General features: G+C 38.3%; 1 protein-coding gene across 2 annotated transcripts; it reads left to right on the top strand.

The window, feature by feature from the left end:
• On the top strand, positions 81,792-117,896 carry PI15 (peptidase inhibitor 15). Of its 2 annotated transcripts, none has more exons than XM_005689105.3 (6): positions 81,792-81,956; positions 82,508-82,820; positions 106,774-106,892; positions 108,100-108,232; positions 108,354-108,469; positions 111,763-117,896. In XM_005689105.3, exons 2-6 carry the CDS (start codon positions 82,548-82,550, stop codon positions 111,896-111,898), a joined length of 777 nt encoding a protein of 258 aa, XP_005689162.1. In that variant the 5' UTR covers positions 81,792-81,956; positions 82,508-82,547; the 3' UTR covers positions 111,899-117,896. The 2 variants fall into 2 exon arrangements, with proteins under 2 accessions (XP_005689162.1, XP_017913881.1); XM_018058392.1 differs by having other exon boundaries at positions 82,481-82,820.

Below are 144,179 nucleotides of genomic sequence, written 5' to 3'. Positions count from 1 at the left end.
GGGGATCTTCCAGACCCAGGGATCAAACCCAGGTCTCCCGTGTTGTAGGCAGACACTTTACCGTCTGAGCCACGAGGGAAGTCCTAACTGAATCATGGGAAACAATTTCCTCCCTTTATTACAGATAGGGCAAGTGAGACTTGGGGACAATAATCGGTTGCCCAAAGTCAAATAACTACTGATGAGCAGTCTTAAAACTTTAAACTATATCTGATCAACAGTCCCATTCTTCAGTAAGAATGTTAGAACATTCAGAGAAAGAACTGATACAAATATTTAAGAACTCTTAGTTTTTATTACCATTAACCAGTACTTGCTTAGGCAGGGTTAGGGTTATTTTTACTTTGTAGTTCAGTGTCTTTTAAAATAGGTTCTGACTTTTAGCTCTCTAGTTCCTTTGGGAAAGAAAGGAAAGGTTGTTCCTCTTTCTCCAAAATACTGAGAAATGTCAGCCCAACCTTCTGAGAAATTTGTCAAATGTTTAGACAATCTGATATAAGATCCACATAGTGACACCACTAAGAATAAATAACAAGATAGGGACTGTGTCATAAACACTGACACGTCTATAACTAGGGCCTACTGATTTTTATATAAACTTTTCAGTTAATTAAATCTATTACAAATAAAGCAGCAAAGCTTTATACTAAATTCATCTTTCCAAAGGAAACAGTCATGGGTCAGAGAGTCAACTTTTGGGGGCTTAAGATTCATTAAAATGCAATTCTGACTCTACCCCTTTCAAGTATGTGATACTCTGAAACATAAGAAATTATATTTCACTTTACTGTGTGAAAGTGAGGTCGCTTGAAAGTGAAGTTGCTTGAAAGTGAAGTCGCTCAGTCGTGTCCGACTCTGCGACCCCATGGACTGTAGCCTACCAGGCTCCTACGTCCATGAGATTTTCCAGGCAATAGTACTGGAGTGGATTGCCATTTCCTTCTCCAGGGGATCTTCCCAACCCAGGGATTGAACTCAGGTCTCCTGCATTGTAGACAGACGCTTTATGGTCCAATATCTTAAAGTTCCATTTCTCTTGCAGCTTAAAAATGACATCTCTTGTAGATTTTCTTCCTTAGTTTAATGAACGAATCCTGAATACTGTAGTGAAAAAATAAAAATTACCCAGAAATAACAATTAAAATGTCATTGTATACCCTACCATTCTTTTTCCATGCCTGCATTTATTTGTATATATTTTGCCTTCTTCATTTTCTATATTTTTGAACATTCTTTTAAAAATGTTACTTCTATGGCAACTTAGCAAAGCACTCTTTTTGTCCATAGCTGCAGTTTCCTAGTGGAAGACTGTTATTCACCTAACTCCTGCACTATTTAGGAGAGTCATTCTGGGTAGCTTAGATAGGAGGAATGTTCTGGGTAGTAATTCTTCTCTAGCTCAACACTGTACATGCTGATCTCAGTGGAAGATCCTGTTGCTTGAGTCTTATGCCAAACTTGCCCCATTTCCTCCTTTACTCATCCTCTAGGTCACTGGTTCTCATTCACAAGGGGTGACTTTTTCCCCAGGGGCTATTTGACAGTATCTGGATACATTTTGATACTCATAACTGGAAGTCAGCTACTGGTATCTAGTGGGTAGAGGCTAGGATGCTAAATAACCTATAATACACATGTTGAGAAATGGCACTATCAGGAGAATGGTACTGCCATTCTCCCAGAATGGAAACCCAACTAATTAGTCAGTGGATCTTGATAATGCCTATGATAACATTTTTATGTGCATTCTTTTAATTTATGAGTGCTTTGTATGTGACTCTTGTCTTAAGTATTTTATATTTGTTTATCACTTTGTTAATCCCAATACCATATCTACTATTTTGTCATCTTGTGGATGAGAAAACACAAAGCTCAGGGAGGATAAATAACTTATAAAAAATGACAGAGCTAGGAAACGCAAAAACTGGGATTTGAAACCAGAGCCTGTGCTCTCAACTACTACATTTTATGATATTTGCTAATTTATCCATAAGACTGCTACACTAATTCAGAGCCTAATATTCATCCTTTACACTGTTTTAGTAATTACTGACTTTCCTGACTTCCATCCTGAATGGTTCAACTTCTGCTAGTGTGATATTTTTAAAACGTCTTCTCTCACTCCTCAGCTTATATCATCCTAAATTAGCTTCCCATGAGACATTTCTCTTTCTGATCTTAACTTTCACTGACCCACTATTCAAGGACTTCTGTACTACTTATATTTCTAGATGCTCCTGGTCCCTGATATTTGCTTTTACTTCCATTGAGTTCTTTTCCCTTTGTCTACTTGATAACATTCTACCTAGACCATTGGTGTCAATTCTCTTTGTTTGTTTAGCTTTTTAATTAAACCTTAAATCAGACTTAAAGAAAAACTGTAAGAAGAATTCAGAGTCTATGTTCCCTTCACCTAAATTTCCCATGTCAACATTTTACCTTGTTAACCTGCTTTGTTCTCTGTGAGTACACATTTTTTTTTTTCTGATCTCTTTTGGAGTCAATTGCAGGGGTGATGACTGTTGCCCTTAATAATTTAGAACATATTTTTTAACCAGAGTAAAGTTATTAAAATTAGGAAAGAGAATTTGATACTCTACTATTGTCTAAACTTCACTCATTTTCATGATCTTGCAATTTAGAAAATTTTAAAAACAGTATGAAAACATTGAATGAATTTCAACCCTTTTATAAACATCCCAGTACCCTCATGATTCCTGAATTTTGAGTTAAATATTAAAATTGGTGAGACATTGACGGTATTCTCAGCTACCCAAACAGTACAGAATTTTTCAAACTGCCATTGGCTGCATTTATATTTACATTGTAGAAGACATACGTCTGAATACTATTAGTTGCTTTAAAAATCCATTAAACATACAATGGTTAGTCATGTTTCAGATTCAGACAGGAGGGTAAAATAAACTGCAGAGAGAAACTTGAACACAATGAATTATTTAAGTTTAATGGTCATAATACCTGGTTCTTCCTTGGAATATAGGGCGTTCTTTGTTTATGTAGCTTGAGTTATCTTAACTACCCACATGGAGTTAAATCTCTGGATGGTTTTCTGTTTACCAGGACTCTCCAGATCTATAATACTTCAGCTACTCTCACGGCTGTCATTATTGGTGAGAGTAATAAAGATAATACTATATGTTTTTCCATTTATTGAGAGCTTACTGTGGGGCATTAGGTTAAATTCTTTAGGTTTTAGGTATTTAGGTATAAAGGTATTTAGGTATTAGGTTAAAAACCTAACATTAGGTTAAATACTTTACATAGAGAATATCATTCTTTGCTTCCAGTTATTGTTATATTTTTGTCACGAATTTACAGAAAAAGAAGTAGAGTTACCAAGAGGTGAGTGGATAAGTTTCCTCAACCTCACCCTTACCATCTCAAGTCCTAGATTTAGTCAATATACTATATTCCATCTTCAATAAAACAGGATGTGACCAATTCAAACCCTTGTGAAAATAAAGCTGCACTTTTTTCCTATATTTTTGTTCCTGTTATAGAATTGATTTGTTAAAATGAGTTAAGGTTTATTTCTAGAAGGATTGGTATTCACATACAGTGAGTGAAGTGAAGTCAAAGTTGCTCAGTCGTGTCCAACTCTGCGACCCCATGGACTATACAGTCCATGGAATTCTCCAGGTGAGAATACTGACGCGGATAGCTATTCCCTTCTCCAGGCTATCTTTCCCACCCAGGGATCGAACCCAGGTCTTCCACATTGCAGGTGGATTCTTTACCAGGTGAGCCACCAGGGAATGGCAAATTGCATCAGACTTTGGGAACTCTTGTAACCTTCTGAGTGTGAGCTCTTTAGAGCATACCATTGAATAACGCACAGTGGAGTGACTGCCTCTCTCTTTTGTTCAAGGTCATTCTGTACTACGTTGGATGACCTGCTAAGACTCACCAAAGAGAGCTGGGTTGGCAAAAAGATGTGGATCCTAGTTTCTAACCTGTCCCTAACTAGTTACATTGCTGAAAGTAAGTGTTTTTAGCTCTCTAGACAGTGTAAAGTCAGGACACACAAAGTTCTCTCTAGGTTCCCACCCATTTTTTAAAGTTATCATATTCTTGACTTATTTTCTTTCATCTCCATTCACTATGCATTTCTCCAGAATACTGAGACTCAGACAAGATTGGGCGTGTTCAGGGGAGTATGGCTATAGATTACAGAGATTCAATACCTATTAAATTTTAAAAGTAGATTTGACGAATTAAGTGATTTGAATTGAGTTGACCTACCTAATGCTTCTTCAATTCTCAAGGCCCCATTAACAAGTATGATTTTGGATACTATGTTTCCATAACCTTGGGTAGGAGTAGGATTTATGTAATCATCATTTGCAAAATTCTCCAGGTATAGAGTTTGTAGTTCAGAAAATAAATCTCTGCAATACTGTAATATTTTATTTATGGAGTGTTCTGGTCATATGATCTGAGTACCTAGAGGAATATCCCCATTTCTATAGCTGAACAGAAGTGTTCAGCTGAGCAACCATAATCATGGTCTTTTTCTTCTTTTCTCTCTCCTCTCATCAGTTTTTCTGACAAAGTATAACCTGGGGCCTACAAGTCCATTGGTCTTTGTTGTTCTGTGGCTTAAATTTAAAATAGTAACTCTGAGTTCTGTATGCCAGGTTCCTTGATGGGTCTTAAGTACAGGTCATTTCATGCTAATCAGTGAGGCTGGATTACCATTCTCATTTTGTAGATAGTCAGGATGTCTACAAAACTTGCATGGCTAATGCAAACAGAAAATGTGCAAACCTTTGTTCAAAATTATTAAAAATTTCAAGAGGATGATAGTAGAGCATTAAACCAAGGGAGGGGTCCTTTTAAACACAGGTCCTCTGTCATTACACAGAGAGTATGCACACAAAGCCAGACCCACATGTAGGTAAACTGATGTTTAAAGAAGTTAAGTGATTTGCCCAAGGTCACACAGTGGAGGACAGAGTAAATACTGGACTGCATGTTTGCCTCCAAAGCCAATATTCTTTTCAGCAGACCCCTTTGTCTCTCCTAGTGGGAAAACTGGGCCAAATTTCTCCTTTGGTTATTCTCCAGCCAGGATTTTTTTTTCAAATAAGTGCATCCTTCATATCGGTTTGAACCTCCTTCCTCTTTTAGATCCAACTAATCCCAAATGTTGTAGAAGGCAATGGCACCCCACTCCAGTACTCTTGCCTGGAAAATCCCATGGACGGAGGAGCCTGGTGGGCTGCAGTCCATGGGGTCGTGAAGAGTCAGACACGACTGAGCGACTTCCCTTTCACTTTTCACTTTCATGCATTGGAGATGGAAATGGCGTCCCACTCCAGTGTTCTTGCCTGGAGAATCCCAGGGATGGGGGAGCCTGGTGGGCTGCCATCTATGGGGTCACACAGAGTCGGACACGACTGAAGTGACTTAGCAGCAGCAGCAGCAATCCCAAATGTGTAACATTTCAGGGATCTCCCCTGGTTGTCTGTGGTCACCAGACTTCTTTCCCTATATTTATTTCTATGTCCAGGTACCTGCATCTACACAAAAAATCCAAAATACTAACCCCTCAGAACAAGGGTTTGTAAATCCAATAGTCTATAGTAGCTAGGAGAATTAAATGATTTAGCATACATAGTGGACTTAGTATGAAGCCTGGCACGTGGGCTTCCTGGTGGCTCAGTGGTAAAGAATCCACCCGCAAGGCAGGAGACGCAGGGGGCGCTGGGTCAGGAAGATCTCCTGGAGGATTGGATGGCAACCCACTCCAGAATTCTTGCCTGGAGAATCCCATGTAGCCCTGGCGGGGTACAGTACTTGAGGTTATAGAGTTGGACATGACTGAATTGACTGCGCATGCACATGTTATTACTATTACTATCATTGGTAATTGATGTTTCAGTGTCAAATTGCAGGCCAGAAGACTTCTACCATGTCTATTTCTGTGCCCCCTTTTCACTTCTTCCCTTTGTTTTCAGTTTAATGGAGACTTTGGTACATAGCAGGCTCTTCAAAGTATATCCTTTCATCTATCAAGTTATCTCTCCCAAGAAAAAGTAGTTTCCTTGCTAGAAAAATTTCGGTTGAATAAAATGTTCCTCATATGTCTCCCTTGCATACAGAAAACCAATGGGGAGAGCAACCTACAGTACACAGATACTTTCTCTTCCTTAAAAACTTTTTTTACCCCAGAACACTTCTTTTCCATTCATTTAGAGTTAGCCTGCACTTATTTCAGCTCAATTACCAAGAAATTTAGTTTACCTTAATACACATTTTAGAGATGGCATTAATGTATTGGCCATCTTCAATAAAGCCTAAATTTTGAATTTTTTCTTCCCCTCTGGGCATGACTAAGTTTTGTCATTTCTTTCACAATTTCTCATTTAGTTTTTCTTTTGAACAAAAGTCAAAGTGACAGAGAACAACAGTCAAAGTAGCATAGTATTTGCATTCAATACATGTTTGTTGTTGACAATTTGAAAAAATACAAAATAAAAACCCCACTGAAACTTTTGACTCAAAAATATTTTTCACATCATTAAATATAGTTTTCTCATATTTTAATTTTTAAATGTGTAATATTCTATATCGCATGTTTATGCCATAGAAATAAATGTTCTATAAACATGGTAAAGATCTACCTAATCAGACATGTCCATGCTCAACAACAACAAGAATTGCTGAAGAAATGTTTCCGTATTTTTAATAGCGTCTAATTTCCCCTTGCTTTTTCTAAGTCAGCAGTCATGTCTTCCTTCATGGCCCTGGAAAAATGCTTAGAATGTGTGACTTAACAGTGACTCAGGCATTCAGTTCAGCTCAGATGGTATTCATTCTTTGATGGATAAAAGCAAAAGAAAAAGCTATTCTTTGGCTGAACAACACAGTCCTTTCTATTATTTGAGTGTCTACAGATTGCTTGAAAAGTGCAACATATTTGGAATTTCTTACCTAAGAATTAAGCCTGAACAAACAAGCCCACACCATTCTAAAACAGAATTCGTATCGTATGCAGTAGGCCAGGAAGCCAAGGTGGAGAAGGCCAAGGGGAAGGTTTAGTGAGCAAGAGAGGAGAGGAATTCAGAGGTCTCCTATGGGCATGACCTGACTTTGGAAGCCCTTTCAGGACACAGACGTTAACACCGTATGCCAATAAATGATCTTATATAGGAATTCCTATTTGCTCTTTTCTGGTGCAGTCTTCCTCTCATTTCCCTAGACCTGTGAGTTTCCTGTGCCATCATCAACAGAATCACTGTCAATAGATCCATATGTATATTATTTTTGTTCAGTCACTCAGTTGTGTTTGACTCTTTGCAGCCCCATGGACTGCAGAAGGCCAGGCTTCCCTGTCCTTCACTATCATGTGCAGTTTGCTCAAACTCATATCCATTGAGTCAGTGATGCTATCCAACAATCTCACTCATCCTCTGTTGCTCCCTTCTCCTCCTGCTTTCAATCTTTCCTAGCATCACAGTCTTTTCCACTGAGTCAGCTCTTCACATCAGGTGGCCAAAGTATTGGAGCATCAGCTTCAGCATCAGTCCTTCCAATGTATATTATCAGCAGCCAATGTAGATCTACTTGTCCATAGTTTCTAAATGTGATATCTTTATATTGCTTAATACCTAGTATTAAAATAATTTAAGAAACACTTATTGAGAACTTATGTGCCAGACACAGTGCTAAGTAATTCATACTGATTATCTTATACAGTCCTCACAGTGATTCTGTAAAGTGACTAATCTTATTCTCTTCATTTTAAAGGTGAAGGGACTGAGGCTCAGAGAGGCTAATTATTTTCTCTAATGTTATATACCAAGTGATAGAGATGAGAAGGAAAGTGGGATTATCTATTTTCTTTTCTTTTGTCAAATGTTTGTTAAGTTGAATATCATGTATATTGCGTGACAATGGATTGCACAAAAAAAGCATCAGCAAATCATTTGAGGCAACAGTTTATTCAACTTAATAATCATAAATAGTATAATTGATACTATGTATAAAATAGATAACTAATGAGAGCATACTATATGGCACAGGGAACTCTGCTTAATGCTCTGTGGTGACCTGAATGGGAAGGAAATCCAAAAGGGAGGGGTTACATGGTATACATACAGCTGATTCATTTTGCTGGACATTTACCCACTGCTACCATCTTTTATATGGTGCTAAGCTAAGGAAAGGAACATGGAGGTCACTCGAGTGTATACCATGGAGCCATCCATCAATAAGAGGAAGGACTCTCTGCTCAGCAATCTTTAAACATCTTTCATAAAGTAGACTTTCACTGAACACCTACAGCATACCAGGCATGGTACTAGACACTATGAATAATACAAAAATAAACAGAAATTCCTCTTTCACTCTAAAAGTTTGAAGAAAAATGAGCCTATACAAGACTGCCTAGTATTAGTACAAGTGAAAGGTTTTATGGGACAGAAAAAAATTTTTTTCCTGAGACATTTAGCCATTGGTGGGTCTAAAATGAAAATGCATGGGAAATAAAACTGACCATAAGTTTGTACTTTTATCAAAGCCATATATCAAGGGTGATTTGAATATAGCATATGATTCTATATCATTCTCTTTTTTTCTGCTTTTTACTTTTTTTGAATTTTTTATTTTGTATTGGGGTATAGCCAATTAACAATGTGTCATGGACTGTATAGTTCATGGGGTTGCAAAGAGTCAGACTCGACTGAGTGACTTTCACTTCACTTCACTTCACTTTATAGTTTGAGGTGAATAGTAAAGGGACCCACCCATACATAGACATGTATCCATTCTCCCCCAAATTCTGCTGCCATCCAAGCTACCACATAACATTGAGCAGAGTTTCATGTGCTATACAATAAGTTCTTTTGGTTATCCATATTAAACACAGCAGGGTGTACATGACCATCCTAAACTCCCTAACTATCCCTTCTCTGCTGGTGACAATAAATTCATTTTCTAAGTCTCTGAATCTCTTTCTGTCCTGTAAGCTCATTTGTACCACTTCTTTTTAGATTCCACATATAAGGGAAGTCATATGACACTTCTCTGTCTGACCTACTTCATTTTCTTATAGGACAAACTAGAACCACCAGAGTAATCCAGGCTCTGGTAAATACAAAGGATGAAAGGGATAAATACAATGGTAATTAGTACTAGTAGAACACAAGTCCTGAAAGGAGAAGACTAAGAAAACCATTAACTTATTCTTTGAAGAGTCCAATGGATATGAATAAAGTAAAGCTTATTGTTCAGTAAGGTGTATTGATCCTATTTAGGACTCTTAAGTAGGAGACACTGATTTAAACTTGAATGAGGTAAATTTAGAGTACGCAGCCGAATGAATGACTTATACAATATATGGTAAGTATGTGGATATCTTGTGTTGCAAAAAACTATAATATCAAGATATTATGAAGTACATGATTAAGAACCTGACAGACAGGGCCTGGAGTTTGGGTTGGTGTTACTTCTGATGTGATTTGTGTTATGTTCTGAGCCCGTATCTCTGAACCGACCGAGAGAGCAAGTCTACCACAGTATTGCAAACGCAAGAAGGGAGTTTGTTTATTTTTAGCTCGCTAGGGCCCAAGTCTCATTTTACACGAGGGAATCTGACAAGAGCCCCGAACAAAGGAGTATGGTGGCTTATATACAGGCAGTTTTTTGTCTCAGTTATAGGAGTAGCTGGCGTTACATGATTGGCCAGGCAGGATGAGCGCATATCTTGTCTTTTTTTGGTAAATATGACTCAGGTCTTAGAGACCGTCGTTCGGTCTCTAACATTTTTTCTTGTCTTTAGATCATATAGAGGAATCATTTTTTCAGTCCTGAGACACAGTTTGATATTGTTGTCGAAGCACAAACAGCACGAAACCAGGCCCCGGCCTTACGCTGGACTTAATCTGGGCTTTTGCAACGTTAGCACTGGTGCTCAGAGCTCTTATCTCCTAACGAGGTTACTGTCTTCTGCTAGGAGGGTTGTCCTGCCCGGCGGGATGGAGATCCCGGATGAGCCCCCAGATGTTATGCTCCGAGCCCGTATCTCCGAACCGACCGAGAGAGCAAGTCCACCACAGTATTGCAAACGCAAGAAGGGAGTTTGTTTATTCCTAGCACGCTAGTGCGCAAGTCTCATCCCACACAAGGGAATCCGACAAGAGCCCCGAACAAAGGAGTATGGCGGCTTATATACAGGCAGTTCTTTGTCTCAGTTACAGGAGTAGCTGGCGTTACATGATTGGCCAGGCAGGATGAGCGCATATCCTGTCTCTTTCTAGTAAACATGACTCAGGTCCTAGAGACCGTCGTTTGGTCCCTAACAATTTGTTGCAAATAACTTAGTATCCCTGAGATTCAGTTTGCTTTTCTTTTAATCTGAAAAATTCAGAAAATAAAAGTTAGTCTAGCAATGAACGGTAAGGCAGCATAGGAAACTGATTAAGAACCAAGATTCCCTTCCTTTCTCTTCTGTTTTTAAATCCAGGCTCTGTGGCTTTCTGTTACTTTGGGTTAGTCATTATATTTTTATGTACTTTGGTATCATCCACTATTACATAGCAATTATAATAATGCTGATCTGATAGAATCTTGGGGATGATTGAATGAGCTAATATGTATAAAGTGCTTAAAAGAGAGCAAGTGCTGGATATTTTCTAGCTATTATCATCACAGGGTTTTTGTGAAGATTAAACAAAATAACTTTCAAAGTGTTTAACACAGTGCCCACTATAAACTACTAAATAAGTGATAGCCACTATTATTTTTATTATTATAAAATTTCATAGATTCCAGTTGTTCCGTTGTTGAAGTCCAAATACTTTCCTGACAAGCCAAGACTGGTTACCATAATTTTTTGCAGGTGTTCTTCACTACAAATGTCATATCCTAAACAAAGCACGTGGTTGGTTGATCAAACCAAATGGAGATTTCCAATATTTTGAAATTGCTGTGCCTCACACATCTAAATCTGGGATTATCCCTAGGGCATTCATCTTCGACATGGGCATGACTTCCCTTTAAATTCACCTTATTAATCTATCAGTGAACACAGAAGTGTGTTAAATGTTTAGTGTTTACCTAACTCCATACTAGCTGCCTTGATGGAGCTTACAGCCTCATGGGAAAGGCTATTAAACAATTCCTTTAAAAATATGCTGTGAAAGAGAGGTAGAAGGTGCTGAGGAGCAATATGGGAGATCTAAACTTCACTTGAAGGTCTGCAAAAGCTGCTCTGAGAATGTGAAGGTAATGTTGAGCTGTGAAGCAGGACATGGGAGTGCTGTAGACAGAAGGCCAGCCCTGATGCAGCCCTCCCATGGGAGAGGGCAGGCATTAACCTCTTCTTCATTAAAGTACAGACCCTCTGCAAACCAGCCCCATACTCCTGGGACATCTCTGGGATCCCTCCTATGTTGCAGATGCCTCTTTTCTGCTCTGAACTGTCTCCCAGTGACAACTCCTAAAAAGCTTCTTGTCTTCATTCCTCATTGGTAGTGCAACAATTTGTAAATAGAATTTATTTTCTAGATTTAAATTTATATTAGGTTTAGAATGACAGAAAAATCTGGAAGACAGTACAGCATCAGTCATACATCCCTCTCAGAGTTTCCCCTATATTTAACATCTGTGTTGATACAGCACGTATGTTATAATAAATGCATCGATACTGATACATGATTGTTACCTAAAATCTATACCTTATTCAGATTTCCTTAGTTTTTACCTAATGTCCCTTTTCTGTTCCAAGATGCCATGCAGGACATCATATTTATCATGTCTTCTTGGATTCCTGGGTTCACTTTGGCTGTGAGAATGTCTGAGATTTTCCTTCCTTTTGGTGACCTTGATGGTTTTGAGGAGTACTGTTCAGGTTTTGTTTGTTTGTTTAGAATGGCCTTCTACTGGAATTTGTCTGATTTTTTTTCACAATGAGACTAGAATCATATATATATATATATATATATACATATATACATATAGATATATACATATACATATATATATATGGAAGAAGACAATAAAGGTAAAGTCCTATTTCATCACATCATGTCAAGAGTATACACTAATAACAATACAACATCACTGTTGATAATGATGTTGATCTTAGCTGAGGAAATGTGTGTCACTTTTCTCTATTGTAAAGTTCCTCTGTCTCCCCTCTTTCCATACTGCACTCTTTGGTAGGAAGTCACAGCTAATACCTAAATAGCAGAGAGTTATTCTCCTCCTCCTTGAGAACAGAGTATGTACATAAATTATTTGGGATTCTCGTGTATAGAAGACTTGTCTTTCCTCATTTATTTATTAATCATCTTTTTAAAATGATGCTGCTTATTTTTTTACTTTACAATACTGTATTGGTTTTGCCATACATCAACATGAATCCATCTTTTATGGACTCACTTGATGCGAAGAGCTGACTCACTGGAAAAGACCCTGATGCTGGGAAAGATTGAGGGCAAGAGGAGAAGGGGATGACAGAGGATGAGATAGTTGGATGCCATAACCAACTCAATGAACATGAGTTTGAGCAAACTCTGGGAGATAGCAAAGGACAGAGAAGCAGAGGCATGCCGCAGTTCATGGGATCATAAAGAGTTGGACAAAACTTTAGAGACTGTACAGCAACAATGAACTCATGGATACTAATTTTACATTTTGGATTATAATCCAATACTGCTTATTTTATTTTTTTGCTCAGCTCTTTCTTATTGGCCACTGGGAACTCTTTTAGCTGGGTTCTGTGTCCCTTTGACATAGCACCATTAATTTAGATTTTCTTTTTCATTTTCTGGCACTACAAATGGTCCAGGCTCACTTTTTTATGTTTCTTACTGTAGCCTTAAAAGCAACCCACACCTCAAGAATTTCTGGTTCTTTTTATTGGAGAGAGTATTAGAAACTAAGATATGGGTGATAGGTTTTTGCATTTAATTTTAGTAAGCAACAGCTAGTATACTTATGAAAATAGTTGCTGGTCCAAATATGCAAAGCATAAAAGAAAGCAGAGCTGTGCTAATGGAAACCAGCCTAAACACTAACAAAAGTGTAGTAAGTTTTCTGTACTTTTGGATCAGTGTTTGGTTGGTTAGTGTTGGTGTTGAACTCTCTGAACAGAGGCTTGTGTTCTTGTTATTCCAAATCAGTGGATTTTATCTACATGGCGAAAACTAGAGATAGTGGAATTTCCAAGGTATTCACTCGGGTCTTAAGATCTTAGGTAACTAAAGCAGTTGGATGCAAAATCCAGAGATCAAGTTAGAGTAGGTGAGTCACAGAAAAAATCTATGAGAATGAGATGGAAAAATGGAAAATTTAAGGTACAAAAAAGAAATTCCAGAAACTGAAAGTAAATGCAATTTATTGAGCAAATATAGAAAACAAATATAAAAAGAAAAGAAGAGGATGAATGATGGGAAAACAAGGGGATCAAATATCAGAATAGCAAAAAAAATGTGTCAATTTTGAAAAATATAAAGAGGGAAACAGTCTGAAATTAGAACTATTAATGCCTATAGCAATGCAGGATCTCTTGTCTATTTAGGTTAACATACTGATATGGGGAATGAGTAAAGAAAATCCAGATGGTAGATGGAGGGAGGTAGGGGGTAGGGAGGCATATAATACTCATTATAGCTGTGGGCAAGGCTACTACATAGTTTGTGGCTAAATAATAATTTTTCAGACCTAACAATATTTGGAAACAATCTTCAAAGCTAAAGTTAACATTTTAATAGAAGTCTGTCTCCACTGGATTTAGATAATGACATTGCAATTTTCTTCCATAACATATATCTTACTTATTGCTTTATTGTACCTATTTAACATAGGCATGGGAAATATTTATTGAGGGTTGCTGATGCTTTTCAATCATGAATGAGCTTAAGTAGAGAATTATGTTTCAGACCTAACTCTGTGGAAGTCTAGTCATCAAGAACTTGCTTTAATTCCTTTGTACTTAAGTGCTGAAGTTTTATTCGAAATACATTTTGATGGGCAGACACAATATCACATGCTTCTTCTGAATTTTGATTTCTCTTATCTTCAGGGATTGAGTCTTCTGTACAGTAGAACTTTGTAAATGACTGTTCTTATAGTTGATGCATTGGCAAATACCATTTTCAACCCCCAGAGATAACTGAGCAAATCTGTAGTATCTCTCAGTTTGGGGGAAATCAGGATAGCATGTCAAGCTGATGCTGGGCTCAGGTTTCCACCTTCTTTTACAACAGCCATGACAGGTAAAGACAGTGGCTCACTCAAGTTGGGCAAACGATCTAAAGCTATCAGTGCTGTATTACTGCACCCAGAAAGTTTAAGATTCTGGGCTCTAGCAATGCTGGAGTCTTGCCCAGGATTGATTTGGTTTGCTTTCTTCTGGGCTTCCCTGGTGGCTCTGATGGTAAAGAATCTGCCTGCAATGCAGGAGACCCATACCTGGATGAGTGAAGATCCCCTGGAGAAGTGAATGTCTACCCATTCCGTATTCTTGCCTGGTTTATCCCATGGACAGAGGAGCCTGGCGGGCTACCATCCATGGGGTCGCAAAGAGTCTGGCATGACTGACTTTCATTTTCACTCTTTAGATTCTGTAGCATGAAGCCTTGCTTTGAAGATGACAAGGCTTGTAGAGAAGCCTCTAGCGCCCCCATCCATTGCATTACTTAGAATCCGACACCAGCATGTAATTTTGATATGAAAGATATTGACTGGTAGCTTCCCTCACAGTTCCACAGTAGGTTTACACTTGTACATTAAAAAAAAAAAATGGTGAAAGCAGAAAACTTAGCATCCCTAGAAGTAAGACTGAAGATTGGAATGTGATGTTTCATATGCAGAGTGAGAAGATGAATGTTGTAAAAGTCATTTATTACTAGAGATTAGAATTTAATGATTGGCAAAATAAGTATTACTGCTAAGCTTACTTTGTTATAATAGTAGTAATAAAAGTTCTTAATGTTAGTGTATTGCTGTAGGAGTCATCAAAAGATAATTCAGCTCTGATTATAATTATTCAGTTTCTGATCACGGATAAGATACATGACTCTTTATATGTTAGTGTATTCTTTCTCCTATAATTAAAGAGAAACCTAATGACCATAAAAATAGCTAACATCTGTTTAAAATGTTCTATGCATTTTGTATGATGAACAGTGCTAAACACTGAGCATGGACCTTACTTAATCTCTCAGTAATACTGGGTTGGCCAAAAAGTTCATTCATAGTTGTCCATAATCTATTACGGAAAAGTACAAATGAACTTTTTGGCCAACCCAATATTTTGGTGTTTGGAATGTTACTACATAAATGCAGAGTTTTGGCACTTTGCCAAAAGTCTTTTAGCTACATGCATCTAGCAGATCTTATGTTTATGAATACATTTTAAAGTCTGGATTAGATCTCTTCTATTTCAATATAAATGTAATTTTTAAATGTTAAAAATAGTTAGTAGAAATAGTGGCCAAGTAACTCTATATATTATGCTAACTCTTTACAATGCTTTTGGAGTAAAAATGGGTAGAAACTGTCTGCCTTCTCTATAGCTTTTATACTCAGTATTTTGCCATCTTTGCAAAGCAGATGAGAATATATGGGCCAAACAAAACCCTGTCAGGAAGTTCCATATCTAGCATCCAGGGCAGAACAATAACTCACTTATTTGTGGGACATGAAGTGTATGCAGTTAAATCACTCCTTCCCACCACCCCACCCCCACCCCCCACCACACAATTACACAATTTATGTTGAAACAGTTGACTTGTTTACCTTCAAGGCACCAGGTAGTTTACTTTAAGGTTTGACTCTGTGCTTTTGTTATTGTTTATTTCCAACAAAAGCAGAAGATTAAGTCACTGCTATGAGAACAAACCTGATTAATCATTTTTCCTCTTCAGCCAGAGCATTCTTAATTACTAACACATGGGCTAATAATGTGGAAACAAATGACAGATGGAGCAATGTAGTTTGAATGCAAATCTCAGCACTCATTCTTTTTTTAAAAAAAATGAAACCATAGACACAGTAAATCTTGTGCTATTCTCCCAATTATTTTATAAGTATTTAGACTAATCTCTGATGACACTCCAATTTACCACAGTCTACTGAAGTGGGATCACTGAACAGGCTGATTTTCACAACATAAATAGGCCCACCCACCAACCTGTCATCAAAACGAATTTTAATGACCTAGAGAGTGTAAGTAAGCTCCGTGGTGATAGGACTTGTTTTCATTCACTGCTCTACCTTCAACACCCAAAGCAGAGCTTGAATGTTGTTATATGCACGAGTGCATGAACGAGAGGAATAACATAGGCCACACTTTGTTCTCTTCTCTGTGTTGGTGTATACTTAATTTTTTCACTCATGTATTCATTCATTCAGTAAGACATTAGAGCATTTCTGCTTTTGGTTAGGCTCTGTGCCAGGAACTGAGGCTATAGCTATATAACTGAGGGTGTAGGTACCGTTTCTTATTTTCTACAACTGGCAGTCTGGTCTTCAGTTCAGTTCAATTCAGTTCAGTTGCTCAGTCATGTCCGACTCTTTGTGACCCTATGAATTACAGCACGCCAGGCCTCCCTGTCCATCACCAACTCCCGGAGTTCACTCAAACTCATGTCCATTGAGTTGGTGATGCCATCCAGCCATCTCATCCTGTGTCGTCCCCTTCTGCTCCTGCCCTCAATCCCTCCCAGCATCAGAATCTTTTCCAACGAGTCAACTTTTCTCATGAGGTCTTACTTTCCACCAAACAAAGGTAAATTTTTTGTCTAGTCTACATATTACACTGAATGTTAAAAAGCTTTTAAAGGAAGGTCATATTGAATATCTCCAGAGGGAAATCACTGATATATAATTCCTCTAATTGAATGTGTGGCTTTTTGCATCTCATTGCTGTGTATGAACAGAGATATTTTTGTTTTGTCCATTGCTGTAGGCTCAGAGCCTAGAATATTACCTCTCCTTTCCTGGAATGTGATAGGTACTCATATTATTGAAGGAAAACATGGGAAGAAGGAAAAATGCATGGAGGATCAGCTATACTCAACTTTTTGGATATCATTTCAAGAGAGACATAACCCGAGTCTATTCTTAGATTATTATTTCTATTTTACAAGTGGGATAATAGACTGAGAGATGTGAAGTAAACTTGCCGAAAACTACACTGACTAGCAAGGCTTCCCTGGTGGCTCAGAGGTTAAAGCGTCTGCCTCCAATGCGGGAGACCTGGGTTCAATCCCTGGGTCGGGAAGACCCCCTGGAGAAGGAAATGATAACCCACTCCAGTATTCTTGCCTGGAGAATCTCTTTGGACACGGCTGAGCGACTTCACTTACACTGACCAGTAGCAAAGCTTGAACTCAAATGTGGGCTGATCTATACCATATGATTCACAACTCATTTTATCAGGTAAGCCAAGAATCCTTTACTCTTGATCCCTGCCATAGATTATCTATTGGTTTTTCACTTTAACTACTTTTAAAGGTCTCATTCCAAACTCAAACCTTTTATATTTTGGGCTATGACATCTGCCTGCTACATTAATCAGATAAGTCTAGGTGATGCAGTTACAGACAACACCATGATTTTGTGGCTTACCTACCAAAGGTTTATTTCTTGGTCACATTGCGTCTGCTGTGGGACCGATAGTCTTCTACATAGCAATCTCATGACCCAGGCTGAGTGACACTCTGCCATCTTATGCTACACCATGTCCAAAACTCGGCCTCTTTGTCGGGAACTGGGGAAGAGAACAAGCAGAGTTGCACATCAGCTCTTAATGCTTCTATCCAGAGGTGCCACTTACGACCTCTGTTTTTCTTTTATCCACCAGAACAAATCATATGGCCATGCTCAGTTTCAAAAGGGTGGGGAAGTGTGATTCTTCCACACATCTGGAAAAAGAGGAGGGCATGGATACTGGTAAATAGTTGTTATTTCTGCCATACCAGAAAACTCTCTGCAAATCCACACCTAACTTATATTAATGCTCTATACTGAAAAGATGGTCTACATAGCACTGCCTTTTCCTTGTTTAACAATAAAGTCCTTCTGTTTTACAGATGGAGGTGCTTCCAACAATTATCCCTATTCAAATGCCTTTGTGTTTGCTTTCTAAATAAGTGACGTAGTTAGTATTGAGAAATTATAAATTATAGATAATCAAAACAAAATAATTTTTAAAAATTAACCACAAACCTACAATCCTACTGTTCTTTTTTTAAATATAAATTTATTTATTTTAATTGGAGGTTAATTACTTTACAATATTGTATTGGTTTTGCCATACATCAACATGAATCTGCCACAGGTATACACGTGTTCCCCATCCTGAAACCCCCTCCCGCATCCCTCCTCGTACCATTCCTCTGGGTCGTCTCAGTGCATCAGCCCCAAGCATCCACTATCATGCATTGAACCTGGACTGGCAATTAGAAACAGCTTTCCGTAGCAAAATTTAAGCAAGATGCTATCAGTATTTTATATTTCACCCCTTTTCTTCATGCTTTCATGTTTCTAACAGCTGATTTGGGTTATCGTGGCTGGTCTTTGTGATAAGAGGTTCCCTCAAGATTTCCAAACTGAAAGTATCCCAAAACTTCAGCCCAGAAAGAATAAATATTTTCATGACAAATGGTCTATTTCTAATTTAGACAAATAACTATATTTTCTTCCTTATTATGTAATTCTTCTTGAAGTTGCATGCTACTATTCTAGGTGCATCACATTTTAATTTATCATTTCACTCTTTTTTTTTTGAGCCATTTACTTTTTTTTGTATTTCTCTTTTATTATTCTTATTTAATAAAGAACAGACATACAATTAGTTTGTTGAAAAGTTAGAACCCAGGCTTTCTGGCTTCAAGTCTCCCTATTTTTCTATATTAATGTATTTACACTCTTTAGAATTTCAGATATCAATATGAAATATTACTGTCAATTTAATAAGCATGTATTGAGATAGATAATATTTCAGAAAATAGAAATAAAAAGGTGAATTATACAAAACACCTCTTTTCGAGATTTTATTATCAGACAGTACTTATATAAAGAGGATGACAAGGTGAATTACATAAAGAAATACTGCTTTTTAATTATAGCACTGAGAAATATTCTTCAATATGCATAATAATAACTTTTCATTCCTCTGATATACAGTGAAGTGAAGTTGCTCAGTCGTGTGCAACTCTTTGCGATTTCATGGACTGTAGGGTATCAGGCTCTTCTGGTGGAATTTTCCAGGCAAGAGTACTGGAATGGGTTGCCGTTTCCTTCTCCAGATCTTCCCGATCCAGGGATCAAACCCAGGTGTCCCACATTGCAGGCAGACGCTTCACTCTCTGAGCCACCAGGGAAGCCCCTACTATACTGTACCCTTCTGCAAGTCAGTATTAAAATTTGTGATGAGCTTTTTTCCTTGGCCATATATCAAATACTCATTCATTTTCACTAGGGAATAATTTTAGATATTGCTTGCTGTTTTGATCTGGTTACAAATTTATTTCAACATTCCTTTCTTTTTCTTTAATAGCATCTTCAAGAATCTTAACCCAGTTTCTGACTGTGTGTGATGTAGTCATTGTCTTGTGTATTTGATCTGCCAATGCAAAGAGGAATGAGGTGAGCCTGTGGAGTATATAAGACATTTTTTTCCAATGCGTTTGAACAATTAAATAGTAAAACACAGTGGTGTTATTTTGTTCCCTTAGTGACCTGGGACTACATTGCAAGTTTAAAAAAAATGTTTCTAAAGTATCTTGAGATTTGTTTCTATGATTACTGGGAGTATTTGGAATTTTTCTTTTTTCATCCACCTCAAATTTTGACTTAAAAAAAGTAATCCTGAATGCATTTATTTTTCCAGGAGATGATTAGATTTTGCAGACTACAGGAGGCTCCCTGAGTTCATATGACAGTTCAAGTCTCAGATACAAATTTCACTAGAACTAAGACTCATATTCTTAAGAACTATGATTTACTTTGATTCTCCATTTTTTTAAGAGATAAAAGATAATTTGGGGAGAATTAAAACTTTTGTAACTAAAAATGCATTTATAAAATTAAATTGCCCTTAGATCAGCCAAAAGGTCAAACTCGGTTCCCTTTTAACTAAGGTTATTTTCCTATTGTACCTAAATGTTGGGTAAATCATGTGTTTTGATGTTTGAATTCCTTTAAACAGCTTCTCTCTCCAGAGAATTGCCACACGTCAGAGAAATCAAGATGAATGCTTTCCCATTTCATTTCTCTTCCTTCTTGGATCTAGGTTGTTACAGTGAAATTTGGATACTTTCTCATTTACAATTTTGATTTCTTCTCAATCTTTTAACTGTGTTTTAAATTTCTCTTTTGTTTATGCTTTTTGTTTTGGATCCTAATTGTAGACTCCATTAAAGTGAAAATTAAACATTCAAGTTAAATATTCAATTCAGTATAACACATTATATTGATAAACTCAGACTTGAGCTAATGAAACCCACGTGAGTGTGTGGCCAGCTAATGATTGCTAAAGGGATGTTTGCTTTTAAAAATATGATATTCAATATAACATTTTACAATACATATAATACTATAACAATTATTATACAGAAGATATAAAATAAGTACAATACATTATTTAAATGCTGAGAAATAATTCTTTCATTATCCTTCACAGTGGTCAAAACTTCTAAAGTATTATATCCAAGTTTGGCAAAACATTATAAATTAAAAGTGAACAGACTGGAATAATGAAAGGATAAACTGATGGAAAATCAGTAAAGTAAAATGCCTACTTCCACACATGTGAAGTAGGTTTCTTAGCCTGAATAAGAATTGTGGCAACTTAGTAGCAGCACATACATAAGAGTCTAGATAATGGCATGTGGGGAGAGGTAAGCCCCTGTCTTTCCATTGCTATCCAATTTTATATCCCTATAAGCATTAAAAAGTAACACATTAAAATTGTATTGAGAGAAAATTTGGTAGACATAAGAAATATCTTCTCATGCTATCCAAGGGCAGAATTAAGGAACATCGCTGTAAAACTACCAATAACAGTAAACTATAAAATGTGAAAATCTTTGATGGTTGGAGAATTAACTTGGCCGTGGGGAGGGAGGTTATTAAAAATAGTTCCTACATGCCCCTTTCATCTGTATTTTCTGATAACCAGTTGAACTGGAAAAAGGACTTAAATGAATTAACCACTCGACATAAAACATATGAAAATCATATTAATTATATTGATAATTTTAGATTAACTTTCAGTTATTTATTATAGGCCAAATGCATAAAAATGCATTTGAATAAATGCATAAAAATGCAAATGAAGAAGTTGGTATGCATTATTTCTATTTTATTGGATCCTCACACTAACCTAGGGAGTGCTTTTTTGCAACAGTTCAGGGGGTCATGGTTTCTTGGGAAGAGACTCCATACAAATCCATGGTTAGAGTAGATTGAATTCTCCCTTTACATTAAAAATATATATATTTATTTATTTGGCAGCACCAGGTCTTAGTTACAGCATGTGGGATCTTTTAGGTGTGGCTTGTGAACTCTTAGTTAGGGCTTCTGGAATCTAGTTCTCTGACCAAGAATCAAATCCAAATGCTGTGCATTGAGAGTGTGGAATCAGCCCCTGGCCCAACAGGGAAGTGCCCCCTTTTACTTTGCAAGAACACAGAAGCCTGTTGATAGCAGGGCACCACACAGGAAGGAAGGCTCTATCTTGACTTGACTTGGATCTTACTTCCCTAAAGAGCATGTTGTTTCTGGTGATATTGTTCATGCGGACCATATCCTGTAAGATCTGAGAGGACAGCCAGATTCCAGGCATGCCACTGTCCTTTTCTCTGGGTTTGGTCTGAAGACAATGCTTAACAAATCTCTATTTCTAAAACACTAATGTCATCTCCACTTCATTTGTGTCCGAATTCAAGTATAGTGAGGTGTTTAATCACACCAAACTTTAGCCACAGTGATCATGGGGTGAAACAGAATTCAAACCCAGCACTAGAGCCAGCACTCAGGTATCTCATGGTGCAGCAGCGAAGCCTTAAATGAGTAGATAACTCATTACACAAGCATGGACTTGTAACATTTAAAGTGTTATTCACTCAGTCAAGTACAACTTTTCACGACCCCATGGACTGTAGCCCACCAGGCTCCTCTCTCCATGAGATTCTCTAAGCAAGAATGGTGGAGTGGGTGCCATTCTTTTCTCCAGGGGATCTTCCTGACCCAGGGATCAGACCCGGGTCTCCTGCGTTGCAGGCAGATTCTTTACTGAGCCACCAGGAAAGCCCAACTTAAACCACAATTCAATCCTTGTTTCCTAACCAATCCCATTCAACTGAGGTGTTCCTGTATAAAAGTTCTGGCAGGTCTATGTGAGCTCTAATGACACATTAAGTCAAAAACGTGATCTTGATTCAGACATTTAAATGCCTACTTCCATGCATGTGAAAAACTGAACTGCAGATTTGGTCTTAAACCACACCACCCCAGCTCAATCCTCCTGTGGGCTGGAGATTTTAAGGGAACAGGAAGTTACACTGGCTTCTCTGCTTCCCCGTTTGAGCTTCTTGGCTGTCTCTTGCTATCTGTTTTTCCAAACTCCCACCATGTTTGAAGCCAGGGGAGAAGAGCGAGAAAACAGAAAGTGGCAGAATAAGCCTTTCTGCTACAGTAGAGCTTGATGTTATCTGGACTTGGTAAACTGACTCTTTCTGTCCAAGGACACCTTGTGGATCTTCCGGCAGTTTTGTGCTGTCTCTCTCCTGTAGTTTTTAAATTCTGGTGGGCACTGTAGCTCCTGGGCTAGCTGGCAGTGTACATTTACCCTTTTCCTGCAGAAGCTCTTTAATTCCCGAGATAATTTTACTGGATAGGATCTAAGGTAGATGTATTCTGGCAAGCTCTCTCTAGAGTGTGCCCACCGCCCACCCACAAGGAGTGAGTGAGTGAAGTCACTCAGTCATGTCCGACTCCTTGGGACCCCATGGACTGTAGCATACTAGGCTCCTCTGTCCATGGGATTTTCCAGGCAAGGGTCCTGGAGTGGGTTGCCATTTCCTTCTCCAAGGAAACCCCCACTTATTCTATGCTTTGCCAACCAGGCAGTAACCAGCAACACCTGCATGTCACCATTGCAGTCACCAGCCCTCCTTCTCTATTGTCTTGATGTCCTGGGGTCAGACCCCAGTTCATCATGCCCAGAGATTTGGGAAATACACAACTAACTCTCAGGCAGCCTTACGAGGGACCCCTCCCTAGGCTTGAGATGAGAGAAGTCCACCTTTCTCTCTTACCCTGTGATGTGATGAGAACTCACAGCACAGAAAATATTGTCTCTACATACAGCCAATTCTCATTTTTTGTGGTGGTTGTGTTCACTCCACAAAGATACCACAAAGACTTGGGGAAATATGGAATTAGGTTCCTGAATCTCTTGTCACAACATTTCATGAACCCATCAATATATAAACTTGTTTTGTTTTTCTGTTTAAAGACCCCTTATTTAATGCTGTTGATTCCTTAATGTTGAACTCACCACCAACAGAACTCTAACAGGTACCTGAAGAAAGCTTATCTAACACATGTATTTTCTCCATAAAGCACATCATAGCCTGTGCTTAGAAAAATGAACAGCACTTTGGTGCTATGCCTCCCATCATTTTATGGAATCTCATATGCAATCTGGAAAGATGGTAGTGATGAACCTGTCTGCAGGGAAGCAGAGGAGACACAGACCAGACTTATGGACATGGGTGTAGAGGGGGAAGTAGATGGTGGGATGAATTGAGAGAGAAGCACTAAAACGTTTAATTACCATATGTAAAATTAGATAGCCACTGGAAATTTGCTGTCTGATGCAGGGAGCTAAAACATCTGGTGCTCTGTGACAACTTAGAGGGGTCAGATGGGGTGGGAAGTGATAGGGGGGTTCAAGAGGGAGGGGGCATATTTGTCCTGTAGCTGATTCATGTTGATTTATGGCAGAAAACAATACAATATTGTCAAGCAATTATCCTCCAATTAAAAATAAATTTAAATTAAAAAATAATGAAATCAACTACAAAAGGCACACAAGAAAGAAAATCATGGCACTAGATATGAAAAGAACACTTGTTTACAGTATGAGAGTTAAAATAAGAAGGCAGAGCATTGCCTTGTTTGAGTTCAGCTGGGGATGGGCTCATAAAGTGACTCAAATTTTTTGCTATTCTACATTTCTTGAGGAATGATTTCAAAGGTGAAGCAACTCTTGATTTAGAGGCTACAAATAAATTTTAGTGAGTAGACAAGTTTGCAAATACAAGATTCATGAATAATAAGAATCAACTGTAAATATATTCAATAATATTCTCACCTACCCCTCTCCTCTCTGTTTTATATCTGTGTTATTGATCTGGCTTAGGGTTCCCAGAGTCAGGGAGAAGGCCTGGGGTCCATTCTCTTTGTAAACTGAATGTAATGACTGGGGGGGGGGGCTCACTATAGAATCTGACATGTCTTTCTGTACCTCATAAAAATGGATTTTAACATTAAGCAAAATACACATTGGAGGTTATACCAATCAAAGTTTGCCATTGTGAGGAACAGAAACCAAATCTGGATGATTTAAGCTAAAAAGATATTTGTTAAAGTCATATTGGGAAAATCACAGAATCTTAGACAAAGTGCAGAAATGGGCTTGGAAAACAATCAAGAGCCAGGGAGGCTGGGCTGCAGCCAGGGCCATAAAGGAGGCTTCAGATGAGACCAGCACCTCTGTCACTGCCCATGGCTCAGCTGCTGTGATGGCTTCCGATCTGATGGAGCCTCCCAGAGAGATTCTTCTTTTGCTTTGCCAGCTCACTCTGCAAAGTCCAGTGTAGGTAGCTCTGATTGACTAAAGTGAAACTATGAACTCTATGTCCTCCATGCTAGGGAAGTTGTGAAAGCAAGGATTTGCCACTTTCAGTTTCTTTAGTGAGAGGAAGGCTCTGTTTCCCACTAAGATTCATTAAGTGAGACATTTACCACATGTATAGAGAGGGTTCAGGCTTCCCCAGTGGCTCAATGGTGAAGAATCCATCTGCAATGCAGGAGCCACAGGAGATCTTTGGGTTGGGAAAATTCCCTAGAGGAGGACATGGTGACCCACCCCAGTATTCTTGCTTGGAAAATTCCACGGACAGAGAAACTTGGTGGGCTACAGTCCATAGATCGCGGAGTCAGACACTACTTAAGTGAGTGAGCACACATGCGTGCACATAGAGTTGAGATGTTTGGCAGCCAGAGATACTAATGAACCTGAGGATTCACTCTCATGGACTTCAGTGATTGTCTAAATTAGAAAAAAGTGCCAAACGCATCTATTTAGTTTAACCTCCCTTCCACCTAAGAAGTTTTCTTTAGAGGGCTCTGGAAAACAATCAAAACAAGCTTTTAGCCTCTGCTTGAATTCTCAAATGATGGGGAACTTTTCACACCACCAGGTAATATGTTCTAATCCTCCACAATTCTCGCTCAAAAAATGTTGTTATGGTTTTCAGTTCATATCTTTTTTATTTTTCCAGTTCCCTTCACCATACAGTTTGTCTTTATCTGGATGTATTGTAGTATCTGAATGTCCTGCTTTTGATGTGGTACTCAGACATGACTACAGTATTCTCCACATGGGCTGGCAAATGCAGAGGCTATTGATTTTCCTATTTTAACTTAAGTTTGTGTTGGCTCTTTCCTGTAATCATGGCATAATTATAACTTGTAGTATGTTAAAACATTTAGATATTTTCACATGAACTGCTACCAAATCCAGCCCTATAACTGAATCTCTAAACTCAATTATTTAGAAGACCAAATTAACATTTTTACTTGTATCTCTCCAGCTTTCATCTGCCTAGTTTCAGTTCAATGATCTGGTTTGTTGAAATAATTTGGGGTTTTAAACATTTTATTGTCTATGATAGTAGAGTTTTTTCCCCAGGATTGGTCCACCTATTAATTTGCTTGGCCCATCTATATTTTCATCCAATTTACTGGTAAATTATTGAATAGGAAAAGACTGCAACAAAGCAATGTGACATTTCATCAGTCTTTCTTCAAGGTTGATATTGGGTCACTGAAAACCATTTCTGAATACCACTGAACTTAAAATAAGCCTGATCTTGCCAGAATCCTGCATAAAAACTGTTTTGTCTGTCCTTGTTCTTCATATAAAGATCACATCCTTAACGTGGCTCACAGTGAGGTACTGCCTACCCTAGGCTTTTTGTACTTCCTGTGGACCCGCTCCCTCTTTTCTCTGTTTTAGCCACCAAGATGAAATATTTCTCCCCTCTGTTTCCCCAGTTCAGTCTTCAGGTCTCAGCTTCATCACCATTTCCATAAGGAGGCTTTCACTGGCAATACAGATTTGCATTTCCTAGGTTAAATACTCTCATAGAATCAAATTTCATTCCTTTAAAAGTTCCTGTTTGCAATGGCTTATTCATTAGTGTCATAATTTGATCTGACACTTCACCCAGACTTTAACTCCATAAGAGCATGGACACAGTCCATATTTGTTCATCATTAAATGGCCTGGGAACACTAGAGTTTCCCTAAAATATCTTGTTAAAGGAATAATATAAAACCAATGAATAGTGTGAACATTGGTTATATTGAGACTGTGAAATTGCAATCGAGTGAAACAATTTTAGGAAGGAAGACTTCTTCTACTACCTAACCATGTTTTATGTTAACTCTAAGCTTCTCAATATCAATACTATTGCCATTTGGGCTGGATACGTGTGTGTGTGTGCGTGCGTGTGTGTGTGTGTGTGTGTGTGTGTGTGTGTGTGTGTGTGTGTGTGTGTGTCTTATGCATTGTAGGATGTTTAGCAACATTTCTGGATTCTACTCACTGAATGACTGAAATATTGCTCCTCCCAGTTGCAACAACCAGAGTATCTTCAGTCAGTTCAGTTGCTCAGTCATGTCTGACTCTTTGCGACCCCATGAACTGCAGCTCGCCAGGCCTCCCTGTCCATCAACAACTCCCAGAGTTCACTCCACCCAAACTCATTTCCATTGAGTCAGTGATACCATCCAACCATCTCATCCTCTGCCATCCCCTTCTCCTCCTGCCCTCAATCTTTCCCAGCATCAGGGTCTTTTCAGATGAGTCAGCTGTTCACATTAGGTGGCCAAAGTACTGGAGTTTCAGCTTCAACATCAGTCCTTCCAATGAACACCCAGGACTGATCTCCTTTAGGATGGACTGGTTGAATCTCCTTGCAGTCCAAGGGACTCTCAAGAGTCTTCTCCAACACCACAGTTCAAAAGCATCAATCCTTCAGTGCTCAGCTTTCTTTATAGTCCAACTCTCACATCCATACATGACCACTGGAAAAACCATAGCCTTGACTAGATCACCTTTGTTGACAAAGTAATGTCCTGCTTTTTAATATGCTATCTAGGTTGGTCATAACTTTCCTTCCAAGGAGTAAGCATCTTTAATTTCATGGCTGCAGTCACCATATGCAGTGATTTTGGAGCCCAAAAAGTAAAAGTCATCCATTGTTTCCACTTTTCCTCATCTATTTCCCATGAAGTGATGGGACCAGATGCCATGATCTTAGTTTTCTGAATGTTGAGCTTTAAGCCAACTTTTTCACTCCTCTTTCATTTCCATCAAGAGACTCTTTAGTTCTTCTTTGCTTTCTGCCATAAGGGTGGTGTCATCTGCATATCTGAGGTTATTGGTATTTCTCCCAGCAATCTTGATTCCAGCTTGTGCTTCTTCCAGTCCAGCGTATCTCATGATGTACTCTGCATATAAGTTAAATAAGCAGAGTGACAACATATACCCTTGACGTACTCCTTTTCCTATTTGGAACCAGCCTGTTGTTCCATGTCCAGTTCTAACTGCTGCTTCCTGACCTGCATACAGATTTCTCAAGAGGCAGGTCAGGTGGTCTGGTATGCCCATCTCTTTCAGAATCTTCCACAGTTTATTGTGATCCACACGGTCAAAGGTTTTGGTATAGTCAATAAAGCAGAAACAGATGTTTTTCTGGAACTTTCTTTCTTTTTCAATGAACCAGCAGATGTTGGCAATTTGATCTCTGGTTCCTCTGCCTTTTCTAAAACCAGCTTGAACATCTGGAAGTTCATAGTTCACATATTGCTGAAGCCTGGCCTGGAGAATTTTGAGCATTACTTTACTAGCATGTGAGATGAGTGCCAATTGTGCAGTAGTTTGAACATTCTTTGGCATTGCCTTTCTTTGGAATTGGAATGAAAACTGACGTTTTCCAGTTCTGTGGCCACTGCTGAGTTTTCCAAATTTGCTGACATATTGAGAGCAGCACTTTCACAGCATCATCTTTTAGAATTTGAAATAGCTCAAGTGAAATTCCATCACCTCCACTAGCTTTGTTCATAGTGATGCTTCCTAAGGCCCATTTGACTTCACATCCCAGGATATCTAACTAGGTGAGTGATCACAACATCGTGATTATATGGGTTGTGAAGATCTTTTTTGTACAGTTCTTCTGTGTATTCTTGCCACCTCTTCTTAGTATCTTTTGCTTCTGTTAGGTCCATACCATTTCTGTCCTTTATTGAGCACATCTTTGCATGAAATGTTCCCTTGGTATCTCTAATTTTCTTGAAGAGATCTCTAGTCCTTCCCATTCTATTGTTTTCCTCTATTTCTTTGCATTGATCACTGAGGAAGGCTTTCTTATCTCTCCTTGCTATTCTTTGGAACTCTGCATTCAGATGGTTATATCTTTCCTTTTCTACTTTGCTTTTTGCTTCTCTTCTTTTCACAGGTATTTGGGGGAATGGAATGCAAAAGTAGGAAATCAAGAAATGTCAGGCAGGCCGGATGGCTCAGTGAGGTGCATAGCACCAGGGACCTGAGTCATGTTTCCTGTTAGCTGGGAAAAAAAACAGCATTCCTTGACCAAATTAGGAAGACTTCCCGTACACACCAACCAGAAAGAGACAGGACATGCGCTCATCCTGCCTAGCCAATCATGTAACGCCAGCTACTCCTGTAACTGAGACAAAAAAACCGCCTGTATGTAAGCCGCCTTTGCATTACCGCGGTGGACTTGTTCTTTCTCTCGGTTGGTTCGGAGACAGAAACACCTGGAGTAACAGGCAAATTTGGCCTTGGAGTACAGAATGAAGCAGGGCAAAGGCAAATAGAGTTTTGCCAAGAGAATGCACTGGTCACAGCAAACACCCTCTTCCAAAATCACAAAAGAAGACTCTACACATGGACATCACCAGATGGTCAACACCAAAATCAGATTGATCATATTCTTTGCAGCCAAAGATGGAGAAGCTCTATACAGGCAGCAAAAACAGGACCAGGAGCTGACTGTGGCTCAGAGTATTTTCAGACCTTGCCAAATGTCTTGGATTGGAGTGGAACAGGGAGTAGGGGAGAACAATATCAACCTAGTTAAGAACTGCTAGTCTACTTATGGTTGCCAAGGAGGCCTGGGGGGAGAAGGAATGTGGGAAGGGATAGATAGGGAGTTTGGGATTGACATGTACACCCTGCTATATTTTAAATGGATAACCAACAGAGACATACTGTATAGCACAGGGCACTCTGCTTAATGTTTTGTGGCAGCCTGGAGCGTGAGAGAGTCAATTCCTAGGCAGATTGATAAGAAGTTCGGGGTCCCCAAGGAACAGAAATGGGTCTGGGGCTCTCAAAGCGGAGATTGGGGCTCTGGAATTCTCAAGAAGGAGAAAAGGACAAACAGTTATTTTGTTTTTTTTTTTCTCTACAATCCTTCAGTTCAGTTCAGTTCAGTTCATTTCAGTTCAGTCGCTCAGTTGTGTCTGACTCTGCGACCCCATGAATCAAAGCACACCAGGCCTCCCTGTCCATCACCAACTCCCGGAGTTCACTCAGACTCACGTTCATCCAGTCAGTGATGCCATCCAGCCATCTCATCCTCTGTCGTCCCCTTCTCCTCCTGCCCCCAATCCTTAGTCTTAGTCAATTACACAACTCAGTTTAAACTCTGTACTAGGGAGTATACAACAACAAAGTATCTGGCTGGAGGACAGTTTTTTCTTCTTGAAAACCTTCTGACTAATCCTGATATCTTAGAATGTATATTATGGGAGTGGGTCTAGAGGATCTTTCCATTGTTAAATTCTAATCTTGTTATCCTAAAATGTAAATTGTGGGAGTAGGTCTGGTAAAATTTTTACAAACTTGAGACATTCTTTTGATTCATTGTAATAGCTAATTAAAAGGTGTATAACTCCATTGCTAACATTAGCAAGAGGGCACTCTTTCTGTCCCCTTCTGATGTCAGTGTCAAAAGCTTCCTCTATCCCTTTTACACTTTAATAAAACTCTATTGCACAAAAGCTCTGACCAATCAAGCCTTGTCTCTGGCCCCAGATTAAATTCTTCTCTTCCAGAGGCCAAGAATCCTGGCGTCTTTTAGTGGGTCAGCAACAACGTTTCATCTTGGGGGCTTGTCGGGAAGGGATGGCAGTTGGGAGGAGAATGGATACATGTATATGTATAGCGGAGTCCCTTTGCTATTCACCTAAAACTAACACAACATTGTTTGTTAATTGGCTATTCCCCAATACAAAAAAAAAAAAAAGAACTGTTGCTCTAATTATAAGAACTTTAGCCAAGTATCAGGCTTCCCTGGTGGCTCAGGGGTAAAGAATCTGCATGCAATGCAGGAGACGTGGGTTCAATCCCTGGGTCAGGGAGATCTGCTGAAAGGAGGGCATGGCAACCCACTTGCCTCGAAAATCCCATGGACAGAGGAGCCTGGCTGAGTACATTCATAGGGTTGCAAAGAGTTGGACATGATTGAAGTGATTGAGCACACATGCTATCAATTGTCACATAACTAAGGACATACCATTTGCTAAAGTGCAATTATATTAAAAAAAAAAGTATATGCAAAGGACTCTTGCAAACTGTAGAAATTAAGCTTAATAGATAGTAATGTGGTCAGAAGTGTTAATATACCTTATTACATTAATATACCTTATTACAAATATACCTTATTACAATCATGAAAATGTCCTTAACTACTCAAATTCAAAAGGATCTCCCATTTCAGCCTCTTAGAAAATCACGTATAGAAGTATTTTACTTAAATCTCCTGTCTGACTTTTATTAAATTAAAGAAGCAGAATTCCCTAGGATGTTATATGAATTCTTAGTTACCTTTCCAGGGTTGGATGACTGACACCTTGGACACTGAATAGCAGACTGTGGTAGGCAGTCTTTAGATGGCTTCCAAGATTCCGCATTGACTTGCACCATCAAAAGAGAACTCTTAAAAAAGGAGTAGCTGTTGATATTCTCTGGATATCTTATTGTTTTTAGTGATTGTGGGGAATAGCCTAGTAAGAGATACACAGTGTGGAAATATCAACTATGAAGGATGATAAAATTTTTACAATATTTCCTCACTAATCCTCACTTCTATCCCAGCTAATGTCATTATGAAATGACCTTCATCACTGTATTTTAGGTATGACTGGGAGGCATCAGTTTTTAATCAAGAGATTCCCAGACCTCATTATTGTGAGGGATAATGTTTATTACATGCAAGTATCAAGAAAGCATCTGGAAGAGGAAATGGCAGCCTACTCTAGTATTCTTGCCTGGAAAATCCCATGGACAGAGCAGCCTGGTAGGCTACAGTGCATAGGGTCACAAAGAGTTGAACATGACTGAGTGACTGAGCACATCAGGAAAGTATGGCCAAATATCAAGAAAATATCAAAAAAATTTAGCCTGTATTGTGCCATCCATCATGACATATGATATAGAAAGGAAATTATTTATATATTACAGAGCAACAAAAAGAATTACTGGTATTATCCAATTAAGTCAGCTAAAAACCAGGAGCACTTTAATTATTTTTTTCTGGCCATTCCTGGAAATAGTCTTCCTCAAGGATAGCATTTTCTCACTGAAATAACATGAGCAACAATGCTGGCACAATTACTAAATTTTGTCTAATGCATTTAGTAAGTTTATTCTTCCAAGAAAAAGCTGGGAAGGTAAAGAAATTTAGTGCCACCCTCAGAGCATATCCAATTATGCTAATGAGGGGAAAAAAGTTACATTTCAAGCCTAATCTTTGTGTTGATTGGCTATAGGCCATCAGAATAAACCACAGAAATGCATGTGATTTCTAGGTACAAACTTTAAACTCACACACTGAATTTAGAGTGGAGAGATTATAGAGAGAACAAAAGCAATGGCCTCAAAAGTAATGAGAATTTTAGGTCTCCAAAGCGTAGATTAAATATGGAGTGTTGGAAAAATTCTTAAAGAGGCCTATAATACAAGGTAAACATGGAGATATACACTGTCTTGGCAAATATTTTACTTTGTTAATGGGCCAGTCCTTATCAAAGCATTCCACAAGTCTGGGAAACACCCATGCCAACGTCTTCCTCTCAAATGTGAAAAGCTGAGTAAACCTCTAACCCCTTGTCACTAAAATAAACTGGCAAGAGCTTTCACATTACCTAAATCTATGGCTGAAACAAAAAAGACCAGGTTCCTATAGGAAAAGATAATCCCTAAATGCTCTTTGCACTGCTACTGAAAGATAATGGTGAGTCCACACAAAACTCATGCTTGGTGATATTACCATAGTAATAATTGCTTAAAATCAAATCACTCTTTTGAACACTTTAATCATGATTTCTGTGTTACTAGGAAACCAAACTAGTGAAGAAAATAGTTCTTAATAGTTGTCAAATAAAGAATACTGCTTTTGTTTTGACAGAAAATGGTAGAGAAATTTAGTGTAATGGAGCCGCACGAAGTGTATTATTAGAACCTAGTTGATTAGTCCAAAGGGAAAGAAAAAAATACACACACAATTTTGTAAAGCAATAGAATTGATTATTTTTAAAATGGGATTGATTTGCTCACTTACTGATTTAACTAAATGTTGAGATGGGTTTGTAAAACCAAAGACCATGATATAGGGAGACATGAGGAGTAACATTGGAACAAAGCCAATTTACCCAATTAAATGGGACAAAGCCATTACTTAACCAATGAAGTAATGCTTATTCTCCTGGTGTCCAGCCGACCAACTATCTTTTGATTTGGAATCATACTGGTGGTGAGCACAATGAAGTCAAAGCAAGGGAAGTGAAAGAATTAAAAAAAAAAAAATATTGGAAAGTTACCAGGAAAACTTTCATATCCTTTTGGGCTGTTGAACTAGGGTAACCTTTACAGTTACCTTCTTAGGTAAGTCTGGGACCTTTAACAAAAGCAACATTAACAATAATATTGATTTGAATCAAGTTTTCTGATAGGTAAGTATACCTGTTACTAAATTTTATCCTAATAATAACAGGTGAATATCATTATGCAAATTTCACAGATGAGGAAGGTGAGGCTCCGAGGTTAATTTCTTGCTCAAGTGGTAAGTAATGGAGCTAAGACTCAATACCGTATCTATCTTATATGGTTATGCTATCTTGCCACAGCTCTGTTTGAATACAAATGTACATATGTTTCTGCTGTGCTGTGCTCAGTTGTGCCTGACTCTTTGTGACCACATGGACTGTAACCTGCCAGGCTCCTCCATCCATGGGATTTTTCAGGCAAGAATGCTAGAATAGGTTGCCATTTCCTCCTCCAGGGGATCTTCCCAACCCAGGGATCAAACTTGTATCTTCTGTATCTCCTGCATTGCAGGTGGATTCTTTACCGACTAAGCCACTGGGGAAGCTCAATATCTAAATGTATAGGAATATATATACATATTCATACACATGTATATAATATACAGTGTTATGGCATAATATTCTAGAGACAGATGAACACTTTAGTTCTGATGGTAACTTACCATATGATCTTTTTATATCTCTGATTTTAGGTTTTTTTTCAAGTTTTCAAAAATGGAACAAGTTGTCACCAAATAATATTTAAAACTATTTCAAATTGTTGGCTGAGAGTTGCTGTCAAATTAAAGGACAAACCAAGGCCAAGGGGAAAACATACCCTGAGAGAGAACAGGTTCCAAAAGCTGAGAAAAGGGTTGAGAATCGTGCGCATATTTCTCCAGCCACGTAAGAATCTTTTGAATAGTGAAGGAAAGGATGTCTACATTCCATGTGCTCTGCTCTGCATCGTTTAGTATAAAAAGACCTTGGATAACAAAGGTCTTTCTGGCTGTACATTCTTTTTTCTCTGCCAAATTTTTAGAAGAACTAGTATCTTGGAAACTGGTCAGTAAGGCTCAAAGGCTCTCCTTAAAAATAAATGGGTATAGTTACTAAATGTATTCAAGGAGGGCCTTTGAAAGTATTTATTTACAATGATGCTTTCTAAAGGCATTAGAAGCAAACTCTTTACACTGAGACCACCAAGGAGCTCTGTTTTCTAAAGGCAAGCAGTGTTGACATTTGTCTTTATTTCCCTACTCTCAGCTGAGGTGAAATCCAGGCACTTGGGGGCTTGGGAAAATACCATGTGTGGTTTGTTTGAAAGCATTCTCCTCTAGAATTCTGTTGCCAGTCTGTAGAGTTACCCCTTTCTCCCCCTGCTCTCCATGCATACACCCTGTGGCCAGAGAGCCAAATAACATGAGCCAAAACTATTTTCAATAGAAATACCAGGAAAATGTTGTTTCTAGTGGCATGGAAAATGCAAACAGAATGAAGGCCAACTTTATGGTAATCTCAAATCTAGACCTCTGAAGAAGGAAAGTATAAGCACAGCCGAGTACTGTAGGAAGAGAATTCCTGCTTTCCCACAAGGAAAGTTTAAGGTAATGTCTCTCCGTGTTTTTAAAATTAAACATGTCACATTTTGAATTTTTACAGTGCATGTAGTGGCTTAGTCGCTAAGTTGTGTTCAACTCTTTGGGACCCCATGGACTGCAGCCTGCCAGGCTCCTCTGTTCATGGGATTTCCCAGGCAAGAATACTGGAAAAGAAGTAGCCACTTCCTTCTCCAGGGGATCTTCCCGACCCAGGGATCAAACCTGTTTCTTCTGTATTGAAGGTGGCTTCTTTACTGTCTGAGTCACCCAGTGGCAACCTTTAAAATGCATACCTCTCAAGAAACTTATCAGAAATTATCTCATGAATAAATACTCGGATGTTTTAATCTCTGTGTTCAAAAAGTAGTTACTGACTGCCTGTTTATATGTGAGGTATTCTTGAAGGTGCAGAAGGGCCACTGTTTTCCAGCTCTAAGGAGTTAACACCTTATATTGTCACTGTCTGTGTTCACATGTTCTCTTCTGTCAGATAAGGCCTCATATGGGGCAGTGTTTCCATAACCAAAGGTATCTTCACTGGTGTATAAAGCCTGAAATTCCCAGGACTTACCATCAAGCAGGAGAGTTAAATATTTGTTAAATAATAATTTAATAATTATTTTGTTTAATAATAATTTGTTAAATAATGCACATGAAACTAGTTATGAAACATCCAGCCAAGTTACTGGTGTGGCCAGTCTCTGTGATTAAGGTTTAGAGATGACTGCTGGGTTAGGGATGATGGGCAGATAAGGAAAAGTTCAAAAGGCAGTGATAATTACACTGGACACTCGCAGAGACAGGTGGGATGTCCAGAGGTAGAGGGATAATAAGAACCTGAAATAGGGAGGGGGTACAGGAAATGGAAAATTAATCTTGTTCTTTGAGATGAGCTATCATACATTCAATTCTAAGCACAAGTTGAGGTGGCATGTTATAGTGGAAAGTGGCAGAAAAACAATAAACCAGTTTTAGAGTCAGATGAATACAGCTTCTAAGCTTGGCATTGATTTTTATTAGCAGGGTATTTTCTTAGGGACATGCCTAACTTGTGTGAGACTGACATCTCTGGCTACAAAATGAGAATATTGGTGCTATTAATTTATTATGATCCCCACTGATCTGGTTTTCATAGAGATCAAAATAAATATTTGAATGCTGACAAAAGGAAGTAAATTTTAAAAATGGCATAGAAGTGCCAAGCATACAGCATGTAACATGGAATTCTTCAGGTAAGGCGTGGGAAGTCATTCCCTTCACCAGTGATTGAACCCGGGTCTCCTGCATTGCAGGCAGATTCTTTAACATCTGAACCTTCAGGGAAGCCCTAATAGATCAGCATGGTACCATAATTATTTCTTCTCTCCCGAATTCCCACTGAGACATCCAATAATGTATAGAATTAGGATGAAAATCTGTATCAGTCTCAGCACTTGAAAGTAGGGCAGCACTCTGCAGTCTGTATTTGTCATTGTTCTTCAGAGAAACACAGAGAATAGGATGTTTACATACACATATTTCTACTACATATATTATACTATAAATGATATTTATATAGATTATATTATATTTATATAACATAAGTTTCTACCATATTATATTAAATATGGCATTATATTATAAATATGTTACACAAACATTTACACATATATGTGCGTATTCACATGCACGTGTGTATGTGAAGAGAGAGAAAGGGAGAGAGAGAGATGTATTTTAACAAGTCGGCTTTATTTTAGTATAATTTGGGAGACTTGGAAATCTAAAACCTGTAAATCAGCCTGCTGCTGCTGCTGCTAAGTCGCTTCAGTCGTGTCCGACTCTGTGAGACCCCATAGACAGCAGCCCACCAGGCTCCCCCGTCCCTGGGATTCTCCAGGCAAGAACACTGGAGTGGGTTGCCATTTCCTTCTCCAGTGCATGAAAGTGAAAAATGAAAGGGAAGTCGCTCAGTCGTGTCCGACTCCTAGCGACCCCATGGACTGCAGCCCACCAGGCTCCTCCGTCCATGGGATTTTCCAGGCAAGAGTACTGGAGTGGGGTGCCGTTGCCTAGGCTAGAAATTTAGGATTGATGTTGCAGAGTTGAGCCTGCAATGCTAAAAATAGATAAGCAAGCTGGGAGGTCAGGTAGAATTTCTACGTTGCAGTAGGAGGGAGAATTCCTTCTTCTTTGGGAAACCTCAGTCTTTGTTCTTTAGGCTTGCACCTGACTGAATGAGACTCACACTTCAAAGTGTAATTAGCTTTACTTAAAGTTGATTGATCGTGTTAGTTACATTTAAAAAGTACATTTCACAGCAACAGCTAAACTAGTGTTTGACCAAACCACTAGACACCATAGCCAAGCAATGTTAACACATAAATTTAACTATCACAGATGGTATTAGATGGATGGAAAGAATCACCCTGCAAGACTGATAAATGACTCTGGCACTCCTGAAAAAGAATGGGAGTTGAGCAATCCCCGCTAGTTCCCCTCTAAGTCAGGGTGACCAACGTTAAGGATGAGGATGTATCAAATCAAGCAGGGGACTCAAAACATAGACACCATCTAGACTTCATGCCACCCAGCAATATATTAATGTCTGAATGTGTTCTACTGGCAATTTTGCCAACACTGAGCAGAGAACTGTGTACTGCAAGAGGCCATTTTGAATGAATTCTATTCTCATGAGAGGTGTATATTGCTGATTATATTTTATTTTTTAATGCTTAAAGAAGGAAATCTATCTATGAATCTTCAATCTGTACTTAAAGTTTCACAGGAAATGTGCTGAGTTCTGTTAGGGACTGCAGACTAACAGAACTCTACACCTTTGGGGAAGACCCTAGTCAAGGAGGTACCTCTAGGTTCAGAACAAAAGAATGAATAACGTGAAAGCAGATCTCTCTTTGGAGATAACAGGATTTCCTAAGAAACACAGCTAGAGCCTGGCACAGCATTGCTCATTTAGTGTCTAAAGGCTTTGACTTCAGATTTTAGAAGATGGAAAGTGAATTTCCTGTTAGAAATAGTTTTTTAAAAGATTAAAAAAAAAAAGTAACAAAGCAATGGAAATCTCAACAAGAATATATAATAAAATTAGATATAATAAAAGGTGAGAAATATGAACATGAAATATGAATAATGGAGTGGTTAATTGATTAAAAAAACAGTGGATCAGATTAGACACAGTGGAGAATAATACTAGCAAACAAGAAGACAAATTCAGCTGTTTTTCTAGAACAAAAACTAAAATGATATAATAGGATTAAAATTTTAATGAGTGTGGAAGGCTCAACCTAAGACCCAATATACAAATGAAAGAAACAGTGGAAGGAAAACAGCATTCAGGAGAAGAGAATATTTTTCTAATCCAAAAGAAATGTATCAATCTGTATTCTAACTGTATGTGTGCATTATACTTCTAGCTCTAAGCGAAAATTAAAAAATTAAATAAAAATATCACCTAGCCCTAGGGGTTCTATCACACCCTTGGAAGGAATAAAGGAAATCCTCCAAGCCAGGCTTCAGCAATATGTGAACCGTGAACTTCCAGATGTTCAAGCTGGTATTAGAAAAGGCAGAGGAACCAGAGATCAAATTGCCAACATCCGCTAGATCATTGAAAAAGCAAGAGAGTTCCAGAAAAACATCTATTTCTCCTTTATTGACTATACCATAACCTTTGACTGTGTGGATCACAATAAACTGTGGAAACTTCTGAAAGAGATGGGAATACCAGACCACCCGACCTGCCTCTTGAGAAACCTATATGCAGGTCAGGAAGCAACAGTTAGAACTGGACATGGAACAACAGACTGGTTCCAAATAGGAAAAGGAGTATGTCAAGGCTGCATACTGTCACCCTGCTTATTTAACTTATATGCAGAGTATATCATGAGAAACACTGGGCAGGAAGAAACACAAGCTGGAATCAAGATTGCCGGGAGAAATATCAATAACCTCAGAAATGCAGATGACACCACCCTTATGGCAGAAAGTGAAGAGGAACTAAAAACCTCATGATGAAAATGAAAGTGGAGAGAGAAAAAGTTGGCTTAAAGCTCAACATTCAGAAAACGAAGATCATGGCATCCAGTCCCATCACTTCATGGGAAATAGACGGGGAAACAGTGGAAACAGTGTCAGGCTTTATTTTGGGGGGCTCCAAAATCACTGCAGATGGAGATTGCAGCCATGAAATTAAAAGACTCTTACTTCTTGGAAGGAAAGTTATGACCAACCTAGATAGCACATTAAAAAGCAGAGACATTACTTTGTCAACAAAGGTCCATCTAGTCAAGGCTATGGTTTTTCCAGAGGTCATGTATGGATGTAAGAGTTGGACTATAAAGAAAGCTGAGCACAGAAGAATTGATGCTTTTGCACTGTGGTATTAGAGAAGACTCTTGAGAGTCCTTTGGACTGTGAGGAGATCCAACCAATCCATTCTGAAGGAGATCAGCCCTGGGATTTCTTTGGAAGGAATGATGCTAAAGCTGAAACTCCAGTACTTTGGCCACCTCATGTGAAGAGTTGACTTGTTGGAAAAGACTCTGATGCTGGGACAGATTGGGGGCAGGAAGAGAAGGGGACGACAGAGGATGAGATGGCTGGATGGCATCACTGACTCGATGGACGTGAGTTTGAGGGAACTCCAGGAGTTGGTGATGGACAGGGAGGCCTGGCATGCTGCGATTCTTGGGGTCACAAAGAGTAGGACACGACTGAGCGACTGAACTGAACTGAACTAAGATGTCTTCTAAAGCAAGTATGTATTCTTAGCATTAGCCTGGGGCAGTAAACCACAGGAGAGATGTGGATTTTAAATGTGTTAAGAGGTAAATCTCATTTTATTTCTCAAGTTTCAGCCTGAAGATCTGGACTGGTGATGAGTTTCTGGTGGTGGCAGATGATGAGCAAATGAAACTGAGGAACAGAGGTATGAGACAGTCATGCTTGAGATGGTTTTACTGAGCACTGAAGCAATTGACCACTTATAGATAACTAACACAAAAAGGTAGCTTTTCTTTTTCTTTAAGAAAAGTAACACTATTTTTTAAAGAAAATCGGTAGCATTTACAACTCTAATTGAATTAACAAAATCCAGTAAGGGAGAGAGAGGAAAACAAAATATTGAAACTCCCACTTTAAAAGGGAATTTTAAAATTAATATTTTATAGACTTTGACATTTAGTTTAAATACATATTTAAAATGTTTTTGAACAAGCTATGCAATTAAGAGTTTGGATGTGTGAGAACACACACACACACACCAAAATTTAAAAATTACAGAAGAGAAAGAAAATATTAATAAAGAGAATATGATACAAAGTGATAGAAACATGAATGAAAATTATGATAGTACATATGAAAGGATCAAATTATTAAGTAAAAGAGTATCAGATTATGTTAAGTTAAATCCAGTGTTATATTTCCTGCATGAACCAGTTAAATGAACTTAAAGCTGTTAAATAAAGTTGAAACATTAAGGAAAAATTTAAATAGTCAAAGATATGTGAAATAATTAAGAAACATTAATATCTGTTAAAATAGACGTGAAATATTTTTACTGTTAAAGGGTAAAATTCCTAACGAAGACTCAAGACTCATGATCATGTCCATGTTTCTAGAGGAGATCCTAAACAAGGACAAATCAAAGGTCATCTGAAATATGAGAAAAAATTGACATTTGTTCCTGTAGAAGATTTTAGAGTGCATTTTTAATTTACTAGTGGTCAAAGAGCCAAAATGGATCCTATTTTCAGTTTACTGCAGAACAAGGTGTATGACATCATTGAAGTTTTAAAACATATATGTAATAAAGTTGATAGGTTGGTGGAAATAAGCTTTTACCTATAAGTTGGAAATTTTTAAAAATATATTTTCTATTGTTCATGGGAAATTTACAAAGCTAGATTACATATTAAAGCATAAGAAAACCACAGTAAAATCCATAAAGCAGTTATGATAAAGGCCACTGTTTCTGACCAAGTAGCAAAACTAGAAAACTGAAATAAATTTAACAGTATGAGAAGTTTTACAAAATAACACTACCTTAAATGATTATTAGCTCAAAGACTAAATTAAGTTCTAATGGCACATTAATAACAAGGAAATACCACACCTCAAAGCTTCACATAGAAAGCAAATTATAATCTTAAATAATTTTATTCCTAAAATAGAAAAATAAGGGGAGCGTTTCAATTCTTTCTTCCATATTTTCAACTGTTTTCACTGAGCATGCACTACAGTGCATATTTTAATTAAAAGGTAAGATTTTTATGTTTGAAACCATTTAATTTTTTTAAATTATTCAGTGATCTAGAAAAATAGTATAAAACAAAAGAAAGGGAAGTTCATTAAAATGTTTATCTGAAACCCACACAGATTAATTACAAAAGAAATATAACTTTAATAAAAAAACAGTAAATGGATAAGCATTGTGAATATATGATTTACAAAAGAGAAAAGGCAAATAACTAATATATTTGAGATCCTGTTTTAACTTACCACAAATTAAGAAAATTCAAATTATGCCAGTAATGATATGCCATGCATTTTCTTAAAAAGCATAATAACTACATAATCAATGATGGCAAGACTGTGATGACTTGGGTTTTCTAATACAATACAGATATGATTGTGAATCATATCACTTTAAATTTTCTGAAAAGCAGTTTAGTAATATACAGCAAGAGGTTTCAACATGATTTTATCCATTTACAGACTAATTCTACTTCTGGGAATCCATTATAAAGCAATGTTCTGAACTATGGATACATATATTTGCCAAAGTTTTTATCAACATGCTCAACAATGGAGAAATTAAGATACGTTATCTTCATGTGATGGCACAGTATGCAGAAATTAAAATCATATTTGCCAAGATATTTTAATGACATGGGAAAATGAAAGTGATGTAATGTGAAAAAGGGTCACAAACTATATTTATAATTATTGTATTTTAAAAGTTCTTTTAACATGTATATAGTGTTTAAGGAAAAACATGTTAATTATTTTTTTTAATACATAATTTTTCACTTGAAAATTAAATACTGTTAAGATCCTGTCATTGGGGCTTCCCCGGTGACTCAGAGGTACAGGATCCACTGGCAATGCAGGAGATGCAGGAGACACAGTTTGATCCTTAGGTTGGGAAGACACATTTAAGGAGGGCATGGCAACCCACTCCAGTACTCCTGCCTGGAGAACCCCATGAACAGAGGAGCTTGGCAGGCTACAGCCCACAGGGTCACAAAGAGCTGGACACAACTGAAGTGACTAAGCATACATGCATGCAAGATACTGCCGTTATACCAGCTTTAGGTGGTTCAGGTTTAACTCAATTGCCCCATGAAGTGTGAAGGGAAAAAAATCACATACCACTGGTGGTCCTGGAATATTAACCAGGTAGTAGCCCAACTTGGGGCTTTCCTGGTGGCTCAGAGGGTAAAGCGTCTGCCCGCAATGCGGGAGACCTGGGTTCGATCCCTGGGTCAGGAAGATCCCCTAGAGAAGGAAAAGGCAACCCACTCCAGTACTCTTGCCTGGAAAATCCCATGGACAGAGAAGACTGGTTCGCTATAGTCCATAGGGTCACAAAGAGTCGGACACGACTGAGCGACTTCATATATACTGTAGCCCAACTTGGAGCAGGCATGTTGGTGGCAGTGATAATTACCAAGAGACTGTCCCATGGTAAAGGTTAATTTTGTAGAGAGAGGCTGGTGGGTGTGTGCGTGCGCTTAGTCGCTCAGTCATGTATGACTCTGGTGGACTGACCCTTTTCTCACAGATGCATTCTTGAAATGCACATCAAATTATGCACCAGTCTGAAACACTTCAATTGCTTCCTTATTCTTGGACTAGAGACAAAATTCCCTTATTTATAAGTTGACCATATATTCCAATCAGTCTTTTGTAGTCTCAGTTTATATAACTTTCCTGGTAAAATTATTGCTAATGTTTCTTTCTATTCTCAAATGGATCCTCTTTGGGCAACAAGTTATATGTCACCTTATTTCTGTGGTTTAAGATGTTTAGGCTATTTGGCCTCACTGTGAGTCCCTAAACTCAATTCCAGTTCTGTTTTTTCTTTGTTGCAGCTGCTCTGGCCTCCCTTAAGACTCTCTTATTTATTTATTTATTTATTTGACTATCTGCGTAGTTCTTCCCTGGTGGCTCAGATGGTAAAGAATCCACCTGCAATATGGGAGACCTGGATTCAATCCCTGGGTTGGGAAAATCCCATGGAAGAGGGTATGACAACCCACTCCAGTATTCTTGCCTGGAGAATCCCCATGGACAGAGGAGCCTGGTGGGTTACAGTGTGTGGGGTCACAAAGAGTCAGACATGACTGAGCAACTAAGCACAGCACATAGAGCTTGTACTTCTTGGTGGCAGGGAGGTGACACTGTGTGTTGCTGTTGTGGGTGATAGAGAAATTGAGCACAAAGAAATGAGCAAAAAAGAATTCTTTTTCTTTATGATCATTGATTGACTTTGGAAAGAAAAATATTCTGTTTGAATTTGGAGCAGGAGAGGCAAGACTGCAATATAAAGCATGTGTTATCCAAATACAGGTGTGAATATTTGTACAGTACCATCAATGGTTCAAGTTGTAGATATGTTAACAGGAATGTGAAGGAATAAGTTATGAAAAGTGGGTGTGCATGATCAGTCACCTCTGACTCTTTGCAGCCCCATGGACTGTAACCCGCCAGGCTCCTCCATCCATGGAATTTTCCAGACGAAAATACTGGAGTGGGTTGCCATTTCCTGGCAAATGAGGCATCAGTAATTCAGTTTGTAGAGAGAAGTGAGAAGGAAGGAAAGAAGAAGCCAGACTTGTGGGTTCAGAAAAACTGCCCTATCTAAGGGACTGGTCCTAATAAGAGCAGTAGGATGATCAATTGCACAGAGTACACTGAGTAGGTGTTGCAGACCTAGTTCAAGTTTTCATGAATATAGGTGAGATCAGAGACCATGCAAGAGCACTGATGTACAGGCACACTTGCAGAGGCAGCCAGTTGCACTCATGGTGATGGTGGAACTCCATCTACTCATAAGAAGAGAAACAGGACACAGAATCCAGCCTGCCAGGGAAGGAGGCTAACAAAACTAGAAACAGTCTGCATTCAAGATGTTTTCATTCCTTAAGGGGAATGAGCTTGTCAATCAGAGCACAAGACAGAAACTGTGCCCTGGTTCACAGGGGTATGGAGAGACATCATCCAGAATCCTGAGACCCAAGGAGAGAGTCGGTAACTAGAATTCACCATTAAAGACAACAAGGTCCGATGTCAAGATTCATTAGATATGAAATGTGAGGCTTCTGACATCCGTCCTTAAAGCCCCAGTCTGGAATACAGCTGGGCACATAGATAGAACAAGTTTAAAGACAGATCCTACTGAAGGGACTTGGCTGTGCAAAAGGAAAGGATACATTGCAAGGCGGGGGATGGGAAGGGTTGGGGGAAAGTTGGGGGGAGGGCAAAGGGTGGGGGGCAATGAAGAGGAAGTAGGAAACAGACCTAGAAAGTTCATAGATAAGGGACAGCTTATACCAGAGACCACCTGCCCCTGAAACTAAAAGTACAGAACTCCTAGAGATTAAGTAATAGAACTGCTTTTGATCCTATGTTTCTTTGCTTTATTATTTAAAGAATTCCCTGACATGAATGCAAAACAGAGAAGCCTGATCTTTCCCCCAGTATTGTTGTAATCATTGTTAAGTACAAAATCAGGAGATAGGATAGAATAAACAATGTGTTTTAAACAGATGTTTTTTGCTACTCTGCCTGGGAACAGCTGATATATATGAAGGTCTAGTCTAAGGCCCAGTTCAAAAATAATATTTTAGTTGGACCAAATGCACTTGTGGTTTACACCTAACATTATCCTTAACTCTGACTAAAGGCCAAGTTTTAGCAACAAAAAGAAAACTAGTGTAATTTCCTGGTTATGAGTAACCTTGAAAAGCTGAGAAGGAGACCAATCTAAGATCCAAGGGAGTTTTCCCATCTTGTCATCAGGAGTCTGTAGATGGATAGACTCTGGTTCTGACTCTTAAAGTCTACAAAGTTTCCCATGTACATTGCTAATCCATTTATGATAAGTAACAGAACTAAAAGAATGAATCATTTCTCCCCTCATAAATCTTCTGTGCATTTTCAATAATGCTCAGGAGAAGTTGAGCATGCTAGATTTTGAAAATATTTACAAATTCATGGTTTTTCTTATGAGTCTCTAATTTTGATTATTCCTTGAAGTTTCATATAGTCTCATAAAGTACTTGACTCTGTTATCCTCGCTTTACAGGTTACAGGTCTTCTTTGGCTTTGTCTTTGAATGCTTCTCCTAATGTTAGGACTTGCTCTTGAGAGCTTCTGCAAGCACCGTGACATTAAAGTTTCACATTCAACTCCAGTATGTGAAGTTACTCACTGGATAAATTCTTGTGCAGGAAAAATCTTAATTTTTATTGAACTAATCCTCATTCAGGAAGTGAACGTGAATTTTAATTACTTGCATAAGAAATAAGAAATGAGAAAATAAACTTTGACAATAAAACCCCCAAACTAAAAACAAATGTCAATTATTAGCTCAGTGTAGATTATTTTAGTACTAGTCACTGTTTGGGTTAACTATTTACTCTACTTGATCAGTCGCTGGTTGTGTCTGACTCTCTGTGGCCCTGTGGACTGTAGCCCACCAGGATCCTCTGTCCATGAAAGTTTCCAGGCAAGAATACTAGAGTGGGTAGCCGTATTCTACTTCAGGGGATCTTCCTGATCCAGGGATTGAACCCACCTCTCTTGCATCTCCTTCACTGGCAGGTGAATTCTTTACTACAGATGCCACCTGAGAAGCCTGACTTAGCTATCCTACAGCTCAATTCTTTTATATGAATATTTCAGAATTAAATATATTGAATTATATCTCTACTTTACCTTCAAATTAATGAAATATATGATTCTCCCCTTAGGAAAAAGTGTCCACCTGAAACTCTTTATTTCGGTTCAGTTTAGTTGCTCAGTTGTGTCTGACTCTCTGTGACCCCATGAACTGCAGCACACCAGGCCTCCCTGTCCATCACTAACTCCCAGAGTTCAGCCAAACCCATGTCCATCAAGTTGGTGATGCCATCCAACCATCTCATCCTCTGTCGTCCCCTTCTCCTCCTGCCCTCAATCTTTCCCAGCATCAGGGTCTTTTCCAATGAGTCAGCTCTTCACATCAGGTGGCCAAAGTATTGGAGTTTCAGCTTCAACATCAGCCCTTCCAACGAACACCCAGGACTGATCTCCTTTAGGATGGACTGGTTGGATCTCCTTGCAGTCCAAGAGACTCTCAAGAGTCTTCTCCAACACCACTGTTCAAAAGCATCAATTCTTCTGTGCTCAGCCTTCTTCACAGTCCAAGTCTCACATCCATACATGACCACTGGAAAAACCATAGCCTTGGCTAGAAGTATCTTTGTTGGCAAAGTAATGTCTCTGTTTTTTAATATGCTGTCTAGGTTGGTCTAACTTTCCTTCCAAGGAGTAAGCATCTTTTAATTTCATGGCTGCAGTCACCATCTGCAGTGATTTTGGAGCCCAAAAAAATAAAGTCAGCCACTGTTTCCACTGTTTCCCCGTCTATTTGCCATGAAGTGATGGGACCGGATGCCATGATCTTCGTTTTCTGAATGTTGAGCTTTAAGCCAAACCTTTCAGTCTCCTCTTTCTCTTTCATCAAGAGGCTCTTTAGTTTTTCTTCACTTTCTGCCTTAAGGGTGGTATCACTCTTTATTTAGTCACATGTATTTGAAGAAACTCTCTCTTAGAGGGAGAATTCTTAATGTTGCCTGATTGGCTTTTGTATAGAAGAAATGTGGCTTTCCCCAAGTGCTGGCAGAAAGCACTGTCAGCAGACAGTGTCAAGAAGAAAGTCAATTGAAGGGAAAGAGAGAGAGAGGGAAGAGAATCCAAGAAAAAGGTTAAAGGAGACTGATACAGGGAAAATTTCAATACTCAAATAATGTAATGGTCATATCATTAATGGATTTGCATTAGTAGAACATGAATTTTTTGTCTGTCATACAGAGTGAAGTAAATCAGAAAGAGAAAAAACAAATATCATTTAACTCATATATGCAGAATCTACAGAAATGATACAGATGAACCTATTCGCAGGGCAGGAATAGAGATGCAGATGTAGACAAAAGACATGTGGACAGAGAGGGAAGGTGAGGATGGAACAAACTGGGAGATTAGGATAGACATATACACGGCTGGGCTTCCCCAGTGGCACAGTGGTAAAGAATCCACCCGCCAGTGCAGGAGATGCAAGTGATGTGGGTTCAATACCTGGGTTAAGAAGATCCCCTGGAGTAGGCGATGGAAACCCACTCCAGTGTTCTTGCCTGGAAAGTTCCATAGACAGAGAGGCCTGGCGGGCTACAGTTCACAGGGTCACAAAAAGCTGGACATGACTGAGCACACACACACACACACACACACACACACACACACACACACTACCCTGTGTAAAGGAGACAACTAGTGGGGACCTGCTGTACAGCACAGGGGGTTCAGCTCCTATGGTGACCTAGATGGGTGGGATGAGGTGGGGTGAGAAGGAGGTCCAAGAGAGGGGATACGTGTATACATATAGCTAATTCACTTCATCATACACCAGAAACTAACACAACATTGTAAAACAATTATATTCCAATTTAAAAAATGTAGAACAGGGGTTTTTTTGTTTTATTTTTTAAACAAAATGTAGTGTTGGTCTTATCTGTTTCATTAGGGTTTTTGCTTGTTTTTAAGAATTTAATCATTTGGTCACTCATATGTGAAGATGGTTTTAAAAGTAAAGAGACATTTATCTGTCAACCATTTATTTTCCCAGAGTCATTTATTCCTATAGCCCCTGAGTTGAATTTTTTAAAAAGCCAGCTTAGTTTTCTCAATAGAATCTACAGAAAAACAACATGAATTGATTAATTTGACATATCTAAACAGCTATGGGGACTTCCCAGGTGGTGCTAGTGGTAAAGAACCCACCTGCCAACACAGGAGACATGAGATGCAGGTTTGATCCCTGGGTCGGGAAGATCCCCTGGAGGAGGGCAAGGCAACCCACTTTAGTATTCTTGCCTGGAGCTTCCCATGGACAGAGTAGCCTGTCAGGCTACAGGATCCATAGAATTTCAGAGTCGGACACAACTGAAGCCACAGCATGCACACACACAAACAACTATGATAAGCCTGATTGTTCTGATTGTCTGTTAGGGAATTTTCAGGTACTGGTGTCCTATTCATCATGTCTGCTTTTTGAACACTGATCTCATTACTCTTACAGATTTTGTTGAATATAATGACAATCAATTCTATAAAAGACCCAAGAAGAAAAGTCTTCCTTTACACCATTTTGTAAAGTTGGTACAGTTAGTCCCTACAAATTGTAAATGTTTGTCCTTAATATTTTATTTCTAAACCCCTGTACAATTAAGCTTATGCAGACATTTTAGTTCTAAATTAATTGCAAATATTGTCAATACTTCATAACATATTTTTGAAAGCTGGCAAGAATTATTTGTCAAATAATTAACTGTCCTTTGACCAACAGTTTGTCTAGGGGCAACCGGTATGCTGTAACCCTGCTGTTGCTTATATCAGTGTTCACAGGCAAAAATCCCAGTTGGGAGATGTTGTTCCCGATGGTAGAGATTTAGGATTATTAATGTGCAGAGTTCTAAAGATGTTTTTTCGGAATACATTAGCAGGCAAGGTTCTCATACTTTATCTAAAACATATCAAAACGATCTCATTTTCTGGCATCACAAAAGACCCAGCTATCTACAATAGTTTTCCAGTTATACCCAATCCAGCAAAGTACAATCAGAAAAAGCACTGAACTTGGAGTCAAAAGAACTTGGCTGAAGTCCCAGCTTCAAACTTATTAGCATATTTAATCTATGACAAGTTAATTTACCTTTTTAAACCTTAGAATATTAGAGTGTAAATATAGGATAACAATACTTTCCTTAAAGGGGAATTTTCAACACATTCCATTAGATACACAATATGTGGTAGTTAAATCTTAGGCTGATGCCAAATTGATATGGAAATAACCAATAAGATTGACATTACACAATCTCATTTTTTGTGTAGTATGATTCTTTACTTTGAGTCATCTGGAATATTAAGTTTAATAAATATAAACATACTCCAAGTTGTTTTGATTCCAAAATTAACACTTATTCGTGTTTGGTTTGGAAAATTAAGGATAGTGAACATTTGTTTGATCGTTATCTAAACCCATGGGTTTTGGATAGATGACTAAGTATCTCTATTGTTTTAAACCTTTCCATTACCTTTTCCAGAATTCCAGAAGCTTTTAAATAATTTCTTTTTCTTCCATCTGTGATGTCAACAGAAGAAAAAAGGACTATTATTAATAAGATAGTTATATGACATTATAAAGTGGGAATCATGACAGCCTCCAGGGCAATTTTATTTACGGAGACTAAAAAGAAAGAATACCCATTTTAAAAGAAGTCCTTAGATCCAGGCCTGCCTAAAATGCAAATGGGAAAATGTTAATGACTTTAATGTGTATCCAAATATTTAATTTTTCCTCTTCACACATTTCCCCCATTCCCTTCCTTTGTTTCAAAACCTGCAGTATTATTCCTCTGAACTAAATGAAATGAACAATTGTAAGGAAGCCAATAGTCAACCAGCCTTATTATTCTCTGCCCTTCTCCTTCTTGTTAATTTCATGTTTCTTCTAATTTTTCAAAAATAAATACACAGAACTTTCTATATTGTACTGACTTTTATAGCACGTTTATATTATCTTTATTTACATTACATTCATTCCTTAGGACTCACTCAACTTTGGGTCTTCATTGGTTGACTTATTTTCTAAACCTGGCTTGATCATTTGTTATTACTATTATGCTAAGCAATGTCAGAGACCACAAGATTAAGAGATTTTATCAATGTTTTACAGCCCAATAGGGAAAATAAAGCATCTTACCCAAATAACTGAATATATATATATATATATACATATATTCTCTCAATATATATGTATACATGTATATAAAATATATCATTTCTTTCTATATATTTTATATAAAATAACATTAACTTGTATGCTAAGCAATGAGAGAGAGAGGTTAATTTATTATAAAGAATTGATTCATATGATTAGGAAGCCTGACAAGTCACTAGATCTGCAGTTAGCAAGCTGGAGACGTAAGAGCACTGATGGTATAAGTCTAGTCTAAATGCCCTCAGGCTCAAAGCCCAGGAAGAGCCAAAGTTTCAAAGAGTCCAAAGGCAGGAAAAACTGATGTCCTAGTTTAAAGCAGTCAGGCAGGAGGAGTTTTCATTAGCAGGAGGAGGGACAGTCTCTTTCATTCAATTCAGGCCTTCAACTGATTTGGATGAGTTTCCCCTCTGTTAGCAAGAGCAATCTGTTTTACTCAATCTACTAATTCCAGTAATAACCTCATTAAGAGAATCCTTCATAGACATACCCACAAATGTCTGGATACCACATGGGCTAGTCAAGTTGACAATAAAATTAACCATCACACCACATTATAGGGAGAAATGCGGCATGAGCTAAGGAGTATCATCCAATATTAAAGTAAAAAGTATTTGTCACTCAGTCATGTCTGACTCTTCTGCGACCCCATGGACTGTAGTCTGCCAGGCTCCTCTGTCTGTGGAATTCTCCAGGCAAGAATACTGGAGTGGTTAGTCATTCTCTTTCCCCAGGGGATCTTCCTGACCCAGGGGTCAAACCTGAGGCTCCTGCATTTCAGGCAGAGTCTTTATCATCTAAGCCACCAGGGAAGAGAATTGTTTACCAGAATTAGTTTTGGGTAGTGTGTGCGAAAGTTGTTCAGTCATGTCCAACTCTTTGCAATCCCATGGACGATACCATCCCTGGAATTCTCCAGACCAGAATACTGGAGTGGGTAGCGTTTCCCTTCTCCAGGGGATCTTCCCAACCCAGGGATTGAACCCAGGTCTCCCGCATTGCAGGCAGATTGTTTACCAACTGAGCTATCAGGGAATGATGCTCAAATCAACATCAGCAGCCCTGATTTCTTACTCCATTTTCAATCTTATATTCTTCACTTCCTATAAAACACCTCTTTGTGCACATTCTTTGTTCACCATAAGTTCCTTATGTTTAAATAAAAAGAATACAAATGTTGGAATCACTTTCCATTCCATGTCAGTGTCTTTATCTGTGCCACTATTGGGGCTTCCCTGGTGGCTCACTCTGTAAAGAATCTGCCTGCCATGCGGGAAACCCAGGTTTGATCCCAGAGTGGGGAAGATCCCCTAGAGAAGGGCATGGCAACCCACTCCAGTATTCTTGCCTGGAGAAGTCCATGGACAGAAGAGCCTAGAGGGGTACAGTCCATGGGGTCGCAAAGAATCGGACACGACAGAGTGACTAACACAACACAACCTTTTATCTTGCTGGCTTTACAAACTCCTCTGACATCACACACTAGTAATCTTATTATCTCAGCAACCAATCAGTTAAGGTTTACTTTTCAAAGTCTATTGTATTTACTCACTTATTTACACTTCCATCATATTGGGTCACAGTTTTGTAATTCTATATCTGGATTATTGCAACAACACCCAAATTCCACCTTATGTCATTATTTTCTTTCATTTCCAATCTATTTACATTTCAGTTAATTCTCTCTTGTGGTCTTTTGGCTCCAGGAAGTGCAAAAGGTTCATACTGACCCATCATAGCATGTCTAATCTTTTCATTACATTTTTTTGAGTTTCTCTAAAACCAGATCTTGGTTATCCTTTCTTCTTTCCATACTTAAACTTTTAATAGAGTCTTCACAATTTTTCTCTCAGCTTCTCTTTCTACCCCCACTATGTGATTTTCTGCCCATGTCATTGTTGAAACCACTTTCTGGCCATGTCCTTCCTCTTTAATTCCAATTTCAAAAATTATATCCACTTTAACTTTCACCTTTACTTAAAGCCAGCCTCTCTCTTCCTCAAAGAAAACTTTGAGTACTTAGATTCTCAGCCACATCGGAATTTTCATTACATTTATAATCTGGCTCACTTGGCCCTTGGTCATATATTTCCTAGTGGACATGAAAAGAAAAGTGAAAGTTATTTACACAGTCATGTCTGACTCTTTGTGATTCCATGGACTGCAGCCTGTTCCACTCCTCCGTCCATGGAATTCTTCAGGCAAGAGTACTGGAGTGGGTTGCCATTTCCTTCTCCAGGGATCCTCCCCACGTGGGGAGCGAACCCAGGTCTCCCACATTGCAGGCAGATTCTTTACCAACTGAGCCACTAGGGAAGCCCTGTGGACATGAATCTGAGCAAACTCAAGCAGAGAGTGAAGGACAGGGAGGCCTGGCATTTTGGAGTCCATAGGGTTGCAAAGAGTCAGACATGACTTACAGTGACTGAACAACACTGCATTATTATTTTGTGTTTGTTAGCTTTTCTCCTCTTACATACAATGTTTATGCGTTACACTTAATAGTAGACGTAAACATTTAACATGAGTCTTGAGTAAATGGTAAATGTGCTCACTCTACTTTTGCAATATAAAATATCACAGACTTTTCCAAGGATAATTTTGGACTTTTGGACTATCGTACTTGTGTTATTTTAAACCTTTTAGTATTCTGCTCTCAAAATAAAATACTGTAGGAGAAAATAACCTATAGTATCTGTGTACTAGCTCATAAGTCAGAAAAGGCATGAGGTAATTTCCCAGTGGAGGGAAGGCAAGACTAAATATCAACATTAGGGATTAAGTTAGCAAGTGAAGCAGAGAAGGACGGTGGGGCAGAAAACTACACCTGTGTGCGTTCTATTTTCCCCTCCTAGTTGTTGAGATGAACTAGAGTAGCACATAATAAACACATTCTTAACCAGTGCGACACATCCGAGGTGTTTACCCTATATTTCATATTCTAAAAATTTTCCAAATGATCAGTTTATGAAGTGATTCAAAAGTATAAGCAATGCAAACAAAGATGATCATGAACTCCCACTAGTGGATTAGACTCGTGGGAGTAGCCTGAAGGTTTTTCACTTAAATTGAAAGAGATAATTAGCAAGTGAGCTGTAAGTATCTCTGGCAATTATTGCATTATGAAAACCACCTGCCCTGATAGGCTTGCTAAAATCCAGTATCAGCCTTCGCACCCAGCAATGACCTTTCTGTTAAATCATCTGAACAAAATTCAAACATAACCTTTCCTTTCTCTGTTAAAAGTGAGTGTGCTGTGGTTTCTTTCTTTTTATCTTTTCTAGGATATTAGTTTTTTAAGTAATAATTAAGTTTTTGGTTATCTCTATTATTATTAACTCTCTAATCAGACAATTAAGAGTTATTGCCATATTGACACTCTTTAAAATTTCTCAATATGAAGTTCTGTCATTCAATAAATAGATTATTTAGTAAGCTGATTTTCTCTTTCCCACCCATGAGTGAAGCTGCAATATAATTTAGCTAATTTATATTAGTAAATAGCACATTTCTGCAGATTGGAGTCTACAATCCCCTTTCATAGGGACATGGCATGTATGTGTGAATTGGTTAGAATACACAGTAAAGTCACAGTATATGATAAACTGGGTTTAGGATTCAGTAGATTCAGTTCAGTTCAGTCGCTCAGTCATGTCTGGCTCTTTGCGACCCATGAATTGCAGCACGCCAGGCCTCCCTGTCCATCACCAACTCCCGGAGTTCACTCAGACTCACGTCCATCAAGTCGGTGATGCCATTCAGCCATCTCATCCTCGGTCGTCCCCTTCTCCTCCTGCCCCCAATCTCTCCCAGCATCAGAGTCTTTTCCAATGAGTCAACACTTCGCATGAGGTGGCCAAAGTACTGGAGTTTCAGCTTTAGCATCATTCCTTCCAAAGAAATCCCAGGGTTGATCTCCTTCAGAATGGACTGGTTGGATCTCCTTGCAGTCCAAGGGACTCTCAAGAGTCTTCTCCAACACCACACTTCAAAAGCATCAATTCTTCGGTGCTCAGCCTTCTTCACAGTCCAACTCTCACATCCATACATGACCACAGGAAAAACCATAGCCTTGACTAGACAGACCTTAGTCGGCAAAGTAATGTCTCTGCTTTTGAATATGCTGTCTAGGTTGGTCATAACTTTTCTTCCAAGGAGTAAGCGTCTTTTCATTTCATGGCTGCAATCACCATCTGCAGTGATTTTGGAGCCCCCCAAAAATGAGGTCTGACACTGTTTCTACTGTTTCTCCATCTATTTCCCTTGAAGTGATGGGACCGGATGCCATGACCTTCGTTTTCTGAATGTTGAGCTTTAGGCCAACTTTTTCATTCTCCTCTTTCACTTTCATCAAGAGGCTTTTTAGCTCCTCTTCACTTTCTGCCATAAGGGTGGTGTTATCTGCATATCTGAGGTGATTGATATTTCTCCCAGCAATCTTGATTCCAGCTTGTGTTTCTTCCAGTCCAGCGTTTCTCATGATGTACTCTGCATATAAGTTAAATAAGCAGGGTGACAGTATACAGCCTTGACGTACTCCTTTTCCTATTTGGAACCAGTCTGTGGTTCCATGCCCAGTTCTAACTGCTGCTTCCTAACCCGCATACAGATTTCTGAAGAGGCAGGTGAGGTGGTCTGGTATTCCCATCTCTTTCAGAATTTTCCACAGTTGATTGTGATCCACACAGACAAAGCCTTTGGCATAGTCAATAAAGCAGAAATAGATGTTTTCCTGGAACTCTCTTGCTTTTTCCATGATCCAGCGGATGTTGGCAATTTGATCTCTGGTTCCTCTGCCTTTTCTAAACCAGCTTGAACATCAGGAAGTTCACGGTTCATGTATCGCTGAAGCCTGGCCTGGAGAATTTTGAGCATTACTTTACTACCATGTGAGATGAGTGCAATTGTGCAGTAGTTTGAGCATTCTTTGGCATTGCCTTTCTTTGGGATTGGAATGAAAACTGACCTTTTCCAGCCCTGTGGCCACTGCTGAGTTTTCCAAATTTGCTGGCATATTGAGTGCAGCACTTTCACAGCATCATCTTTCAGGATTTGAAACAGCTCAACTGGAATTCCATCACCTCCACTAGCTTCGTTCGTAGCGATGCTTTCTAAGGCCCACTTGACTTCACATTCCAGGATGTCTGGCTCTAGATCAGTGATCACACCATCATGATTATCTGGGTCATGAAGATCTTTTTCGTACAGTTCTTCGGTGTATTCTTGCCACCTCTTCTTAATATCTTCTGCTTCTGTTAGGTCCAGACCATTTCTGTCCTTTATTGAGCCCATCTTTGCATGAAATGTTCCCTTGGTATCTCTAATTTTCTTGAAGAGATCTTGTCTTTCCCATTCTGTTCTTTTCCTCTATTTCTTTGCACTGATCGCTGAAGAAGGCTTTCTTATCTCTTCTTGCTATTCTCTGGAACTCTATTCAGATGCTTATATCTTTCCTTTTCTCCTTGGCTTTTTGCCTCTCTTCTTTTCACAGCTGTTTGTAAGGCCTCCCCAGACAGCCATTTTGCTTTTTTGCATTTCTTTTCCATGGGGATGGTCTTGATCCCTGTCTCCTGTACAATGTCACAAACCTCATTCCATAGTTCATCAGGCACTCTATCTATCAGATCTAGGCCCTTAAATGTATTTCTCACTTCCACTGTATAATCATAATGGATTTGATTGAGGTCATACCTGAATAGTCTAGCAGTTTTCCCTACTCACTTCAATTTGAGTCTGAATTTGGTAATAAGGAGTTCATGATCTGAGCCACAGTCAGCTCCTGGTGTTGTTTTTGTTGACTGTATAGAGCTTCTCCATCTTTGGCTGCAAAGAATAGAATCAATCTGATTTCGGTGTTGACCATCTGGTGATGTCCATGTATATAGTCTTCTCTTGTGTTGTTGGAAGAGTGTGTTTGCTATGACCAGTGCATTTTCTTGGCAAAACTCTATTAGTCTTTGCCCTGCTTCATTCTGCATTCCAAGGCCAAATTTGCCTGTTACTCCAGGTGTTTCTTGACTTCCGACTTTTGCATTCCAGTCCCCTATAATCAAAAGGACATCTTTTTTGGATGTTAGTTCTAAAAGGTCTTGTAGGTCTTCATAAAACCGTTCAACTTCAGCTTCTTCAGTGTTACTGGTTGGGGCATAGACTTGGATAAGTGTGATACTGAATGGTTTGCCTTGGAGATGAACAGAGATCATTCTGTCATTTTTGAGATTGCATCCAAGTATTGCATTTTGGACTCTTTTGTTGACCATGATGACGACTCCATTTCTTCTGAGGGATTCCTGCCCGCAGTAGTAGATATAATGGTCATCTGAGTTAAATTCACCCATTCCAGTCCATTTTAGTTCGCTGATTCCTAGAATGTTGACCTTCACTCTTGCCATCTCTTGTTTGACCACTTCCAATTTGCCTTGATTCATGGACCTGACATTCCAGGTTCCTATGCAATATTGCTCTTTACAGCATCGGACCTTGCTTCTATCACCAGTCACATCCATAGCTGGGTATTGTTTTTGCTTTGGCTTCATCCCTTCATTCTTTCTGGAGTTATTTCTCCACTTATCTCCAGTAGCATATTGGGCACCTACTGACCTGGGGAGTACCTCTTTCAGTATCCTATCATTTTGCCTTTTCCTACTGTTCATGGGGTTCTCAAGGCAAGAATACTGAAGTGGTTTGCCATTGTCTCCAGTGGACCACATTCTGTAAGTTTTTTCCACCATACCCGCCCGTCTTGGGTTGCCCCGTGGGCATGGCTTGGTTTCATTGAGTTAGACCAGGCTGTGGTCCTAGTGTGAACAGTCTACCAAATACTACCTGCTCTAAGTATCAGGAACTCTTCAAGTTGGCTTCCTTAAAGGTCATTGAAACATTTTCTGGCATCTTTCGCACTCATTTCAAAGCACACATAGTTGCTATTGTTTCTGTACTAGAAACTGGGCTTTTCCTATAGACTCTAGATGGTCACTTAGGTTAATCTTGTTGTCCAAACACCACAAAATAAGATATTTTATGGTCCTTGACGTTGGCATAATGTATAAACCATTTCCTGTGGTTGCTTGAATTCTGAAAGCTTTGAATATTATCTATACAAAAATTAAGAAGGCAACAGTCAAATCCTCTTTAACCTGACCTTGTTGAGCTTCTGAATCATTTTGATTGGCTTTGTCTCAATCTGTGTAGAAAGAAATTCCCACAGACTTTCAATATCTGTTTTTAAATTTCATAGTTATTTTTGTGGAACATCTGCATATAAAATTTATTAGTTAAGTAATCTATCCACAAGAGAAATCTTCCCAACTCTACACTCTAAGGATAATTACTTTATAATGTTATGATTTTTCTACCATTGCTGATCACAAGACCTTAGACTTCAGGAACCCTATTGAATATTTCCATTGCTTTTATTTATTTTTTTATTGAAGTACAGTTGAATTACAATGTTGTGCTTCCATTGCTTTTTATCCCTTCCTATAAATCTGAGCTTCCATCAGGTATTATTTCCTCTTATGTTGAATAATTTATTTTAGTATTGCTTAGAGTGTAGGTCTACTAGTGTTTTATTTTCTTGTATCTTTGATTTGAATATGTTTTCCTATTTATATTTGAAGAATTATTTTATTAAATATAGAATCCTGGGTTGATAAATCCCCACCCCACCCCCAGCACTTTAAAGACATCATTTGCTTCTCTTTTGGTCTGTTAGTGTTGCCATTTTCCCTTTAAGTAATACTGTCTTTTCCCCTCTCTCTCTCTGACTGATTTTAAGACTTTTCTCCCTATCTTTGTTCTCATCAGTTTATGTTATGACTATGTGTGGTTCTTTTTATATTCATCCTTGAGCCTCTTTGAGGTTGTGGCTCTTTCAAAGTACATTCTAACCATTTTGGTCCCCTCCTCTAGATAATCAGTGGGATGTTGTTAGTACCAAAATGTTTCCCAGAATTAGCCATAAAAATCTAGGTTCTTGGTCAACATTACTAATCATCAGGGAGACGCAATCAAAACCACAATGAGATATTACCTCACACATGGCAGAATGGCTATCTTCAAATGATAGGGAAAAAAAAAGTGCTAGTGAGGACGTGGCAAAAGGGAATCCTCATGCACTGTTGGTAGGAATCTAAAGTGGTGTAGCCACTAGGGAACACAGTATTGAGGTTCCTTGAAAAATTAAAAATAGAACTACCACATAATCCAGCAATGCCAGTCCTAGGTATTTATCCAAAGGAAATTAAAGTACAAAAAGAGAAGATACATGCACCCCAATATTCACAGCAGCATTATTTGTAATAGCCAAGATATAGGAGCAACCTAAGTGTCCATCAACAGATGAATAATAGAGAAGATGTGATATATATTTATAATGAATATTCCTTAGGCTTAAAAAAGAACAAAATCCTGCCATTTGGACAACATGGATGAACCTGGAGAGTATAGTGCTTGGTGAAATAAATCGGATTTAGAAATACAAATACTGTGTTTATATAGTGAAGTCTAAAAAATAAATAATTATAAAAAATAGAAACAGATTCACATGTATAGAGAACAAAATAGTGGTTACCAGATGAGAGAGATGGCAGTGTTGGGGGGAAGGGGCAAAATAAATGAAGGGATTAAGAGGTACAAAACTACTAGGTATGAAATAAGTTTCAAAGATGTAACATACAGCACAGGGAATATAGTCTATATTTTATAATGACTTTTTATACTTTCTATAAAAATAGAAGTATAATCGATAAAAATATAGAATTACTATGCTTTACATCTGAAACTAATACAATAGTATAAGTAAACTGAACTTCAATTCTTAAAAGTCTAGTTTCATAAGTCCCATAATAAAAATAAATGACTTGTTGTTGTTCCGTCGCTAAGTCGTGTCTGACTCTTTGTGACCTCATGGACAGTTTGCTACCAGGCTTCTCTGTCCTCCACTATCTCCCGAAGTTTGCTCAAATTCATGTCCATTGAGTTGGTGATGCTATCTAACCATCTCATCCTCTGCCACCCCTTACCTTTTGCCTTCGATCTTTCCCATCATCAGCAACAAACAAAATGATAATAATTTTATTGCTGAATAGTTGAAGCTATTATGTTTCTTAGTCTGTATATCATTTTATTCACAGTGCAATCTAGAATTGTTTCAACATTGTTTTCCCAGAAACCCCTCTGTTTCACACATTTGCAGGTTTTTACTATGTGAACAGTTGTCACAAAATGATATTTGGAGATCATGATTTTTGACAGGCAACAGTTACTCTTGATGACAAGACTCAAATATGACTCTGGGACTGGGAGGTGACAGAATGTGAAATAAGGGTGAAAGATACTAACATCAAGGAGTAAAGACACTAGATTTAGTGAAGATGCTTTACAAAGCAAAAATACTGGGACAAATTTTCTATGAAGATGACAGACTCTCCTAGGATATATATCAGAAATTTGAATGGAAAGAAAGATGATAAATCAGGTACCAATTTCTCACTATATGATGGTGACTTGACAGAAGGCCAGAACATGACAGTGATGCTGGGGGAAGTCAAGATTTCTTGGCCTTTATATCAAATGCATTTTTTATCACTAGCTTTCAATAGTTTCTTTATTAACTGACTTATTCTAATTGCTTTTGGGGATTCCTTGGAGAGTGAGACACTTTTCTAGCTTTGCCTGTTGGTGATGGACAGGGAGGCCCGGCGCGCTGCGATTCATGGGGTTGCAAAGAGTCGGACACGACTGAGCGACTGAACTGAACTGAACTGATAGAACATTTCCTTTGTCTTATACTGATTTCCTCTGCAGCCTTTCACACTCAGCAGATTTCCACCTTCACCATGATTTTATATTAAAAAGCATGATTCTGCTGAAAATTTATGAGCAACTTTCATATCCAATTTTAACCCAATAATATGCTTAGCAACTTTCTATATGCTGACACTAGAGCAATCATTTCTTTTCATCTTATAACATTCCATTCCACACTCTAATCTAGAACCAAGAGTGCTCACTATTCACCTTTTCCATCCACCTGGGCCATAAACATTCCATCTTCTTGTATGGAATGTCTCCTTAACCTATTACTAAATCATCCCTAATTCATTAATCTAAACTGTATGTAAATTAACATCCTTATTAAAATATTCCTAGACTAAACTTCAGCACCATATGATATCAAACAAATTCTGGTCATCCAAATTACTGTAGTTTCCTTTCAGTATCTTGATTTCTCATTTTCTCAAGTCATACCGTTTTGTCTGAAGCTGCTGCTTTTTTGGAGTGTATAACTGGATCTTTAGTTTTCTTCTCTCCCCATAAGATACAGCACAAGTCTGATTGTCTTCTTGTCACTTTATCCAATCTATAGGTAAAAGTAGAACAAATCTTCAGCAACTTCCGTGTCATTGATTTTTCCTATTTATTAACATTTATTGAGCATGTATTACATGCACTTCTTTTATATTATGAAGAGAAATTTACATTGCATTGGGTAGAGATGTTTGTTCACCTCAGGTTTCCCAAGTAAGATGAGCTGGAGTAATTTCTCTGACTTTATATTTCTGGGCTCCAAAATCACTGCAGATGGTGATTGCAGCCATGAAATTAAAAGATGCTTACCCCTTGGAAGGAAAGTTAGACCAACCTAGACAGCATATTCAAAAGCAGAGACATTACTTTGCCAACAAGGGTCCATCTAGTCAAGGCTATGGTTTTTCCAGTGGTCATGTATGGATGTGAGAGTTGGACTATGAAGAAAGCTGAGCACAGAAGAATTGATGCTTTTGAACTGTGGTGTTGGAGAAGACTCTTGAGAGTCCCTTGGACTGCAAGGAGATCCAACCAGTCCATTCTAAGGGAGATCAGTCCTAAGTGTTCATTGGAAGGACTGATGTTGAAGCTGAAACTCCAATACTTTGGCCACCTGATGTGAAGAGCTGACTCATTAGAAAAGACCCTGATGCTGGGAAAGATTGAGGACAGGAGGAGATGGGGACGACAGAGGATGAGATGGTTGGATGGGATCACCGACTCAATGGACATGGGTTTGGGTGGACTCTGGGAGTTGGTGATGGACAGTGAGGCCTGGCGTGCTGTGGTTCATGAAGTCACGAGGAGTCAGACACAACTGAGCGACTGAACTGAATTTCCAGTTCTCGCATGTAAATGTTTAAGGATAATGCAAAGTAGGTTTCCTTTCCTTTTCTCCGAGAGGACAATGCTTTTCCATTCCTAATTTCACGTAAGCAAGTTCAGGAGCATTAGCTAAGCAGTTATGACTTTGATATCACCATTTTCCTAAGATATACATATATATCCTCAACTAATTTTGTCTGTTTTCTTCTTTTTATTTAACCTCATTGTTTTTTCTAATATTTTATTGGACTTATTCCCTATAAATCCAACTCAAAATAATTTTAAGATAAAAGAATATAAAATATATTTTTATTATTCTTTTTTGTTTTATCAGACTTTAAAGTATTTATTTTGTATTGGAGTATAGCTGATCAGGAGGAGAAGGGGATGGCAGAGGATGAGATGGCTGGATGGCATCACCAACTCAATGGACATGAGTCTGAGGAAACTCCACGAGAAAGTGAAAGACAGGGAAGCCTGGCGTGCTGCTTTCTGTGTGATCACAAAGGGTCAGACACAACTGAGAGACTAAACAGCAACAACAAATAGCCGATCAACAATGTTGTGGTAGTTTCAGGTGCACAGTGGAAGGATTCAGCCATATATATTTATATATATGTATCCATTCTCCCCCAAACTCCTCTCCTATCCAGGGTGGCACATAACACTCAATAGAGTTCCATGTGCTATAAAATAGGTTCCCAACAGTTACCCATTTTAACCTAGCAGTGCATACATGACCTTCCCAAAGTTCCTAGTTACCCTTTCCCCCCAACAACCATAAGTGCATTCTCTAAATCTGTATCTCTTTCTGTCCTGCAGGTAAGTTCATCTGTAGCATTTCTTTTTAGATTCCACATATAAGGAACGTCATATGATACTTCTTACTTCACACTGAGTGACTTACTTCAGTGACTTACTCAGTATGAAGTAAGTCACTCAGTATGACAAGTCCATCCATGCTGCTGCAAAGGACCTTTTTCATTCTTTTTAATGACTAATACTCCATTGTATATACGTACCACATCTTTATCCATTCCTCTGCTGATGAACATTTAGGTTGCTTCCATGTCTTGGTCATTATAAACAGTGCAAAATGTATTTGACAAGCAGGTCTGAGAATGCAGTACCAGACCAGTTACTTGTACATCTCTCAAAAGAAGCCTACATCTGTTGCCTTGACGTCTCTTCTTCATTTTTTGTACTCAGTGCAGTCTAGTTTTTGTCCACTAATTCACTGATGCTATTTCTAAGCACAACTGTCTTTTAAAATTCTTACCCAACTGGATCAAAGCCAAATTCTGATGCCCCTGCCCCAACTGGCTTCTCCTGCACTTCACCTAAGAAGTATTTTCTTCTCACTCAGCTATTCCTTGAACTCTTCCTTCATTTTCATTTCATTCATTCAGATAACTTTTTGTTATATCAAATCTACTGTTAACCAAATTTTTTGGACTTTGTCCCTCTGAACAGCACATTCTCACTTTCTTGGTTCAATCATTTATGATCTGTCACCCAGACTATTACAATAATTTTTTAAATGTCTTCTTGCTTGTCTTTCTCTCAATCCATTGTTCATGTTGTCACATGAATTATCTTCTTTTAACATGACTGTCATCATGCCATTTCCTGAAAACCATCAGTGGCTCCTCATTTAGTAGAGAATACAGTTAAAATGTCTTAGAGAAAGAAAAAGTTCCTCTGTGATTTGGACCTGTTACAACTTTCCAGTCTCAGCTTCCTACCTTCTCCTTTTCTGTATACCTTACATTCTAATCACACAATTCTACTTTCTATGCCCAGAACACTGCAACTTCTTTAAAGCCTCTTACCTTTGTTAATGCCGTTGGTATACACACTTACTTGTTGTAATTCTACTTTTCTCTCAGGATTCAGATCAAATTCTTCTTTCTTATGAGCTATCCCTACTGTCCTAGTCAGAAATCGTCACTCATATTTTTGGTAACATTAGGTTAGTACTTTTACTGGTTCATAAACTGACCTCTGCTTGACTACAGTGTTACAATCTTTTGCTTTATTAGAGTATAAGTATCTTAAAAGAATAGCCTGGGTCTATCCACAAGGGTACCTTGAGTGGTCAGTACTTATTTATGATTTATAGAAGACTATCAGTGCATGTTTGCTGATAGACTTCCAATTACTGTTCAAAAGTATCCAATTCTCAATATTCATTAAGCTTTTGATCAGAAATATAGTAAAGAACAGCTTTTCTATTGAAAAGCAGATACACTAATAAGTTTGGCTTGACCTAAAAGGCTCTGTGAAGGACAAATTATTCCTAGTCTATTGCACTATTGATATTGCTTGCTTTACTATAGTTAAGGCAATTGGGGGGCCACAAGGCATAGTTTTACATTAATTCTATAGGTTTATATTAGCTCTTGTTTACATATGAATTTTTAGCAAAAATATAGACTACAGAATAAAAATGTTTACACTGTGAAAACTGGCACTTAACAACTGTTGGTAAAACTTTTGAGTTAGTGGTATTCAGGAATGGTTAAAGAGCACTGTCTTCCCACATTGAAAAGAGGGCATGATTACCATACACCATCTTAATACATCAAAAGAAAAAAAAATGGCACTTCAAGTCTTCTTTCCTCCTTTTCAGCTTTTCCATTTCCTTACCTCAAAGATGGACGCTGGTAATTTCCTGCCCCCAATATCACAGACAAGCAAAAAGAAGTCAGCTGCCCTTTAGAGCTATCATGCTGACAGATTTCCTCTGCTTGTATTTCCAGATGTGCTTAACCATCAACTGAACTCCATTTGGCTAAAAATCTTATTCGAGATCACTTCTAACATGAGACCCAACCTCAGCCAGAAGAACTAATTTGGGATGCTTCCAGGGATTATCTTGTCCTTTGAATATTGAGGAAGGAGAGTTTGGGTGATCCAAGACTCTGGAACTCCTTACTATCCTAGAGCTCACAATGTCAGAGCTTTTGGCTCAGAATCTCTGCCAGAGTGAGGCTGTGATTCTCCGAGAGATGGGGTCATTGTTATTATTCTTCCAGTCTCCAAGGCAAAATACAGCGTGTGACCAACCATGTAGGTGATGCCAAAAACCACCTGGAAAAGACCCACAGTTGTCACTGGGCCATGTTGAAATGTGAATCGCTGGAAGTGCTGACCACTACAAAGCCATGACAATTTTGTTTTCTACCCTTTGCCAGATGATGGTTAAATAAAAGGACCAAAGAGAAGGCAGTTAGAGATAGAATTCAACTTGCTAAAAGTGCCATTTATTTTCTTCTGACTTACTATGGCCCACATGATGTTATTCTAACTGACCTATTTAGAAACGTTTAAGAGTAATATAACAGGCAGTTGGTGGAGGGTTGGCAATTTTCTTAAGCTGGTTCATGCGTCACTCTGCTTTTGTTTGTCCAGCTGCCAGTATAAATTATGATCTGTTGAAGTGGATCTTGCTTGGCGCCCTCTAATGTTGGCCCAAACATTTGGACAGTCACATGTATCTCTTTCTGAACAAGTGCATCATTCAATGGACTCATGTAGCTCGGATGATGCACAGATATTCTGTAAGCACACAGACAATCACTATGATGGGAAAATAGAACGAGGGGAAAATCCAAAGCACATCTGAGTCTCTCCTGTCCTAGCTGTTACTCAATGTGCTGAGAGAGTGTGACATCAAGCCTTCTGTCATGTGTTCAGCCATCCAGGCTTTTCCCAGACGTCCCGATGAATTGTATCACTGCCCATTACTACACACTCCTGCTCACTTCCTCCCTGTTAGCTCTATCTTTACCTTTCCCATCTCAGTCTTTCTTGATATTTGGCACATGCTTCATTGGCAGCTGGTCTGAGTACCTCATTCTGAAGCTGAGAATCACTCTCACGAACAGCTGTGGGAGACTGTGTTCCTTAGTTATAACTGTATCCTTTGGACCGTTTTTCTTTTCTTGCATTAAATTCACATTTTATAGTCACACATTCAACTCAAGCTTTAATTCTATTATACCTTTTATTATTGTCTTCTCAACTCCATACTATTTGAAGAGATTAAAAAAAAAACTGTTAGAGATGATTCTTTTTTCTTTTAATCCACAATTTGGGTTTTCTCCTTCCTTTCCTCCCTTGTCCTCTCCACTTGCCCACTCCCTCTTCTCAAGGTTCTTGGGCATAAGCAGAAATGCCCTAAATATGCTATGGTATATGTGTGTGTGCATGTGTATAAAATTGTGTGTTAAATGCTTTCAATAGATTTCTTCTTTTAATTCTCATAACAACTCTGTAAGGTAGATTATTATCCCTCCTTAAGGAGAAAGCCTTAGGAAAGATTAGGTATTTGGCTGACAATCCTAGAGCCAGGAAGTTGTACAACAGGATGTCTCCCGGAGTGTGGCTCTGTATTTCTAGACTGTATGCTCTCAACTGCCCACTGTATTGTCTAGTTTTTCCCCTCACAATATATGGAAAACTTGTGGTAAATGTGAGCATGGTACAAGGTTGAGGTTTTCAGTCTTGAATAGGAAAAGATAAAAAGGAGGAAGCCTTGCTGCCTGTCTTACTAATTAATTCCCACCACTTTCTGGAACAGTAAAATAGAATTTTCTGTGCCACAGGGCTTTCCAACTCTGAGTACCACTTGTTACTTTTCAGATCTTTGAAAATTTGGCTTGACGATGTGGCCCTAGGCCAAGAACATGAACTTGGAGGAGTTAAGAGATTACATGGCTGACGTTATACTGTAGTCGGAGTATGTACACATCAAAAAAAAAAAAACTGTTTAATAAACAACAGAAAATTGCAGAAAAAGTGGGTATTATGGGATAATTTTCCCACCACAATGTTGGGAAATTGTCCTTTTTGTTTTAGTTACTGTTAGTCAGAGATAGGGATTGCACATAGTAGTTTGTGCAAGACAATTTCATTTCAAATATTAAAGGGCAGTCACTTAAAAAAGAAAGATAACTTTTTGGTTTTTAAGGGTGTATATTCATCACAATTTAAAATATTTTACACAGTTTTTTCCTCCACTCATAGTAAGATCTGTAATTTTCTTTAAGGTAAGACATATTCTTCTTTACTTTCATGTGCTTAATGCTCAGTCACTTCAGTAGTGTCTGACCTTCAGCAACCATATGGACTGTAGCACACCAGGCTCCTCTGTCCATGGGATTCTCCAGGCAAGAATACTGGAGTGGGCTGCCATGCCCTCCTCCAGGGGATCTTCCCAACCCAGGGATGGAAACTGTGTCTCCTACATTGCAGGCGGATTCTTTACCATGGAGGCACTGAGTAAGCTCCTTGACTTTCACATGTCCAAATAATTCAGCAGCCAAAATAATTGGTTAAGTACAAATTATTTTTCTAGGTATTCTGGGGCTACAGATGATAAGTCCTTGCCCATAAGGAATTTATGATCGTGTGGTAGTTAGAAGACTCATGTATGTTAGACACAGAAGGAATAATGAAAGAGATGATCTAATACAGAATAAAAATGGAATCAGTTATAGGTGAGGTAAATGTTAGCTTGTACTTTTTTATCTTGTCTCTGGAAGGATCTGAGACAATTTGTTGAAGTACTCTAGAAAGCCTATAGACAGGATTTGCAGAGGTGATGAGGGAGTGAGTTTATGCCACTGGGGACAAATTCTGAGCAAATCTGCAATAAACACAGCATCATTTCATAAGGAAGCAACTGGCTTCACTAACAAAATGCTAATGGTGAATAGGAATAGATAGTACAAAGGAGAAAGACAGATTTATATTCCTAGGATAAAGGGCTTTTGTAATTGTAAATAGGTGAATAATAAGATAGGAATATTTGTGAAATTAATAATAATAATAAATAAGGATGTTTATAAAATTCTGGTAAACAATGGGCTAGTTATATAGGCATTAGGAAAACCTTAAGTGAGGTAGTTAAGCGTGTATTTGAGCATCCGTATCATGAGTGTCTAAGATGGAGTAATCAAAATTTATGAATAGAGAGGCTGAATTGGTCCATTCAGTCCATGTTTGTTATTGTACTGGGTAGGATGCCAGCCCAGTGGGAGTGCAGAGATGAACCAGAGACAGTCCTCCCCTTACCTCATTACCCTGTGAGAAAGCTCAACATGAAATTAACTAGCAACTCTAATTATACAAATGCCTACAATCTTCTTCTAAGTCAGTGGTTCCCCCGAAAGGCAAAATCACTATGACTTGAGAATATATTAAAAAAGCGAATTTTTGAGCCTATTCCAGTTGTTCTAAGAAACTCTGTCCCAATATTCTGTGGTTTAACCTGCCTTCTGGGTGATTCTATAATAATATTGCTGAAGTTTGAGAGCCTCCGTTCTGAGAAAATTAGGAATATGCAAATTACATGCCAGGGGTAGGATGCAGTGCGAGCTGAGAGGTCCTTGTGGCAGAAAATCTGCATCTCTCAAGGATTACCTAGCAAAATCAGCCTGCTGTATGAGCGTGCTGATTGGGAAAGAAGGTTAAATGTTGTTTCTAGGTATCATAAAGGCATGTTACCATGGGCCTATGGAGACATTTGCCTCACATTTGTTACCTAGTTTGTTAGCAACCCTAGTTTGGGTATTATCAGAACAGCCAAGAGGTTACCCTGAAGTAGAGAGTGGGGAAATTAAGTGATAAGCAAAGCCTTAAAATTTCTTCAAAATGTACTATAATCAGTCTCTATATGTTCATAGAAATCTAGCCCTACCCAATGATATCTTCAAATTAGTCAAGGCCTTTATTTTCTATTGCATTAGATTGCATATGGACAGCATGATGGACAGGGAGGCCTGGTGTGCTGCAGTCCATGGGGTTGCAAAGAGTCAGACATGACCAGGCGACTGAACTAAACTGGACTTAATAAAACACCACTAAGACTTAGGGGCCAGCTTGCCTGCCGATGGACCAGACCCAGCAGCCGCAACTGGGACCCTTTTGTCCCTGGTCTCCTCCTGACGTGGACAACTGGCCAGAGTGCCCCGACCGGTAAGTAACAAGAGACTTTAATGACCTCTCTCCCCTTCCCTCTCTCTTTCCTCTCCTTAAACCTTCCTATCCTTCCCTGTTTTTCTAGTCCCTCAGTCCTGGATGCAGGAATCTGGTCGAAGGGCCCTCAGCCTGAGCTGAGGATTGGAGACTGATCACCTCCTCTTGGCAGAGAATTCTAATTCTGGTTCTGGTCTGGTCTGATTTCTGGTAGGGCCGAGTTTCAGTCCTCCCTTCTTTGGAGGCCCAGGGAAAAGTCCCATAACGCCTGGGTATCTGTAGGTGGCAGGAGACGTCTGTAAGGCCACCCTTTTCACCCCACCTCTCCCACCTCCTCCCCCTACTTCTTTCAACCTGGCTTCCTTTCCTCCTTTAAAATCTTTGATGTTAGTACTTGGATTCTTGTATTTAAGGGCTTCCCTGGTGGTGCAGAGGTTAAAGCGTCTGCCTGCAATGTGGGAGACCTGGGTTCGATCCCTGGGTCGGGAAGATCCCCTGGAGAAGGAAATGGCAACCCACTCCAGTATTCTTGCCTGGAGAATCCCATGGATGGAGGAGCTTGGTGGGCTAGAGTCCATGGGTCGCAAAGAGTTGGACACAACTGAGCGACTTCACAAGACTTACTGACGGAGAAGGCAATGGCAACCCACTCCTGTACTCTTGCCTGGAAAATCCCATGGATGGAGGAACCTGGTAGGCTGCAGTCCAGGGGGTCTCGAAGAGTCAGACATGACTGAGCGACTTTACTTTCACTTTTCACTTTCATGCATTGGAGAAGGAAATGGCAACCCACTCCAGTGTTCTTGCCTGGAGAATCCCAGGGACGGGGGAGCTTGGTGGGCTGCTGTCTATGGGGACGCAGAGCCGGACACAACTGAAGCAACTTAGCAGCAGCAGCAGCAGCAGTGACTCAGCAGTAAATAATCCACCTGCTAATGCAGGAAATGCAGATTTGATCCCTGGGTTGGGAAGATCTCCTGGAGAAGGAAATGGCAACTCACTCCAGTATTCTTGCCTGGAGAATCCCATGGACAGAGGAGCCTGGTGGGCTACCATCCATGGGGTTGCAAAGAGTTGGACATGACCTGGTGACTAAACAACAGCAATATTATAGCTTATACTTACTCATGTTCATGTAATCTTTAAATGCAGATAATTTAGGGTGAAACATAATGTGTATAACCAGAGTTAAAAGCATCCCAGGATAGTTCCTTCTTCCTGTTGTCTTAACCATTCCTCATCTCTACTCTTTGACTTTCTCCCTTTTACTTCCTAACACCTGTCATTTTCCAAGGACTATTTTCTGAACTGTATATTTTTTTCCCTTTACCATCATTACCTTAAAGAGCTAGTATATTTTCACGTATTTCATTCACATCTAGATTTTGAAGACTGTATTTATTTCTAGTCTCCTAAGAATATTTTTGAAGGTTAGTAATACTTTATTTTTAATATAATGATAGCCTACTAAGTCTCATGGGACTCAGTCTTCATTTAGTTCCAAATGAACACACTGTTATTTAACCACCCATCTGTAGCTAGCAACATATAATGGGACCTCACACCAGAGCTTGTATATTCTGATTTTGCATTTTCCCCCCTAGATTTATTTTGACTTCTTCCTCTCATTTATATTGACTTATTAAACTTTATTCCTGCTTCCTTGCCTGAAATAAGAAGTTACACTAGAGTACTTAATCACATATTAACTAATTCTCTAGTGTTGATTGGTTTCTGGACAGAACCTGACCCGCAATATATTCTAAATCCTACTCCCATTTGTCCCAGTGCCATAAATCCTGACCATTACCAAATTCCCAGTACTATGTCTCCAACTCCACAGCATGATATTTCCGAATAGCATTTCAAACTCAACACATGCAAATTAAGCTTTTCATTTTACTCCCCAGATGGGATTTTCTTAACAAATTCTTGGGCAGAGTTTTTTTTTTTTCCCAAGCTTCTAGGATTAGAACTTTTGGGACATTTAAGTTTTATTACTGATCTACTTGTTAAACCCTATTCTTTGACTATATATAATTGCTCTGTCCTATAAGAGTGCTATATTTATTTTTATCTCTGTGTCTAATTTATATTCTTTTAATGCGGAAGTCTCTGTTTTCACCGACATCAATGTATTCTTAGTCATCCTTAATACTCAGCCTAATTTTCATCTTTTGATAAGAAATCCACAGTTAACATTTGCAGATTTCTATTTAAAATTTTCCAGATATGTTTTTCTATAATTTTAAACAATTCAGTACATATGTCTTATTTCTGCAACTGACATTTAAGACATTTAAGATCACAGGGTCATTGAGTTTTTATTAATATTTCCATTGTTATCTTTAGTGCCCCAACAGAGGATAGAAAATTGAGTAAATTTATAATAATTTTTTCATAAATGATATGTATTTATATAAATCTCACTTTACTCCAAAATGATTGTGTACTACAGCAACTAAGAAATCATGCTTTGTCTTCAGAAAAATATAGGTTTGTATCTCAAGCTTTTCTAGCTTAATACTTAAGTAAATTGCCTAATCGAATAAGCCTATTTTCTTTACAGTAAAATAGAGATGTGTGGAAACTTTCTCAAAGGTTATCATTTGCTGTGACAATTTTTTTTGAGTTGACAAGTACCTTATTTTTATGTAGAAATTAAGATTTGCATCTTATTTTTCTTTCAAGATATAGTTTACAACTTGCAGAACTATCTTTTAATGTTTCCAAAGCTGTTTGCATCTTTAGTTTTATCCATTTGTTCATTTATTCACCCAGTCACTTATTTATTCATTTACTTTTAGTGCTTTTCAAGGAGCACACAATATGGAGTATACTACTAGAAAAAACCATACATCCATAGATACCAGAAGATCTAGCTTTGAGTGTGGATCCATACTTCCATTCTAACTGAGAAATCATAATTAAGTTACCTAATTAAATTTTATCTTAGCAAAGTTCTTATCATAGAAAGTCTCAATATATCACGACAACTATTATTTTTATCATTTGTTGTCATTAAAAAATATTCAGTGACATTTTAAAATAGGATTGACATATACACAGATTGACATATACACACTGCTATATTTCAAATGGATAACCAACAAGAACCTGCTGTATAACAAAGGAAACTCTGCCCAATATTATGTAACAACCCTAATGGGAAAAGAATTTGAAAAAGAATAGATACATGTATATGTATAATTGCTGTCCAACTGAAATTATCACAACATTGTTAGTTAGTCAACCATATTCCAATATAAAACAAGAAGTAAAAAAAAAAGAAACAGAACAATATTAAAGGAAAAATAATAATTTAAAATCATGGCCACCAAAAACACAAATAGGTAAGGAACATAAAATCAGATGAATTTGTAGTTATGCAAATCTGCAGTCAACAATGGACACTGAAATTGACTATCTGGGTTCTGTTAACCGCAGCAAAAAAGAAAACACAATCAGTTATAAGGTTGGAAATGGCCATAAAGGAAGAAGATACAAATTCTGGTAGAGAAATGAAGCTTTTCCTATTACCTGTAGGAAATAAATTTTTCATACTCAGACTTCTAAGTGGAAACACTAAGTGATGTGGAAAACCCTTAACAATATCCCTGGAATTACTGAACCAGCACCACTCCACATCTGAGGCACAGTATCAATGCACAAGACAGTGAAAGCACTCTTGTAGCACTAAAAGAAATGTGGTCCAAAAGTGTGGCTTTCTGTTCCCATTTGGCTTAAAGCAGAGATAACACCCAGAGAAGGCAATGGCACCCCACTCCAGTACTATTGCCTGGAAAATCCCACGGACAGAGGAGCCTGGTGGGCTGCAGTCCATGAGGTCCCTAAGGGTCAGGCACGACTGAGCGACTTCACTTTCCCTTTTCACTTTCATGCATTGGAGAAGGAAATGGCAACCCTCCAGTGTTCTTGCCTGGAGAATCCCAGGGACGGGGGAGCCTGGTGGGCTGCCATCTATGGGGTTTCACAGAGTCGGACATGACTGAAGTGACTTAGCAGCAGCAGCAGCAGAGATAACACCTAAGCAATCTAGATAGGTCCTCCAAACAACCCTATGTAAACATCTATAGTGTATCAGAAAGTTGATACATCACAATTCAGGAGCCCACACACAGCTAGTTGGACTTCGATGTACATGTAAGCTCTGGCTGTAAGTAATAACTGACTCTTTGTGACCCCAAAAGGGACTATAGCCTGCTAGGCTCCTCTGTCCATGGAATTTTCTGGAACACTGGAGTGGGCTGCCATTTCCTCCTCCAGGGCCTCTTGCCAACCCAGGGATCAAACCCGCATCTCTTGTGTCTCCTGCAGGCAGTTTCTAGCAGGAAACTAGCGCCACCTGGGAAGCTGGGATTTGGAGGTGAACATATTCTTATCTGAGTCACTGTTGTACACTGAAACTAACACAATATAGTAAATGAACTTAGTTCAATTATTTTTTTTTAATTAATAAAGGAACAAAACATTCCAAGAACAAAAGAAATTCCAAAGGAGGGAATCTCAACTCAAGCTGTCTACGGCAAATATCCAGTAGTTCAGATTTTGCCTTCACCCTCCTTCTCAAGATGACACTAGAGGGTGGAGAAAATCTTGGCTAGTTTCATGAGGATAGAGCTTTTTAATTGTGCCTATCACTCCTGGGTGTTAATTTGCTCAAGTGTCAACACTCTCTGTAGTGTCTTGTAGGTAGGCATTATGTTAACATCTGCCCTTGAAATTGCAGTGCTGAAACTGAGAGTCTCTCACTTAGGATAGTGAGAATCCAGTGGCCCTCCCTTGCTGGCATGCCCTGCTTCCGTTCTCACCAGCACTCCAGGGCTTCTGACTTTCAATCAGGGTGTTCTTCCCCAATCTTTCTTTGGGCCCGCCCTCCATCTGCAGCCTCTACTACAAAGGTTACCCCACTCTTTGTTATTGCCTTTCTGTCCCCAATCTTTTCCACTGACGCATGCTGAAGATTGCTTTCTGAGATACCTGTGGTCAGGGAGAGATCCGGTCTATACTATATCTGCTCTTTTCTCTGCTCAAATGTGCCATGTTGCCAATGCCACTACTCCATTCAGCTGTAGGAATGGCATAATGGTATGGAACACCCTGCAGTGGTTCTCCGCCTAGAAACCTTGTTTAGAAGTAAGCTCAAGACCTTCTACTTTTGATTCTCTCTGCTTTGTGTACAGGAACTATCCAGCCTTTGCACTCATGGTTCATTTTCTAAGACGGTCACCTGGAAAGATGAGTTACTGCCATTGTATCCATCTTCCTGTTTCTCTATTGTATTCTTTCGAACAAGGAATCCTTTCTTTTTCTTCCTCTTCTGTCAAGAAGGGACTTGTGCTTTGTGATAAGATCTTCATCCCTGAGGTATCATTAACCCATTCCTTTCCTTGGGGCCATTGTGGCAATCGGACTTTGTGAAGATATGATTTATTTATTTTTATTGGAATGTAATTGCTTTACAATGTTGTGTTAGTTTCTGCTGCACAACAGAGTGAATCAGCTACATGTATACATAGATCCCCTCCCTCTTGCCCCTTCCTCCACTCCCTTACCCCACCCCTCTAGGTAATCACAGAGGAATGAGCTGAGCTCCCTGTGTCACACAGCAGGTTCCCACTCGCTCTCTGTTTAACACATGGCGATGTCTTTATGTCAATGCCAATCTCCCAATTCCCCCCCCATCCCTTCACTGCTGTGTCCACATACCTGTTCTCTGTGTCTGCATCTCTATTTCTGCCCTGGAAATAGGTCCATCTGTACCATTTTTCTAGATTCCACATATATCTGCTAATATACAATATTTGTTTTTCTTGTGAGAACATGATTTATGGGAAGCATAATGATGATTTCAGTTTATTATTTTCAGAATATTAACCCATTATGCATAATTTTACTCAACAGAATTTTTCATGACTGTTGATTACCAGATAGTCTGAGAAGGTTACTATAAAACGTCTGGAATGGCACATGCTCAAGACATAACTTAAATGCTCTTACCATTGCCCTTCACAAGGGCCTCTAATCATGTACACCTCTAATCACGGTCATTGTGAATGACAAATGATGGGCTTTGTGGTATATAATCTGCCTAATGACTCAAGGCATCCTAATACCACCATCTCATATGCTCATTTCTAAATTTTTACTGGGCAACTAATGAGACTTTCCCACAAAGTTTATCCAGACCTTCTTCACAGTGAAAGGACCAAACAGAATTGATGACTCTGGCCAGAGTGCAGATGGCTTTTGGAGAGTGTAAGTTTTTTCTGGCTGTGTGCTGAGGCCCTGGATTAGGAAAAGACCATGCTGATATAGCATTTGTTTATCAAATTTAACAAACATCTTTCGAATGCCAACTATAGGCAAAGTCTGAAATTATGGCATGAATAAGTACCTTAAAATCTCTCAGTGTACTTGACCCACAGCACAGACAGACCTTCTGGCCTTTATTTTGATATATTCTTGGCACATGGAAATAAATGGCCTGCCATTGAGTCACTGTGCTGTTCTTTTTTTTCTAGAATCAACTCTATCTTAAACATTAGGGAGAAATATATATATGTATATATATATGTAGAGAGAGAGAGAGAGAATAGAATAGAAGTTTAAGAGTTTTTCATCTCTATATGATAAGCACACAATTTCTGGATGATCCAAATATTCAAGTCATTTTTTTCTTTCATTAAATAACCAGTGCTCATACCCTAGGGCTTCCCATGTGGCTTTCCAAGTCTCTAAATTGATGTAGTATAGCTAAGCTATGATATTCTTCTTGATTCACCAGACACTTTGGGCTTAAGAATCTTGAGATTATTATTCAAGATTTCTGAAGGATATCTAGAGGAGGTAGAGAAAAATATGCACCCATTTCAAGGACTGATTAGAAAATGAAGGGGTGCCTTCCTTTTGTACTGACCCTAGAGAAACTTCACGGGAAAGAGATGGGGAAACAGTGGAAACAGTGTCAGACTTTAATTTTGGGGGGATCCAAAATCACTGCAGATGGTGACTGCAGCCATGAAATTAAAAGACGCTTACCCCTTGGAAGAAAAGTTATGACCAACCTAGATAGCATATTCAAAAGCAGAGACATTACTTTGCCAACAAAGGTCCGTCTAGTCAAGACTATGGTTTTTCCTGTGGTCATGCATGGATGCGAGAGTTGGACTGTGAAGAAGGGTGAGCGCCGAAGAATTGATGCTTTTGAACTGTGGTTTTGGAGAAGACTCTTGAGAGTCCCTTGGATTGCAAGGAGATCCAATCAGTCCATTCTGAAGGAGATCAGCCCTGGGATTTCTTTGGAAGGAACGATGCTGAAGCTGAAGCTCCAGTACTTTGGCCACCTCATGGTGAAGAGTTGACTCATTGGAAAAGACTCTGATGCTGGGAGGGATTGGGGGCAGGAGGAGAAGGGGATGACAGAGGATGAGATGGCTGGATAGCATCACTGACTCGATGGACGTGAGTTTGAGTGAACTCCGGGAGATGGTGATGGACAGGGAGGCCTGGCGTGCTGCGATTCATGGGACACGACTGAGCGACTGAACTAACTCACTAACTAGAGAAACCAAGAACTAGTGTTCACACACTTTGTTTTAAAATGACACCACAGTCCCTGAGGTGAGAGTTACTGTTGCCTCCTCTTTATCCAGGGCCATGAAACATGCACAGAAGCAACTACTACATATATGTTTTTTCAGGGCCTCATTTTCTGCATTAAAACAAAGAAAGACAAAAACACGGCCTCAAACTCAGACAAGAAGGTAGACAAGGACCTACAGACGAGGTATTTGAGGAGTGGCACTACTAAGTTATCAAGATAAAGGGGTTCAGTAAGTTAGAACTCCTGTAACATAACCAAATCCAGAGAGAGAGCCCAGCAAACTCAAATGTGGTTTCACTTTGATCTCCATCTTCACTTTTGTCATCTGTTTATTTGCTCAGTAGGTATACTTTAATCTGCACTCTTTACCAAATTAATTTGCATTAATCAATTAATGTTTACTCTAGGTTATAAATGTATATACTTTAAAAAAAGTCTAATAGTTCTATAAAGTTAAAATAAAAATGCATTAGTCTCAGTACCTCACTTCTGGTATATTTCTGCTCCCCAGAAGCAACCACTTTCACCTCTCTTATTATTTTTTAATTTAATTTTTCTGTTATATTGAGGTATAGTGGATTTATAATGTCATGTTAGTTCCAAGCATATAGCAAAGTAGTTCTGTTACACATACATCCAATCCTTTTTATATTCTTTTCCCATATCCATTACTATAGCATATTGAGTGGAGTTCCCCCTGCTGTATGGTAGGTCCTTGTTGATGACCTATTTAATATATAGTGAACTTCCCTAGTGGCTTAGACCGTAAAGAATCTGCCTGCAAAGTAAGGGACCTGGGTTCAGTCCCTGGTTTGGGAAGATCCCCTGGAGAAGGGAACGGCTACCCACTCCAGTATTCTTGCCCGGTGAATTCCATTGACAGAGGAGCCCAGTGGGCTATTGTCCATGGGATCCCAAAGAGTTGGACATGACTGAGAGACTAACACTCTCACTTTTCATATGTTAATCTCAAACTCCTAATTTATCCCTCCCCGCTCCTCTACGTTTCACCTTTAGTAACCATAAGTTTGAAAACTGTAAGTTTTCTATGTCTGTGGGTCTGCTTCTGTTTTTTAAATAAATTCATCTGTACCATTTTTTTAGATTCCACATATAAGTGATAAAATGTAATATTTGTCTTTCTCTGTCTGACTTGCTTCACTTAGTATGATGATCTCCATGTTTATGCTGCTGCAAATGGCACTATTTCATTTTTTTTTATGGCCAAGCAATATTCTATTGTATATATGAACCACTTATTTTTCCATTCATCTGTTGATGGACATTTAGGTTGCTTCCCACATTCACCACTTTTAATAGTTTCTTCTTGATAGTTTACTCCATATTTTCAATTAATATACATACTCCTTGATTAAAATAAATAGATATTTTCCAAAATTTTCCTGTGGTAGCTAGCCTTCAAGACAACCCTCAATAATTCTCATCTACTGGGTCAGGGTCTTGTATAGTCTCCTTCATCCTTGAAGAGGTCTGAGTAGCTCATGTAACCAGCAGGGCATCGTGGAAATGTTGGTGTGGGAGTGCCATAGATAGGTTGTAAAACACACTGGATCTTCTACCTTGCTCACTCAGGGATCACTCACTATGAGGAAACCAGCTTCAGTGCTGTGAGGACATTCAGGCAGCTCTGTGCAGTGGTCCATGTGGTGAGGTCCATACATGCTGGCCTCCTGCCAATAGCACCAACCTGCCAGCCAAGTGAATGAGCCCCTTTGGATGTTAATCCTCCAGCCCCATTTACGTCTTCCAGCCACATTTGACTACATTTAGTCCCAATATTTTGACTAAAACTTTATGAGAAACCCTGAGCTAGAACAATAACTAAGCTATTCTCAAATTCCTGACCCACGGAAACTGTATGAGACCATAAATATTTACTGTTGTTTTAATATCTAAGCTTTGGAATAACTTGTTTTGCAGTAGTTGATGTTACATATTTACTGTAATACAAAGTGAATGCTTAGCTCTCCTTCAAGCCCCAACCTCCTTCCCTATAAACATACACATTCACACTTCTTTCTTCCTTTTGATAACACTATTCGTTGTCCATATTATGTATATATAATTATTCATGGCAGAGTCACACAGCATTAACTTACTGAAGCCAACAGGAAAAAACAACAACAACAACAACAACAGTGGTTGAGTGTAGTTGGGACATAAAGTGTGGCCAGGGTACAGAAATAGAAACCATTGATTGAAGAAAATAAAGCTAAAAAGGTAAACTGGGGAGGGAGGTGGGAGGGAGGTTCATGTTTGGGAACGCATGTAAGAATTAAAGATTTTAAAATTAAAAAAAAAAAAAAGGTAAACTGATTTATATTCTCAAGACCCTGGTGAGGCAGATCAAGTCACTTAAAACTTGATTCTGTGGGCAATGAGAACAAAGAGACAGTTGCACGCAAATGGATGAAATGATTCAGTTCAATTTTTAAGAAGGCAAAGTGGATAATGAACAATAGGAGTGACACTAGAGTAATACTAGGGAAAGACTGTGGAATTAACTTCAAGCAGACATAATAATGATAAAAGGGGAATATATTGGCAAGACCTTTCAGGGATAAAAAATCCACATGTTTTGTAAAGCTAGTGGATGTGCAACGCAAGGTGAGAATGAATAAGGAAAGGGTGATTTGGGGTTCTGTCCTGGGGATGATAGAATAAAGCTATAATTTCTATTTATATGGCATGTCATAATCTACAAAACTTGTGTATAGTGCAGTCAGTTATTTCAAATACCTTGTGATAAATTAATATGTATTAAATAGCAAGTAGGGTTAGTATAGCAATGTTAAAAAGATCCTAACCACTACTAAATCATTTCTTTGTGAAGACACTTTATTTAGTTTTTCCTAGTCAACTTTTTCTCCTGATAAAGTAGAAGTTGACTTGTGTTTGCCTTTTTAAACATACTTGTCTATATCTATCTTTGATTCTCCCCATGTTACTATTATACACAGATGGATTTTTAAAAAGTTTATTCAGTGGGCATAAATGGATTTTTAAAACAGTTTATTCAGTGGGTATGTATATAGTGGGTTGAGCCTCTGTGTGTCTGGAAAAAGTAATTTAGATAGTACTTCTGAGACTTTGAGTGTATGAGTCACCTGAGGATCCTGATAAAGTGCAGATTCTAACTCAACAGGTCTTGGATTGAGCCCCAAATCCTGCATTTCTAACAAGCTCCCTGTGATGTCAATGCTACTAGTCCATGGAATACATTTTAATTAGAAATGTTTTATACTAAAGCCATATGTGTATCTGTACCCCCACACACTTACTCAAAGTGCTTAAGCAGTTGTGCCATTTGGGGACACATAATATATCTGATTTCAATTTTAAAACAGCAACCATTTTTGCACAGGTTTCAAGGTAGACAATAGTTGCTGCCAATTGTATATGTGTTTATTCTCAGTAATATAAGTGCATTCCATTTCTGTCTGTGTTGGCAAGCATTCCCCTAAAGGTTTCTAAACACATCAATGATCTTTTTTCAAGAAGAGCTCCATAAAGAACCACCTCATTGTTAGTTGTTCATTAGCAGTTCTTTTACTGACAACTTGGACATATGCCTCTTAATTTTGCAAGTATTTTAAAATTAAAATTACTTCCAAAGCATTTCAAATACTTCTGGCAATAACATCTGCTTGGAAGCAGAATTCTAACTCTCTTCCCACAGGTCTCTTCTTTTATGATTCCATAGCCTTGTGGGTTCTCTTAATAGTCTGAATTCCACAATATAATTCATGTGTGTTGAAAGACATCTGAAATCATTGACATGCCTCAGGGTCTCAGAATTAAGCAACTATCAGCTCTGTCCTCATGTAATTGGGCATGCTTAGGTCCATCTCAGAAATTCCTTCTTTCTCTTTCTCCTTCCGCTTTCTCTTATAGGAAACCCACTTATGGTTCAGACAAGTTCTTCAAAGGACACATTTTTATCTCTGTGGAAGTACCTCAAGTCAAACTTCAATGGATGAACAATAGCTCTTTGTATATATGACAAAGAAGTAACCTTGAAAGCAATGATTGATTTTTATGAGATTCTAAGCAAGAACTCAGTCACCCTGGAGAAAGAAAGTCTCCTGTCTGCTACTTAGGCATTGTGTGGGTACATGCATGCTCAGTCATGTCTGACTCTTTGTCACTCTATGGTCTGTAGCCCACAAGGCTCCTCTGTCCGTAGGATTTTCCAGGCAAGAATACTGGAGTGGGCTGCCATTTCCTCCTCCAGGGGTCTTCCCCACCAAGGAATTGAACCCATGACTCCTATATCTCCTGCATTGCAGGTGGATTGGTTATTAATGAGCCATCGAGGGACTTAGGCATTGAAAGTCCTTTATCCTCCTCTTTGCCAGATAGCTATAAGAGATATGTTGAAAAGGATAGACTAATCATTGGTGGCACTAATTTCTGAAAAGGTCTTGGGAATCTTTGAGTTGGATGGCCCACAGAAAATATGTTGCTTAACCTCCTATTTGATTTAGGAATCCTTAACACAGCATCTTTGAGATTCAGTCAAGGTGCCACGAGTACTTTCTGTAGGGGTGAGATCCTAGCTGGACAGCTCCAGTTGTTAAACTTCTGCAGCTGGGAGCAGTCATGAGCATTTCCTGAAGCTGCTCTGATGTTTCATACTATTCCTGCTCTCACCTTCTGTGCTCATTTCAGATGTTCTCGTCTTTTCAATTTTGCGATGTTAATTCCTATTTACTGCTTTTAGTATTGCACCTTAAAGTCTTCTCAAATTACTCAAATTTAGTTAGGAACTTAATACCAACATAGAGCAAAACCTGAACTTTGACTCATGCTATCAACATCAAAGACTATATCTCACCACTGAATTTTGAACTTCAGAAGCACTTCCAGTTTCTAACACTGTACTGCTCTCGTAAGGAATGTGATGAAGTTCATCTCACCATTGGATGCACACCTTTGCTCTCCCATTTTTAGATGCACCCATGAAGAGTTAAACTATGTGCATCAAGCCACACATATTGTTAGAGACCCAACTGGGAGTATAGCCCAGGAAAACTGGCTCACAGTCTTGGTGTGCTTCTTACCACATGACCATCATTTCTGACAAATATAAGTTCACATCGTACTCCTCCTGCTGAAACATGCAGGAGATAACACACGTTGGCAAAGTAGACTAGTCAGTGTATGTTAAGCAGATTTCTTAACTGAACAATGTGCGGTTTACAAGATTCCTGTTGCCATGGACTGAATGGCCCACATTTTGTTAATGTTATCATGACACAGGGTATTTGTGAGGGTCTTTTTAAAACAAATTGCCTTAACAGTCACATTCTTGGCTCTTGTCTCGCCAGACATAGATTTTGCTCCAATGGCATCTTTCTAAGAAGGCACTACTGACTGTTGGCAGCAGCTACTGCTGCATTTCAATTCTTCATGGCCTCTAAGCAGTGCCCTCCAATATGTTTCCTGAGAAGCTAAGCTACTCTTAGCTTAAAATTTCAACTATATGCTTCTAAACCTGAAACAGATGTTATCTTGGCTGCTGTCATTTGTCATGAGCGTCTCTCTTCGTATTATATACAAGATAGATAAAAGGCAGGTAATTTGTTGCCTCACTCTATAGAGAAAGGAAAAAAGGGAGAGAGAGTGAAACAAGAGAAAGAGATAGAGAGAGACTAAATATATAAATTAGAGGAATAAAGCCACATGGAGACAGAAAAGTACAACCACTTGAGCATCTATTATCCTAATATCATATGCTATAGTCTGGCTACTACCGACTTGCCTGGCATCTCTTTTGAATCATATTTGTGGCCACCCAGATTAACTCTGTGAGCTGTTCTTTTGATTTAATATCAGCTTGCTCTTTTCAGCTCCCATGTCATTTACTGTTTTTAAAAGAAATGTACTGCTTGTTACTCAACCTTCTGTGTTTTCAAGAACTCACAGTGCCTTTTTTTTTCCTCCTTTTTGTATGGGAACCAGGAACTAGAAAGCATTAAATGAGGAAAATTAACCACTCAGAAAAGGTGGAAGCCCAGAGAAAAAAAGGCTTGTCTTTTATGGTTTGTACTTGGTAAGCTGTGGGTGTGACTCAATTTCCTCACCACCCACATAAAAAGGTTGCCACCCAATCACTGTTTTTTCTATCCAAAACCCCTCCCCTTTGATTTTGGCTAGGAGAGACCCTAAGAAAGACTGCCCTTTCTGGACTGCTGCAGACTGTGACATATAAAAGCTGTTAGCTGCTCCTGTAGCCAGCAGCACTCAAACCTTGTAGAGTTTTGCTCTCTGAGATTTGTAATAAGACACACTCCTCTCACAAGAGTTCATGCTACAACCTAGCAAAGAACTTTACATTTTTGGAAGAATACTATATTCATTTTGGCTTTGTGCAGAGGTAAGCTATTTAGCTCAACAAGTTTATTTTGCATGCATTGCTTTTAAAGTAGCTCACATTTTTACTTTTTTAGAAGTGAGATTGGGTTATTATAACTTTTTTTGTATCTATTCTATTACTTGGTGTCCATATATGTTTGGGGGACATTATCAGCACATTCTCTGTTATTACCTGTGATGCAGTTTTCCTTTCACTCTCAAGATGAGTTTCAATTCCTTAAGTTTTCCCTCTGAAAATAAATATGCAGTAATGCATTCTGTGACTCAGGCATTTGGGGTAAATGGCTCACATTCAGTTTAGGGTGAGTAGCCATGCTGTTTATTTTTCTCTAGCTATAGGAAGTTCCTCTTAGGGGGTTGCCTCATAACACCAAGTAAAATGTATAGAGACCACTACAGGTTGTCTCCTAGGCTTGGCTTCAACATTTGTTTGGATTTTTTGAAGACAGTCAAATCAAGCACTGATTTTGTAAATTCATACCTTCTGGCCCTATTGTTGTTTTGTTCTGTTTTTTCCTTTTATAGAGCCTAACTCTACTTTTCTGCTTTAAGGCAAAGTAAACTCGTGGCCTCTTCCTCTCCACCTCTCAAAATGATAGCAATCTCTGCCGTCAGCAGTGCACTCCTGTTCTCCCTTCTCTGTGAAGCCAGTGCAGTCGTCTTACTCAATTCCACTGACTCATCCCCGCCAACCAATAATTTCACTGATATTGAAGCAGCCCTGGAAGCACAACTAGACTCTGCGGATATCCCCAAAACCAGGCGGAAGCGCTACATTTCGCAGAATGACATGATCGCCATTCTTGATTATCATAACCAAGTTCGGGGCAAAGTGTTCCCACCGGCAGCAAACATGGAATATATGGTAAGAGAAATGTGTTTTCTTTGAATTCTGAGGGAGGACGCCTCGTTTAAGGTGTATGTTGAGAGGATTTAGAGTTTGTGTGTTAAAGGATATGGGGCTTTTTGTACCTTTTATCTTAGGGGAGGTTCTGAAGTGCCTGGTATATTGAAGACTGTTCTATCACAGAATTAAAAGGGAGGGAAAGTATCTAATATTTTTGTGTGAGTTCCATAAACCTTGATGAAACAGGTCTTATATGAGAAAGAGATAGAGTGGGGTATGATGACTGATCACATTTGGAAGGTCCTCCTTAAAAAAAAAAAGTCACAGGGAACTTTTTCTGTGCTTTGTTGGTCTAATAGTCATATTTATCAACTAAAATATTTCTTGAAAATAATTTTTTTAAATTATAGGTTTTGTGTGCATGATTTATTCTCTGGGTAGGTGTCTCTTCCCTTTCTTGGACAAAGCTGCTTCTGACACTAATCTATTTGTATTCTCAGAGAACATGCTGACTTTTTCCTCCCTGTGATTTAATGCTTTGTCGTTCAGATAACGGCGAAGCCAGCACATTTGTGCACTGTTCCAACTTGCCTTGAACACATTCTTTGCTCTCTCTTAAAAACAAAACAAAACACAAAACAAAAAATAGGCTCTCTGTGTTTAAATTGTTTTACTTAGAAAGTTTTTTTTAAAGTTGATATTAAAAGAGTAGATGTCTTTTTAAAGTTTCTTAATATTTGGTTTTGAATTTATGCAAGGTTATGGTTAAACTTCCAGCACCTCCCAAGAGCAGAGCTTGGATCCTGTTTAAGGCAATGAAGACCACCAATATGGTATTCTAAGCTGGGGTGGGGGAGGTGGTATCACTAACAACTTTTTATAAGTGCTGACCTAAATTTAGGGATTTCTGTCAGTTTTTAAATTTCTTTCTTGTATTTAATTAAGCTTTTTAATTGTTGATATCATTGTCACAAGAAAAATAAAGACTTGCCAAATGTAAGAGAGTCATGGTTCATAGAAATATGATTCAGACTTTACTCAAAGGCATTTTTCTAGGATTTCTTAATGAAAGTGGAAAAGAAGATATCATTCCTTGTGTGTGAGGGGCAATATAGTCTCATAATTAAGACTGTGGAGCCCTAAATCTAAATGCTTGGGTTCGAACCTCAGTCCTGGAATTATGAGTTCATTACCTAATTCTGTTTTATTTTCATCATCTCTAACGTGAAGATAAAAGTATTATCTGCCACAAGGGATTATTATGGGGAATGTATGAGCTGAGGGGTAGAACAATTAGACTAGATCCTACAGAAAAATAATGTTCAAGAAACATTAGTTTTTCTGGGTGCCTGCAAACTTACTGAGAAACATGCCCAGTGAAAACCTGTTCAAGATCTAAAAATAGGAGCAGTTACTCACATTGAACAGGTGTTTCTAGAAGTGATGTCCACATATAGAAACGAGAGGAATAAACGTGTTTTCAAGCATCACACATTTTATGATGCATAAGATTCTGTGCAAGCTCAGAAAGGTATGCTCTCCAGACTGCAGGTTTAGGGAGTACTACTTGATGGTGATCACGTCACTATGCAGACTAAGGCGAGGATCAAGACAAATGAACTGGCTTTGGAGAGAAACTCATCTTGGTTGAAATCCTAACTGTGCTGCTTGTTTTGTGGCCTTGTGCAAGTTGCTTAATATACATAAGACTGAAGTTCCTTCTCTGTAAAACGGGAACAGCAATTTATACAAGAGCCAATCAATATGTAGTGTCATTTATTATTTCAAGAGGGATGATCATGAATAATACGTAAGGTACAACACAGTGGAAATGCATTTAAAAAGCCATATTTTTCCAGTTATGTTTTCCCCCACTGATCACAAATTGATTCCACATGCAATTATTAAATTGCTTCTATAAGCCGAAGATTTGGTTAATTGTTTCCATAGATGATCTCATTTGATAGCTCATAGTCTCCCTGTGAGGGTAAGATTATGATCCTCATTTTACAAATGAGATCATTTAGGCCCAGAAAAGTTAATGACTAGGCAAAGGTGGTTTGGAAAATGAATAGTATCACCAGAATTATAATTTAGGTCTGTGCAGTTTCAAAGCCTATGCTTGTACTCGGGGGCATCTTTCCATTTGTTAGATTGAGCAAATACTACATTGGGGGAACTACTGGAGGTGCTAGGATATCTGTTTCCTCCTTTATGGTGCCAGCTGAAATCATATAGTTTTCGTATTCGGTTTGACATCCCTTTATTATTATTTGCTTTTGAACTAGGGGAGCCACTATATATGATTTATTTTGTAAGAACCAGATACAATGCTAGTTGTATGGTAAATGCTTTGTAAATCTTCCTCCACTTAGTAAGGGTGCCCCTGGTGCCTCAGATGGTAAAGAATCTGCCTGCAATGCAGGAGACCCAGGTTCGATCCCTGGACTGGGAAGATCCTCTGGAGAAGGGAATGGCAACCCACTCCAGTATTCTTGCCTGAAAAATTCCATGGACAGAGGAGCCTGGTGGGCTATAGTCTACCAAAGGGGTACAAAGAATCAGACACAACTGAGAGACTAACACTTCCACTTCCACTTCCTCTTCACTTAGTAAAGAATGAAAAACAGTAGTATAGTACTATACTATAAAGTAAAGTAACATTGTCTCAAGTTGTCATGTAAATACTCCATATAGGTCATCACACATATATTTATTCACTTACTTGTTTATTGAGCATTTACTATATGTGAGACACTATTCTAAACACCCAGGATAAATTTGTGAATAAAATAGATACTCCTTGGCTCCTGGGTGAGGATTCAGACAATAAACAAGATCAACAAATTACATAGTATGTCAGAAAGTGATAAGTTTATGAAGAAAAATAAAGCAGGTTGAGGTTTGGATATTTCAGAGTGTAATTATGAAGGGCTCCCTTAGAATGTCCTAGAGTAAGGGGAGGAGGGAGCCACAAGGATAGATGAGGGAAGACTCTTCCAGACAGAAGGAAGAGCATGGGTAAAGCCTCTAAGGTTGGGGGGAGGGGAGCAGTTAGAAAAACATGGTCAGTTTAGTGAATTTCTGTCTCTGTGGGGCTACCCAGGGGGCTCAGTGTTAAAGAATCCACTGCCAACACAGGAGATGTGGGCTTGATCCTTGGGTCAGGAAGATCCCCTGGAGAAGGAAATGGCAACCCACTCCAGTACTCTTGCCTGGAAAATCCCATAAGCAGAGGAGCCTGGTGGGCTATAGTCCATGGAGTTGCAAAACAATCAGACATGACTTAGCAAATAAATAACAACAAAAGTCTCTATGAATAAATGGACCAGCTGAAATAATTCACTGGATCCCTCATGCAGACTCAGAGAAACTTTGAGGGAAGTAAAGCTTTGAGGTCAGAGCAGGAATGTAATCGACTTTAACCCCCAGGTCAGGTGAAAAATACAAATCTCAGTTGAACAAGGCTACTTTTAATTTGTTTAACATTGCTTTGGATTGTGAACAATTTGGAAGTACGTTCCATTCCTAACCTCAAGTATAGGCCTCAGAAACTGAGGATACTTATCTCACGGTTGCTCCAAACTCTGTGTTCCAACTGTCCCCCTCGGTGGGTGATAGTACCGTGGGACCCTCACAGAGGATGTTCTTCAGCTCATGTCCCATTCTAATTGCACCAGCCTGATCTGAAATCACCTTCATTCACAACTTTTCTAAGACTTTTCCCGTGCTATTTCCTCACCTTCTACTGTCTTCTCCTTAACTTGTGTGTGCTCAGCTGTGTCCTTCTCTTTGCGACCCCATACCAGACTCCTCTGTCCATGGGGTTTCCCAGGTAAGAATACTGGAGTGGGTGGCCATTTCCTTCTTCAGGGGATCTTACTGACCCAGGAATCAAACCCAAATCTCCTGTGTTCTTTAAGAATGATTTGTTCTTTATTGACACTTCCTATATTCACAGCCATATTTGATCTCTCCTTTGAGTCACTGTAACCTATTATGCCTATCATACTGCTGTCATCAAAATCAGGTCCAATTTATAGTTATTTGTGTATTTCCTGCAAACTTCCTAATTTTAAGCTTTTATTTTCTTGGTAAATTTCTTGTGTACAAACAGTAATCAAACATTATTTGGTGAATTTATTTGAAATTGCTATGAATTGTTATATGCTTATAACTTGGATTAATTTTGATATTATTATTTATAACTAAAGTTCACTCATCATTTATAATAATATTTTATCTTGTGCACCTAAAATACAAGTTTTTCAAAATTTGAAAAAAGAAATCCCCTTAAATTAACTGATTTTATCTTCTTCAAGTAGTTGATTATGTTCATATATACTTGAGTCAATTAAGTGGACACAATTTGAACATGAGATTGGTGACATTCATATTATAGTGTATAATATTTTCTTTGGGTATATTGGCCATGATTTTAGTGAAAAGCACATACTTAGAAATATTTAATTTTCCAAACACTGTATCCTGTCAAAAAATAATAGATAGAGTTTAAGATATGCAAGTCAAACTCTTGGCTTCCACTCTACAATTAGTTTCTTGACAAATTTCCAGAGCTTCTTGGACACCAGCTGTTTCTCATTCTTCCTAAGGGCAACTTAAACTATGACTCTAAACCACAAACCACACTAGTTTCTCAGAATACGAATCATCCTTAAAAGAATAAGATTACAAGACTCACACATGGAGTAAAATTTGTAGGATATTTCTTGAATTTAAGTCAATTGAATGAATTTTTTAAAATGTGAAGTCCTTTTGTGAGAGGATAAGAGCCAAAGATAACAGAAATCTTTGTATTTAAAGTGTAAACAAAACAGGAAAAACAAGCAGGGAGGAAAAAAAAAAGAAAACCCTAAGCACACTGTAAGACGCAATACAAAGTGAAATGAAGTGAAGTTGCTCAGTCGTGTCTGACTCTTTGCGACCCCGTGGACTGTAGCCTACCAGGCTCCTCCCTCCATGGGATTCTCCAGGCAAGAGTACTGGAGTGGGTTGCCATTTCCTTCTCCAGGGGATCCTCCTGACCCAGTGATCGATCCTGGGTCTCCCGCATTCCAGGCAGACGCTTTAACCTCTGAGCCATCAGTGTAAGACACTGCTGTGTAAGACTGATGTAATAAAACAGTACAGACAAATACCAAAATACCATGGAGAAGTCACAGAAAGAAGAGGTAATCTATAGTTGCAAAATCATGAAAGGCTCTTTGGAGGAAGGGTATTTGAAATAGATGCTCAGGAAGGGGCAGGATTGACTGTTACAGTAAGTAAATCAATACATGAACAAAATCACCAGGAGAGATAAAGCATAGCACATTATCCATGTTGTCAAGGATTTTGAAAACAGATTGAGGATCACTTAATACAAGAGCAATTAGGGAGGCCGTGGAGGCCGTGGAGGCCTTATATCTGGGTCAAAGGTGCAGAGAAAGGTGGCACCTGGCAATTGAGGGAGTTTAGATTGGCTGTGAAGATCAGCCAAGAATTAGCAACCATTGAATCAGTGGGGCCATTCTTTTAGTAAGGAGGAGCTGTGCCTATGAACTACTTCCATTAGCTGTTCATACCTGTCAAAGTGTGTAGATGTAGGCGTCTGGCTTCTCCTTTGCTGTTGTTTTAGTCACTAAGGGGTGTAGGATTCTTTTGCAACCCCATGGTCTGTAATCTGCCAGGCTCTTCTGTCCATGGGATTTCCCAAGCAAGAAGAATACTGGAGTGGGCTACCATCTCCTTCTCCAGGGGATTTTCCTGACCCAGGGATCGAACCTGTGTATCCTGCCTTAGCAGGTGAATTCTTTACCACTGAGCCACCAGGGAGCAGTCTTCATAGATGGTAGAGAGTGGTGGAAAGACAGGTAGGGGACAGCATGAAGATAATGATGGATATGAGCTAAAACCTTAAAACTAAAAAAAGCATAATGTAATTTCAAGAAGCCAAAGTTGCTAAATTGATAATATGGCCAATTTTGTTTGTTTGGCGCCTGCAAATATTACTTGCAGAGCTAAGGGAATAAGTCTTCCTATATTTTTCTGGAGAAGAGAAAAATACTAGTTTCCAAGTCACAGCAGGTGGTAAAGTTACAGAAAGCATGACTCAAATGAGTGAATGGAGAAGAGATTAATCTGTCCTCAGAAACAGCACAATAAAGTATTGGCCTACAGTAATTTATGTCTTGAGAATAAGGAAAAACTCAAGTTTTGTTTATTTGGGCTTCATGTGGAAGAAAATGTAGATGATATAAATGACTTTTTTCCCTTTATTCAATAGTTGACTAAACATCTGTGATGTCTATCCTTATCTTTTTTTTCTTTTTTAAGGAAATCATATACTGTACTAGATGGCACATTTTCTCTCATTTGGGAAGGATAACTCAATTTCCCCTTTATAAACATGAGTAACTTGAGGTGTCTAACCAATTTTTTTTTTCAATGAATGCTTTTCTGACCACTAGAAAGCCTCCTGAGAATGTTGCCAGCCAACAGGGAAGTGAGAAAGACTGCTGACAGGAAGGCATTTCTCCAGCACATTTGAAACTCCACATTCCTGTTCTCCTACATGTAGAACCTTTTAAGTGTCTTGGCTTCAAATGGAGACCAGGCACATTTTACAGGAATTTTCTCCCCAGGTACACGTTGTGTAGCGTTTCTAAGTTAATATTGCTTATATATGAATGTTCAGCTCTGCACTTGTGTAGCCAGCTGAAGGCAAGGACATTTTTGTTTGTGATTGTTTTAAATACAGGCTCCAAGAAGTGCAAATGTGAAAACGTTATCATGATGTGATTCAGAGCCTCATCATGCTTGGTAGAAGAGCTTAGAATCACATATAGGCTACATATGTGTGGACCATATTTCCTAGTACTCAACATTGCTTTTTCTGGTGGCAAATAATATTTGACCACATGCCACGGTATAGGAAATGATTTTATTACATTTCTGCTATTCGTTGGTGTTGTTCAGTCGCTAAGTTGTGTCTGACTCTTTGCGACCCCATGGACTATAGCATGCCACCCTCCTCTGCCCTTCACTACCTCCTGAGGTTTGCTCAGGTTCATGTCCATTGAGTCGGTGATTCTATCTAAACACTTCATCCTCTGCTGCTCCCTTCTCCTTTTGCCTTTTGACTATTTGTAGAACCTAGAATCATTTCTGTCCCACAGAGAACACTCAGTCAAAACCTGTGTAACAACTGAATGACATCTTCTAACTTTTGCTGGGCATTCCATGTAAAGAGCATGTAAGTATGGCGCTCCACTCTGCTGGGCAGGAGTCACTCAGTATTCAGTCCCTCATCCGCAATATGTATTTATGTGCCTGACAGGCTGAGGGATTCAATGGGGAGCAAAAAGACACTTTTTTATAGGAAGTACTGTGAAAACAGAAAAGCAAGTGGGCAAAGCAGCAAGCTGAGTGCTAAAGTAGAATAAATAAAGGGTACTTTGGGATCACAAGGCACATACCTAGCCCAAACTTGGACTGGGCTAGAGAGGCAGGGAAGACTTCCAAGAGGAAATGATTTCAAATATTAAATATGAAAATAAATAAAAGTTGTGCAGGCAGGAGTTGGAAAAAGGCAATGGGTGGTAGGTGAGGAAGGGTGTTCTGAGAAGGTGAACATACTTTGAAGGATAAAATTCAGTGTGGCTTGGATGTAGAGGATAAAATAAAAAGTGATATTTGATGGGGCTGGGAAGGTAAGCAGAAATTTGAATTTTATTCAAAGATCAAGGCAAGTGGTTGAGGGTTTTAAGTTATGGAATTAATTTGCCTTTCAGAAGGGTCATTCTGGCTTTAGGTTGAAAGAGGGATTGGAGAGAGGCAGAAGTAACAACATACTCAAGAGACCATTATAATCGCCTGCGGGGGGAAGAATTGGCCTTAGTGATGCTTAAGGTCATAGGGACAAAATGAATTTGGGCCTTGAATCAGTAGGGGTGAGGGATTCATATGAAGAAGTGGCATGAGGGTTTATATTGGGGGGCAGCCATGGAGGATACCTCTGTTTTTGACTAAGATAATTAAGTTTCCCTGAGTTGGAGAAAACAAAATAAAGTGCAGGTTTCTGGTAGTCATTCGGTAGCTGAAGTTTTGTCATCCAGGATGCACATCTAGAGAGGTTGAAAATAGTAGCTAGTGTGTGGGAGGGAACATTCTTTCAAAACAAAGCATTTGGGATGGGAGTTATGCTTTGGTAATCAGAATGGACCACTTTACATAATGGGGTAGTGTCATGGAGACAGCATGGATGGATGATTTTATGTCTGGGAATCTACTCAATTTTTGCAAGAAAGTTTCATGTATCTTTATTTATTTATTTATTTGTTTTTTAGAATCAGTGCTGAGCCTTAAATCAACATGAATCCAAATCTATTTTGGAGGGCTGGATAGCGCCAGGTCCATCTAGTCTTTCTGACTTACTCAGCATAAGGTTTTGGGGGAAAATTAATCAAAGGACTTCAGAAAAATAGAAGTTGACTAGTCTGGCTAGTCTGGTGTACTGAATTTAATGTATCTGAAAATGATTTAATAGTCAATGACCATTAAATAGTTATGGACTTGAGATGTTTAATTGTCTATGAGAATTTCTAAACAATGTGTGGGAGGAAGTCAGGGAAGATAAAGACTAACAGTTTAAAGTGGTCAAGAGAAATGTCTGGCATAAAATACATCATGGACTGAGGTTTGGAGGGATATGATTTGAATGTTTCCAGTCCATGTTACCCATAGGGTCTAAAATCAAAAAGATTTTAGCATCCAAAAGCATATTTTTTGACACAAATATGGAAGAATGCCCCCGAAGTTGTGTGTTTAGACTAGACTTTTCATGACTCTTAAAATTTCACATCACATACTCCCAACTGAAACAGTCCAGAAATGTTGCTTAAGGGCACAATCTTTTTTTTTATCCTACAAAGTGCATCAAATTCACATTTCATAATTTCATTAAATATGAGTGTTCTACCCAATCTGCCTCTGCATTCCAGGGAGAGCATGTTTTCAGCAAGCAGTAGGTAGGTGGAAAGGCATTTGAATTCTAACTAAGTGGGCAATAGCAAGATACAGGGTTTACGTGAGTATCATAAGACAGTTTAACAATGAAGAAGTCAGGTTTTAGATGACTGTAACACTGAGTTGGTAAAAAAAATTAACCACACATGAAAATGTCTTCCTGGCATATAAGTACAGTATTAAATGATAGCTGGTAGGTAGTAACTTCCTGCAAAAGGAGGACTATTGCTAGAATCCATCAATAAGTGGTCTTAAAATTTAAAGATAAATCATATGTTAAAGAGGGATTTAAGGAAGGGAGTTATTACATTTTAAAACTCTGAAACGTTCTCTAATTTTTATCTTCCACTGTTTGATGTTATTTTCCTGGAAGCAAGGTCCTTATTATCTATATTCAGTTCTGTTTCTGATTAGTTAGTTGCTTCAGGGTTTATCTGTTTTCACCTTATCAGATTGCTTGCTAAATTTAAAGCTTGATGTCTCTTAAACTTCAGGCTGCCAGATATCATGATTGAAAATGCACCTCACTTTGTCTCCCATTTTAGGCAGCTTTCTAGCTCACAGACCACAACTCTTCCAGTGTCTGGTCTTCCGATAATAATATTTACCATTCTGTACAACCTGCCCTGCTAAAACTGTGCTAAATTCTTTTTAGTCACTATCTCGCCTAACCTTCAGAGCAGTCTTGTGAAATGGGAACAATTTTCTTCATTTAGAGACAGGAAATTTGAAGTTTGGACAGTGTAAGTAGCTTCCCCAAGGTCACAGAGCAAGTAAACCAAAATGATGAGAGCGCATTTCTGTCTGACAGCAAAGCCCATGCTTTAAGAGACTATACAGTACACACTCCCCTCCATGTGTTCATCTCCTGCTCTTGAGCCCACTGGCTTGGGAATGTCTCCACATGCATTTTATCTGAGGACATCACTGAATATTAGAAAGTATTTCTTCATGTGGAATCAAATCTTGCTTCCTGTACTCTTTCTAACCTTGGCAGCCACATAGGAAAACTGTATTATGATAGTGTTTCAAGTCTTTGAAGGCTATGAGCATCCATGCATTAGACCTTGACCCCCAATCACCTAGCTCTTTCTAACCCTCCAGGCTTTTTGTGCTAAATACCTATACACACTATCTCTTTCACCCAGAGTATGGCCAGCATAGGGAAGGTGGCATAAAGATATTTGCCTTTTGAAAATCCTGGAAAAGGTAAAAAGTTGTGCCATTAAGGAAATGGAAAATCAAGTCTCCCCCGCTCCCCTCCACCCCTTACATTACGCATACACACAGGAATGGTGCCAGTTAGATCATCTTGGGGTCTGCAAGCAGCTTGGCTCTGAGCAAGGAATGCCTTTTACTAGGCTGTTGTCCTTGGTTGGGTTCCAACATGTGTGTTCTCTATTTTTTCTGTAAGAGATGTATCTATTTGCATAATAAACATGTCTGAATAAATAGTTGGCCTTTTTCATGACGGTTGACTTTCTTTTGGTTTACTTATTTTTAAATTAGTTTTTATTGGAGCATAGTTGCTTTACAATGTTGTGTGCTCTTCTGGCAGTGAGGTGCATAGAAGTGACATGACCTGACCGGCACAGAGTAGTGATGACAAGTTAGTCTCCATTCATTCTACTTCTGTGGCTGCATCCTTTCACATTAGGCTGGCAGATGAGGTACAACATGCTCCTGCTGAGTCATCTCATATTCTCATGAACTAAACTGCTTATAGATTAAATGTGTCTTTTAAATACAGAGTCAACATTATTATCATGGAAAAGGATCGCCTTACCTTTAAAATGTTTTATCTGTTCCTTCTCTAAGATTTCGGACTCTCAGAATGTTATGTGTGTGTCACTTCTGATATATCATTTAATAAAGGCATTTAGAGTTCCCTTTGATTCCGAATAAGCCACATGAGCCTCATCTGTTCTCTCTGTTCACATCCTTGTCACCACGGACTATGTTCCCTCCTCCTGGAACTGTCATGCTCAGAATGAATGATGTTGTCTTATTTGCATAGCAGCAAACAGGATGGTTTCATTACCTCTCTTATTCACAATTCTGTCTTTCATGAAGGTACAGAGCAAACCGCCTCACAGAGCTTAGCAGTCAGTATCAGTGACAACCAGTCATTTTCCTGATGAAAGGCTATGTTTATTTTTTTTTTTTATCAAATCTTGGATTAATAACGTCCAAGAGCCGAGTGGAAGGAGGGCTTCCCTCATAGCTCAGTTGGTAAAGAATCTACCTGCAGTGCGAGAGACCCTAGTTCGATTCCTGGGTGAGGAAGATCTGCTGGAGAAGGGATAGGATACTCACTCCAGTATTCTTGGGCTTCCCTTGTGGTTCAGTTGGTAAAGAGTCCACCTGCAATGTGGGAGACCTGGGTTCGATCCCGGGGTTGGGAAGAACCCCAGAGAAGGGAAAGGCTATCCACTTTAGTATTCTGGCCTGGAGAATTCCATGGACTGTATAGTTCATGGAGTTGCAAAGAGAGGAAGGACACTGTTCTAAGTCCTTTTAAATGAAAACTAACTTCTAGAAATGTCCCCCTTTTCCCAAATCTCTTCTGTGGTGTATGTATGGGGGTGCAGGAGCAGGGTGCGGTGAGTAGGAGTGGGATAGAAAAGGGGAGGCCCAAAGTCCTCAGCAATCAGAATGACACTCCACTGGATAAGCTTTAAACTATCATTTCTAACCGGAAGAACACAGAACAACTTTGTAAGCACACATTCAAGGTCTCCAACTCGGAAATGTTGATTCACTGAGTCCAGGATTGGGCTGGGGATCTGCTTTTTCAAAAAGTTTCCATTGGAGACCCTGGAGTGATTTCCCAGGTGAGAGAAAATATCTGAGATCATGATTTAGGACATAAAACTGAGCTGAGAAAAATATTTTGTGGTTCAAATATCCATTTATTTATCAAGAGACTAGAAGAATGAATATGCTAAACCAAAAGAATTATTCCAGTGATAATTTCTATATTATCACAAAATTTCACTTGAATACTCACTCAGCACTCATTTTCATAAGACATCCTGTGGTCACTGTGGGTGAGCTACAGATGTCTGCAGTGTGGAATGACACTTATTTGGGAATATACATGATTGACTAAGGATGCTTCTAAAGAAGCAAACTTTTAAGTAGCACATTTTTTGGAAGTGGCTTTATAACATACATTGTATATGGATAATGGGTAATGTATTATATTACATACTAATTAATTTATATAATGTATTGTAATTTATGATTTTTCACTTATTTGTTTGGTAGGGCTTCCCAGGTGGCTTAGTGGTAAAGAATCTGTCTGTCAATGCAGGAGACACAGGAGATGTAGATTCAATCTCTGGGTCGGGAAGATCCCCTGTAATAGGAAATGGCAACCCACTCTAGTATTCTTGCCTGGAGAATTCCATGGACAGAGGAGCCTGGCAGGCTACAGTCCATGGGGTTAAAAAGAGTTGGACACAACTTAGAAACTAAACAAGTAATTCTTTAACTTGTCTATCTCTTCCCTAAACTATAAGGCAGAGTCCATATCAGTCTTGCTGACTGTTGAATTCACAATACCCAGTGCCTCCCAATAAATACTCAGTTACTAGCTGCCTAGATTAATGAATCTTGGCTCAGACAGTACAGTGTCTGCCTGCAGTGTGGGAGATCTGGTTTCATTCCCTGGGTTGGGAAGATTCCCTGGAGAAGGAAATGGCAACCCACTCCAGTATTCTTGCCTGGGAAATCCCATGGACAGAGGAGCCTTGTGGGCTACAGTCCATGAAGTTGCAAAGAGTTGGACATGACTGAGCAACTAATACTATTGGTTGATCTGGAAATTTGCATTTCTTACATTTTCCACTGTTGATAAAAAAACAGCATCCCCATCTGGGAAGTTTGGTATAAGGAGGTTTGGGGCCAAGGTATCTCCAAGGTGACTGTTTCTTGCCACCATTCATGTGTACTAAGATCACTTATCTACAGAAGTGTGTTGAGACAATGATAATTCCCATTGGAGTTCACAAACTATAGGCCCATCAACCATTCCAATTAGTAGTCATGTTTAACTTCCTCTGCAACTGTTGAACTGTAGAGAATTTTACATTTAAAAAAGCTATTCGGGAACAAGAATCCACCTGCAATGTGGGAGGCCTGGGTTTAATCCCTGGGTTGGGAAGGTCACCTGAAGGAGGGCATGGCAACCCACTCCATTATTCTTGCCTGGAAAATCCCCACGGACAGAGGAGCCTGTCGGGCAACAGTCCATGGGATCCCAGAGTTGAACACAACTTAGTGACTAAGTGCAGCACAGAGGTGGGTACATTTCATATACACATCAGGATTTCTACATTATCCTGGAAAGCTGCAACATTTATAGCCATTATGCCCTCTCTCTACGTGTCAGCATCCGGTTAAAAAGAATAGCATCTTTGGGTATAGGAAAATTCACTCATTTCCAAGTCTCTTTCTCTTTCAAATAATCATCCAGATGTCAGGCAACAGTTGTACTTTTTCATCTTATACCCAACATTTCTTTACTCATTTTCATTACTAGAACAACCCTGAAACCAATCACTGAGGTTGATTACATTTAAACAGCACTTTGGCATTTTCAAAGCACTTGACTGAAGTATAGAATGAGCCATGCATAAATTAAAGCACTGAAAAATTTCTTCCTTTATTTCCTAATCACCAATCCTGTTTAAGTAGTCTTACCTCAAATTCTGAATATTTTTATTTTATCCATGCCTTCATTAATTTATATATTAAGGTTTTATGTATATGAAACATTCTCTGAGCTAGGAGTCTTTTTCAATAATTCAGATAACAAAATGATGGTGGCTTCACTCAAGGTGGTGCCAATAATGGTAATAATCAGTGGGTATAATCTGGATAGACAGGATCTTGATGGTAAGAGCAACAAGATTTGCTGACAGAGCATATAAAGATTATTAAGCAAACAAAGAGTAAAGACAGCTATGGATTTTTCGGCCTGAGCAACTATAACAGCAGTTGGTAAACTTTTTCTGTAAAGGACTGGAAAATAAATATGTTTAACTTTGTAGCCCTTGTGGTCTATGCTGCCACTATAACACAGAAACAGCATAGATAATATATAAGCAAACAATGGTTCAGATTTGGTGATCCCTGAACTGAAAGAAATAGGGTTACGCCATTCACTGATGGGAGGAAGACTGCCTGGGTTGGTTAGGGAGTAGGGAGTAGTGGTAGGATTGAGAATATTGGAACTCAGTTTTGGGCTTGTTAAGTAAAGATTTAAAGTGGGTAGATGGATAGATTAGTTTGGAATTCAGTGGAGAAGGATAAAGATATAATTTGGGATAATACCACTAGCTTATAAATAGTATTTCAATGCATGAGACTGGATGTGATTAGCTAAGCAGTGCATGTAGATGAAACAGGGAAGAGAGATGGAGAGAGACAGAGAGCGAGACAGAGAGGCACATGGCTTGAGCCCTGGGAATCCTTCAGCATGTAGAGGTCAGGGAGATGAGGAAGCAGCAGCAAAGATACGGAGACGCAGCAGTCAGAGAACAAGGCAAGTGTGGGGTCATGAAACCAAGGAATGGAAGTGAGTCCAGACGGAGCAGTGGCTAGATAGTCTAAAAAGCTGCTGATTAACCATATAAGATGGTGACTGGGAAATGACATTGATGATATTGATGAGATCAGTTTGAGTAGAGTGGACACAGAGGGAAACCTGCCTTTGGGTGTGGACTTGAGTGTGGGAGAGCAAAAATCGAGAATTCTCTGTTAAGACAACACTCAAGAAATTTCATTGTGAGAGGAAGAAGAGGAATGATACATTGGAATCTGAAGATGAAGAGGGGTCAAGAAAAGGCCTTTTTTGTTAGTTTTTAAGAAATTTATGCTGCTGCCAATGATCGCCTCAGAGTTCTTCAAAAAAAGTATACTTTTACATCATCTCTTCATAGAAATTTACCTTCCCAACCTATGTGAAAGGTAGCACTCATCTTACCTGAGGAAAGTCCTTATTATCCTTGTTTTAAACACTTAAAAAACACTCAGGACCCCACTTTGATATTTTATGTTATAATGCCATCCCATATCTGTGTTCATTTTTGAGGCTTGAGGGAATTTTTTTTAAATCAAGTTCCTTTAACTACTTCTCTTTTAAAGTTCAATCAGTTTAATAGCATTTAATTAATTTAACTAGTGCCAAAAATTCCCCACGTGAAAGCCTTTTCTCTTCCTCTGCCCACTCCACCCCCTCCAGGTTTACCAAGGCTCATTCTTAACACTGGGTCACAGTTTCCTTTATTGGCCGCCTCACAAGCATTTCCACCTAAGGGGAATAAACCCATCAACTTAAAACAGAATCGCAACCATGCCCATGAAGTGTTTTTTAAAAGCTTTTGGCCACCCTCAGGGAAAATATTTTTTTCATCACTTAATATCTTTCCAATGGCTCTTCCTCACTTCTGTAAGTCGCTTCTTCTTTCCCAATCTAACCCAGGAAAAGAACAAAGAAACCCAGCTGAATTATTTTTAAACACCAAAAGCTTCTCTATCTAAACTGCCTTTATGTTTTATCTAAATAAATGAGAAATAACCGCTTAAAAGTCCAAGAAAACAAGTATCTGTAGGACATGCCATACTGTTTCCAGTGTTGTTGCTATCATAGTATCCTTGACAATAACTGATTTAGAAATATGTCTTCAAAAATTCAGTGTGATATTTTTATTTTTAGTATTTTATGTCTTTGAAGATGGTTTCCATGTGCAGAACAGATTTTTTAAGAGGTCATTTTCAAATTTAATATTTATGGTTTTCTATTTTAGCTTCACTTATACATATTTTTGTTCTATGCATAAATCTAGCAAGTTTTGGCAACAACACTTGTTTAACGTTCGTTACTATTTACAAATCTAATTAATTTAAATGTTAAGCTACATTTATAGATTTAACATATTTGACCTTTAGTATTTCACTTGGTTTATTGAAAATAATTTCCATATATTTAAAAGTCTTAAGAGGCTAGAACATTCAATGACTTTTAAGTTCTAAATTTTGCAATACTGTTTAAAAATTATATCAAGATAGTCTTACAATTTTTAACTTAAGACCACAAATATAAATAATTATTCACGAATACATTTTATATTGCAATTACAAGGCTAACTAGTTGCTTTAATAACCTGTTGCCACATTCTTTTAACCACTATAAATAATATAAAATATGTATAGGTTCCTTACCCAGAAATAGTTACTCTTTTTAGCAACTTATATTTAACTCTTTCAAATGCTTCTACATTCAGTTCTTATGCTTGGAATTAAAATATATTACCTACTTGAAAAAAAACAGTATCTCAAACAATGTTGGGTATACATTCTGAAGTAATTTTTAGGGTTGTCTTTCAGTTGGTCTACATTTCTTACTGTATAGCAATAATGACTGGGGTTTAAGGAGGGAGCTTTGGATGTCCTGGTGGCCACTCTGTCATGAGTACCAAAACTTAAGATAATGGCTTTTAATAAAACAACCCCATCTTTGGGCTGGATCGTATCATTCTCTAATTCTCGTGTTTATGAAAGTCAGTGTTCCATGCTGGGATATTCTTTGACTCAATATTGTATTTCCTTGACCCAAGCTCTGAAGACCCCTGGACTGATGAGGATCTGCATTCTTTTCACGTCTCTCCTATCTCTTAGAGCCACACTCTCCTAGCAATTAAATAACATCAATTTGAAATCTGGATGTCTCTCATGGCTTAATCAGACTATGTGGTTTCCACAGACAAGGTGCTAAATTTATTTATAAGCACAGTAGCTTATGGTAAACATTTTAGTTCAAAGCTATATCAATCAATTTACAAGCTGACCAACTAAATAGCTTGTAACACAAAGAATAGAAGAAAGCCATGCAGGGCAGTAGTGCCTGTATATAGACACGTGTGCATGCTCTGACACTGTTTCAAGCCATCTTTACTTTGTAAATTATTTAATCATAATATCTAACTTCTACTAGCTCCTGTAAATGTTTTTGTGTCTCCATGCATAATTTTCTTAATTTTTGCCTCATTTTTAGAAGGCAAGATAACAGTTTAAGTGTTGGCAACTCAGTTATCTATGACATTATTTTATCCATTTAGAGGGACAAAGGTTTCCCCTGGTGGCACAGATGGTAAAGAAAATGCCTGCAATGCGGGAGACCCAAGTTTAATCCCTGGGTCAGGAAGATCCCCTGGAAGAGGGCATGGCAACCCACTTCAGTATTCTTGCCTGGAGAATTCCATAGACAGAGGAGCCTGGTGGTCTACAGTCCATGGGTCACAAAGAGTCAGACAATGCCAAGAGACTGATACATTCACTTTCAGAGGGACAAGACCTAGAAATACGGAATTTGAGGCTGGCTCCATAAAAGCTAAATAAATAGCAGGCGTTTAGTTTAACACCTGATAATCACATATTGCATATTTGCTAGTTATTTCATAGAATGTTGAAAAAGTGCGCACTTGTGACCTTTTTTTTTTCTTTTGCAACATTGGTAGGGTATGATACTAAAATTATTTCAAATAAATATCACAGATGCTTAATGAAATTCAGCAGATTGATTACCCATTTAGCATCCAGAAATGTACATATTACTCAAATGCTTAGATGATTACAACTTCATTCCTGAAACTTACATAAGTTGTTAGAATTCTTTCATATGATTAAACTGACAACATTAATCACAGTTTAGAGCCTCTGGATAGGAAAGAGGCTATCTTGATTTGCTGTCTTCAAAACTCAAAGACCTCTCATTATATTAATAAATTTAACTGCCAGTGTAGATTGAAGGGATACATCGCTTACCCATATTCTCCCGGGAGTTGTAACCAATGGACGAAGAGACAGCAAAATACAGTAGATAAGTAGTTCTTAAGTTGAAAACATGGATCTTCATTTCTCTCAGAATGAATGTGAGAGGTGGGCATCTCTGCAGCGGGCCTCAGATAGATGATTAATCTCCCATGGAAAGGCAAAGTGACCCCATTTTCTGTGTGGGACCTGGCCAGTCTGCCAGGCTCTCCAGCATCTTCCTTTAGGGGCAGACAGAAATCCTTCCCATCCCTAAAAACAAACATGAAAAAACATGGTTATCCCTCTTCCCTCACAACTATCATCTCAAAACTTTTAATTATGACATCTGTACATAGAAACATATAAAAATGTAGGCATCACTAATGCCAAATACATGGTCTTCCTATTAAAATCCTTTATAATAATTTTAAAATGGTGCTCATGTAAGTTATTTTTGAGGTGTTAACTCTTTGGTTTATCTCTGATATATACATTTTAAGTATGTGAAGTAAGCACATAGAATTATTATATGCTAAATTAAACTTGTTCACTACCTTAAATATTTTAAATTATTTTGTGAAGAATCTAGCTTTATTCTCTCTGTGATGTGGAAAAGGCTAGAACTGAATAATTCATAGGCCAATATAATAGATCTTCTTGGTCCTGATGCTGGGGCTACTCAGGTATATTAAATCGTAAGATGCTGAAGAGGAACGAAACTGTAGAGATGGCTTCATCTAATCTCCTTATTTATAGATGAGTTAACTGGGAGACAGTTATATGTCTATAACTAACTGGGAGACAGAATAACTGATATGTCCTCAGTTGCAGATGGTCTTAACAGTAGACTTAAAATTAGAATGCAGAATATTTTCTTTTTCAGTATTATTTGTGCTATGTAGTTCTGATATTTTAGACAAGACTGTAAGAAAGGGACTTTCCTGGCAGTCCAGTGGTTAAGACTCCACCTTCCACACTATAGGGAACATGGGTTCAATCTCTCTCAGGGAGTTAAGCTTCCACATGACTCAAGGCCAAAAAAATCCTAACATAAAACAGAAGCAATATTACAACAAATTCAATAAAGACTAAAAAAAAAATTGTCCACATGAAAAAAAATCCTTAAAAAGAAAGACTAAGAAAGATTATTTCTCAAATGACTGTATAAAAACACAGAAAAATTGTGTTTTTGGCAGTTATTATTCTGAATACACTATACTTCAATGTGTAAATAATACTTACATGTGTTTTTTTCCCCAAAACTCATTATAATTAGTTCATGGGACATGATTTGTTGATGCTATTCCATTTATAATTCATTTGTGAGGTAATTGTGCTATTTTGCATTTTGATGAACTGTAATCCAAATTTTATAAATTCATCAGAAGAATAAATACTTGAATCCTTTATTACAGAAACAAAATACTTTTAAAAGTTAATTTCAGTCCTAGAATAGTATGATTTTCAATATAAATTTACTTTGTGTTATTGATATTTTTGTGCAGATTTTTGCAGATAAAACAAAGAAGTTTGAAGTAATAATTTATCAGTTCAGTTCAGTTGTTCAATCATGTCCAACTCTTTGTGACCTCATGGATTGCAGCACACCAGGCTTCCCTGTTCATTACCAACTCCTGGAGCCTACTCAAACTCATGTCCATTGCTTCGGTGATGCCATCTAACCATCTCATCCTCTGTCATCCCCTTCTTCTGCCTTCAATCTTTCCCAGCATCAGGGTCTTTATAATAATTTACAGAGCTAAATAACTGTGAAAAACATAATACAAAATATTTTTCATAATTGTAAAAGAATGTTATATCAATTCATTGAAAAACCAAGTACATAAAAAAACAGACACTAACTTTTTATTAAAATATTATAGAATGAGTGTGTTCCACTTAATATACCATATTTAACATTGATTGTATGTATGTGTTTAGTCACTAAATTGTCTCCAATTCTTTTCCAACCCCATGGACTGTCAGGCTCCTCTGTCCTTAGGATTTCCCAGGCAAGAATGCGGGATTGGGTTGACATTTACTTTTGCAGGGGATCTTCCTGACTCAGGGATTGAACCTGCAACTCCTGCACTGGCAAACAGATTCTTTAGCACCAAGCCGCCTAGGGAGCCCTTAACATAGATTCAGTTCAGTTTAGTCGTGTCCAGCTCTTTGTGACCTTATGGACTCTAGCACGCCAGGGATCCCTATTCATCACCAACTCCTGGAGTCTACTGAAACTCATGTCCATTGAGTCAGTGATGTCATCCAACCATCTTATCCTCTGTTGTTCCCTTCTCCTCCCACCTTCAATCTTTCCCAGCATCAGGGTCTTTTCAAATGAGTCAGTTCTTTGCATCAGGTGGCCAAAGTACTGGAGTTTCAGCTTCAACATTGGTCCTTCCAATGAACACTCAAGACTGATCTCCTTTAGGATGGACTGGTTGGATCTCCTTGCAGTCCAAGGGACTCTCAAGAGTCTTCTCCAACACCACAGTTCAAAAGCATCAATTCTTCAGCGCTCAGCTTTCTTTACAGTCCAACTCTCACATCCATAGACTACTGGAAAAACCATAGCCTTGACTAGACAGACCTTTGTTGGCAAAGTAATCTCTCTGCTTTTTAATATGCTGTCTAGGTTGGTCATAACTTTCCTTCCAGGGGGTACGCATCTTTTAATTTCAAAGCTGCAGTCACCATTCTGCAGTGATTTTGGAGCCCCCCAAAATAAAGTCTGCCTCTGTTTCCACTTTTCCCCTATCTATTTCCCATGAAGTGATGGGACTGGATGCCATGATCTTAGTTTTCTGAATGTTGAGTTTAAAGCCAACTTTTTCACTCTCCTCTTTCACTTTCATCAAGAAGCTCTTTAGTTCTTCGCTTTCTGCCATAAGGGTGGTATCATCTGCATATCTGAGGTTACTGATATTTCTACTGGCAATCTTGATTCCAGCTTGTGCTTCCTCCAGCCCAGCGTTTCTCCTGATGTACTCTGCATATAAGTTAAATAAACAGGGTGACATACCCCTTTCCCAATTTGGAACCAGTCTGTTGTTCCATGTCCAGTTCTAACTGTTGCTTCCTGACCTGCATACAGATTTCTCAAGAAGCAGGTCAGGTGGTCTGGTATTCCCATCTCTTTCAGAATTTTCCACAGTTTGCTGTGATCCACACAGTCAAAAGCTTTGGCATAGTCAATAAAGCAGAAATAGATGTTTTTCTGGAACTCTCTTGCTTTTTCCAAGATCCAGCGAATGTTGGCAATTTGATCTTTGGCTTCTCTGCCTTTTCTAAATCCCGCTTGAACATCAGGAAGTTCACGGTTCACGTATTGTTGAAGCCTGGCTTGTAGAATTTTGAGCATTATTTACTAGCATGTGAGATGAGTGCAACTGTGTGGTAGTTTGAGCATTCTTTGGCATTGCCTTTCTTTGGAATTGGAATGAAAACGGACCTTTTCCAGTCCTGTAGCCACTGCTGAGTTTTCCAAATTTGCTGGCATATTGAGTGCAGCACTTTCACAGCATCATCTTTCAGGATTTGAAACAGCTCCACTGGAATTCCATCACCTCCACTAACTTTGTTCATAGTGATGCTTCCTAAGGCCCACTTGACTTCACATTCCAGGATATGTGACTCTAGGTGAGTGATCACACCATCGTGATTATCTGGGTCGTGAAGATTTTTTTGTACAGTTCTTCTGCGTATTCTTGCCACCTCTTCTTAGTATCTTTTGCTTCTGTTAGGTCCATATCATTTTTGTCCTTTATTGAGCCCATCTTTGCATAAAATGTTCCCTTGGTATCTCTTAATTTTCTTGAAGGGATCTCTAGTCTTTCCATTCTATTGTTTTCTTCTATTTCTTTGCACTGATTTCTGAGGAAGGCTTTCTTATCTCTCCTTGCTATTTGTTGGAACTCTGCATTCAAATAGGTATATCTTTCCTTTTCTCCTGTGTTTTTCACTTCTCTTCTTTTCACACCTATTTGTAAGGCCTCCTCAGGCAGCCATTTTGCCTTTTTGCGTTTCTTTTTCTTGGGGATGGTCTTGATCACTGCCTCCAGTACAATGTCACGAGCCTCTAGTACAATGTCACGAGCCTCCATCCATAGTTCATCAGGTAGTCTGTAACATTGATTACTCATCTATTAAAAGGTTGTTTTTCAGTCACTAAATCATGTCTGACTCCTTGCCACCCAATGAATAGCAGCACACCAAGATTCCCTGTCCTTCACTCTCTCTCAGAGTTTGCTAACTCATGTCCATTGAGTCGATGATGCCATCCAATCATGTCATCCTTTGTTGCCCCCTTCTCCTCCTGCCCTCAATCTTTCCCAGCATCAGCATCTTTTCGAATGAGTTGGCTCTTCCCATCAGGTAGCCAAAGTATTAAAAGGGTATTATGTGTTATCTTGCCATATTTAACTTAATCCTTAAATGGGAAGATTATATTCTAGATGATTAAAAGAAATTCTTTCTGAATGATCTTTCTTTCTACATAGACAGTGGAGATGTGGCCACTGTCACCATAGAATTGCTCCAGATCCTCTCTCGACAGTTCTGATTTACGTAACTTTGTGAGTGAATATATTTTAGTATAATTCTAGATAGATTTATGTAACATAACTTCATTTTTCTAATTTAAGACAATTTTTGAACTCACAAATCTTTTTTGAGGGTGGGTGCCATGGTTTCCTAGGATGAAGGTGTCTCTTGAAGGGGTCATCAGTTATTGTTTTTCCTATTTTATTTCAAAGTCACTAAATTAATTTCCTTTCAGTTAAATTCATTGCTATGTTAAATACATCTATGTTTCCAGTTCATGACAATTCTAATATTATCATTACTATAAAATATTCAAATGACACAATGTAGTCTGACCTTTAAAAGTTGGCATAAGTGCAAATCCAACCTACAATGAGACATCATCTCATACCTGTTAGGATGGCTATTGTCAAAGACTCAAGACATAAAAAATGTTGGAGAGGATATGGAGAAAGGGAGTCTTGAGCACTGTAGATGGAAATGGAAATTGGTGCCAACACTGTGGAAAACAATATAGAATGTCTCCCCCAAAATAAAAATAGAACTGCTATATGATATAGCAATTCTACCTCTAGGTATTCATCTGAAGGAAACTAAAATACTAACTCAAAAGGATACATTCACCCCAGTGTTCACAGTGGCACTGTTTACAATAGCCAAGACATGGAAGCAGCCTAAATTATTATCAACAGATAAGGGGACAAATGGAATATTATTCAGCTGTAAGAAACAAGGAAATCTTGCCATTGTGACAGCATCGATGGAACTTAAAGGCATTATGCTAAGTGAAATAAATCAGAAAAAGACAACATATGATGTCACATAAATGTGAAATCTAAAAACAGCGACAACGAAAACAACACTGAATTCATAGATCTAGAGAACAGGTGGGTGGTTGCCAGAGATGAGCTTGGGGTGGGTGAAAGGTACAAACTTTCAGTTATAAAATAATTCCTGGGGATGTAATATACAGTATGGTGACTATATTTATAGTACTGTATTATATATTTGAATGTTGCTAAAAAATAGAATTTAAAAGTTCTCTTCACAAGAAAAGAAATTTGTGGTGATGAGTGTTAATTAGACTTCTTGTGATGATAATTTCACAATATATACATATATAAAAATCATTAAGTTGTACATTTGAAACATATATTGTTACATATCAATTCTATCTCAATAAAAGTTATAATATTGTACATTGTCAGTTTTGGTTCATTATTTGAATAAATTTGATCATATTAATTTTTGAGATATATTAATAGCTCTGAATAAACTCCAGGGAAATCATTTGACTGTGGTAGACTCAAACTTTAGTGGTCAGTTGTCTCCAAGTTATATCTAGACACGATATTTTGTCTGGACTTTGGGTCTAGATGACACTGTTAAAACAATAAAGATTTGTGAAGAATAACCATACTGTATTGTAGAACTTTAAATAACAATGGTCTAATCTTGCTTTCTTTTAGTCAGGAAGTAGAAGAGAAAGAACTTTAGGAAATGGCAGCATCCTTTCTTGCCTCTTTTTGTTTGTTACTAGCAAACCCAGTAAGCTGAAGGGTTTTTTTCCCTTACACAGGTTTGGGATGAAAATCTTGCAAAGTCTGCAGAGGCTTGGGCGGCTACCTGCATTTGGGACCACGGACCTTCTTACTTATTGAGATTTTTAGGTCAAAATCTATCTGTACGAACTGGAAGGTAAGAAATAGTTTCACTGATACTGTTTATCCAGATAACTTTATTGATAATTTTATTGCCTATGGACTCCAAGTGTTAGTAGCACCAATTTCAAGTAATATCTACAAGTATTTATTGAGAACTCACTATATGTCAGTCACTGATGCTTGGGCTATGACTGTTTTAGATGTCTTCAAAAATTATTTAGATTTTTAAAAGAAAATTTTTAAATTTTAAAAAATTTAAATTTTTTTCTAAAAAAAACCCCAGCGTTCACCCTTGGACCATCATCCCTTAATCTATGCTACACTGCTGCTGCTGCTAAGTTGCTTCAGTCATGTCCAACTCTGTGTGACCCCATAGATCGCAGCCCACCAGCCTCCCCTGTCCCTGGGATTCTCTAGGCAAGAGCACTGGAGTGGGTTGCCATTTCCTTCTGCAATGCATGAAAGTGAAAAGTGAATTCTACACTAATCTCACAGAATCTTTGAAAGAATCAGGTTGTATCCTTATCCTCTCTCTTCTAGCTCAGAAAAATCCCTTGATAGTGGCAGAAGCCATTATTGTGTATGCAGCTTTCCCATGTTTGCATATTCCTATATATGTGTTATACACATTCAATGTGTTTACACATATATGCATATATACACATATTATGCACATATATGTATATGCAGGTATGTGCAACTGTGAATAAAGCTGCTTCCAGCAACAGGATAATTTTTCTACATTGTGAGAGGTCATCATCCAACATTCAAAGACTCATTCCCTTCCATACAGGGGAGAAAAACTGGGTATATTCTCATTAAATTAAAATGATACAACTTTAAGGGGAAAAAACACTCTGGTGAGTCTAGTATCACAGTTTTTTTTTTATCTATTTTTTAATTATGTATAAGATTCCAGTGGAAGACATTTCTGACATTGGTAAAAACAAAGTAAAGATGATAATTCCTGAAAGATTTGCATTTCTCTTTTTGAAACAACCAGACTCATACTTAAACAAATACAGGATCACTTGCTCCAGGCCTGAACATTATCCTATTTGGCTCTACTGGGAGGAATAGAGGATTCTGCTGGGTGGTGATGGTTATTGTGAAGGGGTGGATATGCTCTTGATTTGCCATTAATAGCCTGCAAAAGAACAATTAACTTGTAATTTAATGTGAGCCCACTATATATTGCCACTGCTGTACTATGAGTTCTCATTGTGTTTCTTGATGTTTAGATACCGCTCTATTCTCCAGTTGGTCAAGCCATGGTATGACGAAGTGAAAGACTATGCCTTTCCATATCCCCAGGATTGCAATCCCCGATGTCCTATGAGATGTTTCGGCCCCATGTGCACACATTATACACAGGTTATTTTGTCTTGTTCAGCTCTGATTCATTCTTTTTTAAAAAAATGCATTTTCTATTTTGGTGAACGTGCATTTTCTTAACTCCTGATTCTAATAATGATATATCGGTTTATTTTCTCAGATGGTTTGGGCCACCTCCAATCGAATAGGATGTGCAATTCATACTTGTCAAAACATGAATGTTTGGGGAGCTGTATGGCGCCGTGCAGTTTATTTGGTATGCAACTATGCCCCAAAGTAAGTATCTGGTTGGCTTCTACTTCCTGAAATCCTTAATGATGTTAAATATCTTTAGTCTGATAGATATTTTTAACAGGTAAATAATATGAGTAAGACTTAACTAACAAGCTCAGATCCTCAAATCTTCCGTCTTCTCATATATTAGAAAAGTTAAAAGCTGAAAGATTTCACGAGGATTCTAGATAAAAATTTTGGGCAAGACAATTTGTGATTTGGAGATTCACTAAATTCTCCTCCTCATCTTTCTTTAGACCTGGTAATTATAAAATAAACATATGCTTCCAGGCTTTTGATAGCTTATATAAAAGTCTCAGGCAAGGATCTTCTAGGGAATTTATCAACACCACAGTATTCTCATCAATCATTCCTAGAATGTTGGCTTAACTTTTTCACTAGGAAAAGAAAACAAGCCCTTCTTCTTTCTTTTAAGGGTAGAATTAAAAATCACAGTTTATTTTTTCCATAGGTGGTTAAGGAGACATTCAGAATCAGAAGGGAAAATTTAAATGCTATGACATCTTTTTAATGAAAGCTGTGCCATTATTTAAACTTCAGTATAAAAAATTCAGTAATTTCATCCTATGGCACACATAAAATTGTATATTTCATATTGTGAAAATTGATCAAATATTGTAAAATATAGTTGTATTTTATATTTATGAGCATTCTTTTGTATTATGAGGATAAATAAACATTTGTTAACATTTGATAAAATGCCTTTTTGATAACAATGACTCTTTGGATAAAGTGTTCCAGTATTTATACATGAGTCTTTTCCCTTTTGGAGTAAATACTAAAATGTGCAAAGGATTTATGACACGCCTGGTGTCTTCCAAAGTAAGTCCCAAACAAAGATTTTTCTCCAGCTTTGCCAGTATGGGGAGGGAATGAGAAAACGTTTCACAAATAACTGCATTACTCATTTATATGGTCTTATGCCAGGGGCAGTGTTTTTGCAAAGTTAGAAAAATAGCGATTTTCCCAATGGTCCCCTCTCCACAGTTATTAGAATAGTAAGATTTGGAAAGTAAAATGTGACTGCATCATGAAAAGCATTAAAGCTGTGCATTTGTTTGATACTTTCAGTTATGCACCTTATATTTCCCTATTAAGACTCTAACTCTTCTTTCTGACATAAATAGGCCAGGCAGTTCTCTAGTGAAAGAGGCTTTTATTACATTCATTTGGCTATTCTGTTTTTGGCCAATGATGGGATTTTTGCAATATTATTGATGAGATGTCTGATTGTTTTATGTCTAAGAGATTAAGATATTGTGTTAGTATGGTGTATTTGCTGTGACAGAGAACCGTTTTTTGAAACAGGCAGTGAAGAAAGTTTAAAAATTCTGACTGATAGTTGAATACCAGCATGGAGTTATCTCAAGCCTACTTGTTTTTCAGGGAAAAATGAAACACAGGGTTGGGTGGCGGTGGGGGCGGGGGGGCCGGTGGGGGGTTGAAGAGAAAGAGAGAGAAATGAGAGAATGAAAATGAATTAGCCTGAAAGGATAAAAAGTAAATTATGTTTTTCCATTGACTGATTTACTATTGAATATGGGGCTTCCCCAATGGCTCAATATTTTAGCTTTTCCGCTGTTTTTTTTGTTTTTGTTTTTACTTTATTTTACTTTACAATACTGTATTGGTTTTGCCTTACATTGACATGAATCCACCATGCGTGTACATGCGTTCCTTCAACCCTGACTTCAACACACCACATTTTCTCCTGACCATTCAGTTTCCTTCACACTTCTGGCTCTGTGGTTATGTTAGTACTGTAGTTATAATCACCATGCTACTGTAAATAAATTCATTGCTTCCTCCGTCATAGCTAAAAGAGCTTAGTAACAGTAAGACGTTGTGACTGTTTTTATCCTAAATGCTGAATTTGGTGTATCGTTATGGCCATCAAGATGAAGGAAAATATTGACAACATTCAGTTAAATGTGTTCAGCATTATTTCAAAAAATTAACAGTATTGCTAAAAATTATAACTGTGAGTTTACATATGGGAAAATGTTTTGGAATCATCTTTAGTGGCTGCTTCAGTTCAGTTCAGTCGCTCAGTCGTGTCCAACTCTTTGCGACCCTATGAATTGAAGCACGCCAGGCCTCCCAGTCCATCACCAACTCCCGGAGTTCACTCAGACTCGCGTCCATCCAGTCAGTGATGCCATCCAGCCATCTCATCCTCTGTCGTCCCCTTCTCCTCCTGCCCCCAATTCCTCCCGGCATCAGAGTCTTTTCCAGTGAGTCAACTCTTCGCATGAGGTGGCCAAAGTACTGGAGTTTCAGCTTTAGCATCATTCCTTCCAAAGAAATCCCAGGGCTGATCTCCTTCAGAATGGACTGGTTGGATCTCCTTGCAGTTCAAGGGACTCTCAAGAGTCTTCTCCAACACCACAGTTCAAAAGCATCAATTCTTCGGTGCTCAGCCTTCTTCACAGTAAACCATTATTCTCTTACTGAGTTTTCTGTGTCTCATTTTATGAATACTGACAATCTAAACTATTCAACTTTAGAAAGAAATCCTTTGAACTCTTAAAATCTATTTTTTGTGCTTATGACAACTTCTTGCTCATGTCACCATTTCTAAGCCTCCCCAAATTGTATATATACTGTATATGGGCTTCCCAGGTGGCCCTAGTGGTAAAAAACCCACCTGCCAATGCAAGAAACATGAGAGGAGGGTTTAATCCCTGGATCGGGACGATCCCCTGGAGAAGGAAATGACAACCTATTCCAGTTTTCTTGCCTGGAAAATCTCATGGACTGAGGAGCCTAGTGGGCTACAGTCCATGGGGTCCTAAAGAACTGAACATAACTGAGCGACTGAGCACATACACCCTTATATATGTGTATATATATATACATATGTATGTATTTGTATATATTTTACTATCTTTATAATAGAATTAGCATGAGTTTTTAAAAAATACATTTAGGAGGACACAGCGTATGTGTTCTGGAAAGCTGCAGTAGGAAAGAGGCAGCTGTGGTGATAGATAGAGCATCAAGTCAGATGTGGGTTGACTAATAATGTCACCGTGCATGGTAAATTATTGTAAATTAACATGATATTAACTTACTCAGAAAGAATTTTTAAAGTAAGATATATAGAATAAATTGCTACAGAAATAAGAAATGGATGTAACTTTCAGCGCTTTTCTAAAAATGACACACTTCTGAAAATGTCATCACACGTCAATGTGTGATCATGTGCTTAAGGACAATCAGATTTTTAAAAATGAGCAAGTAACGCTTATGCTCTCTTCTTTTTTTTTTCCTAGGGGCAACTGGATCGGAGAAGCACCATATAAAGTAGGGGTACCGTGTTCAGCTTGCCCTCCAAGTTATGGAGGGTCTTGTACTGACAATCTCTGCTTTCCAGGTGTAACGTCAAACTACCTGTATTGGTTTAAATAAGTTTATCTTTTCCTCCAGGAAATATAATGGTTTCTGGGAATCATAGGCATATATATATATTGAGTTTTGCACATATTATACATATTTTATCATAATCTTGTTTTCCTTTTATTATTCATTGTAAAGATTAGTGTTTATCTTGTATGTTTTTTAATCCTTAGAGGTAATCAAACATCCATTTCTATTTTCTGACCTCTAAGTCTAAACTAAAATACTGTGTATGTAGTATTGACATAGTTGATGCATCCAGTTCCAAAGCTTGTTTTCCAAAGAAATTATGTCACATTCCTAACAAATAGAACATATATTTGGCCTATAAATACACATACATAGACAATGTAATACATAGATAATTTGATTTTGTAGTTAACTTGGAGGAATTTTTTAAAAATCCTATTCGAAACAATATGTTAGGTGATAGGACATCTCCTGCACCCATTTTTTAATATCCCAAAACTGATCATTTGCAAACTACTAATAAAACTCCATGATATCTAGATATAATAATTAAGAACCACAGATTTCATTATGGAAGTATTTTATTTGGGTCCACCAAAAGATATTCTCAATTTATGTAAGGTTGAACACATTTATTTTGCTTAACCTCTTTTACTGTACCAGTAATCATGTGTGGAGTGGTTATGATGGGCAAGGCACTCTGCTAGTTATGTTCTGATCATGATCATGCAAGGATAATAAGACATAATTCCTGTCTTCAAGAAGCTCACAAAAATATTCAGGAAATAATGCAGCGTAATTATTGGGTTGTCCAAAAAGTTTGTTCGGATTTTTCTGTGATGTTACGGGGAAACAAACTTTTTGGCTAACTCAATATCTTGCTGAAAAAATGTTATTTGTTAACAAATTGATTTTTCATGTAAATTTGAGGAAGTGAACCCAACGATGTTCACATGTAGGTGGAATAGGTGATAGGCCACACCGTGTAATATAAGTCTCCTGGTTAGCATGAAAATGTAGCTATAGTACTTGGAACTAAATGAGGCAGGGAAGAATGAACAACTGTGAGTGTAAATAATTGATTCGGAAGGTGGAAAGCAAGACCTAAGTGAACTGACGAGGTCCAAGAAAAGTAAGAATCAGGAGACAGGCATGTAAACCCACGGAAATAGGGTTACCGTGCACGCGCGCACACACACACATACACACGGAGAGCCTCAGAAAGGCACAGCCTGAAGGTTTAATATACCTTGAAGCCTGTGAGCAGGAGGTGAAGGATATCAGAAAGAAACACGCAGGTGCTAAGGGTATTATCTGCTCTCCAGTCTATTCAGCATGATGGTCCTTGAGCATCACCTGGAAAATCTCATGTACACACACAGACAGCGATGGTTTTGTGAAAGGGGTCTCTTCAGATGATTTTCTAAGCACTAATTACCAAATTCTATTACCATATCTAAGTAGAAGAATATCTTTCAGTTCTCCATTAAGTTTGCGTGTGTGCATGCGCAGTCGCTTCAGTACTGTCTGACTCTTTGCAACCCTATGGACTGTAGCCCACCAGCCTCCTTTGTCCATAGGATTCTCCAGGCAAGAATACTGGAGTGAGTTGCCATTTCCTTCTCCAGGGGATCTTCCTAAATTAGGGGTTGAACTTGCATCTCCTGTGTCTCCTGCATTGGCAGGTGGATTCTTTACCACTGAACAAACTGGGAAGCCCCAAAAGTGAAGCATGGTGGAAAGCAAATCACTGTGAAAATTTCCCTCATGTGATTTTGGAAATATTTATTCCCAAATCGCTTTCAGAGAGGAGAAATTCAACACATGGATCAAGACAACACATTACATTTTACATGTGCATGCATGTGCGTGTGTGTGTGTGTGTGTGTGTGTGTGTGTGGTTCAAGTTATATAATGCTGCAGTAGAATTACAGAATCAGTAAACACAGTTAGTTCCAGAGTACAAATAACAGGAAGGAAGCTACTTGTTTAAAATTCCCTACACATTTGCAGTTTTTTAGTGTAGATTCATTGAAAGATGACAGATAGTTAATTAAATCCAATGGGGGATTATCCAGCATCTGGAGTTCAGGTTTTCATGATGACAAATAATTGGCCAGATTTCTTTCACATACTGAATCTGACCAAATGTTTTCCTATCAAACGACTTTGCTTTTGTGGGAACATATATAATCTTTATTAAAAATAAGTATTTTTGGAGACTAATATGAAGAACAGAAATAACGGGAAGAGTCAGGTCTCAAATCAACTTTTAGCTAATATACACAGGCAATTGGAGAGAGAGTTCATTAGTGGGATATTTGTTTGCTTTATCTAGATAGTCTTTCTTGAGTTTCCTAAACTAGTTCTACAGAAGTAGTAAAATAACTATTAAACCAAAAAAAGGCTATAATCAGTTCCATCCTATTGCTGGTTTACTCGTGTGGCTTGATTTCTCAGGTCTCAAAAAGAATAATGATATTTGCCATGTGATTCACAGAAGTTCATATGAAGGTAAAATTACCATATTAATAGAAAATCATGAATATTAAAAGTATTATTAATGTTATTAAGCTTTTATTTGAGATAAAATTAAGTCTTTCATGAGCTCCTCTTTGGCAGAAATTCTGTCTTATCTTTGTGTGTTTATACCAGCTTCTTATATAATGGCTATAGTGTAATAAGTTTTTATATGAATGGGTTTTTAGAATTAACTCAACAGTCTAGTATTGCAAGAATTAGAGGAACCTCACCTTTCCATGTTTCATTAAGACAAAAATGTCTTAAATTCAAAGCTTTGAGTGCATCAACAATCCAGATAAAGCACCAAATATATCAGATTAAGACTAGGAACGACGTACTCATAAACTTGTACACAACAGTCCTTTCCAAATATAAGTTTATTTATAACTTAACAACTGAGCTGAAAATGTAACGGGTATATTTGTTATTCTATCTGTGTTTCTTAAAGTTAGTAATATAAAGTGGCCATGTGAAATGTTTTATTTTCTAGGCTAAACCAAATGAACATTTGCTTGAATCAACCCAGAGTGTCATACTTTTCACAGCAGGCAACAATGGTGCTAGGATAGCTATTTCTCACTGTAACTCCCAGAGGGAAAAAGGGTCTGGGCATAAGCTATTTCATGAGAGCAGCTTTAAATAGTATTGAGGTTTTCATTTCAATAGGTTTCATTCGAAATGGTGATTGGCATACATATTCTACAGCATTGAATTTTATCTTTGGTATGGATTTTTCATTACATCCTTTATTCAGTAGAAAAAATGTTTAAAAATTCTGTCATAACATCAATTCTTTTGGCTTCCATGTCATCAAAAGACTGGAAAAATTACAAGTTGATCTATTAAACTGATGGATTCCTTTACAGAATTGTATTTGAGTTGTGTAGGCACACTCTTAATGTTCCTGGTTATGGTAGGTAAGTTTGCTTTTAAAATGTGGCAGAAACAATTTTCATTGTTATCATGTTTTGTTTTTCCCTGTCCAGTAGTCTAAGCAGCATCACTTCCGTGGTCTGTTAGGACTTCCCTACCAAGTTCACTTGGCAGTTCATTTGAAACTTTTGTGGAGATACTCATTTGAAAGTTCCATGAAGTTTTAGCACAGAGCTGATCAAACAGTAGGGAAAATTCAATCAGTATAATTTACTCAGAATATTTGAATTGAAGCAATATATATTTTTCTCATTAGTATATGCTTGTGTTAGATCAACTTATAACATCTACATAAGCAATCAAAAACATATTTCAGTTCAGTCGCTCAGTCGTGTCTGACTCTTTGTGACCCCATAAATCGCTTTAGGCCAGTTCAAGTGTTCTGTGTTCATATCCTGCTTATTAAGTGAATACATAAGTTAAACAGATCATTTGAATGTGTTCAGGAAGGAAAAGTCATGCTTAAACTGGGGTCTGTTTTCTCCCCCTTGTATAACAACATTCCCAATGTTCTGCAGTAGCATAGGACACCAATCTTGGATAGAAGGAAGCCGTTTCCTATGAAAGTGTTTAGGGAGACTAAAATAGATTTCTATCAATGTCTAATATTATCTTTGTTTTATATTTGCATTTTTTTGTATTGTTATATGTGTGAGGGAAGACATTTAAGCACATGCAAAATGATTTTTTTTAAATTCTGTCATCTTCTAACTTTGACTTATAAGAGGCCAGTCAACAGCTTAGAAAGTTACACAGTTCACTCATTAATGGTGCTGAAAATTCATTACAACCACCATATACTTGCTTTAATTTTGAAGTTTCTTTGCAATTAAGGTTTTTAATAAGTGTGAACTATCAGTATCTAGTCTGGTGCTATATATGTGGTGCTAAATGAATTGTTAGTGTTAGCAGGTTAAGAAGTCTCTTTTTATTCATAGTTACAAATGATGTCCTTTCAATTCCTGATTTAGAAATATTAATAACGCCGTTAAATGAATCTTAACCAAAATAAGCCAGTGCGCTCTATTTTTATATAATAATCCAACATTATTTGGGTGTTACAGAATGCAAATATATTTCTTAGAATTTATCTATCTTTTTGAAAAGCATTTTTAAACTTCGAATGTAAAATTCAAGTTATCAACTAGAGTACATCTACACCAACCGTGCTTCAGGCACTGGCGCCCTCTGGTGGTTGTAAGAACAAATTCTCGATGGCAACTTGGCCTGCCAATAAAACCACTTCTTCAGTTCAATAAAAAACTAAGTTGCATAATATTAAATTCTTGGATACTCTGTAACTCTGATGCAATTAAATATGCTTGATTCTATTTACATAATTTTTAGGAGGGTAATACATATATCTTGACATCCATTTTCCTAAATAATAATAATTTTTTATGGCATTCTAGTCCTGAGGTGCTTATTAACAGTGTTCTTTTTTTGAACTAGGTATTAATAAAATATGTTTTTAATTTTTTTATATCATAAATACGGTAAGAGGTAAAGCTAGTGAACAGAACTCTGTGTTTCACTTTCAGGAGTGATCATTTATTTTTATATATTGAAACAATTTCATATATCAAAAGATTCTCTCTCCATTTTTACTTGATCTATAATTTGATAATGCTTTTTGGTCATACTATTGAGCTAATGATGACATTTTATTGTTCTATTCAAATTCCTTCTGGACTTAAAAATATACATAAAAATTTAGGATTATATCCCCTGTAACTAATGAAATCAACATTTTTAGATAACCTTTCACTTGAGTTGTGCAGTTGACTAAGTGTGATAATCTGTTTCAACAAAGATATTTCTTAAACTGTGTTAGCATAACCAAATGAAATATATTTTAAAGCAGTTTCCCATGTTAGTATTTTCAAATTTATTTTAAAGCAATAAACCCTTTGTATGATCTCAACCCTATACCAAGCTCCAATATATAATATGCATAACGTGGACAAAACCTTCTCCAGTGCCTTGGAAGTTTCTTCTAAGAGGCCTAGGATTCCATAAAACCACTAGGAAGACATTGATCAAAGTCATCCAGTTCTCCCCATTTTCTCAAAGAAATCAACTAATTAAAGACAAAAAAAATGGAGACCCTAAAAGTTTTGCAATGGTTATCTTAAATTCTTAAGTACCCACTTCACTTTGCATGTGTTAGAAGTCAAACTAATTGATGGAGCATTTAACACTGATTTTAACTGGTGCTTGGTTATAGATTACAGTATCTTGTGCTTTGTTATTTGACAAACAGAATTTTGGTACCGTAATATTTTGAGAATTAGAGATAATTGTGATGCACATAGAACATGTTTAAAAATATCTGAATGTTTCAAATATGTACATAATCCTAAAATTGATTGTATCATTTTAGATTTTTTAAAAGATTAATTTGATATTTTTTATTCATTACCTAATACTGTGGCAGTAAAAGGTGCATTTGATGTTGTGATATAATGTCATGAATGTGTACATACATTAAACCTGTGTAAACCTCTGACTTTATAAAGCATAACAAGTGTAGCTTTTTGAGCCCCACTATAGTATTTTTCCTTCAATAAAATATTATAATGAATTGTTTTGTGTTTAAGATTTTAATTCATAATGATGAATTTAATTATTTCCTGATTTTCTATAGTTTTACAATAGGAAAACTTTCTTGCCTTCCCTGCCTCCTTCCTTCCTTCTTCCTTTCTTTTTTTATTTAATTCCACAAAATATTTTGAGACCCCATGCAAAAGACATTTCCATGGAGAAAGAGGAGCAGAACACTATGTTAAGAAGTTCTGGCTGAGAAAAACTGCAGTAGTTAAACATAAATGTTTCCATGTTTCATACTGAGGGCAAGAAGAGAAACCATAGGCATTCCTGTGGGGGATGCACCATGTCTGGTCACTAGTTGGACCAAGAAGGCTGCTGTTTTACAAATGGTTCTGCCTTGCAGCAGGCAAATTTTCCCTCTTGTGAGACGGGAGAGCTCCCAGGCCAGTTCACCGTTGATGTTCAGTTGCTAAGTCTGCAACCTGAACTGTAGCATGACAGGCTTCCCTGCCCTTCACTATCTCCCGGAGTTTGCTCTAACTCAGGTTCATCAAGTCAGTGAAGCTATCTACTCATCTCAGCCTCTGCCGCCCCCTTCTCCTCTTGCCCTCAATCTTTCCCAGCATCAGAGTCTTTTACAATGAGCTGGCACTTCTCATCAGGTGGTCAAAGTATTTGAGCTTAGGCTTCAGCATCAGTCCTTTCAATGATTATTCAGGTTGATTTCCTTTAGGATTGACTGGTTTGAACTCCTTGCAGTCCAAGGGACTCTCAGGAGTTTTCTCCAGCACCACAGTTGGAAGGCATCAAATTTTCAGAGCTCAACCTTCTTTATGGTCCAACACTCACATCCATACATGATACTGGGAAAACGATAGCTTAGACTATTTGGACCTCTGTCAGCAGAGTGATGTCTCTGCTTCTTAATATGCTGTCTAGGTTTGTCCTCGCTTTCCTTCCAAGGAGCAAGTGTGTTAATTTTATGGCCACAGTCAACATCCACAGAGATTTCAGAGTCTAAGACAATAAAATCTGTCATTGCTTCCACTTTTTCCCCTTCTATTTGCCTTGAAGTGGTAGGACTGGATGCTATGATCTTAGTTTTTTGAATGATGAATTTTAAGCTAGGTTTTCCACTTCCCTCTTTCACCCTCATGAAGAGGCTCTTTAGGTCCTCTTCACTTTCTGCCATTAGAATAGTATCATCTGCATATCTGAGGTGGTTATTTCTCCCAGTAACCTTAATTGCAGCTTGTGATTCATGACTGATCCAGCCCAGAATTTCACATGATGTACTTTGCATATGTTATTAATAAACAGGGCGACAGTACACAATCTTGTTGTACTCTTTCCCAATTTTGAACCAGTTGTTCCATGCTCAGTTCTAACTGTTGCTTCTTGATCCACATATAGATTTCTCAGGAGACAGGTAAAGTGATCAGGCATTCCCATCTCTTTAAGAATTTTCCACAGTTTGTTGTGATCCACACAATCAAAGGTTTCAGTGTAGTCAATAAAGGATAAGTAGAGTTTTTCTGGAATTCCTTTGCTTTCTCCATGGTACAGCGAATGTTGGCAATTTGATTTCTGGTTCCTGCATTTGTTTAAATATTTTACTTATCTCTGTTTCATAGTGCACACATACTAGCGCATAGAAAACTGTCTAGTGTCTATTAGCATGTGGTATGTTTATATTGTATATAATGGGAGTGCAAGATCCAGAACTTTCTACAAATAAGGGTGCACAACCAAACAGTTTGGAGGAAACAGGTCTAAAGGCTGGCAGCTTCCCAGCATGTTTCTCTGCTTCCACCTTTCTCTCTGATAAGCCCACCACAATATGGCATCTGCATTGCTCTTTTTGAAAATAAAGCACATCTAATGACTTTCCTACATAACACCTTCCAAAGACATCCCCAAGCATTTAATAAAACACATTGCTTTATCACCACTTATGGCTTGGCTGGCTTCTACCTCTTTCTCCAACATCCTTCTTTCCTATTCTCCCTGCAGCTCACTCTGCACCGACTTCCCTTCTTCCCTTTTGCCAAGTTCATCCCCACCTCAGACTTTTCTCTTGTTCTACAAACAGACTGGGACATTATTCTGCCAGACAGACACAAGGATTTCTTTCTCTCTCACTTCAACATGGGCCCCCTTCCAACTGACACTTTTCTGCCCTCCATATCTCCCCCACTAGGATGAAAGCCTCTTGAAGGAAGGAAACTTGCTTCCTTATTGCTGTATTTATTGATGCATGTCCAGACCCTAGGTTCAGTCCAGTTCAGTTCAGTCGCTCAGTCGTGTCTGACTCTTTGCGACCCCATGAATCACAGCAGGCCAGGCCTCCCTGTCCATCACCAACTCCCGGAGTTCACTCAGACTCACGTCCATCAAGTTGGTAATTCCAACCAGCCATCTCATCCTCGGTCGTCCCCTTCTCCTCCTGCCCCTAATCCCTCCCAGCATCAGAGTCTTTTCCAATGAGTAGGTAAGGGCCCAGTAAATATTTGTTAGGCAGACCAATGAATGAACGCAGTTGTAAAGGTTAAATGAAGTAATTATGTAAAGCACTGCAGGCGCACTCTTCCTGATCAGGAATAAACGAAAAAAATCATTATTTTTACCATCACTATAATTTTTTCATGGTGTTCTTAAATATGACAAGGGATCCATGGGCTCTCTATCCCTAGAGAGTATGTGCTAACACAATTAGTTTACCACAAAAACAATTAAACAACTCTATTTTCTCAGAAAAGCAGTATTTTTTATCCTTTAAATGACTTTTTTCAAAGTCTGAAGCTAAAATCAGAATTAATGTCTTTTGAAGAATAGGTCCATGCAGTCTAAATGGTTAAGATATGGATTGCTTGAAGAGACATCTTTATGTTGGCCCCTGATTTCACCCTCCTATGTCAAATGAATGTGGCAACCACTACACTGCAGAAATAGATAAGACTTCATTTTTATTTGAAGAAGAACAAGGCAAATTATGCAGGTTTTGAGAAAAGAGCAAGGAGTTCTTCAGCCTTTCCTCCATCATTTGTGCTGAAGAATGAGGGTAGGCCAGAGAGGGGAAAAAAAAAAGAAAAAGTGAGAAGTATGTGACGGGCTGCATTTGCTCAGTGATTCCATTTGCATCAAATCAGGAAATAATAGAATTGATTTCTGTGTTTGAAATCTGGGTCTTTTCCCTGTAGCTTTTGTGAGGTGCTGAGCACATAACACAGGGGAAGTAAGAATTCTATTTCAACTGGATTCATGAACTTCAGACATTAAACCAATTTAAACAATCATATAGAAAAGAAAAATCTAAGAACATGAGATGCCTTTTTGGAGATAGAAAACAAAATGACATCATATTATATAGTATAATTATGATATGAATAATATTTATATTAATGCTTTCAGGTAAATTATAAATAATTCATAAAATATAATGTCTATGTATTTTAATATTTTTCCTAGTTATTAGAAAGCAGCCTCATAATAGTAACAGGTAGACCTTTGTTATCTTCATGGATAAGGAAACATGATTTTTCAGTAGTGCCTCTCAATAGAAATGAAGTTGACATTTGGGTGGGAAAATATTTTGTCCTGAGGGACTCCCATTCCCAATAGGCATTTACCATGCCTGAATCCTCAAAACACAAAATGCCTTTTAGAATCTTCTCCAGTTTTCACAAAATGTGACAACCAAATTACCTGTATACATTCTTAAGCACCTTCCTGGAGGTGTAAGGGTGGAGTAATACCCCTAAGTAAGAATCATTGATAGAGACATTCACGAGTGAAAAATCAAAACCAAGCAAGTCTGGCTGATGCATCAAACTCCTATATAGGCTGCTCATTCCTCTATGTTGTAACTATGCACAGTCACACATTTTCTTCATGGTATATTTTATTTTCAACTATGCGTCATACTCTTTGGGAGCTATGCACTGAACAAAAGAGATAAAAATCCATGCCTCATGCAATTTACATTCTGGAGAGGAGGATCAATAATGAGCAAATACATAAGACATGGAATGTTATCAGAGGTCAATAAATGCTACGGAGAAAAGAGCAGGCAGGATGAGGCATGGAAAATATGGCAAGAGAGGGGACTCAGTTTCACATATGGGGTCTGGAAAGGCCCAACTATGGTAACATTTAAGCAAAGATGTAAAAGATTTGAGGGAGACAGCCATGTGGGATCTATTCCTGGGCACATACTATGTGGACCTCTGCGGGAAAAGTTTCCAGGCAGAGGAAGAAGGGAGCCCTGAGGCCTGCTTGGTCCACAGACTCAATGGAGTAAAGAAAGAAAGCAGTATTGGAAGGAGGGCAAAGAGGTCATGGAATCCCTGGTTCAGTGGGCCAGATCACTGCAAGGGCTTTAGTTTTTATTCTGAATGAAATGGAAAGTCATTGACAGTGTCATAATCTGACACATTCAGAAGGACCTCTCTGGCTACTATGTTTGAATAAGCCATATAGAGTCAGAGAGACAGACAGAACATTCATCCTTTCTTTCTCTTGTATTTTCGTTCTTGTTCCAAGCCCAGGATAACACAACAGTCACTGTCTTATCACTTTTTAGACCCTCATTACTCAGAATCATAAATATGCCATTTATATTCACTGACTTCAGATCCTGGTTATCCACTTAATCCTCGAAAGAAAAGTGTTAGTCAGGCAATCGTGTCCAACTCTTTGCAACCCCATGGACTGTAGCCCACTAGGCTCCTCTGTCCATGGAATTCTTCAGGCAAGAATACTGGAGTGGGTAGTCATTCCCTTCTCCATGGGATCTTCCCAATCCAGGGATCAAACCCAAGTCTCCTGCATTGCAGGCAGATTCTTTTACCATCTGAGTCACCAGGAAAGCCTAGACTTAATGCTTGAGGTCTTTTAATTCATTTATTTCACAAATATTTATCAGGCACATTTTACATGTCAGATACTATTAAAGATAAATGTCAGACTAAGTCCCGCACACCAGAAGCTTACATTGCAGTGACAAGGGGAAAAAGAAACAAACCAATAAATACATAATTAAAATCCCAGTGGAGATAATTATTATGAAGAAAAATAAACAGGGGAAGGAGGGAGCGGATGGAGATGTTTTTAGATAATGACGGTCAGGAAAGACCTCACTGAGGAGGTGAAATGTGAGGAAATATAATAATGATGTCTGTTCTTCATCAGATGAAACTGCCTGGGAAAGATTTCTGTGATACAGTTACTGAAAAATAGCTAGCACTTATTTTCTTCAACTTTTCTGCTGCATCCAAAACAGTAATTCATTCCATTTTTTAAATCTCTTCTCTTTGGGTTCTGAGGCCAGACGAGAAGTACAGAATGGCCAAGGAGAGTACAGAATAGGATGTTCAGTGGTTCAGTTGAGAAATAATGAAGTTCTAAACTGAGTTTATAAAATAAAATTTATTACTAAATGAGTCTTTCTGAGGCCACCCTTGACATGTAACTCCCCTGTTAGAATACTTTCCTTTGCATCGTACCCATTATCGAATAAATGCAAACAACATTTCCTTCATTTAACTTCTCTTATGCAGAGGAGAAGGTTTATATTTACAGTTTTTTCCTGCTATGTTTCACACACCTTTTCTAAGGGACATCACTCATATCCTAACCTACACTTGCCAACATCGCTTTCTGGTTTTAGGCGGTTTACATTGTCTGGATGCATATGTATGCGTGTTATATGTGTGTCCTTCGTAACACAAACTCTTCTCATACGGCTTTAATGTTACCTCGTTTGGAGATCTTTGGTTTCCCACAGTTGAAACCTTGTACTGTCTCTTTCGAGCACCAATAGCACTTGAATGGCACCCCACTCCAGTACTCTTGCCTGGCAAATCCCATGGACGGAAGAGCCTGGTAGGCTGCAGTCCATGGGGTCGCTAGGAGTCGGACACGACTGAGTGATTTCACTTTCACTTCTCACTTTCTGCATTGGAGAAGGAGATGGCAACCCACTCCAGTGTTCTTGCCTGGAGAGTCCCAGGGACGGGGGAGCCTGGCGGGCTGCCGTCTCTGGGGTCGCACAGGGTCGGACACGACTGCAGCGACTCGGCAGCAGCGGCAGCACTTGATCTGTATTTCTATTGTCGCACTTAACCTCCTACCCTCCCTTGCTGTATATCTATAAGCCTTCTAAAAACCTTTTCATTTTACTCCTAGGTCCATGCTAGGGTCACCTTTGTATTCACTCATGAAGTAGTCAATGCTTTTAAGCAAGTCTGAAGTCAATTGCCACAGTATTTCTGCTGTAGTCACAGATCCGCAGGTACATGAGTGACCAACAGAGGCCACTCTTGTAACTATCTGTAGCAGCACACTTCTGTAGAAAACTTACAGGAACTTAGAAGGCTTATATCATAGGAACAACTAGTATTTCTCTTGCATTACTTGTATTAAATACAGAAGTGACAGTCAGGGCATGTTACAGAAACTCTGTGAATGATTTTAGGTTTCCCAACCTTTGAGAAAGTAATGCAATTCATTCTTCAGGTGTACTGGCAAGTGGGTGGCAATTTTCTGAAAGATATTTCAGAATAAAGTTGAAGAGAAACACTGACTAATTAAGACTTTGAATAATTGACATAGAATTCTGAATATTAAAAATGGCTCAATGCTACATTGTTGTTGTTCAGTCACCCAGTCATGTCCAACTCTTTGCAACCCCATGGACTGCAGCACACCAGGCCTCCTTGTGCCTCACCATCTCCCGAAGTTTGCCCAAGGTCATGTCCATTGCATCGGTGATGCCATCCAGCCATCTCATCCTCTGACGCCCTCTTCTCCTTCTGCCCTCAATCTTCCCCAGCATCAGGAACTTTTCTAAGGAGCCGTCTATTTACATCAGATGACCAAAATACTGGATGGAGCTTCAGCTACAGCATCAGTCCTTCCACCAAGTATTCAGGGTTGATTTCCCTTAGGATTGACTGGTTTGATCTCCTTGCCATCCAAGGGGCTCTCAGGAGTATTCTCCAGCATCACAGTTCAAAGGCATCAATTCCCTGGCGTTCTGCCTTCTTAAGGTTCAGCTCCTACAACCATATGTAACCCCTGTTATACTTTCTGTTTACTAAGAAGTATTTTTAAAGCTGAATCAGATATAGGTAATTTTTATTTAGTAAAAATTTAGAAACTGATTGTAATGTAAGAGTTGGTCCCCTTAAGTAAATTTAATGATTTTTGGCAAAATATAACTTCATAATATAAATAATTATATCTTATTCAACTGTAGTATTTAAATACCATTGAGGGCAACAACAACAACATACCATTAAATACCATTTTATTATAATGTAACATATTATAATATATAATATATTAATGACAGCGAGAATTTATTAGCAACAAAAACTAAATGAAATTTTAAAAGTTACTTATAATTGTACCAAAATACTAGGTAGCTATAAATTTAATGAAACATGTGTAAGACCTTTAGTGTAAAAAAAAATACATAAAACAAATGCTGAACAAAGTTTGATTCAATCATTGATTGAAAGGTAAATGTCTTTTTCATGTATTGAAAAACTTAATGTTTTAAAGATGCCGATACCCTCCAAATTGATCTAGAAATTCAATGCAATCCCTATTAAAGTTCCAGTGTGTTTTTCTGTGAAAGTCTATCAGCTGAATTGAAAATTTATATGAAAAAGCAAAAAATCCGGAATACTCAAGAAACTCTTGAATGCATGCAGAAGCAATGACATGGAGGAAATACATTGCCAAATCTCAGGACTAATTTTACAACTATTCTAAAGTCAGAGTGATTTTGGCATAAGGATACACAAATCAAAATGAATGGAGTATCCAGGAACTTGTATGGTTCCTGATGTATGACATAGGCACCACTGCAGTTCACTAGGGAAAGGTTGATATTTTCTATAAGTGGCTCCTTGTCAAACTGGAATCCATTTGAAAACATACTAAACCCTACCTTACACAATACACAAAAATTAATTTGAGATAGATTCATAGATACATAAGCGGAAAGCATAACAATAAACTTTCTAGAAGAAAATCTATTACAGTATCTTCATGACTTTGGGGTAGACCAACATTTCTTAAACATGGCACAATAAATGTTAATCCTAAAACGATAGATTAATAAATTGAATTTCATTAAAAGTAAGACTTTCTTGTCAAAAGATGGCATCAAGAGAATGAAAAGGCAAAGGACAAAGACAGTCTCTTCAATAAATTGTGCTGGAAAAGGTGGACAGCTACACATGAAAGAATGGCATTAGAACATTTCCTCACACCACATAGAAAATAAACCCAAAATGGATTAAAGACCTAAATGTAAGGACTGAAACTATTAAGCTCCTAGAAGAGAACATATGCCGAACACTCTGACATAAACCACAGTCAGGTTTTTTTATGGATCTGTCTTGTAAAGCAAAAGAAATAAAAGTTAAAATAAACATGTGGGACATAATTAAACTTAAAATATTTTGCATCGCAATGGAATCACTGACAAGATGAAATGTTAACCTATGAAATGGGAGAAAATATTTACAAATGATATCAAAAGCTTAAAACCCAAAATATATAAATAACTCATACAACTCAATATATAAAAAAAGAAACACAAGCAATCCAACTGAAAAATGGACAAAAGACTTGGATAGACATATTTTCCAAGGAAGACATACAGATGGCTAAAAAGCACATGAAAAGATGCTTAATATGACTAATGATTAGAGGTCTGAAAATCAAAGCCACGAGATACCACTTCACAACTGTCAGGATGGCTATCAGCAAAAAGCCTACAAATGACAAATATTGAAAAGGATGTAGAGAATGGGAACCTCTGAACACTATTGATGGGACTGTACAACAAATTGGGGAATCCACTATGGAAGTTCCTCAAAAAGCTAAAAATAGAACTACTGTATGATCCAGCAATTCCAGCCCTGGGTATACATCTGAAAAAAGCAAAAACACTAATTTGAAAAGATACATGCACCTTAATATTCATAGCAGCATTACTTATAATAGCCAAGATATGGAAACAAGCCAAGGGTCCATCAATAAATGAATGAATAAAGAATTAAATATATATAATATACATATAACATATATTATTCAGTTATTATTCAATTATTATATATTATTATTCAATATATATGTATTTAATACGGAATAACACTCAGCCATAAAAGAGAATGAAATTTTCCCACTTGCAACAAACAGCACAGAAGGACCTGGAAGGTACTATGCTTAGTGAAATGTCAGACAAAGGAAGACAAATAGAGTATGTTATCATTTATATGTGGGAACTAAAAAATAAAACAAACATATATAAATATATACACACACACAACAAGATGGCTCAGATAGTAAAGAATCTGTCTGCAATGCAGGAGACAGGGCTTCAATCCCTGGATTGGAAAGATCCCCTGGAGAAGGAAATGGCAACCCACTCTGGTATTCTTGCCTGGAGAATTCCATGGACAGTGGAGCCTGGTGGGCTACAGTCCATGGGGTCACAAAGAGTCAGACATGACTGAGTGACTAACACACACACATACATAACAAAACAGAAAGAGACTTATGGAGAACAACCAGTGATCACCAGTGGAGACAGGAAATAAGGGAGGGGCAAAATAGCTAGTGGGGATTAGGGGTACAAACTACTAGGTATCAAATATATAACCTATGGAGATATATTGTACAGCATAGGGAAATACAGCTATTATACTGTAAAAACTTTAAATGGAATATAATCTAAAATATTGAAACACTATGTTTTGTACCTGAAACTAATATAATACTGTAAATCAACTTCAATTATTAAAAAAAAGAACAGGCAAAGCATGAACTGGAAGAAACAGTCTATAATGCACTTCTGAAAGTTTTTATATCCAGAATTATTGAATAAATCAATTAGAAAAAGACAGACATAATACTAAAAAATGATGATATATTTTGTATTTTTGTTTTTCAAGATGTAATTGGTTTTTATTCAAATTGCTTAGTCAGTGTTTATAACATCTTATTCCCTTTATTTATTTATAGGCTTTTTTTTTTAGTCTTTTATTTTTTAAATTTTAAAATCTTTAATTCTTACATGCGTTCCCAAACATGAGCTTTTATTTCTTAAAGAAATTAAATATAGTTATCTTAGACTCTATATCTGCTAATTCGAATATCTGAATTTCTCACTGGTTTGTTTCTGAGGTGATGTTGGCAAAGCTCTCTTTCCCTTCCCCCCACCTCACATAACCAGGAAGGTTATCTGTAGATTATTGACGCCTGGGCTGAAGCCCAGTCCCACTAAGATGAGTTTCTTTACTCCAGTTAGTCCCACAGGGATACTACCAATCTGAAACTACTTTAAATGAAATTCCTTGATTCAGATTTTTCAAACGACAAAGACAGAATGGATTTGGATCTGTCCTGTAAGGGCTAGGTTGTGGTTACAAATTCTCAAGGAGGATTTTATTTTCTTATCACCTAGCGCCAAGATCAAGTCAGGCAAGGTTTTCAGCTGTCCCCTTCTGTGTGGTGGTTTCATTTCTCACTTCTCTCTTACACCGACCTATGGGGTCCAGCTTTATGCGAAGTCCCCTATGAGACAACCTGCTTCCTCTTTTATTATAACATTCCTCATATTATTTTTTCCTTTTGTGTCAGCTCAGTAATGAATTAAGACAAATAAATTTTCTATGCAAGATTTTAATAGTATGAGGGGTTTTCAAACACGTCTTTTACCACACTATTAGAAACAGAGTTGTAACTTTGCATAATCTGAATAGGATTTGAACCAATAGTTACACAACATGAGCAAGGGGATCTTCAGCCAGTAAGTGGCAAAGCCAGGATTTGAACCCAGACAAGTTAACTCCAGATTGTGTTCTCAACCACTACTCAATTTTGTATATAGATTTCTTGACATGATTACTAATGAATTAGTGGAAAGTTGATAAATATGGAATAATGGCATTATTTATAATAAAGATCAAATAACTGGTTATAAATAATAGCAATAATTATCATAAGTAAAAACATGTGAGTGATTATAGATGTGAAAGCACTTGAAGAAAACCAAGGAATTATGTCTTAGATGGATTTTGCATGTGTTCACCCAAAATTGCATCAAGAAAAATGATCTTGCTTTTGGATCCACTGTCTGACAGTAAATCATCAAATACTTACGCATCGATATGTTTTTGATCCTGCCTAAAACTAGGCACTATGTATAATTTAACTTCTTACATACTCATATTATTTGTAGAATAAAATGTCTTTTACATTTTGACTTTCCTCCTCCTAAGTCAAAGTAAATCTTTCTTTTTGCAATTTGAATTTTGTAAAACATTTATGAGATTACCATAACTTGCCTACATTCTCCATTTCAATATTGGTAGGTAATTCTACTGTTCACTTTTCCCTTTTAGAGAGCTCATCAAATTTTTAATAGTCTTGTCAAGGAGAGATTTTCTCCACTGGTTAAAAGAGTGCTATATGGTCCAGTAATTTGAGCTTTCATGGACTGATGGTAGAGAAAAAAATCCCAATACACAATACTTTAATACGATAATTAAAGTGCATTTGTGTCAGTTTAAAAACCTTTAGCACATAACTAAAATTTGGTTTCAGTTGCTTTGAATATATTTTTTGATTCTAAAATTTTGAAAGAGTAGAAACAGTTGCCCAATGTACAACTGTAAATGCTGAAACTAACCAGATTTCAATAAGAACATAGAAATGGAAATAATATGTAATTTAAGTACATTAGCATAAAATTTAGGCAGCTTTAGGTTTTTTTGGCTAAATGCTATATTGATATTCCAAAAGACTAACTGGATGTCTGCTGTTGCACAAAGGGTAGACAGAGTTGGGGAATATTAAAGTCAAAAAATGTGTAAGGTAAAATTTTTATAATAAAAAGCCATTATAATTACTCCCGTTCCACCAAATAGGTTAACATTCTTTCTAGAATACTTTATTGTTGTTGTTTCATGATGAAATGTAATTTTTCTGCTGGTTATCTCAGACTCACCCTTACTTAAAGAAAGAGTTGATTTTGAGACTTGCCTTTGAGACACTCTACCTGCCAATCAGGAGATGTAGGAGATTCTGGTACGTTCCCTGGGCAGGAAAGATCCACGGAGAAGGAAATGGCAACCCTGTCCAGTATTCTTGCCTGGAAAATCCCATGAACAGAGGAGCCTCGCAGGCTACAGTCCATAGGGTTGCAAAGAGTAAGGCACACTGGGCACGCAGGCGCACAGGCATTAGAGATACTACATTTTATATTGATGAATAATTCAAATAAATACTTTGATAAAGCAAATAGTTCGTGAAACAATGAAAGGAAATCACACAAGATACCTTTATTGCTATTAGCAAGAATACTGGAGTGGGTAACCATGCCCTTCTCCAGCGGATCTTCTAGACCCTTGGATTGAACCTGGGTCTCCTACATTGCAGGCAGATTCTTTACCATCTGAGCCACCAGGGAAGCCCCTATTGCCATTACTTCAAGTTACAAAACATTAATTCACTTTAAAATGTGGATATAATTTTAATTACTCTTTCAATTATGGTTTTCCCTTTGAAAAAAAAAATGTCTGCAACGTTTCTATAGAGGATTGACAGAGCTTTAGATAAAAATTAAAATTCATGCTTAACGTATATAACCACGTCATGGTGTTTTAAAAACATCCAACCAAGGAATCACCATCAGGTATGAGCAACAAGCTAGAAAGTCTATCTTTCTAGTTTTAATTCATAGTATATATCTTTTTCCCACCTGGGTTTTCCAAAACGAGAACATGGTGCTTTTGGACAAGGATTATGAGTGGACACATGTTTACACTGATATTTCCCCTAAAACGTAGCCAATGTGACCCCATCAGTAGCTGGGATAGACACTCATGGGCAAGCCTCAGCTGCTGATATTAGAAAGTAGCCCTGCCTATGCTTGGACTTCTCTGGTGGCAGAGACAGTTAAGAATCTGTCTGCAATGAGGGAGACCTGAGTTCAAGTCCTCGGCCAGGAAGATCCTCTGGAGAGGGAATGACACCCACTCTGATATTCTTGCCTGGAGAATTCCATGGACAGAGGAGCCTGGCAGGCTGCAGTCCATGGGGCTGCAAAGAGTCGGACACAACTGAGCAACTGACACTTCATGCTATGCTTAGTTTTCTTCCTTACTTTATAACAGGATCTTCTGCCACTGGAAACCAAAAGGAGATCATTATGAGCTGACAGCCTTTCATTCGAAACAATGATCTTTGAAGTAAATTCCCTCAACTAATTCTTCTGCTGCCATCTGTTAACCTGAGGTTAAGAGAAGAAAAAACTCCAAGAAACAACTATCTATGGAACACAGTTATACACTACCATGGCAGCAATTTTAGACCATAAAAGAATTTCCAATGTTTTAAATTAAAATATGAGAGTATGAAGATTATTTTCCATTCAGTCATTATTATCTTTTTTGGACTTAAAAGTTTCAGTTTTACCAGATTCCTCAGATCTGTTTCTTTCTGGTATTTTGTTCAAAAGTTGCCCTTTTTCCTCCCACTAGTTTTGCTTCCCAGAACAAATAAGCATTTCTACTAACCACGGCCTGCAGTTTGGCTGGTTCCTGAGCCGAGGTCTTAGTGCCTGCTCATACTTGGTAATTTGTCAAAAGGTAGAAAACCAGCTTCTAGCTTAGAGGGGAAAAGTTTGCACTTTATTTGCCCTGCATATAATGCTTATCTGCATTCAAATTGGTAGTCCATTAATTATTTGAGAACCTAAAGAGCAAAGGATTTTCCATCAGCCTCCCATGGCAACTATGTCTGTAGGCTCACCTGATTTTAATATATTAGCCCCCTTTTCCTCACTTTCTGTATCACAGTGAATGGAAAACTGGACAGCATTTACTCTCTAAAATTTCATGAGCTCTTCATGTTCTTTAAGGAGACATTTACTTTATTGAAAGAGTGATTGGAAATGGGTTTCAGTGCATAAATAATTTGCTCTGTTTCTAAGCTTAAACGTGATGCTGAAGTGGAGCTCAGGCCCTGAGTGGAGTATTGTTTTGATTATCCCAGCCTCCCTTTTCATTTGGTGTTACTGTCAGTCTTGGCAAATTGTTCCTAAGGAGTACAATACATGAGATTTTCCACACGCTACAAATAATACCCTGTCCTCATCGTCTGTCTTTTTGCACATACAACTATCTCAGGGACATCTTTGTGGCACTTTGTGCAATTTCAGCTTATAACAGCACAAAACATAGCCTCTTTGGATGTTGTGGATAAAGAAGAATCAGGGCAGTGTTTCCAGAGTCAGCCACACTTATTTTCTCTATAAGTGGGAAAAGCTGTCTTCTTGAATGCATTGTCCTTTTCTCCACATAGATTCAACCCCTACAGCAGGCCAAGGTGATAGCAGAATAGACTGGAGGTTTCTGGAATATGAGTTGAGATGAATTAAGAGAAAGATTTATGAGACATCGTGATGACCTCTTGTTCTGGCACTATCAAATGCTCTTATGCATCTTGATTCTTTCACTGTTCTATACTCTCAAAATTTTGGCTAAGATCCATTCAGGAGGATCTAACTGACAGAAAGCACAAGTTGTGTACAATGTTGTTGTAGTTCATTTGCAAGTAAAGTAGTTTCTGTGCCTACTTATCTTTCCATTTATAAGAGCCCAGTTTGGGGAGGAATAGTCAAGAAGAGTCTAAGGGATACCTTTGACCCTCCACTGGCTTATCTGAGGAGATGGCCACAAAGGAAGTAATCCATTGCCTGGCACATGGTGGGTCTCAAAATACATTTACACATTGACTAGCCTCTGCACTGGTACCCTATACTGCTAGCTGCTCTTTAGTGTTTAACTGCATGATTCTCAGATTTGGTCAGTTAACACACAGACTAATACTTAAAGTCTGAGGTCTTCTACCTAGGCAAGAAGACAATAAAGAAACTTATGCCTGTAATAGGTTAACTTCCATAATACTACTGATTAGTCTAGGACCTTGGTATTACAGTTCTCTAGTATCTGAACTCATCTTTTCTCATGGGTTGTCCCTTTGTTCTTAGGTCCCCTTTGACTGGGTTCTTCTAATTCTCCCTCTGAAAAATATCCCATCTCTGAACTCTAGCCATTTTATGACTATAGCTATCATCATTTGGAAAAAAATATGTGAAACCATATACATACAATCAAAATTGAACTCTCATATTGATTCTGTACCCTTTTTGGATCAGTTCAGTTCAGTTCAGTCGCTCAGTCATGTCCGACTCTGCGACCCCATGAATTGCAGCATGCCAGGCCTCCCTGTCCATCACCAACTCCCAGAGTCCACTCAGACTCACGTCCATTGAGTCAGCGATGCCATCCAGCCATCCCATCCTCTGTTGTCCCCTTTTCCTCCTGCCCCCAATCCCTCCCAGCATCACAATCTTTTCCAATGAGTCAACTCTTCACATGAGGTGGGCAAAGTACTGGAGTTTCAGCTTTAGCATCATTCGTTCCAAAGAAATCCCAGGGTTGATCTCCTTCAGAATGGACTGGTTGGATCTCCTTGCAGTACAAGGGACTCTCAAGAGTCTTCTCCAACAACACAGTTCAAAAGCATCAATTCTTCGGCACTCAGCCTTCTTCATAGTCCAACTTTCACATTCATACATGACCACAGGAAAAACCATAGCCTTGACTAGATGGACCTTAGTAGGCAAAGTAATGTCTCTGCTTTTGAATATGCTATCTAGGTTGGTCATAACTTTTCTTCCAAGGAGTAAGCATCTTTTAATTTCATGGCTGCAATCACCATCTGCAGTGATTTTGGAGCCCCCAAAAATAAAGTCTGACACTGTTTCCACTGTTTCCCCATCTATTTCCCATGAAGTGATGGGACCGGATGCCATGATCTTCATTTTCTGAATGTTGAGCTTTAGGCCAACTTTTTCACTCTCCTCTTTCACTTTCATCAGGAGGCTTTTTAGCTCCTCTTCACTTTCTGCCATAAGGGTGGTATCATCTGCATATCTAAGGTGATTGATATTTCTCCCAGCAATCTTGATTCCAGCTTGTGTTTCTTCCAGTCCAGCGTTTCTCATGATGTACTCTGCATAGAAGTTAAATAAGCAGGGTGACAATATACAGCCTTGACGTACTCCTTTTCCTATTTGGACCTAGTCTGTTGTTTCATGTCCAGTTCTAACTGTTGCTTCCTGACCTGCATACAGATTTCTCAAGAGGCAGGTTAGGTGGTCTGGTATTCCCATGTCTCTCAGAATTTTCCACAGTTTATTGTGATCCACACAGTCAAAGGCTTTGGCATAGTCAATAAAGCAGAAGAGATGTTTTTCTGGAACTCTCTTGCTTTTTCCATGATCCAGCGGATGTTGGCAATTTGATCTCTGGTTCCTCTGCCTTTTCTAAAACCAGCTTGAACATCAGGAAGTTCACGGTTCACATATTGCTGAAGCCTGGCCTGGAGAATTTTGAGCATTACTTTACTAGCGTGTGAGATGAGTGAAACTGTGCGGTAGTTTGAGCATTTTGGGGCATTGCCTTTCTTTGGGATTGGAATGAAAACTGACCTTTTCTAGTCCTGTGGCCACTGCTGAGTTTTCCAAATTTGCTGGCATATTGAGTGCAGCACTTTCACAGCATCATCTTTCAGGATTTGAAACAGCTCAACTGGAGTTCATCACCTCCACTAGCTTTGTTCGTAGTGATGCTTTCTAAGGCCCACTTGACTTCACATTCCAGGATGTCTGGCTCTAGATTAGTGATCACACCATCATGATTATCTGGGTCGTGAAGATCTTTTTCGTACAGTTCTTTCGTGTATTCTGGCCACCTCTTATTAATATCTTCTGCTTCTGTTAGGTCCAGATCATTTCTCTCCTTTATTGAGCCCATCTTTGCATGAAATGTTCCCTTGGTATCTCTGATTTTCTTGAAGAGATCTCTAGTCTTTCCCATGTTGTTCTTTTCCTCGATTTCTTTGCATTGATCACTGAAGAAAGCTTTCTTATCTCTTCTTGCCATTCTCTGGATCTCTGCATTCAGATGCTTATATCTTTCCTTTTCTCCTTTGCTTTTTGGCTCAAGCTACCACTAATAAATAGAAGCACTTCTAAGTACCAGAATGTGAAATGCCTTATTCACAGTTTCTGTATATTCCTGTGTATTTCTCTTTTAATTGGTATGCTAGGTTTATATCTCCCTTTGTATTTATATCCAGTGAACTTGGAACTCTTTTCCCAGACTTTTGCATGAATTACCATTTATCGTTCAGAACTCCACTTAAGCAGTACCTTGTCAATTAGACCCATCTTGGCCTTGCTTTCTAAAGTTGTTTCTGCCTACTTTCTATATTTGCTCTTATTTTTTCCCTCACAGCACAATTTATTACTATTTTAGTAATTTGCTAGTTAACATTTTTTGGTCTATTTCCTCCCCAGGATAGCAAATTTAATGAGAATAGAAACTAAGTTTTAGACAGATAGATATTGATATATATTGAATGAATATTTAAATGCTGCAAGACCATCAAAAATTTCAAAAAGAAACATCCATGTTATACTTGCTCCTTTGAGGGAAATTGGAGAAATGTAGATATTCAGAAAAACCTCAGAACACTGTTTAATCGGCTTTTTCTCAAATAGCTCTATATTGATTTAATATTTGATGATCTTGTTGATTTTTTGAATTTCAAATTCTAACTTTGTTACACTTGAGCTTGAATTTAAATTCAATGTCACACTGCAGTAGACCTAAGTCACTATGTAGAATATGATCCACTGTCAAATGAACTTCTATTCCTGACCCAGGAAAAATTGGGATTGATGGTGCCAGACTATAATCGATGCAAGTTCTTCCCTAAGTGTGGAAATGCACCTCATTTCCACACTCATCTCATTGGGGAGATTCCATGCAGAAGGAAAAGGCAACCGACTCCAGTATTCTTGCCGGGAAAATCCCATGGACAGAGGAACCTCGTGGGCTACAGTCCATGGGGTCGCAAAGAGTCGGACAAGACTGAAGCAATTTTGCACACACGCACAGTAAGCGTAAGGGACTTGCTTGATGGTTCAGCGGTAAAGAATTCTCCTGCAATGCAGGAGCTGCAGAAGATGCAGTTTCAATCCCTGGGTTGGGAAGATCCAAAGGAGGAGGAAACTGCAACCCACGCCAGTATTCTTGCCTGGAGAATCCCATGAACAGTGGAGCCTGGCAGGCTACAACATCAGGTCGCACAGAATGGGACACGACTGAAATGACTGAGCACCCATGCCCCGCACTTTACAAGGACAGAATCTAATAGGAGTTTAGCAGTGTTAGCAGCTGTGCAGTCTTGTCCAGCTCTGCGACTCCACGGACAGTAGTCTGCCAGGCTCCTCTGTCCATGGAATTCTCTAGGCAAGAATACTGGAGTGGGTTGCCACTCCACTCTCCAAGGGATCTTCCCGACCCAAGGATCAAACCTGGGTCTCCTGCATTGCAGGCAGATTCTTTACTGTGTGAGCCAGTTTACATATATCAGAAAGATAACTAAAATATATACTAAATATGCTATGATAATTCCATTATCACAGCTGAGAAGGAACAGTGAAAAATATTACTTAACTACCATTATGACATAGTTACTTTACATAGAGCCACTGGACACTTTTTTTTAACTTAGATTATTTCATTCAACATTTAAATCTTGCTCTTGAAAAATGTTTTCCAAAGTACGGATACAATTAGCTATGGCTTCCATATTGGCTCAGATGATAGGTATGGCTCAAAAATGAGCCATAAATTGGACTGAGGTTTTGTCATCTGGATGCATGTTTGCTCATATATAATAGTGAAAATTTGACTATTGCATTTTATTGTTTTTATAGGTTCTGGGAGGCAAAATTTTTAAAAACAAGATCACCATTAATGAATTTAATGAACGTGAACCGTAAGAAGTATTGGTGCAATTTACCTAAAAAAGTGTGAAAACTTTTTTCATGTTTTAAACAGTATTCTAATAGCTTTTTTGGTGCTGTAAATAGCATACAATAAACCATAGAATTAAATTACAGGGCAGATGACTTGGCATATGAATACACCTAAAGGAAATCAACCCTGAATATTCATTGGAAGGACTGATGCTGAAACTGAAGCTCCAATACTTGGGCCACCTGATGCGAAGAGCCGACTCCTTGGAAAAGACCCTGATGCTGGGAAAGACTGAAGGCAAAAGAAGGGGATGACAGAGGATGAGATGGATGGATAGCATCACCAACTCGATGGACATGAGTTTGAGCCAACTCCAGGAGATAGTGAAGGACAGAAAAGCCTGGTGTGCTGCAGTCCATGGGGTTGCAAAGAGTCAGATATGACTTAGTGACTGAACAACAATGACATCTATATATAATACACTCAGCATGATCAAGATAAGAAACATCTGAATCCATTGCTCCCAAAGTTCCCTCTGCTCCTCTATCCTGGGTTCCTCTGAACTTCTTGTTCCTAAGCAGCCTATAATTGGCTTTCTGTGTGTATTTTGGTAGAGTTTTATGTAAATAAATTATATGCTATACATGATATTCATGGCAAGGAAGAATCTCAAAATAATTATGCCGAGTGAAAAAAGCCAAACAAGAAAAGAATATATTTTCAGTAGTTTTTTAATCCAGGGAGTTTTATGGTACTATTTATGTTCATGTTTTATCAAAAGAAGACCTTATAATTAGTTTAGTAAACTGTCCATTAATTTTGAAAAAAATAAAAATTCTAATAATTTTGCAAAGTTAGTGTCACTAGCAAAACCTCATGTATATCAATTATACAGAAACTAGCTAATGGCCAAGTGAAAGTGAAAGTGTTAGTTGCTCAGTCCTGTCTGACTCTGCAACCCTATGGACTGTAGCCCGCCAGGCTCCGCTATCCATGGAATTCTCCAGGCAAGAATACTGGAGAGGGTTGCCATGCCCTCCTTCAGGGAACCTTCCAATCCAGGGATCAAACTCAGGTCTCTTACACTGCAAGCAGATTCTTTACCGTTTCAGCTACCTGGGAGGCCTGTTTTATCAAGAGAAGACCTTATAATTAGTCTAGTAAACTCTATTAATTTTTAAAAAATAAAAGATTCTAATAATTTTTCAAAGTTAGTGTCACCAGCAAAGCCTGTTAACAATTCCCTGGGAGTAAAAACAGAATTGGGGTAATAAAATTAACTCCTTTTTGTTTTCCTTTGTGCTCAGCTGAATGTCACTTACTCACCGGGAGTCATATGCAGAGGCCTTGAATCTGGCACTTCAGACTGGCATTGAAGGTTGGAAGTGGCCGTGTCAGCACCTCAGCTTTGCGGGCTGTGTGCAGCACACGGCACTCAAGTCAAGATAGCAGTGGCGGGTCACGTGCAGAGACAACGTACCCGGCACTGAGATCTGGAGCCTTGGGCAGCACAGCAGTGCCAGCCTCGCGAGACTCCGCCCCCTCTCGGGATGACAAGACGGTATAAAGCAGCCTCGCCAGGGAGAGCAGGAAGTGTGTGCGCTAGAGCAGGGGTCCCCAACCTCTGAGATCTAATGCTTGATGATCTGAGGTGGAGTTGTGGAAGTGGAAGTTAGTCGCACGCTCATGTATGTCCGGCTCTGCGATTCCATGGACTGCTGCCTGTGCTGCTGCTCTGTCCATGGAATTTTCCAGGCAAAAGTACTGGAGCGGGTTGCCATTGCCTTCTCCAGGGAATCTTCCAGACCGGGAGATTGAGCCCAGGTCTCCCATATTGAAGGTGGATTCTTTACCAGCTGAGCCACAAGTGAAGCCTGGTGTAATAATGATAGAAATAAAGTCACAATTGACGTAGCGCACTTGAATCATCCCAAACCACCCCCATCGCAACCCTGGTCTGTGGAACAATTGTCTTTCATGAAACTGGTCCCTGGTGCCAAAAATGTTGTGGGCTACTGCTCTAGAACGTAAGGTCACACTTCTTCAATCTTTAATCCAAGAAGAAAGCTTTCTGCATTCCACATATATAGTATAGATGATTTTATTTGCAAAACAGAAATAGAGACACAGATATACAGAACAAACATAGAGACACCAAGTGGAGAAAGAGGGAGGGTTCAATGAATCGGAAGATTGGAATTAACACATATACATGTTTGATAGCACGGATGACATAGACGGGGCTTCCTTGGTGACTCAGCGTTAAGAATCCGCCTGCAGTGCAGGAGCCACAAAAGATGCAGGTTCCATCCCTGGGCTGGGAAATCCCCTGAAGGAGGACATAGCAACCCACTCCAGCATTCTTGCCTGGCGAATCCCATGGACAGAGGAGCCCAGTGGGCTATGGTCTATAGGGTCACAGAGTCAGACAGGATTGAAATGACTTAGCACACATGCATAAAACAGATAACTATTGAGAATCTTCTGTATAGCTCAGGTGACTCCACTCAATGGTGACCCTAAATGGGAAGAAAATCCAAAATAGACGGGATACATGTATACGTATAGCTGATTCACTTTACTGTGAAATAGAAACTAACAATATTGTAAAGCAACTATACCCAATAAAAATTAGTGTATTTTTTTAAGGGTAAAGCTTTCTTTTGCTTCTTAACTCAACTAGGTCTCATTCTATTTGCACTAGCAACACCAGATAGAAAGCCACTAGTCAGGGACCAATTTGACATGGTCAGTATCATTAGAGAAGAAAAGGAATTATAATCTTAAACAAGTGGTTGAATCAATGGGGTGAATTCCCCAATGTCTTAGATCTAACCATTTAAATTTCAGTAAGACTTCATAGTCTAATAACCTTACTTAAAAAGTGATAGTAAGAACAACTCAATACTCTATAATTCAACTTTAGCCAAAAATCTCAGAAAAGAATAAATGAAAACTAAAAAATATACTGTCAGTTTCTTTCTTTTTATAGGAAATTATTGAACCTGACTTGCAAGATTCTTAGCAAAAATCCTGCCAGTGAGAAAAACTATTGGAAGGCTGAAAGAGCAGTGTTCTTTTTCATCTTGAGCAAATTATTAAAATATTATTTTTATGTTTTCATTGTAGATGCCTCATCTCTGTTCAGTGATCTCAGATTTTCCATGAGAATTCTGACCAAAATTCTCAAATTCTTTAATGACAGGCAATTCTACTCTCCTAAATTATATTTTTAGATAATTTTTAAGTGATTATAATAACTTTTAATTCTGCCTATTGACACATCTCAATGTATGGGTAACTAAATGAAAGCTGAAGGATTGATTGCATGCATGTATAAATTAAGTTATTCCCCTTGGATTCATTGCTTTTATAATCCATTTGTGATCTCTACTTAAAGACCATATTACATCTCAACCTATATCTCAGTCTAAAGATGGTGGTCATAATTTCCAATCCTAAAACTTCCATATCTGCCTGGAAACATTGGTGACTCTCTAATAAGTCTCCCTTATCATGTAGCTAAGAAACACAGATTTCAAGACAAACTGTCCACCAGTGATGAAGAATAGAGGTGAAGAGAAAGTCAGATTTCAGTTGTTATGTTTCTGATTTAAAACATCCTTAACAGAGGAAATCTCAGTGTTTTATGAAAACATAGAATTGTACTGAATTATAGATGGGCATGCTATCAGAGAAGAAAAGGTAGATAATAAAATGAATTGCAAATGATAAGAACTTCACCAGTTAAAGGGAAGGGCATTCCAGAACTAAGAAATAACGTGTACAAATGCATTTGCAAAGTTAACAGAACACATTCTTTTGATTAGTGATACAATTCTTCTTGGACTTTTGCAAACCTTGGAAAAATCTTTGTTAAAATTTCTTCTAGAGCACAAACCTATGGTTGCCAGGTGGAAGGATGGGGAAAAGAGACAATTAGGGAGTTTGGGATCAACATGTACACTCTGCTATATTTAAAATGCCTAATCAACAAAGTTGTACTACATAGCACAGGGTTCTCGGCTCAATGTTATATGGCAGCCAGGATGGGAGGGGAGTTCAGGAGAGAATAGTTACATGTATATGTATCACTGAGTCCCTTTGCTGTCCATCTGAAACTATCACAACATTGTTAACAGGCTATACTTCAATACAAAATAAAAAGTTTAAATTAAAAAAACAATTATTTCTTCAACTTTGATTTATCTCACTAAAATTTTAAAGAACATTTTTATTAATCAAGTGATACATGTCACTGATTTTTATTAATCAATTGATATATATCACTTCTTCATTAATAAAAGTAGATTCTTTCTCCCAGAAATGTTGGCAATATACAACTGACCTTAGCCACCTTTTTCATTTGCTCCCTCTCTGCATTTAACTGCATATATTGCAAAATTTCTGGCTTGATTGTGTCCTAGTGAGAAGAGAGCCATAAAAATTTAATTCAAATCAGCAAACTTTCAGAAACTACACGAAATAGTTAACGAGAGATTCATTTTCATAGGGTTTAAGAATTGTTTTGGAAACCAGAGTTGTGAAAGGGCCAAGGATCATTTTTGCAAATTCTCTGTATTTGAAGTTTAAGAGAAGGAAGCAGGAGGGAGTCGGTATTTGCAGTATATACTGAATTTGGGCACTGCAGTGTGTCAGATAGATCATTTGGAGTTTGTTTGCACATAACACCCTTGTACCCTGGGTGACAAATGTCAGAACAGTTGAGGTCAATGATCAGACTATCAGAGCATCAAAATTAAGAGTCTTGAACATTCAATTTCACTAGGGAGTTGTGTGTGTGTGTGTGTATGTGTGTGCATGTATGTGTGTATACTCAGTCATGTCTGGTTCTTTGGGACCCCATGGATTATAGCCCGCCAAGCTCATCTGTCCATGAGATTCTGCAGGCAAGAATACTGGAGAGGGTTGCCATTGCCTCCTCCAGAGGATCTTGCCGACTCAGAGATCAATTCCTCATTTCCTGTGTCTCCTCTTTTGTTGGCAGATTCTTTCTCAACGGCTCAATGCTTGAGCCGTTGAGAAAGCCCTTTATATACATATAGATAGATAGATAGATAGATAGATAGCTATTCCGCATATGCAGACCATCCTCAGAAAACATTAATGTACACTTTCTTACTGTACTCTTTCCAGCTATGTCTTATTACTGTCACATGTAAACTCCCTGACTTTATTCTCAGCTTGCTTCTTCTGGACTCTCAGAATGTCCTTGCTTCCTTCCTTAATCCATTTAATATCTGTCTGATTTGACATAAGTTTCACGTCTCCCAGGGCATTTCTGGATCCCTTCAGTTTTCAAAAAGCTCGCACCCTCACTGTCCTCTTCTCCAGCACTATGTTCTGTTCGCCTCAGTCCACCTTTAAAGGTAGTCTGCACCGTGACATCAAGATTTAAGGATCCATCATCTTCCCAGGTGTCTCAGTGGTAAAGAGCCCACCTGCCAATGCAGGAGATGCAGGAGATGTGAGTTCAATCCCTTGGTCAGAAAGGTCCCCTGGAGGAGGGCATGGCAACCCACTCCAGTATTCTTGCCTGGAGGATCCCATGGACAGAGAAGCCTGGACGCCTACCATCCATGGGATCACAAAGAATCAGCATGACTGAGGGAGCACTTGCCACTTGCCATCTCCTCACTAGATCACACATTTTGAATGGCAATGATACAATAACTTACCTGTGTTTCATGAAGTGTGGTTTCTGAAATAGATCAAACCATTTGTTACATCCTCAATACATATTTGATGATTCAATGTATGAATGATAAAATGTCAGTCTTGAGAACCATCTCAGGGAAAAGCTACCACCTCAAGATAAGATTTTGACTTTCTTTCTGGTATTGATGTTTCTATTGGTGATGTCAAGAATTGGAGAGGAGGAGGTTTTGTGATGGCACCTCTTCTCCCAGAAAGAACATTAGAAGAAACCAGAAATGGAGCTGTTGCAATAGTGTAAACCATGAGATGGCCCAGCAGAGGAACAGTGCCTGATTCCAACTGCCTACACCTCCTCCTCTGCAGACAGAAGCTAGAGCAACCTCATAGAAAAGTGTCAAGATACAGTGGAGATAAGGAACTGGAGAATTTAGAATTAAACTGGATTAGGGCTTCAAGCCATACACCATAACTAGAGTCTGGATGTTTAATTTCTATAATTTCAGTAGAAATTAAGATAAGTGTTAGTCTCTCAATTGTGTCTGACTCTTGGTGACCCCATGGACTATACATAGCCTGCCAGGCTCCTCTGCTCATGGAATTCTCCAGGCAAGAATATTGGAGTGGGTTGCTATTCCTTTCTCCAGGGGATCTTCCTGACCCAGGGATTGAACCCAGGTCTCCTGCATTGGAGACAGGCTTTTTACTATTTGAGCTACTAGGGAAAACCCTGGAATTAAGTAAGCAAAGTTTTTAAGTGGCTTGTCTTCAATAACCAAAGCAGTTGTGATGTCTGATCGTTGTTAACATTTATTGAACACTTCTTATGTTTCTAGGCTCTTAAATATATTATATATGTAGGTAACATTGTACAGGCTTCCTGGTTGCTCACTGGTAAAGAATCTGCCTGCCAGTGCAGGAGACGTGGGTTCAAAACCTGGGCCGGGAAGATCCCCTGGAGGAGGAAATGATGACTCACTCCAGTATTCTTGCCTGGGAAGTCCCATGGACAGAGAAGCCTAGCATACTACAGCTCATGGGGTTGCAAAAGAGTTGGACACTGCTGAGCAACTAAACAACACTATTGTATAATTATGTTCATTTTAAAGATAAGAAATTTGAGTCATGGAGATGTGAAGTCACTCTGTGGTAAGGTCAAACAGCTGCTAACCGCAAGAAGCAGCATGTGAACCCAGGTCAGAATGAAAATCTGTTGCTCCGAACGTAGATTTAGATTTTGTTAAATAGCTGATTACAAAAAACACAGTTTTACAGACTAAATGGAAATTAGTTTGTAACCCACTTCCCCGCAAATCTTCACTACTGTTCTACCAGATTCCACAAATAAATGTCAGACTGTGTAAAACTTAAGGACCAGCACAATTGGTGGCAGTTTGGATCTGAGAATATCAAATGTTTGGGGTTTGGCACATCCTCCTAACACATTTTGCCAAGATTTTTTCCCTTAATTTTTAAATCCCTGTGTAGTTCAAGGGAAATATAATACATTCCTGATTCATTTACGTTTAACTCATCAAGACTTTAGTAAGAGTTATCTTATGGCCAAAAGCCGTTTTCCCTCTGAGGAAGTCATGTACTGACATCTAACTACATCCAAAGAGCAAAGATTGAGATATCTTCTAACACTGAACAAAGCTAAAGTGGCTTCTACATAAAAGGAACACATTTGAGTCAGTTGTAGTGAGGTGGATGAACCTAGA

This window comes from Capra hircus, chromosome 14 (genome assembly GCF_001704415.2).
Source record: "Capra hircus breed San Clemente chromosome 14, ASM170441v1, whole genome shotgun sequence".
Taxonomy (NCBI): domain Eukaryota; kingdom Metazoa; phylum Chordata; class Mammalia; order Artiodactyla; family Bovidae; genus Capra; species Capra hircus.
Note: the sequence above shows the minus strand (reverse complement) of the source record. Positions and strands in the feature narration are given on the sequence as shown.

Bases quoted from the DNA above. Each gene is read 5' to 3' on its own strand.
- PI15 (XM_005689105.3), top strand. From the start codon at position 82,548: ATGATAGCAATCTCTGCCGTCAGCAGTGCACTCCTGTTCTCCCTTCTC. The intron at 106,893-108,099 runs GTAAGAAATAGT...CTTGATGTTTAG, and splicing joins CTATCTGTACGAACTGGAAG to ATACCGCTCTATTCTCCAGT. The intron at 108,233-108,353 runs GTTATTTTGTCT...TTATTTTCTCAG, and splicing joins TGTGCACACATTATACACAG to ATGGTTTGGGCCACCTCCAA.